The sequence below is a fragment of the Sparus aurata genome, chromosome 16 (genome assembly GCF_900880675.1).
Source record: "Sparus aurata chromosome 16, fSpaAur1.1, whole genome shotgun sequence".
NCBI lineage: Eukaryota > Metazoa > Chordata > Actinopteri > Spariformes > Sparidae > Sparus > Sparus aurata.
In genome coordinates, this window is record NC_044202.1 from 18,593,425 (window position 1) to 18,737,603 (window position 144,179).

General features: G+C 42.0%; 5 protein-coding genes across 5 annotated transcripts; 3 read left to right on the top strand and 2 right to left on the bottom strand.

Moving 5' to 3' along the window:
* Positions 1 to 5,701: 5,701 nt before the first annotated feature.
* On the bottom strand, positions 5,702 to 38,968 carry cnksr3 (cnksr family member 3). Its single transcript, XM_030391540.1, has 13 exons — positions 38,691 to 38,968; positions 22,797 to 22,960; positions 18,374 to 18,576; positions 16,675 to 16,762; positions 12,848 to 12,889; positions 11,797 to 11,916; positions 11,574 to 11,633; positions 10,819 to 10,887; positions 10,528 to 10,674; positions 8,983 to 9,107; positions 8,291 to 8,478; positions 8,088 to 8,174; positions 5,702 to 7,037 (listed from the first exon to the last, which is right to left on the bottom strand). Exons 1-13 carry the CDS (start codon positions 38,740 to 38,742, stop codon positions 6,748 to 6,750), a joined length of 1,635 nt encoding a protein of 544 aa, XP_030247400.1. The 5' UTR covers positions 38,743 to 38,968; the 3' UTR covers positions 5,702 to 6,747.
* Positions 38,969 to 41,178: 2,210 nt separating this feature from the next.
* qpct (glutaminyl-peptide cyclotransferase) lies at positions 41,179 to 49,070 on the bottom strand. The gene is made up of 7 exons (XM_030392328.1): positions 48,814 to 49,070; positions 46,346 to 46,492; positions 45,844 to 46,125; positions 44,366 to 44,533; positions 43,683 to 43,782; positions 42,461 to 42,577; positions 41,179 to 42,373 (listed from the first exon to the last, which is right to left on the bottom strand). Exons 1-7 carry the CDS (start codon positions 48,940 to 48,942, stop codon positions 42,192 to 42,194), a joined length of 1,125 nt encoding a protein of 374 aa, XP_030248188.1. The 5' UTR covers positions 48,943 to 49,070; the 3' UTR covers positions 41,179 to 42,191.
* A 434-nt stretch (positions 49,071 to 49,504) lies between these two features.
* On the top strand, positions 49,505 to 57,033 carry mocs3 (molybdenum cofactor synthesis 3). Its single transcript, XM_030443146.1, has 13 exons — positions 49,505 to 49,747; positions 50,992 to 51,124; positions 51,220 to 51,312; positions 52,087 to 52,207; positions 53,050 to 53,124; positions 53,314 to 53,431; positions 53,896 to 54,004; positions 54,107 to 54,169; positions 54,618 to 54,781; positions 54,930 to 54,977; positions 55,556 to 55,652; positions 55,772 to 55,879; positions 56,825 to 57,033. Exons 1-13 carry the CDS (start codon positions 49,655 to 49,657, stop codon positions 56,980 to 56,982), a joined length of 1,380 nt encoding a protein of 459 aa, XP_030299006.1. The 5' UTR covers positions 49,505 to 49,654; the 3' UTR covers positions 56,983 to 57,033.
* Positions 57,034 to 57,731: 698 nt separating this feature from the next.
* prkd3 (protein kinase D3) lies at positions 57,732 to 99,213 on the top strand. The gene is made up of 19 exons (XM_030392185.1): positions 57,732 to 58,089; positions 58,994 to 59,647; positions 78,481 to 78,619; positions 84,445 to 84,576; positions 85,960 to 86,117; positions 86,944 to 87,136; positions 87,215 to 87,292; positions 87,384 to 87,570; positions 88,714 to 88,837; positions 89,076 to 89,153; positions 92,099 to 92,375; positions 93,789 to 93,841; positions 94,197 to 94,269; positions 94,382 to 94,488; positions 94,594 to 94,755; positions 95,681 to 95,779; positions 95,862 to 96,129; positions 96,482 to 96,567; positions 97,335 to 99,213. The coding sequence occupies exons 2-19, from the start codon at positions 59,354 to 59,356 to the stop codon at positions 97,506 to 97,508; spliced, it is 2,682 nt and encodes an 893-aa protein (XP_030248045.1). The 5' UTR covers positions 57,732 to 58,089; positions 58,994 to 59,353; the 3' UTR covers positions 97,509 to 99,213.
* A 10,783-nt stretch (positions 99,214 to 109,996) lies between these two features.
* Positions 109,997 to 112,618, top strand: foxa2 (forkhead box A2). Its single transcript, XM_030443222.1, has 2 exons — positions 109,997 to 110,315; positions 110,971 to 112,618. Exons 1-2 carry the CDS (start codon positions 110,244 to 110,246, stop codon positions 112,141 to 112,143), a joined length of 1,245 nt encoding a protein of 414 aa, XP_030299082.1. The 5' UTR covers positions 109,997 to 110,243; the 3' UTR covers positions 112,144 to 112,618.
* The last annotated feature ends 31,561 nt before the right edge of the window (positions 112,619 to 144,179 follow it).

Sequence of the window (144,179 nt, forward strand, 5' to 3'; positions counted from 1 at the left end):
TGCGAGTGGTATGTGCCACTAAAGGATTGACACAACTCATGGTGCTGTGGTATGTGGCCTCTACGTGTGTGTGTGTGTGTGTGTGTGTGTGTGTGTGTGTGTGTGTGTGTGTGTGTGTGTGTGTGTGTGTGTGTGTGTGCTAAGACTGTGGTCATTTGCCATAGCCAATAGAGGCTGGATCAATTTCTACTTGTAGCACAATCAGTGAGGAAAAAAGGACAAAAACGATGCGTTCAAATACCCATACCACCTTATGATTTAGTATGCCAGAAAGAGATTGAATATGTCCCACTACATAGTACGCCAAATGCAGTATGCCAAAAACACGCCAAGGGATGTCCCTGCTGCATCTGCTCACATTTTGCTTTTCTGACCCACGATCGATGGCTCGTCACATTGACCGAGCCGCAGAGAGAGCGCGGGCAGTTTTCAGTTCACTGGCTGCGCTCCAAATTGCACACTTTTTCTTTTTGCTTCAAATTTCATGCTTCAGGTCTGTGACAGGTATATGACCGAGAGGATCAAAGTTCAAGGCGCAGTGCTATGACCAAATAGTATGTAGTGTGTGTACTACACGCAGCAGTACGTACTTGGCAAGGGCAGCTGTAGTACACACGAAAGGAAAAAAATAAAGTATGAGTCCTGCGGGGATGATGCATTATTGAAGGCCAAGTTGGCATCGCTCTCGTTCCCTCGACAGAAAGCCTATTGGATTTGTCAGTTTTGATGTTGTACTATTGCGGTAAAAAAAGCTCTGTGGCAAATACCAAGTTGATCTTTCTTGCACATTTTGACATGACATGTAACTTCAAAATTCACAGGTGGGGTTTTAAACAACTTGTTTGATGTGAAAACCTCTTAAGCCTGTGTTAGCCGCAGACAGACAGACCTTATTTCAGGCATCAAACTGAAAACCCCTTAAAAAAAAACCTCTGATGACTTTGAGACAAGGTAACTGGAAGTGATACAAATGCTAACTGAACACTGGGTTTTAGTACTCATTTCTCTAGCACTCTGACTTTTCATCTTGCGCCACCTTCGGTTTTCAAATTTTGGCATGCCTAGAGAAGTACAGAGGATCAAATACCCATTGAGCTATCTGGCTAAACAGCAACAGAATAATGGTGTGGATTCAGACTGGCCACAGTCAAAAACCCGTTCAGATGATCTACAAGTTGCAGTGTCGCATACTGGTCTGGTAGTTTGTGTTTGATAGAGCGGGCGAGGCAGAGTGTGTATGTTGTCTTATCTGCGTGCAAACTCTAATAGGCTTGTGATTGAGGCTTCCAGTTTCACCTCCTCCTGCCAACGCTGAGGCCAGTGGCTAACTCACTCACGTGCTGTGCTTACTGTACATACCTCATTCTTTCATTAGTGGGACTGATAGCGTTTTAGACAAGCTGACCCAACACAATATACTTACTGCTTGAGAGAAGGACCAGGACCGTATGTGTGGTTGATTATACCTGTAAGAGACAAAGAAAAGTCAATACTCGGCGCACACCCAGAAGCTTTATTTAACCATCATACTTTAGATCAGATCAAGTGTCACTTGAACATTTCCAACACATACTTATTGCTCCCCAGCTCCTTCGCAACCGCTCGTTATCTTTATCTGCGTTCTGATCCAGGTTACTTTGATATGGCCCGAGCACAACAGATCCCATGGAGACCGTTTAAGAGCTGGCATTTTAGTTAGGGTGCCGGCGGTTTCTGATAATACATTTGGCAACAGGCCACGGCAGAAAGGGCAGACAAGAGACTCCAAGTGGTCGATTTACCTCAGCCGCGGCCTCGCCCTACCATCTGAAAATTCATTTTCGTGTCTGGCGATTGCTGACACTTCAGTGCTCTCCTCCTCCTGTCATCCATACATTTTAACGCCTTTGTCTCCAGAGTAAATTACTAGTTGCTGATGCTTTTTTTTCTGTTGCAGGTGTTGCAACTTCAAATACTCCTGTAGACATGCTCGGCTCTCACGCCCACACACAGCGGCCCTCACTTTTTTTTTTTTGCAGATAACCGAATTGATGGTCACATTTTATGCTTTGTAATGAGGAAAAACTGGTTCGTTTTTACAGCTTTACATGCCAAAATTAATATGACACCCGATTACACCCGCTGCCAATCAAACCCTGTTGTGTGCATCTGTTTTGCATGTCCACAAGCCTCCACCAGCAGTGAGTCAACCGCTTATCTGCAAGATTTCCTATAGCATCGCTCTATAATATATATATATATATATATATATATATATATATATATATATATATATATATATATATATATATATATATATATATATATATATATATATATATATATATATATATATATATATATATATATATATATATATATATATATATATATATATATATTCTAAATGTGAGTAATGTGTTTTGATCGAGCATGCGACAAACCGGATGAGTTTCTCTCAAGCACTTAGAATAGAAATTGCCGGTGAGGGGGGTGGGTGTACTATGCAAGGCGTTTAGTCATCGATCACGGTGTTAATGTGGGGAGTCACACCTCCTCGGGCCCTTCATCCAAGACCGGAGAAAGCACAGGGGCCGCGGATGAAGCGACGGAGGAGCAGCAATCCTCCGATGTCGTCATGTTTTCGCAGTGGGATGGGGTTATTTATAGTCAGGAGCGTAGAAAAATCCGGATTTGTCATAATAGTGACATTTCTAAAGATGCTCCAGCATTTGAAGGTGTCTTGGGGGTGGATGGCAAAGGATGGACACGTTGGTGTGTGGGACACGTTGGAACATCTTGGATAGTCGAGGTCCTGAGAGATTTAATGTCTCTGAATACGCAGACATGAACTGTTTATACCCATTTATTAATAATAGGCTGCGAGTGAAAAGCTTTGTACAGCTCCGACAAAATAAATTGTCTGCAGAGGTTTGATAAGGCTGAGATTTCTTTATTTCAATGCTTCCGGGCCTCACGCATAACCAAAACAAAGCAATAACAAGACATTTTTAACACTTTTCTGCATATGTTTGAAGATATTTGCTCGAATTCAATGAGAGAAATTACAAAGGAAACATTGTTTCTTTTAATGGTCAGGCTGAAGCAGAGCAGTGATGTGTAGGAGGAAGCAGCTCTAACCATGTCATCACAGATCCTCAAAGCCCCACTGCAAATTGATTAAAGGGATGGTCCACCCCAAAATCAAAATTACATGCGTTTCCTCTTACACATAGTGCTGTTTATCAGTCTAGATTGTTTTGGTTTGAGTTGCAGAGTTTGAAGATATCAGCCATAGAGATGCTTTCCATTCTTCCACTGTTATGGAACTAGACGGCACTAGGACTAGTGCTCAAAGCACCAAAAATATATATATTTGAAAAATTCAGCACCAGTGTCATGACATCATGACCCAGTTTTCAAGATAATCAACAGACTTTGTTGTGAGCAGTTTCATGTAGGAACTTTTTTTTCCTACCAATTATTCCCGCCAGCCGTATCACCACGCAGAACACAGACCACGATGGCCGATATCACCAAAACTCGACAACTCAAACGAAAACAATCTAGATGGAAAATGTGCATATATATATATATAGTTTTGGGGTGAACTTTCTCTTTACTAGTTAATATACCGTCTTGAAGGTAACTCAGTGGTTTTAACCCTCAAGCCATCTGTTTGTTTGTCTGTCTTTCTTTCTCTCCATCTCTGTGCTCTCTATGAACCTCAGCCTGCTTGTCTATGGCAAGTTTTTTCTCTTAAAAAGCAGCCCACCCACTGACCCACTGTTGTATAAAGATTCCAGAGCCTGCTGACTGTCACTCCCTAGGAAAAAGTGGACCCACCCTGTTCTAATGTTTCTCATCTGACCTATAGACTATAGACTACACAACGCTCTGTGTGTGTGTGTGTGTGTGTGTGTGTGTGTGTGTGTGTGTGTGTGTGTGTGTGTGTGTGTGTGTGTGTGTGTGTGTGTGTGTGTGTGTGTGTGTAAGGGAAGAACTCACCGGTTGAGGAAGTCACTGCTAGAGTGCCAGTCGGGCCCCTGTGATACATAAAGATTCATGTGTTAACATTAGAGGTGGTGAAGCTGCGCCGGAAGCCTCAGTGACTCAATAACTGAGTCCCTGCCTTATTGTACATATACTAGTGAGCCAGAGTCAATTTTATTATTTGGTGGAGAGGTTTAATTTTCTAATTTTCTTTGCTTATTTATTTAGGGTATTTTATTATTTGTTTCACATTCCCACTCTGAATTTCTAAATAAGACGTCTTCAGGGTTAAAAGTTTATCGCTCTTTCAAAAAGGGTGTGCTGGCATCATGTTCTATTTTCGTTATCTCAGTGGTGAAATTGTCTTATTGTTGGTTATTGTCTTGCACAGTATGTCATTTTTTGCCACTAGGGGTCTCTCAATAAAAACAAAGCAAAAGACTTAAGTAGTGTGGAATCATGGGAGTTGTTGTCATTGTTAAACACCCAATATTGCAAATGAAAATCTGATGCGATTCAGACACAAATGTTAAATCTGTTAAAAGATTTTTCTGGATTTTGAACATCGTCAAATGTGGTTACTGTGACAGGCCTCCTGCTCATCTGTACTCATTTTAAGATTATTTGGGTGTTTTCGCCTATAGCCATTTTCCAACATGACTTTACAGTATGTGTAATACTGTACGTTAGCTATAAAAGTGCAGCATCTTCTCGAGCAGGCAACCAAATTATCAACAGATTTAGCCTTGAAATTCGATTACACGCCTTTTTTTTTTTTTGCCGATTCAATCTTCTCCAGAATATGAATAAAAGACATTGAGAATTAAACATTCATCACATTCATATGTCTCTATCTGTGTTTTGTGATCAGTTAACAAATAATTACTCCACATGCATGATCTACCAGTAATTCATTCCCATGTAACCATTTGTGATGTGCAGGCAGAACATGTTAGTGGTTAGCAAACTCAGCAGTGGGTTTAAGAGAGCGCAGGTGGCGTTTAGGTAGACCACAGGTTTTTAAGACAGTGCAAATTAGTGAGGACCACAAGCAACTCTAACTTGGCAAGCTTGGGCAGAGCAAAGTGCAGGGAAGGAGAGGCAGAGGAGAGATAAGGAAAAGGCCCATCACCATCAATAGATTCATGTGCAAAGAGAAACAGGCAAAGAGGAAAGAGATAAGAGTGGTGGGTCGTTCTTCAGTTCCCTGATGAGAGGCGCTGATCAGTCCCAGGCAGACGCTTCTTCAAATCAATGAAAATGGCAAAAAAAGCTGTCAGGCAAAGTAATCCTAACCTGGCTTTTAAATGTTTAAAAAGGCAACATATGTGCAGGAGTAAAGATCCCCTGATGGAAAACCTGCTTTGGCCATATGGTCCCCCAGCTGGAATTTAAAGTTCATCAAAGAGGGAAGCAGTTACATAAGCATCACCCATCTGAGACACGGAGAGAAGGTAACCTGACATTAGCTATCCTGTTTCACCGCATGCTTAAAAAACAGAGGCAGGGTTCACCTCAAAGGTCAAAGCAGGTTAGAGAGCCAGCAGGCTCGAGAGTGGAAGTTAATGACTTAAGCTGCGCTCCACCAACAGATTGTTGTGATAAATATGGCATATTTCAGTATGTAAACTGAACTAGAACAACAATGAAAACAAATCAGCCCACATGCTACAGTATAGTTTTATATCAAGCAGTAATTCCACACCCACAATAAAGACAATACAAAAGATCACTGACACGAACTGCAATTTTTAATAAAACGCTATTCAAAACTTACAAAAGGCAGATAAAGCAAAAACAGACACTTCTTCCCTGTAGTTTCTTAAATAATACTGTCATTCTGTCTCCTGTGATTTGTCATCTCTCCACAGCATGAGCTAATGGAAGGCCGTTTGACCTTTGTGTCCTAAAAGATTGGTTCAAAACACTAGCTTAGAAAGACCATTTATTACTGTCAACAAGCTGTACTTATAGGCTCTTTAGGTTGGTAATTGCAGAGTAAACTTAAACACAGGATATAAAAGTTTACTGAAGAGTGCATAGCTTTAAAACCAGCACAAATATTTGCCAGTAACAAGATATAAACATCCTTTTACCAACCGATGCAGCATTGTCAACTAAAGTGACTATAAAAATCTTTCTGAAGTATATGCATAGCTTTCAAGAGGCAACCTTTGGCAGAAGGTAATGTAACTAATCGATCACAAAAGTGTCATTTGAAAAGAAAAACATGGATACAAAAAGCACAGTCTCACTAACAAAAAATATGCTGTTTGTTTCACTTAGTAAGTTGTATTTTTATGACTAATCTTTGCGAATAAAATCAAAACAAGCAAATTAGCTGAAGTGATGTACGGCAAGTATTCTGAAGTATTAAATAATGGTACCAGAGAGCATTTCAACTGAAACATGATATAACTTAATAAGTATGTACAGAGGAGTCCATAAATGGCACACAAGGCCAAAGAGTCCTAAACCTGAACAAACCGTATCCTCTTGAGGCAGAGATGGGACTTCTAGTCAGAGACGAGGAGAGTTGTGGGCAGTGTTAGAGGGGTGATGATGTAATGTAGTAGTGAGTACTACAAAAGCAGGTTTGGTTGAGGAGTAGTAGTTGGTAGTAGTAGTAACACCAGGGAAGTATGGAGGTTGGGGGAGAGAGGAGTGTGAGAAAAAGCCCGCAGCTGCCAAAAAAACAGCTGGACGTTAAAAAATCAAAGGCACTGAGGAAGGACACAAGACAGGAACAGGAAGCCCCGGACAGGAAGCGCATCATCAGTGAGTCAATAGCTTAAGCCGCGTGATCCAACTGACCAGTAGTGAGCGTTCTGCCGTTGTGCGCTTGGAGGCGGGGGCTACTGGGGCCTTTCTCATGTCCTCCTGGTAGGGGATGGTGGCGCTGTTGTGGAGGTCTGAGTTGGAGTAGTAGCGGCTGCCCCTGATGTGGTCCACTCTGACGAGGTGGCGCTCCCCCGCAGGCCTGTAGGGTGGAGACACGGAGGGGACCTCCTCTGCGATGGTGGGGATCCTTTCATTGCTCAGGTATCTATACAGGAGGTCTTCACCTAAAGCACAGAGACAATGAGAATTTGATGAGAAGCTTATTAATACCAACAAAAGATGTTTCTATGAACATGGATATCATTAAAAAAAACATACATTTATTGATACCAGAACTTTTGAGACTTGTCCCATACGTCAAGTAAGAAATGAAGAAATAGCTTTCTCGATGAGAATATGATACCATTCATCTCTGTCTGTTCCAGGTGGAGTTGGAGCCAGCAGCCAGTAAGCTTAGCTTAACTTGGCATAAAGACTGGAAACAAGAGGAAACAGCGAGCCTGTCTCTGTCCACTGGTAACAAAATGCAGCTCCAAGTTTCTCCAAAGCTAACCAATTACTGAGTTCTATAAAGCGTACTAATTGTAACACTCACTACAGTAATTAAGACCTTATACCTTGCTAGACTTATCTCCACAAACCACAGTGTCAAACTCACAATTTGTGGTTTTCACAGGAGGTTGAGTGCAGGACTCTTTCTTGGCAGGGAGCAGTGACATCCTGGAGCTGCCCTGTCAACCTTCCTGTGCCTCATATAACCACTCAAAGCAATTTTTTATTCATTATTTTGTTGTATGATGCGAATTATATATCTCAATTTAAATGCTCATTTCAAATGAGAAGTAACATAAACGAATGAGCTTAAGAGGTGCTAATAGGTGGATATCGGTTTTGATGGATTCAGGATAGCTCTTTCAACTGTCTGCTAAGCTTATCTACCTGGCTGCAGGCTCCAGCTTCATATTAATTAAACAAGTTAAATAATGTATGCCATTTTGATTGAGGCACATTTTAAAACATGACCTTTCATCAGATCAATGGATGAATGGATGCAAATGTCAAGGGAAATTCCTAAAAAATAATCTTTCAAAGTTTTTGTAATTGGTTGCAAACGACAGTGGAGTGTGCTATGTTTATGTTTTCTAGCTTTGTTGCTCATGACCATGAGTATGTAAAAGTATCCTTGTACGACTCTGAAGATGTAATTTTTAGAGTGAGGTGTACGCAGGTAAGACAGGTGTTTCACAAGTTAGTGAAAACATGCTCATACACACCTTTCCTTCCCTGTGCCCATGGCTTAGCGTAGGGATCTACCAATCCAACACAGGTGTCCGCTGGCATTGAAAGGGGCCGGGGCTTCCCTGTAGACAAAAGCAAAATATTATTTAGCAAAACAAATTATTTCAAGACTCCCATTTTCAATCCATATATGTTAGTGGAAACTTTTATAAGACTCCCTGAATGACAAATTACTGACCACGCGAGGGCTTGTGCTCCCTCATCCTGGGCTGAATCACATTGGCCTCGATGGGACAGCCAACGCTTAATTTGTCATAATCTGCAATCGTGCAGCGTCTTCTGCTCTCCTGGTCCAGGTAGGAGTTTGGTGACTCAGAGCCCTTTGGTCTTTTAGTAATGCTGGAGAAGGTGTCTGCTCTTGACTCACTGTGTGGAGAAACAATGATCGATTACAACTTAAAATGCCACTTCACAATTTATAGTATACCACAATATGGGTTATTTGTAAGAAAAATGTAATTTTATTATAACTGCCGTGAAAAAAATCTGACAACACAACAAACTAAAATTCAGTCCAACATTTTTAACTGAACGTGACTACGCTCTGTCATCTCCTGGAGGTGGAGGATGAAACAGCTGTTGCGTAAGGACTATGGTGGGACTGGTAGGGGCAGAGTGGGCTGAAGACAAGCAGAACAGAATGTGCAGTAGGAGGCGTGGGTGGTCAAGCGGTCACGGGTGTGGAACACCATCATTATCCACCTGCCTCAAAGGCCTGGATAAGGAAATGTTGCATAGGTTGACACTCACTGCAGAGTGGCAGTTGGTCTTGCTTAAAGTGTTTTAGGATGTGTGTTTTATTCTCTAACTTTTAGAACTAAAAATCCTTTATAAATTACTGCGCTTGGCAGATGAAATGCAACAGCTCACCGTGGGGTGTATGGCATCGGTGGAGGCGGGGGGATATACAAGTCCAGGAGAGCCGGCTTCTCCTTTTTGGTTGATCCATTTGCTGAACCACAGGGGGACTGGGCTCTGATCAGGGAGGAATTGTTCTGAAAAATACAGCATCATTTAGTTTCAGACCAATTAAATAAAAAGAGAAAACTGAGTTTCTCTGTCATCCCAAATATGCCTCTTTTGTACTGTATGTATATAGGATATCAGTTTACCCTTGAAAACAAATGAAGTCATTGCTTGCCGTTTCTTCCAAATCCCAAATTAAGACCAAAAAAGACTTGCTGACAACAGGGAGGAGTTTACCACATGTGGTGAGACATGCAAGTGCTTCGCTGCATCTCCCTGAGTTTAAACCTTCTTGTTTTGAGGTATGGAAAAATTGCAATTGAACTCCAAAATAGCCAACTAGACATGTACTTAAAACTGTACTCATTTACCACAGTTATGTTTCCCAACACTCGTCAACACTGTGTCCTTGACTGAATGTACAACTCATACTTACCGCTGCTCTCATCAGACCTTAATGATATGTCTGATGATACAGTTGAAGTGGATGTGATGGATTAATGACAAACTTAACATCCGATTTGGGATCTCATGAATCATTCCCCCCCCATTTCCTCTTCCACATAGCTCCCATGTGTCCAAATTATACAGTATTACAAAGACAGTGTCAGTCAAACCTGGATCAGGGTGTTTGTTGTCTCTGTTTTGGCTTCTAGAGCCTTATTATCGCAGATAAACTGAGATGGCCAACTCTGATATGCCAGACTTCTTGTTAAAACAAGACGCCGTTGGACATGTTGACATGGGCCACCTTTGTGTTGAGAGGCTCTTTGTTGTTTTGAGTAACCCACTCTTATCTGATATCGTCTCGTCCTGTCTTCTCAGACTGTAAACCAGGCTACGCATGATAAGATAATGCCAGAGCTTTAAATTGGGTAGTCTCCGTTTACAAGAGGCTTATTGTCTCTGTTAAAGGGGACTCAGGTGCAGAGATGTGGTTAAGAGCTAAGTTAAGCCTAATGTGTTCACATGAGGGAGAACAAGAAATTAGATCACAGTCACATAACCTTGTTAGTTCAATATTTATCAGCTACCCCTGACCTTTCTTTGAACAATAGACGATTGGGGTGTTTTCTCTCTGTGAACCCGAATAACATGAATTATCCTAAGTGTCTTTGTCTTCTTTTTTTAATGGCAACATCTGGGCACTTTATTTTTTAATAAACCAGATACTCATCTAACCAGACTGCAACACTACAGGCTGGGAGCTTTGTCTCCTAGACTGAATGACATCATGAGACTTTGTTTGCTCCGACGCTGTGCTCTCAATGCTGTATTCAATTCAGCTGGCAGCATTTTCAGGGTGGCTCGGCGACACTTGTCTGAACTTGCCTCTTTGGAACCAACTCCCTAAAAAGCTGATAATTGGTTGACAGTGACTAGACGGCACAGGCTTTTGTTGATCTTCCATAATGAAAGGAGTAAGTGTGGGAGCTTGTGTGTGTGTACCTGTGGTACTGGGGGCTTCCAACGCATGTTCTTGAGCGGGGCGGGAGTGAAACCTGTGGTGCCTGTGGGCCTCTTCTTAAGGAGTAGAACAACACCTTTGGGGTCCTCCCTCAGTTTCATAACCAGGTTTTTCAGCTGCCAGCCAACCTGGTTGACAGGAAACACATATACTCCATTAATATTTATCGTGAGTACCAGATATGTGTATCAAGTATATGTTAACTTTATACTATGTACAGTCAATATATAGATATATGTGTAGGGATGAAAAAAACAACAACAGGTTCCTACCACTGTTTGCTGGTTAACCTGGATCACCTCATCACCAGCATGGATCTTCCTGGTCAGGTCTGCAGGTGACTAAAGAACAAACAAGTACAAAGTCAAAGCCTGATAAACCGCTTTCACCTGCTGCTGGCGCACACCTTCACAGCCTTATTGAAAACGAAGTGACTGGCAGTCTTGCATTTGAAATTCTCTGTTAAGTAAATATCAGAAGAACAAACAAGTATGAATCGTGAGAAAAAACAAACACTTGAATTGTTTTTCATGTCACACGGATGTCAAACGGGATTAACGAGTCATTATTGATGATGATTCAGGTCCTGATTCACAAATAAGCACCGGAGGCGTGAGGATCCGAGCGTGGCAGTGATGCTGGTGCATTAGTCACCAACTTGTTGTCTCAGTGTGGGGAAAAGGTAGGACTTGTTTTTGTGGAGGCTGTTTGTGATATTTACTGGTTTACTGGAGTGCAGAATCAAACAAACAAACAATTGCCTTTACGGATGAGCAGTTCTTGACTCCTTCAGATAAGTCAGTGTGCCCTCAGCAGAGGAGGAGGATGAAGAGGAGGATGAGAATGAGGTGTCTTTTCAATGGATATAATAAGCTTTTTGTTACGAGTGAGGCACAAAAATGTCTCGAAGACGATGTGATGGCCAACTCTTTCAATCTGAACTACAACCAGTCTCTCTCTCTTCATTTTAAATCAAGCGCTGAAAAGGGCTGAATGTATCATGTGGTCAGCATACTGACATACTTACATGCTCTGTGGTTCCTGTGATGACATGTAACCCATCATAGGTAGACTTGATGTACATCCCCTGCGGCAAAAAAACACCAAAACATTATTAATGGTTTCAGTCAAAATACAATACTCCCAGAGGGATGTGAGGGTCCCAATTTGACACACAGTGCATGCATTCCTGGCCTTCAAAGCCATAAGGAAGATGAAATAGAGGAAGACGATCTCCAAGCATTCCTTACCAGGCCCTCTCCTGGTTTGATATTGGTCAGCTGGACTTCTTCCAAGCAGGCCGACTGGCTCATCAGGGGGTCAGAGGTGGTTCTCACGGTCTGATCACAGATGTTGTTCAAAATCTTAGACTGCAGAGGAAAAGGCAAAATAACATACAGAAATTAATAAAGTGACAAGTAACACAAGAAACTTCTCAGTGTGATTTTGAGCAGTGCCTCTAATGATGTATTGAGAATTTAATTACCAGTGGAGATATTGTGTTTTACAGGTTGTAACGAGTCATGTTACGCAGCAACTTGTGACACAGAGATCGTAGCCCTAGTCAGCATTTACTCCCTGTGTACTTGCCTTTGTGTATGTTTAGGCTAGATCTGCTAAAAGGGAGCATTAGAGTGCTATTTACTGGACATACCAGTGCACACACAACACTGAGATTAGCGTTGTGTGCACCACCCCTACTTTCCGCTTTGTCCCTTTCTTGTTTTGGAACAAAAACTGCAATTTGTCTTCATTAGAGGGGTCGATCTCTGAAGCTTTATTTAAGCTTATGGAGAGAGATGACAAAGAAATGAGCGGGATAAAACAGAAAATGGTGTAAAATTAAATGTAGCACATCAAATAAAAAAATAAGCAGGGTGAGAAAAAGCTGGGAACAAAGATGAGAACAAAGACAAGAGGAGGGAAATGCAAAATAGTGTGAAACAAAGAAATGGACAAAGAGCTTTAACGTGAACTTCACTTGGGTTGTCTAAGAGAAAGACAGAATGCTAAGAGGAAGCCTAGTATTAGCCCAAGGGGTCTGGAGAGTGTCAGCAACAGGAAACACTGATTGATGGCCGGGGGCGTATTAGAGCCGCCTCCTCCGTTGGCAAGCCTATAGACCAGTCGGCTCCATTCAACCAGAAATCTGACCTTGCCCCTGAGAGCACGTCACACATTCTCTACGTAAAGTGAAATTCACCCAAATGATCAACCAGACCTTCTCCCCCTATATAAGAACCTTGGGTCTTATTTAGATTACATTACAGGAAACAAAGAAAGGAGATGCAGTAAACTTACAACTTCCAGGATCTTCTCCTCCATCTCGTAAACACTGCAGTCCTGTTAAACAGAAGACAGTGATGACAGATTAGACGGGTAAGCAAGTAAACAACAGGGAAGAGGCTATTCAATGGCTAGAGAGCAGAAAAAGTATAGGGATTTGGTGAATACGATATAATCAGCATTCCATATATAGAAATGAGAAAATGGAGAACAGCCACAAATAAACAGCTTTTAGATTCAAATTACCTCTCTGCCTAAATTCTCGGGAAGCTACAATTGCTGTGTGGTTTGGAAAACTACATTGGAACGTAAATACCATCCTAACAGTCATATAGAAACAATGTGAAGATAGGATGGTAGGGAATGATTGGGTAAAACATGCATTGATGTTCAGAAAGCACTCATCTAAATAGTACTTTGGTTTTCTGCGCACATTTGGATGCATCATTGCTTTCCACAGTCGAAAGTAGGTGGGTGGGCTGGTGGACACAGGGGATTCCAAACACAGAAGCTGTCATCTTGAGCATTTGGAGGCGAGAACCAACAATAAAATCTGCAAAGTCAGCTGAAAGACTGACCACGGTCCCCTCCAAGAGTCCCAACACAGCACTCATAGACTGCAGCTGGACACAACACAGCTGAGGCAACGGCCCCCCCTGACAACTGTGTTGTTGGTGGTGAAAGGGGCCTCTGGTTAGTGAGGGGGGTTCTTTCAGTGCATGTGCATGTGTGGTGGGAATGCCCCAAGGGAAGGCATCCATCAAAACACAGGTGAAATGCTTCTGTCAAAACTAGTCAGAACAGAAAATCTACTTCAACAGAGCCCTCACAAGCCACAAGCCTTTGTTAATGCAAAATAAAGGGGAAATTGGTGTTGTGGCCCTCACAGTATTAGTGACATGCATAGGCATGTGCCATGTACAAAGCTAGCTCTGTTGCTCTTTGTAAATCCATTGTGCAGACAGCGAATGGGGGGTCGAGCAAGTTTTTCCATATTTCCATAGCTTGCACATTCCTCTGGGCTAAAGGGGAGAGTTTGTTTTCAAATGCACTTGGCTTGTCATACTGTTGGTTTGTTTGCATTAACAAGACTTGTCTGGACCGTCTGTGTCTGTGAATGATGGCTTCACATCAAAACAGACGACATCCTGTGTTCCCTAAGTATTACTTTCAATGTACCTGACCCTAACCCTTGAAGGACTTGGTAAAGCCTTATATACATGTGACTTTGCCACATTCCCTTACTTGGAAGGGGGGGGGGGAGAGACAGGGACTGAAAAAACAGTAGAAACATTTAGAAGGGGAAAACGCTATCATAGTTTTTCATTTTATATACTGTGGTCCAAAAATGTTTCCATACAATGTATTTTCTGAAGTCTGCAAAGAACATATGGTGGTTTCAGAAGGAATTTGGCTACTCTCACATAAACATGTAGCTGCATATTTCTTTTAGAGACTGGCCAATGTTTGGATGACTACACTGGTGACTGTGCCAAGAGGGATGAGCTAAAAATACATATTTCGAAGTTTAGAGGTCATGAAACAAAACAGTATCATTATATGCCGCAGACATGGCTTGGCACATCTCCCAAGCTTTGACATTTATGGAACATTTTCCTTGTTTCATGGTCAAATCGTGAATAGCAGTTCGCAGATAATCCTTCTGAGATCTGTTCGTGATATCCAAATGAATCCCATATCTTTTGTCTAACTCATAGTCCCTTTAGTACACAGGAGCCAGATCATAACTAAGCACAGAGAGAGGCTGAGAGACAATTCCCCGTGTGTACTGATCCCTCACGTTATGGACCTGATCCCACAGCCGGTGTGGATCAGATGACTTTCTGTGTGCTGCTCTCTGGGCCTTTGATCCGCCACTGGAGCGGATATGCATGGTCGAGCAATGAAGTGGCCGAGGGTGCTGGCAATGTGCAGAAACCTGGAGTATAGCTCCCTTTACACTGGTGTGAATAAAGTCTGTGGACTACAAAACTTAAGACCTGGCCCTTTGACGTTGTGTTATTCATAACACATCTACTTGGCGTGGATATATTGGTTTTAAACTCAGTATTTGGCCTACATAATGGAATCTGTTTTTCTGTTAAAAACAGAAAGAAATACATTTTACATCTGATCCAACAATTCAGTGGGAAGCACAGATAAAAGACACAGGGGATGGATGAAAAGTGCAATCTTTTAAAGAGAATGACCTCCACATGTGATGGGTCACCCAAGATGGGTGATGCGTTCACAGTTTTATAGCCATGTCCCATTGTGTGTACACACACAGGCTTCATTCAGGCAGAACACATAAATTGTGTGATCTGAAAAGCTCTAATTCTTGGCTGAAGTTCATGAACAAGCTGGGCAAACCTCACACGGTCCTCCCCCATCATAAAACTAATCACTGTGGCAGTCTGTCTGTGCAGCCTATTTTATTAACCAGTGGCTCATACTCTGGCCTGCACAAAGCAAAGGGAGACTTATGGTCTGCAATTTGTGTGCAAGTTGAGACACTGTGTTTTCTGCAGTAATATATGTTGCCATGAGCCGATATTGAGGGCTTAACTGCATCCCTCCTCCAATCGCTGGGGGAAAGTCTTTGCAGTCTTACAAGGCTCTTTCAGCACCTATCAGGAGTTTATTCTACACCATAACCTCTCCACTCCATATGGCAGTGTGGGAAATGTATACCCCCACTTCTGCTGGATGACCATGACCGAGACATCCACAGTAAATCACCAGAGGTGCTGAAATCCCAGACTCTGGCAAGGAAATGGGCACTCTGGGAAAGGAATTTATTTTGATGCAATAACCCCTAAAAGTGACACCTGCAGTCTCGGCAGCCACTTTCAAGCGGCAGTGTAAAATGAGTTGCTTACAGGGCTTTTCTGTACACACAAGCTAATGGTTTTGGTACTGAAAGAAAAGGCAAATCACTGTGTACCTTTATTTTGATCAATTTATATATATATATATATATATATATATATATATATATATATATATATATATATATATATATATATATATATATATATATATATATATATATATATATATATATATATATATATATATATATATATATATATATATATATATATATATATATATAAATTGATCAAAATAAAGGTACACAGTGATTATATATATATAAAAATATATATTTTTATATATATATATATATATGTATATATATATATAAAAAAACCACTACTGCCTGTATGCAAGCGCCAGAAGGAAACCCAATTGTATCATGATGCAATGCTCGAGCAATTCTCTGCAGAAAGTTGTCAAATATTGAAGATGTATCCTGATGCTCTGTTTAAACCATCTATCTAACAGTTAGATGGACCGCCTCCTTATCCCTGGGTTAAACCTACACACAGGAAGCTCTTTCCGATGGCTTGGTCTCCCACTGCGAGCATCATGGAGAAGCAAAAACAGGAACCACATGGCTGAGAGAGAAGTGCAGCCTGGGGAATGTTGGCAGCCACCTTTTAAAGTGCGCCAGTGGAGTTTTATGAAACTGGAAACACAAAAGCGACGTTTACCATTAAAACGTCCCTGCACGAAGGAGGTCTCCTCATTAGCCAGCATGAGGAGGAAAAGATCCCAAGAAAAACATCGGTATTTGCAATAATGTGCTCAGACTGCTGGCTTCAGGCTTATGTCATGGCTGCCAGACCACATTTCCCATAACTCTCCTCTCCTACACTTTATCCTGCATGTCTGTGCCCTCTGGCTGGTATGTGCTCAGTGGAAAACACAGCTATTGTGTGTATGCGTTTCCCAGGGACTGGCTACACGTGTGTTGTTGAGCTAACTAGCGTGCAGACCTGTTGAACTGTGGTAGTGAGCTCCAGGCACAGCTGAATGATCTTGTTCTTGGTGGTTGTGAAGTCACTGATCCCTGTCAAAGGTGTCCTGTAAGCAGACAAAGAAGGAAAGGGAGAACATTAAGAACCAGCGATGGTCTGCAGAGCTGGGTTCAGATCTGGTTTATCCAATCAAACTCCATGACTGTATTATTTTAAGTTCAAAATATATGACAATAATATTTGATATTCAGCATCATGCACTAATAATGTTTAAAACAGAAACACCACTTTATTAGGCACACTTGTAAAATCTCATTTTTTTCCAATACAGCTCAGTTGCATTTAGACCTGCAACAATTGATTGATTAGTTGTCAACAATTACATTAATTAAGAAACTATTTTGATAAGCGATTTACCAGTTTAAGTAATAAAAAAAGACAAAAATCTCTGATTCCAGCTTTTTAAAAAGATGAATATTCTCTGATTTCTTTACTCATTTAGCTACCGCTACGGCTAACTGAGCTAACTAGTTAACTGTAGCTACAGTTAGTAGCGGTTACTCTGGTGATATGGTGTCACCACATTTTTGTTTGTGTATGAATTCAAGAAGAAACCAATTGTTACATATTGCCCTTTTAATATCTTTTGGTTGTGGAACAAATACCTTTGAGGACCTTACCCTGGGCCTTAATAACATTGACCAGACATTTTTCATTATTTTTCTGACATTTTTGGACCAGACAACTAATCAATTAATCAAGAAAGTAATCAGGTTCAGCTCTGGCTGCATTATACTGAAATTACAAAAATTAGGTAGGAAGAAAAATAGAAACACAATGAATATAATGCACTCCAGTAAACCAGATCTAACTGACTGCAGTAAAAGAAACAGATTAATTAAATCCTTGGAAAGTTTGCACAAAACCCAGCCATTATATACTTTATGAAGGATATGTGGCTGGATTGCATTGGACTGTATAGGCATATCTAATAAAGCATGTGGGAGCATATGTGATCTACTGATGTGAAGTCAGCTTTGACTTGTTAACGCTACTGTTTAATAGACTCAGTGACCCTTGCTCTGGTTACTGTGTTTGGGTGACCTGTCACAGACGGACTTTGTTGTAACTCAAGAATGTCACAACCAAACATATTCAAAATATGTGATTGTGGCTCATTAAATCAAATTATGCCTGAAGAAAAATCTTATTAAAGAAACTTTAAATTGATAGATAGTATTAACAAAACCACTTTGTCCAACAAAAATCTGAACTTAATGTGAACCTCACAGACGTAATTTAACATTTAGCACAGCACTTTTAAAAGCTGTTGGACTGCTCTCATCTCGACATCACAACTACCATTTATATCCTGACGTCACCTTACCAGCTTTAGCCAGACCTGCCACAAAAAGAGAAGCTTAATTTCAGCCTGCTAACACTTAATCCTGGCAACCTGCTTAATATGCTGTGCTTTTATGGTGTAATGCGTTTGGGAGCAGGAGCAGGTCATATTAATACAAATATCATTATACCCATTTATTCACAAGGTTGCGCTTTTAGAAAAAAAAAATCCTCCTTTTAAAGATACAGAGACCAACTAAAATCTAAAGCATCTATACATGTGCAGCTAGTTTGAGCAGTGTTTTATTGCAGCCCATCTGAAATCTGATTTAATTCAGAGCGCACAGGTAGGTGGTTATAAAATTGTTCTTGCCTGTCGAGCCAAGCCAGGAGGCTCTTTGCAGCACCAATCAGCTCCACCACAGAGGTGAGGAAGTCATTGGGTGGCTTGCGTGAGGTGCTGCCATCATACGCTGGGCTTTTCCTGCGGTCGGATGTTGCCATGTGCAGACTGTTGGTGGCAGCTCTCATCCTCACCACCAGATTCTTCAAGTTGTCCGTCTCTACCCCATAGTTCTGAAACAATAAATCAATGCAAAACTAGGTGAAATGATTGAGGTAGGAATTATATAGTCAATCAAACTTAAGATCAAAGCAAAAAAAAACTCCAACTCCTCCAGACCTGGGAGGTACTTTTCTCATTTTGTACAACAAGGGAGTCTTACTCCCAATAAAACATGTTGTTTCCCGTACAATGAGGGGCTGTAATCATTTCTTTGAAAGAAATAATTTATGTGCACTTGTCTGTGAGGACAGATCGGGCATGAAATATACCCTCCAGTCTTCAGGTTTGCTCCAAGACATGCAGGGGAGGGTGTGCACGTGCCATCACCTGATTCCTATCAAGTAGAGCAAAGTTTGCATTCTTGAGCCTGGGTTGTTTCCTGCTTTTGCATTCCTCGAATTTATAGGTTATTCACAAGCACAAAAGTGGCTGAGCTCTGTGCCTTCAAGGGTCATCAAGTACAGTACCATAGAATGGCTGTGGACTAAACTACTGCAGGGCACTCACTCACTTGCAGCAGCATGCACATTTGTTTCTTTAAGAGTAAAGCATTTATCTGACACTTAGCATGACAACATGTCAAATATTTCTAAAGAGCTTGCTTTTTGCCAATGTTTTGACTGAATTAATAGGTGTGGAATAATGTTTTGGTTAAAGGTAAGCAGAGGATGGGTAGCCCAGCTCCTTTTGAAAATACCAGTTTACATGGTGTTGCATCGCTGCCAGCAATGCTGCTGTAATGTGTGAGTGCCAGTAGCTAAATATGCTTTGCAAGGAGCAAAACGGCACGTGTTTGGAAAACAATGAAGGAGATCTGCAAGTGGTTAGTTTCTACTTTTATTCCACTGCCTCTCTCCAACATGAGGAAATCGTTCCACTTGTGTCAATACGGAATGATTCACTGGTATGATTGAGCTAGTCAAACAGTAGCTGAACATGGCTTTACTCATGGTACACTTGGCATGGTATGGCTTGTTGAAACATCATCAAAGATAAGTAAACATACTAAGGGAACATAAGGAATAAAGGAAAGAAAATATTTGATGTTTTGGTTTCTCATTCAGTCACTCACACAGTGAAAGTAGCACAAAGACAGTGGGAGCCTTTAACAGATCAAACGTCTCTCCTGGCTTTTTCATTAGCAGGCTAATCACACAGTCACAGCAGTTCTTACTGGCCCACAGATGTCCAGCAAACGTTTGTCCCACACTGCCAGCTGAGCTAAAAGCCAAGTCTGAGTGAAATCTGTGGTTCCAATCAAATACAATTTACATTTACATTATTTCAGTGTCTTTTTATAGACATTCAGTTAATCTAGAGTCAAGATGCTAGAAGCTTTTTGGTGTTGGCTCGAGTTGGGGCTCTTTGAAGTATATACTATACACTGGTATATGTGTCGTCGGGAGAAATGGAGAACGGCTATCACAACACAGCTCTTCCTGCCCTCACCACAGGCGTTACATGGATGTGACTTGACTTTAAAGAAAAGATACAAATGCCTGTAAGCTACAGAGAGTGTGTTGCTATGATGTGCAATCTAAGGTTAAGTGTAACATTATACCTTGGGACAGATTCAGCCCTAGGTGATGGTAAAATACATTTAAAGCAGCTCTGCAGCTCATGACGAGGCCAGATAATCTGTCATATACTGTATGTTCAATCACTGCTGGAGAGAGCTAATGTGTGTGTGAATATCATGCTGCGCTGGGAGGGTCACTAGGGTCTGAGAATAAATAAAGAAGCGTTGGGTTTCAACACTGACTCTGCAGAAGACATCATGGCTCAGTAGAATTAATTGAAATGTTCTTTCTTTGTCCCTAGACAGCAATTTGTTCTTGATAGCTTTTGGGTGGAAGAGAAGCACAAGTATGAATGTTTCCGAAAGGGCAGTGGGGGTTGTATGTTAGGCAATCATTCATTTGGATTCAGGTTTGAAACTGCCAACAGGACAGCTCTGGTCCCTGATATATTAAAAAGTACAATTATAAGGGCCACATTTGGAGTATGTGCCATAAAACTTTTGAAATTCAAGAGCAAAGCCAAAGAGCAAAGTGTCTCTGAGATGAATGAGACTGCTTCAACAGGAAGTGCCTGACCTAACAGTAAACAAAAAAAGAGAAAGTCGGAGGGGGGAGTGTGTGTGGATTTCGGGTACTGGTGGCCTGTGATCCTGTCGGTAGCAGTGACCTTGCCACAGTTAAAGCTAATTGAATCGGGGGCCTCACTTCCTCCCATGGGGCCACTGGAAGGCCAAGGTCTCATTCTTATTAAGGAAACCCCTATCGGACAAAAAACATTAAGCTGAACTGCTTCAGTCAGAGGTCAACGGTTGCTGAGAGTTCAGCATTCCTGGTCTTAATCGCCTTATTAAACCCTTACTAATTTAAATAAGAGTGTATATAACCACACACAGACATGGTATTTGAAACTACCCGTACATTTTGATAGGGGAATGAAGTTCATGTGCAAAGAAAAGGGTTCACTTAAAATAACGAAACCATGCTGAGGAAGCACTTTGGAAGCATAATTTATGATGCTGCTCGTGAGGAAAATGAGTTCAGATTCACTGCCTTGATGTCAGCATTCTAGGGGTGAACAAAAATCTGCGCCTGATTACTGTGATAGTTAAAGAAGTTATGGACCACATGATGTACCATATGGTTTATATAGTCTATGATGAGTAAATCTTTCAAAACAAAAAAGGTGTGGTAGGTGCCAAGTGCTTCCAGGTGTCCACTTTCAGATCATGCAATACCACCACCAACAAATGCCCTACTTTAGGCCACCTTTGTTGGTTTACACTGAACCAAACGATGGCTAAATAATGCTGTTTCAGTGTGTGATCGTTCCGCAAGCAAAATAATCTAGTGTGACATTATACATACATGTCAAGCAACCTTGCTAACAATGGTATAACACAGCAATAACAATCATTATCCCCGCTGTCATAGGCAACTGTCACTACCTCCTTTGCCAGCTCAGAGGCAGAAAAACAGGTGCCTTTGCACCTCATATACAGGATGGCAAGGCAGAATAAAGGTGCAACAAGGAGAGAAGATGAATCAATGTAGCTGGTGCACTTTCTGGTTTGACCTGGGTCATCAAAAGTTATTCCCAGCATAGGTGTAGACTGTATATCATACTAGCTCAGTGTGCTGAGGTGACAAATCACATCTTTTTGAGCCATAAAATCTGTTGATCCAAACCCATTCCAATTTCAGTTTTAAGATCAGCATGGTTACAAGATGCACACTCATGTAGGTGAGTGGAAATTGAACTTTTAAGTTTCTTCAGGGTAAAAATACCTTGCTCCAAACGACTGATGTACAGCATTTTAAGAGAGCATAAAGACAGAAATGCTGACACTAATCAAAATGCAGGGAGCCCAATCTGGGACTTTTATGGCACAGGAAGTGATAAAACTCCAAATCGATCCCATCTGCTGGAAAACCTGCTTCTCTTTCAGTTGGAGCATGGAAGCTTTTCATCGCTCTTTACGTGCTCAAGAGTTGAAGGCAAAGCTATATATGTTGGCAATTCTTCTGGGAGCTGTGATGATGGACAGAGGTGCAGCTGGTTTGCTCCCAGAGTGACTAATAAGAGCCAAACATGGGGATCTATAAGTTAGCAGGATGGCTCAGGTGAGTAGATGGCTGCAGCAAGTAAGAATAATCTGCCTAGGATCTCCGTTTATGAAAACAGAGACCAAAATAATATAGCTTGGGTTTTTATGTATTTTCTATATGAAGGAGACTGAGTGAAAAGAGATGTCATCTTATCTTTCAAACAGATAAAACTGTCATTCATTGCAACATGATTACCATAACTGCTTCTAATAAACTCACACAGCTTCAAACTACCAAATTGAGCTCCCTCCGACCTCATCTTTCATCTTCTCAGAGTGACACTGCTGTTCCCCAGTGTCCTCAGGCCGCTTCATGTGATGTGGTGCCTGCACACCCCGCTGAGCTGTGTGGGAAATGATGAGCCTTTCTGCTTCGCTGCTTCCTTTAGCTGCCCAACCATAAACTACAGGCTGAGTTTTTTGTGAATGCAGACCCTGAGAGCAAGGGACGAGGGGGGCAGTGACCAAAGGAGAGCCCATGGTTTGTTACAAATCCTTTCTGGAGATTCAGCCACATACCTTAAGTATGCTATTCTCATTGTGCTATGATATTCCTGATACAGTATTTGAATTAGCAACACACATTTGCAGCAGAGATCTACTGACCAGAGCGCAGAGTAGATCGACAGCCTCCAGCACTAGCTCCTGGTGTCCAATCCTGGCCACTCCGAGCTCCTCCAGGTCTTGATGTGTGATCTTCAATAACTGCTCCCCACTGATCTTTTCCCGCTCAAAGTTGCTCACATATTGCTGCAGGCTGTCATCTAAACCTGGAGATGAAAAAGGCAAATACAGAGACTCATTAGACAAACAGAGTATGGATCAGTCTGCTGCTGTTCAACTGTCATTTCCAAGAGCTGTTTGACCCCAGTATAAAAAATATATAGTGCCCACTTAAGCTTAACTACTGTACCTTATAGTGTGTGTGTGTGTGTGTGTGTGTGTGTGTGTGTGTGTGTGTGTGTCAGCACGCATTGCAGATAAGGAACAGGTGTGACAGCTATCTTTGCCATACAAACACACTATAAACAGTAACGGTTGAGACCTCTATAAGTCTGCTGAGCTAGTTAAACAATGGACTGCTATATGTGTGAGATCATAAGTGTGTGTGTGTGTGTGTGTGTGTGTGTGTGTGTGTGTGTGCGTTTTAATAAACGTGCCAGTGTCAGGGAAGACCAACAACAACTGAGATGGACCGTTGCTCAACCAACTGCTGTGGTTATTGAACACACAAGGGTGTGTTCACATGAATATACTGTGTACTGTAGTGGACTGACTGCAACAGGCTCTTCTCATGATGTAGTTGTATACAGTATGTCGGCATAAAAAAACTCAGTCATTCCCTCCCAATGCAGGCAATGTGTCCCCTCAGTGGATCTTCAAGTAGTGTTGAGACAACTTAGTGAAGAACAAGTCTTTGTGTATGTACGTGTCTAGTTGTGTGTCTAGAAGTAAACACCATCTTTCTCCCCATCAAAGAGCGCACAGAGAGGGGGCAGCTGCAGATACATGGCCCTGTGCCCTACTCTTCTGAAAGACCCGTCAGCTGAAAGACACACTCACATTGTACCACACACACACTTGCACACAAATAATATTCTTCAGCATGAGACAGGATTTGGCAGATACATTATCAGTTTGACATTCAAGTCACAAAAAGCGTTACTTTTCTTTAGGAACACGTAACTCAACAGAAGATAACTACTTCCATATCAAATGTAAGGCATGAAGTTATGGACCCAATGGGGGTGTGCTATGAACGCTGAGCCAATTTTGTGAATGGCACCTCATATCTTCATGCCTCTGCGACACTCAGTCTGCACATGTGTTGCAGAGAGTATGCATAGCCGTATGAAGTGTGTGTATTGTGGTGGTGAACGGCTGACCAAACAAGTTCACCATGCATCTGTCAGTATCTGTATACCGTCTCATGTTATACAAAACATCTTGTTATGTTACAAATTTTATTTTGCAGATCAAAACTTTTAATGCAATTAACTTAAAATTGGAATACCTAATGATAATAATACAGCACAAATAATAAATTAAATATTGAAAAATATTCTGTTTTTGATGTCCCAAACAAAAAAAGGAGAGAACCACAGTTGGTGGGTTGTTTTGGTAGACATCTTCAGGTGTGGTTTCATCCGACATGTTTGAACACCTACACAGTTCATAATTAAAATTAGCTACCTTTATGGGGGGTAAATACAAACTGTCCTCTTGTTGCTTATTTACTTATGAATATTTAATGTTATAGAAAATGTTTTAAGATTAGTTTCAGAGGCGAAGTTATCATGCAAGATTAGCGCAAAACACTTTCATGTATATGGATACAGCTACTTCAGAGTAATACATATTTCATCAGACTTTGAGGACTTTTCGGAAGGCTTTCACTTTGAGGCGGGAGTGGACATGCTATGTTCACAGACGTTTCTCAGCTAACCTGAAATGCTTCAGCTGTATTTGATAAAAGCTGGTGCTTGGGGATCAAACTGATATTGCAATGGATGAACAGACTAACAAAGCTAAAAAAAAAAAAGGGAACAGGAGTCAAGTTACTTGCTTCCTGATTCCTTGACATACTGGTTTTGCAGCCCTTTGAGGTACATTTATTATATAAATTGAAATCACAATCACACTATACGACAGTGCATGATGCATTGTGCAGCCCTTGGGCCCACACTACCTACAGAGGACTCCCTCCAATGCCATTAAAATTCCATTAAGGCATCAAAGTTCACTTATGAAAGCTTTTTCAATCCTCAAGTCATCTCCCCTGAATCAAAGGGAAATTCCATCATAACTTGTTAACCATTAGCCTTCACACAAGTCAAGTCCAGTTAGCTTCATTTGATTTTTCTCATTGCCTGGCATGCTAATTCCGCAGCAAGACTTCAGAGAATTTTAAGCTTAACCCCTGACTGGCCATCAGTCTGCGAGGGAATCCACTTCACATTGTAGAGACTTACAGGGACTGAGCATTGGCCTGAACCCACAACAGCACAAACACAAACACTGGGCCAGTCCCTTAATGCCATCAGATGAAAAGAAAGAGTTGGGTCTACAGGGGGTGAAGTTTCTCCTTCCTGCTGTGTTAAAAAGGCATTTCCTCTGGAATGGTGCCACCCTCCCCACCAACCAGAAGAAAGGGCACCAGGGAAACCTGGTTCAGCTTACAATTAGAGTTGCTGAGGCTTAAATAGTTTGTTGTTTTAGCCTGGTTGTTGTAAAACCACACAATATCATAGAGAAAGAGTAGATATAGGAAAGCGACCTTAAAAGACATACTTGGAGGAATGATTCTGCATCCACTAATTGATGAATGAAGAGCTTATCCTCTCCCCAAGTCTATTTTCACTTCCAGAGTGTTCTTCTCACCACATATCCGAATGCTCACTGACCATAAAAGTCAGACTTCAGATAGTTTAGAAATCCCAGGTCACACCAGGGTCCGAAACTGATCTGCATTAGCTTCGACTTCTAAGTGTTTTATGTGAGACTTACCATTTCACGGCCCAAGCGATTGCCATGCACTTTTACCTCTATTCTCAGAGAAAATGTATTACTCTCCCACAGAATGCAGGGGCCCATAAGAAAGCTACAACAGCAATCTCTCCCTCCGGACTCAACCATTGACACCTTTTGAATAAACAGGGGTGTCCTTACAGTGGGGCTTATAAAACATTTATTGGGCCTCGATCAATGGCTGCTGGGATGTATGAGACTATCAATTTTCATTAAAGCTAGAGTAACCAGTAAAGGCGATAGAGTGTCACGTTATTGTGAATTGAGGGAGGGGGGAGGCACAAGGGACAGCTGTGTGAATGCTTTTCAAAAGCCTGTGCAGGATGAAACGCTTTGGCGTTTTATGGCCTCTGTGAACCACTTGGCAAATGTCCTCAAACCAGAGCAAGTGGGTGTAGCTGTGTGGAAGAGGACCAGACACATAGCAGCCCCCAAAGTTCATTGTGATTATAAGTTTGAATGGATTCAAACTGGACTGAATATCAATCATCAAATCAAACTAATAATGCTACTCATGAAAGCCTTGTGAAAAATTGCAATAAAACACAATAAACCACAATAAACCATCTATCTCTATAGAGTTTATCTACAAATAAAGATGACACTAAACTGACAGTTTCTTGTACGTTATTTTTTTTTTTGGGGGGGGGGGGGGGGGGTTCACACAATTGCAAAAAGGACCAAATAAACAGCAAACTTGTTCTATTTAAATAGATAAAAATATGATAATCGATTAAGCTCACATGTCAAGCGAATGCCAACTTTTTATCTTATTCCAGTTAATGGGAATACACAAAAACAAGAGTCATTAAAACACTAACTTTCAATCTCACTAAATTAAAAAAACTGTATTAAAAATTGGCTGACAATGGCACTGTATCAGACAAACTGCTGCAATCTAAAGCAATTAATTTGGTTCTAGTACCAGTTTTCACACACAGAGAGACCTTCCCTGTATGAGGGAGAAGAAGGAATCTGAAGGAAATCTGTGACCAATAAACAAACACAGAATAGGAGGTAACTGGAAATGCCAGACTGTGTGTCACAGTATTGCACCTGCTGTTCACTGTGGGGTCCTTGAACCACCCACCATCTTCCACTGAGTAATCGCTGATGTGTAGAACAGGTTATCAACACAACAGTTTCAGTGTAGAGCTGCATATTTGTACAAACACACGCAGGCATATTTCTGGGCAGCTTGGAAAGCGAGAACCCAAGATATTCCAGTCTGGTTGCAACAAGTGGAACTGGACCCAGTTGGAAGCCTTGATGCTCTGCAGCCTACTTAAAGGCTGTGTACGCACACATTTTTGGCAATGTAAACAACAGAACCCTTCGGCTTGCAAATGGCAGGGCTATTCTTGTCATATTCTCAGCATTTCCCATCCGTTGAGAAGCACAAAAACAGCAGATTGTGTTTAATATGGCCAAGTACATTAGTAATTTGCTTTTTCAGGGTCAGTACCAGTAACTGATATTTGGAACAGATATTAATTTGCAGTAAAAATTAAAATCTAAGTGTCAAAATGAAGAATAACCAGTGATGGAAGTACTGTTCTTTTACTAGTGCATTTTTCACTACATTTTGGGGCACATACTACACTTTTCACTTTCACTACATTTAACTTTTCGCAGATTCAGATTATTAATAGAGTTTATCGACAATCAGACACAAAACACAAAGATTTGAGTGATTAAGAAAATGCTGAATATCAGATCTGATAGCAGGCAAGGCTGACAGTCGTTCAATATCTTGAACGTGATAGCTCAGGGCCCACTGCGTGTGTGTGTGTGTGGGGGGGGGACCAGGTCTATACATGACATGTCTTAAGAAAAAAAGCTGATCAGTTTTGATCAACAATGCTTTCAATGCAGCTCTTGGTCGCCAACTTTTCGTTCTCAGGGGTTTGATTACACCAGAAAAGAGCGAACGGTCTTTCACCTCCTACAGAAAGAACGAAACAAGCTCCCTCCTCCTCCACCTCCCCCATCTTTCAACCCCTCCCTGTGCTCCCAGTGGGAGCCCTAGCCACCATGTAACACACACATACAAACAGAGACACACACAAACATTCACAAAACACAAACCAATATCCCCACTGGGGTGGCCGGTGGGAATGCTACTGGGTGTAGAATAGCAAAGCCACTGTATCTCTGCTGTCTTTATTTATCAGCCCGGCCTCTGAACCTGCAGGGAATGGGCAGGAATTTGACTCATTGTTCTCCGCTGAGCAGCTCCATTGTGGGAATTCACAGCACTCGGGCACAATGGTCTCTGGCTGGACCAGGCCATGCTGTAATTAGAAAGAAAGAAAAAGCTCCTCTCGGCGACTGCTAAGCTATCCTAATGCATGACTTCACAGCAGCACAACAACAAAGCCTGTACACACACACTGGGCTGGCTCTTCCAATGGGAACTGGGGATAGGAGTTACACAATGGTGCTCTACATCTCCCCATTGAGCATGTTGTGTCCTCATCTGAGAACAGTAAAGAACGTTCAGCTTTCTAGGGGACTCTTCACTCCTGAAAAACTGATAGTAGGTCAAAGATCTGCCTTATTGTGCCATGTTCAAGATACTCACATGTGTTTCTTAGATATTCCTACAAGAAAGTGTACTGGATATAAGTTTGGATACTGAGAATCAATATCACATTAGGTGAGTCCTATGCACAGGCTACTTTGTCCCATAGACAGCATTTTCATGTTTTCAATCTCTCTTTGACAATCAAACTATGACCCTTTGCGACCCGTGTTTTAATCGTATCACTGCTTCCTCCAGCCAACAAAGAGTGTTTCACTTCATGTACCTTAATCTTAAACACAGACAACTACAAAATGGCAGTTACACGTCCCCAGTGGGCTTTCTAAGTGAGAAAAAGCAGCTGAGGCTGGTCAGTCCACAGGCAGACAAAAGCAGCTCTGTCTCTCACGGGGTGATGGACGATGACTGATGACAGAAGAGGGGGTTAAAGTTCACGGGGCTGTTGTGGTTGAAGCACATCAGCAACTACAAACGCCAGCCGCTGGGCTCAGTTAATCTACACCTCTAGCAGCACACAACCTCAGTCACATTGCTGGTACTTTGCAAGATTTCCGAGTTTGAGGTTCCATGGGGGGACGGTCCAGTCAGTACTGACTGGAGAGAGGTAAGAGGTGATGTCTGGCGGCGTTGCAGGTCAGAGCGCAATTGCCTGTGAGGGTTATTTTGGCTGTTGTATGACTTGATACATGATGGCTTCTGGTCACAAGTAGATCAGAGGATGGAGCAAGTGAAACACTACCAAAAGAGATGACGCAGACTGCTGCTCATTTGTAAGTGTCTTCGCAAGCCTGCAGCAACCAAAACAGGTGCTACTTAAGCTAAGGGTGTGGGGAAAAAAACTGAAAAACTGGTTGTCTGGGTCACTGAGTTTGCAGCTGATACATATTGTAGTTTTCTCTTGTTGGATGTACTTCACATTCACCTAACACCAAACATAGGCCAGTAATCTTTATTCAGAACTATTTTCTAGTTCAGTTAATCATGCAGTTATTTTGTTTCAGTAAGTTGCTCATATATCAGTGCCAAAAACAGAGACAACTTATATACAGATAGTGAGAAACCTGGTTAGCAAATTCTAAAATGATCAAAGCTGCTGACCTTTGTAAGAATGTTCACCTTCCTCTGGATTTCCATTTTTAGTTTGCACGCACTTTTTTTTCCACAGAGGACATTATAAATGGTCATAGCACTGAAAGTGCAGGTGTGATAAATACGATTCAAGCTTAAGTCCAATATATGGGGAAAATATGCTTATTTTTACCAGTCTTTGCACTGCATAAACGTCTCATTTAAATATGAGACAGAAGGTAATAAGCATATTTCCCAAAAATGTCAAACTATTCATTTAATAATGGCTCTGTTTTATTCAGGTGATTCATTATTCTAAATTAAGTCATGATTTGAGTAAGTACCATTCATAGATTAGTTAACAGCAGTAGTAGTGCATGTAATGTAGTTGTAACTCATGTACCTCATGTCAAAGACAGAGAGATTTTTGATTTATTCATGAGTACATCAGTAAGGTGACACTCAAGAACAGGTTTGTAAACAGCTTATCATTCCTGTGTCAGGAATAGTAAGAGTATGTACTATACCGGTGCCTGTGTGTTTGACAGGGACAGGAGCAGGGGTTGGAGCAAAAACCTCTCTGGCCAACATAAACAACCATCACTCTCCAGCCAGTCGGTCGCCCAGCCACGCTGCAGCTCGTTACCACTAGCATAAACACCCACTAAAGAAAGCAACAAAGACCTCAAAAATGTCTCAAAAGTCCCCCTCCTCCATCTCCTCTCAGCCCTGTTCCTGCTTCTCCACCCACCACAATCTTTCCTCTTTCCTGGCCCCTCCAATTGCCATATTGTTGTGGTTCTGTCTGTTGACAAGTATCCCAAGATAGTCACAAGTCTTTGTGTCTTGAAAGTTCAACAAACAATAGAGACTGTCACTTTTGGAATTCGGGAATGGTCTGATGTTTCCCAGTTTTAATAACAATAGGTGTTAGAAAGCAATAAAGAAAGCAATAAGGACACTGTCTCTGTGTGGCCCAAGAGACACTCCTGAAGATGGGATGTTGCATAACAGTCTGCACTATTTATGTGTCAACAGGACTTCTAAAGCATTCACTTTGCTACAACCTATACATCATTTCCCTGAGACCAAACTATAATTAAGGGACGCCATTCGTTGCGATGAGACACAGATGAAGGGAAAGAGGCAAAAAAGTAGGGAAACGAAAGGGAGAGAGAGAAGAAAGACAAGGAAAGACGAAAAAGAAAATTACAACTTTGAAGAAGTGACATCCTCTGTCAAATTTAACTCTGGGTTCAGAGTCATAGCCGCTGAGACATAAACAGGTCATAGAGAAAAACATGGGGAACCCTGTTTAGTGCTTTCATCCCATCACACGTATGGTGTATGATCAGGGTGGCCCTGCATACTGATTACAGAGCTATTTACCAGCACCATAATAGCTGCCTATGGAAACCACAATAAAGATGGACAAGGTTTGGGGGAGGAAACAAGCCACACTCATTTAGTTTGCCATGGGAAAAAGTGTGCTAGCACTCAGACACAGCATGCAAGTTTCTAGCAGGGCCAAACTTAACGATGCATCCATTGTGCTGTTATGTTGTATGACAATGCTTTTATGAAATGGAAAAATATGACAGACAGACACAAGCCTTTAATTAAACCAAAGATAGCATCAAATTGTCCCTCTGGCTCGTATGGTTGAGCGTAGTACTTGCTCCATACCCGATATGGAACCCCGTAAGCATCTTTGGATAAGAACCTGCTAATTGCCATGAATCTCTCAGTGGGTAGTTCCCCCCCTCAAATCTTGTTAAAAAGTCTGGCTGAAAAAGTAGAAAGAAAGATTCAGCTGCCGAGCCAAGCGGAGGATTTACTCAATCAAAACTGACAGCGGGTCCATCTTTGACCCTGTCGCAGTGGAGATCAGCCCCTCAGCCAGGCCTGTCCACACACAAGTCTGAGCTGGCTGCCGGCTCCCTACTCAGGGGAAATCCAGCAGGAGCACCTTGCTCTGACTTCTTATTGCTACCAGTGGTCACTCACTTCGTCCCAGTGGCTGCCAACTAAAGAGCTGGGGCATTGGCTTGAGCTGTAAATAACAGGGGGAAGTGGGAAGAGGTTGGGGGGAGCGGATAGAATAGGCTGAAGTGGAAAGGAGGAAGCAGAGGAGTGATTTACCGCTGGCTTGTGTCCAGGTCAGGGAGGGAGGACACAAGGGTCAAAAAGATTGAGAGCATCATTAGCCCATCTATCCTCTCTGTGGTGGGGCAAGAACAGCAAACATGCACACGCGCCTCACAAAAGGACACATACATTCCATTCAAATAACTTTCCATGAAAACTCTCTGTTACTCATCTGAGTAGTCATGAACAGTGAGGAGCAGATATAATGAACACTTGAATTATGCAATTCAAGACATTACTAGGCAGCCTACAGGCTGTAGGCAGCTGATCCCATGCTCCCTGCTACGAGTGGTGCAGCTGGGGGAGAATGAGTCATCTTCAATGAAAGGTATCGGTGAGCAACAGTGCGTCACCCACAGGCTAGGTAGGGGCACCTATGACGCAGCCATTCACATAACACATTCACACACTGCATGTTGCACTGTGGTTACTTTACTGACTATCTGACTTTGTTGTTTAAAGATGTGATCCTAGATTTTGATTTAATGCTCCAAACAATGACGGATCCTTTAGGAAAAAACGACAACAAGCGAATCTCTCTCACCATCTTAACACACTCGGCCCATTTCCAGGTGAGGTTGTTTGTACTCCGGCCGGCACCTGTTACGGGTCTACCCGACAGTCAGGACAGATTAAGAAAATGACAGTCTTGCTCCCATAAATGATGAATGTTCTGTTGACTTGAACAAACAGATGAATGGCAAGTGAGAGGCTTTCCCCAGATGTCTGCACCAGGAGACAAAAGGAAGGATCAACAGAATCTCCCATGATTGTTTGCTCAGGGGAGCCACCACTCCCTGTTTAACAAATTCAGAGCCGGCATTTTGCTCTAATAACCTTTGTACAGCCTAGTGAATGGAAATCAACCGAGTGACATTGTTGTTTGAAACTTTCTAATGCTTTGAGAAGTGATAAGTCATATTTAGATGAGATTCAGTTCAGTAGGTAGAGTGATTTCACAACTGATTCCAAAATTAAAAAAGCCTCTCAGGGTGGAGCTGTCACAGCTGACCTGTATTCTGATAAGTCATCTGCACATTTGCTTTGACTGTTGACAGAGAATAAGGAAATAAGCAACAAATTGGTGTTTTGGGAAGTCCCGAGGAAGATGGAAATTAAGTGAAAGAAATTACCCTGGAAAGGCACAATGGGATTTTCGGTGGTCTCCTGAGGTGACTTTCTAAAATAACCAAATGAAAACAGAAGCTTGGCACAGTTGTGTCTCCTTATCAGCTTTAAGGCCTTTCAAAAATAGAGTGCTAGAACTGCAAAGAAAGTACGGGTCTTTCCATTTAACCAAACAGATGTTTTTTAGCTTTCTGGTGAAAACAAACACTTTCATCCATTCATGGTTTATGGAGACATGCTGATAATGGACCTCAAGGCTCATCACTGCGCCGTCAATGCTTTGAAAAGACAGACTAACCCATTACAACTGACTTATCTATCAGCACCCTCTAATGTAACAAGTCAACACGAGAGCTGACAGATCAGAGACAAGTCACAGCAAGTGAAAACACAAACACAAAGCATTGAGAGCCGTCCTGCATGACTAATTCAATACCAAAACAATGCTATTATCCAAATGTTAACACGGCAGATTGCTAAATGAAAGTCAGTAAATTCACCTAAAGTTTTACTGCAAGATCCTTCTTTCCTATGTGGATGGGAATTTTGAAGTGTGTGAATAGCTAGACAGGAATTCAGTGAGTCTCTGTGCTCGAATGAATAAGAATATGGACTAGTCTGAACATGTTTTGAACACACTCTGTTCTGGCATCTGCCCAAGTGCCCTGCTAAACCCAAGAGTGGCTAACAGTTCATAAAACTACAGATCACTACATAATCATAATGACATTACACTCCATTACAGTGTAAGCCGGTGAGCTTTGTGTGCATTTGGTCAGCGACTACCCATCAAACTAGACTGAGTCCAGTATTTTTAAATCCGTTAAAAGCAACTGGTGGCTCCAAATGCAACATAGGGCATGTGTGACCTGTTTTGACTGCTCATTCACAGAGCTGCTGGTTTGGAAGGAAAATAGCAGCCGTTGAATGCATTCCTCTCATGTTCTGTGGTTATTTGAGCATAAATGCATTAGCAGTGCTTTGATAGCAATACCAACAGAGCCATTCACTTCCTTTATTCTTCTCTGTACGAGTGTGAATCAACACGCAAGCACAGATCTGGGTCAGGAGCAACTGAAGACTTAAATGAATTAAAAAAACTTACATTTACATGACAAATTACATGAGTGTTAGGGTGAGCCTTAAGGCACAATCATGGCATGAGATAAACCAGTGAGTGCGGGCAAGCGCAAGCACTTGAAATCCCTGCACGAGAGGTCGGTCAGTGTGTGACCCGTATTTGCACCCGCTGTGCCACTACAGGTTTGAACCTTTATTCCCATGGCTTAAGCATGGCACCTCACGGACCAATGCTCTTAGGGCAGAGCACGGCCAAATAGCTTGCAGGTCCTGCTAAGCTGAGATCATCTGGGAGATTTGCAATGCACATTTCAGATTTGAATGAAAAGCAAACTGATCTAACCCAGGCTGGCAGGCATACAAGGTGACACTTGGTCTCCTCTCCTGGCACTGGGAGGAGAACCGTTGGGTATACATGCAAATGAAAAATGATTCTGGTTTACTGATAAAAAAAATAATAATATCACCCCTATAAAGTGCCACACATATGATGGATCATTTCTGTGTACTGTCAAAACATAATATCAAAGATGAATACACTGTCTCAACAGTAAAGATCTTTGAATTGATAAATACACAGGCTTTTGTCCGTCTTTGTCTCCTCATCACTAGATAAGAACAGTAACATTAACTATTAATGATTTATCTAGAAGTCCCCATATGTTGGAACTCCTGAGGCTATGATGCTTGGACACCAGGCCGTGTGAGAAACAGGCCATGGAGGGGCCGACAGAAGCGAAACCACAGCAAACCCTTTCAGTCTCCTCTCCCTAGGGGGAATCCTCTTACAGCACTTCCCCTGAACTCTAAAGGCCATTTTCTATTGAAAGGTAACATGGTTATTATCTGCCCATCAGTGGAGCACAATAGATCATTTCTTGAAGCTGAATGGCTGGATGATTGGTAACTGATAAATGACAAAAAGAGGTTTTAACTTTAAGGGATGGCAAAGAATGAATGACGATGAAGACATTTCACTGCGTTACTTCTATGTGTACGTGAGGCCACGAGAAGGGAGACAGATTTCCGCTGTTCTTAAATCCTAGGTTTAGATTAATTTAACACCTGCTCTCCCTGATGCATACACACACAGCCTTCAGTGTAAGGGTTGCTAAAATGGATTAATGATGCCTGTGGAGGCTGTCCAAACATAGGTGCTAAAACAGAGGCAGTGGATGCCTTAATAAGGGTGAGGTGTCTGCACAACGTCTGTTCGCACTCCAGTTTAGGAAGTCTCTGTTTTAGCCAGATAAGGATCATAGGCCATCATTGCCCACACCTCACTATCATCTCTTAAGATAAGGCTGCTGAAGGTACCCATCAGTGGAGTCATTCAGTGTGTGCCGACTTGGACACAATGCTGTTATTTTTCCAAGCACACACTTGGTCAAAGACAAAAGCACATTCAGCACATGTCTGCCACCTCTCTGACAAGATAATTGCCTTCTTGGCACTTTGGTGCTACTTGAGAGGCAGGAGGCTGCCACACACACCCTTGCTACTACTCTTGTTTCCAACCACATGACTGCATGACCTGGGAAAGAGCACATGGCTGACCTCCATCTGACCATTCATATCAGACTTCTGCTTATGGGTAATGTTCACATACAAACACACAACCATCACTGATAAACTAATAGCAACAGGCCTTGTATAGATGTGTGCCAAACTAGATCAGCAGGAATCAAATCACGACTTCCTCCTTAAAATAAACCCATTGCTAAAATTCACATGGCTTATCCATTTCCAGATGCAGGGCTTTGAAATTTGATTAGCCAGTATTTAAGTATAGCAAATGCTGGGGGATATCCAGGGTGTTTGGATAAAAGCCACTCAGTCAGACAGAGTTGTGCAGGTTTGCATGTTTGGGATGCCTTGTTAAACTTGGCAGTCGCACTCCTGGTAACTACAAAGTGGACAAGTGGGGAGGGGGGGGGGGGGAAAGCATGTTTGGTAAATGAGAAACTATTCAGCTAAGTTGGAGCTAAACATTCCCTCAAAGGTGCCAGCTCTCCTCAACTGAGCCATTGCCCATGTGGGGACTATATTTGGAAAATGACTAGCAGCATATAACATACATATTTTGTATTTGTGAAGATGGGTTCTGAGTCACTGGATATACTTTTTTCAAATCTAACTATTTAATTTTGAAACTGTGACAAAAACAACTTTTAATTGAAATACAGATTTAAAATACATTGTTCTGTGACACCTACACTGTCATTAGTAAAGTGTGTTTTTCCCCCAGGGTAGGTAGTCCCACACATGACACATGTGATACCATTCACACGACACCACGCGTCCAGCTGGAAGATCAGAGCTCGAGTTGAATGAACTGTGCCTCAGGGCATCTCCTCCAGTCCCCAAACAAAAAACAACAGTGTTTAAATTGAAAGAAGCTACGCCCTTTCACTCGCAATAAACATCCACCAACCACCGCTTGATCTCCTTGAACAATGCGAGTGATTAACAACAGCCTCAATACACAAAAAAGGCCTTGTCCTACTGAGGAAAACAACTTCAGGGAAAAGCGAGAGAAGGTCTTCATACGTGCTTTCTGGGAGTTTAATTTTACTTCTGTCACAGATGCGCAACAACTCTTGAAACACGTATGTTTACCATTGCTGTGAAAAGGTCAACATGAGGCCATGACCCCGTCTTTGACATGGGATTTACTTCAGCTCGATGCTGCTTGTCTTTGGCACGAAAGGATTAAACAAGTCGTTCTTCAGTCAAGCAATATCAGTATTTACATGCTATGTTGTGGCTGTGTACTGTACAGCGGTCACCGAGGACAACACAAGGTCTTTCCTTTTCAGTGGAAACAGCTGGTGACTTCTGGCCCTCTCTTAGCCACATTCTTTGCTGCTCTTAGACGCTAGGATGTCAAACAAAATTCTGGCGCACAAGTTGCTACTTTAGCTACTCAAAGGTTTACCGTATAAAAGAAAAACAAAAAAATAATTCATCATGTTCGTTTTATGTAGAGTTAGCACTGGGCCGCATATCAATATTCCATCGTTATCGTTATATAATATGTACTTTCTATTTTGGAAAACCTTGTATTGTAATATGGCACAAGTGGTATCTTCTCTCGGTTTTTTAAGGTAGAATAACAGTAAAGTGATAATATCTAAGGTCTTACCACCCAGCCCTAGTTCAATTTGAAGATATGACGCAGCAGCTGGGAGCCAGACCAATCAGTGATCTGAGAAAAACGGTTTAAATTACAGCCAACAGTGGAGCTGTATTTTGAATTTTAGTTGTTAAGTGTGTTTGTTTTGTGGCTCTGACTGCTTAAGGGCATATCCAGTTTCTCCCAAAAGTAATTGTAGTCTACACCCACTGATGACGCCGCAAAGCAAAGCAAATGGCTATTTAGCCTCGCTAAACCACAACGAGGAAAGCTACATTTTGGGAATGACTGTAAAGCTGCGTCACTGGCTCTTGTTGAAACTTTGGTAAGACAACACTGCAGTCAACACCTTTGAATAAATGAAATAGTTTAGAAATAATGACTCAACACCAACCACTTGGTATAAAACGGTCAAATGCAGGTTGACGCTCATGTTAATGAATGGTTTGTATGTGAAATGGATGTTTGTACTATTCCCATGAATGGTCTGCTGTCATTTCAGTTCGCTCAATTCTGCCATGTTTGTAGGGCTCTGCAAATCCACTGGTTAAAACCTACAGAGACAATCGCTGAGTCAGATTTGCAGGAGACTGACAGCGATGGGGCCTGTGTAGACAACTAATCCTCCATCCATGCGTGCTGGGCTCTTTTCACTGGACACACTGAAACTAACCCCTCCACAATCCCCTTTAGCTCCCAACTATGGATGAGCACATGCTTCAATCAGCACTAACAGCACTACAACACTGTCATAGCTCCAATTAATGACAAAAGAGCTTGCCCTGTGATACTAATTTGGAAAAAAAAAAGGAAGTCACATATGATTTGTTTTGGGCAGCTTCCAAATATCCTCGAGCCGAACGGCCAAGTCCCACCGCTGTCTGTATAAGCAGCTCATTACTCTGTTTCCTGTTTAATATAAACACACTTCGCTGTTTTTATGTGTTTGGAAAGATGACCAATTCCATCCATAGTTCAAATACCATTTGCTGTCTCTCACCAGACATGCCTATGCTGTGAGTGAGTTCAAGGCGTACTGATGTCATTATTACCATAGCAGGCATGCCTCTCACTGCCTGAAACAGGTATGGGTTTTTTTTTTATGTCAGTTCCAAACGAAAAAGCACTAAAATAGAAGTCTGACAGCAAAATGATTGATGGGCTTCCACCAGAGTTGGCTTCCTCATAAGGAGCAAGTTTACCACACCAGGCAGTGCTTTCATAACTGAGGTCATGATTAAAATGAGTACTGGTAACAAATACTTAATTAAAAACCATAGTTACAATGAGTTCATATCATTCCTCACATGACAACAAAACTGCTTTTAAATTGGAGACCATGGGGCAAAATGTGCAAGAAAACTGAGTCTGTTGTCCGAGTTGATGATAAATTTGGGATTTCTGGCATAGAAACGTTTGAAACACTAGTGCATTTGGGATTGAATCCAACATTTCTTTAGGTTCTTGAATCAGCTAATGCTTATCACCCAGACAAGTAACACACACACACACACACACACACACACACACACACACAATAACAATAAAAAACATTGACAAAGACCAGCAATTGAGAAGCCGTATCACAGGACGGAGTATACAACTAGTTTTAAGTGAAATTGCTCAACTTGTCATCCGTAAGTGAGAGTAAAAGAAATGCAGTCCCATTGTTTGACGCGTCGGTGGAGGTATGTTGACACACAGGAGCAGTTTCTACGAAACCAGCTCGAGATGAATATCTGAGGAGCGACGCAGAGTTGAGACAGAAAAGCTTTCCGAAAAGCAGCAAAGTCTCCAAAGAGCTACTGTTTCTGTCAAACAAAACGTATGTTAGCGCTACACACGAAGAGCTCGGGACATAACTTACCTCTCATCCAGTCGACAACTTGCTTCGGCGTCCACTTTGTTATCGGCTCCATGGCTTCCTTGACACAAAACACCCGAGACGAAAATGTGCCTTAAAATTGGCACAATTGCAAATGGCAAAATTGTTCTACAAATTTAAATGACACAAAAAAAAAATCTGATACACTGTCACATTCTCGCAACAAGTCGGTGCTGTTCGTCTCTGTGTGTTCACCCGCTGGACGAATGTGTACACGCGGGACTGGAGGCTGGAATGAAATCCTCACCACCGCTCCTCACAGACCGGCCTGGGATCAGTGCTGCATTCAAGGGCTGCCGGGAAGACTGGGATAAATTGCCACTTCGAGGCAAAATAAAACCCCAGGAAACCTTAAGATGACTTTTTCCTCTTATAAAGATAAATAGAAATAATGTAACATATTATGTTCTTTCCATTTAATCTATATTTCTTAGTTAATCTAAAGAGTTACGTATTCACATTTTCACAGTAATGCATGCTCACTGTAACTAATTTATGTCGAGATGTATTTACCCCTTTTTTGATTGCCTTTGCAACACCAATTTTTTTTTAAATCTAATTTAATATTACTTCTTTAACATGCTTGAACACCATCGCACAACAGTTTGTCGTATCATTAACGATCTCGTGTGCCGGTGTTTCCCTCTTCGGTACATGGAGGAGTTAGGAGTTTACTCAGGGCGCGTGAATGCAACACATGATTTCACCGCCCTTACTTGAAACTGGAGGCGTGCACACATCAGACAGTGCTGCACAGTTGATGTGTTGTTGCTCCTACAAGAAAAAATATCATGCAAAAATATATTAAAGCTATTAGCTATAGCTTTAGCTGCATTATAAGCTACATTATAGATATATGCATTTCAGTGCTTAATTTTGTACTATGTTTTAAACACATTATTATTGGCCATATTCATAGGTCATAACACACTGGCAATGCCTTGACACGACATAAAGTCATTCGTGTTTTACTAGCTAAATTTGTACAATCATTTTTGCATTCACCAGCTTATAAAACCGTGTAAGAAAAACACTCGAGGCCGGAGTGCACTTAAGTTTCCACTAAACTGAATGTGACTCACTGCTGCCCTCTGTTGGTAACTTGCTTCCTTGCATGTAGTAGGAGGCTGCCCTGCTATCCACACAGACCTGCTCACAAAGAGTCGCATTGTAAAGAATCTAAGTAACTAATTTAGAAAACACCCCAACTTTAAGGTTAAGGTTTCGCTTTAAAGATGCAATATGTGAGATTTTTGGTTGAAAATGTTCAAAACTAAAATTATCAACAGGATGTGAAGGAACAGTTTGTGTGATGACGTCTATGTTTTATTAACAAAATATATATTTATATGATACATACATATTCATTACATATAAAGTTAATACATATGTATTTCATGTATCACTTTGAAGTGTTATAGCTACAGTATTTAATGGCTGTATGTATTTTCAAGTAATTTTAGTATTATGGATCCTGACAGGCTTATTGTTTTCTAACAATCTGAAACACACCTTGCATGGGAGAGTCCCTGCCTTTCCCATCACTGCATTACTGTACAGCTGAAAGCTGTTGTACACTCTGCACTGTAATCAGCCAGAGATTAGAGCTCGACTGTTATTAAAGCTGGGCACGCATCAGTTTGCTGTCAGGCAAAAAAATTACTGGAAGCCCCACTACAGTGCTGTACAACAATTTGTTCTCCTTCTCTTCTTTTTCCTTGTTCCAACATGCTTGTGTCCTCGTTGGTTGGACTGAAGCAAGACATATTTTGAATAAGAGACTTTTCTTTAGATTAAAGGTAATTAAAGACATTTTCTGTTGAACATCTCAGGAGAGTAATTTTGGTGATGACTGACAGGTAGAATGCCTGAGGAAAGCATTTATAGAAAACATGATCACCACAGCAAGAGACCAAAAAATAGGTGAAGAGCTACAGATCAGTTATGTCTTACTACTGCAGACATTTGGAGAAAGCATCAAAACACAGAGATTTCACAACTTTCTGGGAGGAACTATAGAGCACACTGCAGTCTCAGATAAGTAATGGCCGTTTGAGCACATTTAATCTCCCTCAAGACAAGATATACACTATGTTTGTGCACATTGTTGGCAGGCATCACAAATATATCTGACCGCAGTGAGAGCCACATTCAGTTCTCATGGGAGTGGGCTGTATTGAAAGGGATTTGGGTGGTGTGGAATCCAGGGATGGCCCTCCCCGATAGGATTAAGTGAATCATGGGATTGTTGTCGAGGTGAGGCAGAGGGATGGATGGGGGGCTTTGGTCCGCTGAGGAGAAGAAGGCCTAAAAGCTTTACGGCTGAGAGAGGGAGAAAGACCTGAGCAAAACACAAAAGACAAATTCTATTGGCTATTCTTGCTGTTTGAGGACCATTCATAAAGACCAAGCATCAGAGTAAAATCAACTTCTAAATCCACAACAAAACAAAAAACAAGACTCCGCTTGATCTCCTTCGTATTCTGAATCAACATTTATTTCGGTCTCAAAACAAAGGAAGTCCCGGTTCGGGCGCTGTATATTATTGTGGGATCTACATTTAAAAATGGGGCTAATAATGGCATATAAACAAAGACAGGCACATGAAACATCAGCACAGGAAGTTATCCACTTCACTATCTAAGATGACAGGATATGAAGGGCTTAAGATGTTGTTAAAATACAAATAAACCCACTTCCTGCCACTGACAGGTTTTCTCTATAAACAATGAACAGATTTACTGTGGGAGAGGAAATACCATGTACCCTGAAGCTGAAACACACAGCCTGACAACGTCTCATGTGTTTTGCTGCCATATATTGTGGCCATATTGAGTACATAACAGATCAGGGACTTTGGATGTCCCCAAACGAACTCATAATGAAATTATCAACAGCTTTGAAATGCATTTTAATTATCAATTTTTTTAACGTCTGCATTGCTCTCTTCCCCTCTCTTGGAAGCACCAGACCCTGGACATTAGCATTGACACTAAGATGCCTCCTCACAGCGTAAAGGAGGGGGTGGATATAAAGAGAGCAGTGTCGTAAAAAAAAAAAAAAAAAACACACAGGAGATCCTGTGTACCGATCTTGTTGCTAAGGGCTAGAAAGGAAGATGAAGCTTCGGAGTCTTGAAGTCATTTATGAACCCACTTGGCAAGAAAATACCTTTCACATATACATACATGAGCCAACGCATGTTATGACATAGCTCTTCAAATAAAAAAAAAAAAGTACATGTCCATGTAGTCAACATAAAGCATCTCTACACATCCTCTCTGTGTCTGCAGTTGGCACCCATCCGATGTGCAGGGTTGCGTCTCAACCTCACGTCTCGATTCTAAGGCCAAGGAATAGATAATGTTGGCGTTTAAACAGCATTGAAAATAATCTATTATCTCAGTCTTTAAAGGAACAGCCCATGGTCTTTACTTTACAGTGAAACATCAAAGAGTTGTCGAACGGTTGGCTGAGGTTTTTTTACGGGGCGTTCTGTTGGGTTGAAGCGACGGTTGGTCTGGCGTTGAGGTACTCCAGGACAAAAACCTGCAGGATCTTGTTGAGGTTCTGAATGGTGGAGCGATCCAGGTTCTGCTCGTTGTCGTCAAACGTGTGCCACACAGACGGGAAGGGCGACGGGATGAGGTGGACGACGCGCACACCTGACAAGAGAGGCACAGGAAGGTCATCACCCAACAGAGCTGCACGATATACTATAGAAATCACATTTGTGGTGTTTAGTGTGTCACCTCTGTTTAGGAATGGTAAGTGATCGTCTTGTATGTGGCCAACAGGTACATCGGGCCAGAAATATTCTACACTGGTGGGATGATTCACAAGCTGGTTCATGGAGTGTAAACGCTTTTCTGAGGAAATAAGAGGGAGAACATCATGGTATCAATAGTTTAAAAAATCAGCAATTCAAGGATGAGCTGATTTACTTCACTGAGGCTGTGGTTTGTTTTCTAGTTCTGGTTTGATCGCAAACAACCCTGTAAACCCCGTCCCCTTTATCGAACGAAGCTTCATCCACCTCAAAAAAGGAACAAAACAGAAATCTCTCATGATAAATAATCAAAACTAGTATGTTAAAATAGCACCCATCAAACACCCATCACACATAGAAAGAAGCCTGTTTAAGATAAGAGATCATCAGGGCCTTTAATGCTCTGTCAGCAATTACTAATGTACTGCACTAACGTACATTTTAAACAATTATAACAACATAAACAATTCCTCCACAGGCTTGTACAGGCAACGAAGAGAGACGAAGAAGGTTTCATTTTTCACGTCATGTTACAAGCAGCTCACATATGGACAAGAACAACAGCGATTAATTCATAATACAATTGCCTCAAATTCCTCTAAGTATATACAATTTAAGCAACTTTCTATGTCTACTCCAGTCCACTACAGAGGCAAATATTGTACTTTTAACTTTACTTCCATTGATTTAACTTGGACATTAGATCAAGTGAACAATATGATCTCCACAGACCCTCATATGTAGTTTAAGTTGCTGATCACAGGGATTTATTTAGGTTATCATCAAAAAACACTTCAGGAGCCCCTGAGGTCCTGGAAGACATATTTTCTTTTTTGTTATGTGGCACACATAATAATGTGTTTGTACAAATTATCATCTTTTGTGTAGACAGTTGATCTTTTGGGTCTTTGAACTTTGAACTTTTGAATTTTGAATTTTGTCAACTTTTGATACTTTCAGTGCGTTTTGATGCTTATCCTATTTACTTTTACCAAAGCACATCTTCGAATCTTCAATACTTTTATTTGTAACAGAGTATTTTTGCAACGTGTTATCGCTCCTTAGCTAAAATGTTCTGGGTACTTCTTCCATCACTGACTGATGACTTGTGATTAAAGTGACTCCGGTTGCTTGTGGCACACCTTCAACAAAGTAAACGGACCTACTTGGTGATTAAAGTTCGAACAAAACATCGGATTATTCACCAATGCTCTGCAGTCTGGAGAGCCAGTGCTTTGTGATGGGGAACTGGTTGCCGAAACGTGGACTTGGAGCCCCGATCAGGTCCAACAACACAAACAGATCCTGCAGGAGAAGGAGCAGAGAGAGGGAGAGCGACCATGAGGCACCATCCTAAAGATAAGTCATGAGAAGCCCACTCCCATAGTAATCGCGGTGAGGTGGTGCAACACACTGACATCAGTCTCTGCTATCTCTGCAAGGCGCACAAACCACCCTTTGTGTGTCTACAGGCCTGCACACACACTAGCTTCTTTAAGATATCGTCTGCTTTATCTCTGTCTGTCCCCGCAGGAATGTCAACATTTCTTGATAAACAGTTGGGCTATCTCTCCACAGCCCGATACAAAAACTTACACCAATTAATGTGACATGTTGTTATCATACACTGCATAATAAATTATGTTTGTTAACCTCCCAGATGATAAATTGTGTGGCACTGAAGCACAAATCTATGTAAGACGTACAGCCCCCTTGATGAGGTGCCTGTGAGGGCTGTGTGTGTTAGAGGAGATCAGGCTTAAGCAGATTGTCCTGAAACTGATGTGGGCTAACAAAGGGATGATCTTAAGTGTGATTAAGTGATTATGCTAATCTATGGTAGTTTGGGGCGGCGAAGGGTGAGTGGTAAAATGGATCTGTGACGTACAATGCCGTGGAGTTGGTTGGTGTCCGTGGCTCCGGCGGGGTGTGGGGTGGTCTCCATCTTCTGGGCCAGGTGGCGAGAGCCATACAGGGAGTCCGTGGGGGTCCACTGGAAAAGAGCCTCCTCTCCATCGAAGAAGAGCAACTGCAGGGTCAGGTCAGGGCTGGAAATCTACACAGGAGGTAAAAAGAAGTCAGTCCCATGCCACAAGAGTTTACATTCATAGAGTTCTGCTGCCCCCTAGTGGTTATGAGAGTATAGTAACACAGACACTGCATGAGGTTTTTTTTTTCTGTCTTTAATTTTGCAAAAAAAAAAAAAAAATCCTTCTGTAATAGTGAGTCATTTATCAGCTGTGATATTGATTATGCGTCTGCCTCCCCGGCAGTATTGGTATTCAAGTGTGATTCCTATTCCCACTGTGACCTTTTTTGACAGACAGCTGAGTAACACATCCCTTGGCCGATCCAGCCCTGTCACAGGCCCTGTCACCATACGCCCAGTAGACAGGGGTCTGACCTCAACTGTGAATCAGGGAAAGGGCTAAGAGCAAGCTATATGAATACTAAGTGTTTTTCCCTTACGAGACTCTTGTTTGTAGTGCAAGTAAATATTTTTGATGGCAAATTTGTGCTAATTCCCTATAAAAAGACACAATAATTATAGCTTTAAGAGTAGAAATATTTTTGGTGGGTGTCTAATTCAAACAATTTAGAGAATATCCTCAGGTCTTTGCCAACGAAGTTAAACATACATTTTACGTATACTGAGCAAAACCATAAACCTTCACCCGACTCACTCAATGAAAATGCTTTGTGTCTTTTCTTATTGTGAACAAATCCCATGTTTTCTGTGTAGCTTGAAGTCTGATTTGGAATATATGTCTGTGCCCTATTGCTCCAGTGTTGCTCATGACTGTTAACACATGATCTGTTAGGCCACGCTGGGTGACACGTTTTTTTCATCAACATCAATGTAGTTCACGTTACGGTCAACACAATTTGGGTGTGTATTAATTCGCGGGAGAAAATAGTCCTGGAAAATTCCAAAATAGCACTGTGCACTGTGGTTTGATAAATGGCAATGTCCAGCTATCATAAGAAATCAATTGTGCCAACTGGAGAAATAAAGATAATACCAACTGTATTATTTAAATTAAACTAATTTATCTTGCAGCCTGGGAAATAAAAAAAGTTGCTACCACCACTAAGGTCAGACTCACCCAATCCAAAACCTGATCCATGATATAGGGAAAATCTACAATGACGTTCACCCAGTTCCTGCAACCGGTGATGTTTGGACTTGTTTGACGTAGCTGTTGTAAGACTTGCCTGTGATTCATCATCACAACTCGTCATCGCTAGTCAGTCATAACCACAAAAGCTAATACACGCCTCAAAAAGTATAATTGAAAAGCCCACACAGACAGACAGATCCGTCATGCATTATGTAACTTGAAATCACATGCTACAGGTCACCACCTTCTGAGCTTTCAGTTCTTCGTCCAGGGCGCGTGCCAGCTCCAACATCATGGCACAGGGGACGGCCGAATCAGTGGCCCCTTGGAACTCCCTCCCGTGCCACTGCGGCGGGTAGTACTTGGAATCGTAGTGACAGGCCAGGACCAGGCGGCGCTTGGCTGCCGGGTTGAGGGTGGCAATTAAGTTAGTGAAGGACAGGGGCCCGTAGGGTGTTTGTGACACAAACTTATCCTCCGTCACTTCCCAGCCCGCTCCGAGGGAAGCGAAGGTTGTTTTGATATGCTATGAACACACACAGGTATAACTCGTTACTAATGAGCATTCAGCGAGAACACTAATTTGTGTTGATTCAGGTTCTCAGTTGACACTAATTTCTGTTTTCCTTGAGGTGAGAGCAACTAAATTTTGCAATTTTACAGTTCAATGTTTCAAGGTTGGTCACATACTTGCCTGTGAAAATGTTTCCGTATCTGAAATACAGATACACTGAGAATAAACTCACCTCCTGCACGGTCTGGCTGCCTGCAGAGCCCGGATACCTGGTTACCAGCAGCGGCCTCAAGTCCCTCAGCCACATCTGTCCCAGGTCAGTGTGAGACACGGCGGTGCGGACCTCGTCTTGTGACAGAGTGAGAGCTCGGTGATGGAGCTGAGCACAACCACGGGACAAAACAAACAAAGTGGATGAGAAGTAGAAATGGGGTCAATTGCAGTGTCGCAAACAGGGTATGGATCATGAAATATTATTAACCAGCGTTAGCTCCTATTTTCAGTCAGCGACAGTAATAACGGAAATGTTTCAACAACTCTTCCCGTCAGAGCAGTGGAAGTCTTCATTTGATGCATTTAAATTGAGCAACAAGATGATTGACAAATAGCGTACACAGCCAATGAGCTTAGTGTGTCACAACACTCACATGTTACTGGAAAACAGTCACTACATCTGCCAAGAGTGGAATCTTTTTTTTTTTTTTTTCTAGTTTAAAGGTGCACTACGTAGTTTGGTGTTTTTGTGTTTGTGGTGTCCTAGGGACTTAATTGTCCTCTGGGAAAAGCTTTTTTATTCAGTTATAGGACAATAGAATATTTCTGAGTTCGTATAATCACCTCATTAATATTGTAAATATAAAGATTCTGAGTTTGTATAATCACCTCATTGATATTGTAAATATAAAGATTCTGAGTTTGAATTTACTCTCTTTAACCACACAGTGTCCCTTTAAAGTTGCAGGGGAAGTCTGGAGATAAAAACATTAGACAGACATCACCTACATGTACATGAAAGCATGTAAATAAGCCAATTGTAAAAAACACCAATTTGATCTTGTGATAAAATTTGTATCAAGAACTGTGTATTAGATGAGCTGTGAAGCTCACTTGAACAGCTCCTCAGAGAGAGACATAAGGGCTACTCAGACAGTGTGAATAGACATTGATTGAATGGCTACAAATTCACACGAGGGCTACTTTAGAAAAGAACTGAACTGAAAAAAGAAGCAGAGAAGTGTCGAGTGTCTGTCAACATGCTGTTCTATTCTCTTGCTCTGGGAAATAGGCATGATTGGAGCAGATTAACCAGTTTGAGCAATCCAAGCAATGACAGTATGGATTTGGATTCAGGTTTCAAGCTGTAAGGGTCGAATGGATGCATGCTAAATTGCAGCCACGGGTTAAAAAAACATATTGATCCTCCAATCCCATGGCTCCTTTTTTCATTTGGTCTCAAAGTTCACCTGCGGAGAGCTGTGGTTGTCTTAGTAACAGACAGAACCCAGAGGACAGTCAAAGCTATTCAATAACGGGGCCTACTGGTAGTGCCTTAATTGTTGATGTGACAATTTTTTAAATTACCAATCATTGTGTTGTTTTTTTCTATGAGGGAATTCATGGATTTGTCAGAAAACAGTTTAAAGAAAACCCATACTATTTTACTATACTATATATACCTATTACATACACTCAAGGCCCAGGTTGACATCTTCAAATAGACGTTTAATTCACTGTGACATAAAGGGCTGGGGTTAGCAAATCGTTGCAATTTAGAAGCAGGAACCAGCACATGTTGATCGTTTTTGCTTGAAATCTAATTCAGCTCTTCTGACAGAATAATTGTTTATAGGAAATCATAGGAGACATTTGTTCTTCCTCCTAATTTGGTTTCACTTTACTGCCTCGGGAAACAGGAGAGGGCACATTCCTCTACTCTGGTCGTTACAATCGAAGCATAAACATGCTCTTACAAAAGCTGTTCACAGTATGACTTGGGCCAAAACTGTCTGAGTCAAACACAAGTCCTGTAATTACAGAACGGCACACAGTGCATACAGTATAATTATGTGGTCACACAGACTGACTGTGGTCCTCCAAAGAGCTGGGGCGCACTGCGCTCAGAGAGGGTTAAAAGGGGGTCCACTTAAGGTCTATAAATACCAAGACCTGCAATTGGAGGATCAACGACGATGACTGTGCTGCCATAGCAACTAGGCAAAGAGGAGAGGAGAAGAAGAGCATAAATGAGGAACATGAATGGCCAGGCATACCCAGGTGCATCTCAAGAGAATTACACAACAGTGCCGGGAAAGAGTGCAGAGTGCTGGGATATCATGAATGAATATATACATGTAGGTATATGCCAAAACTAAATTTGGGAGCTTTCCCTTTTCTCATATTGAATAGGTCAAGTGCAGGTTATCTCCATCTTAAACACAACATGAACAGAATTGAATGTAATCATTTTTCAAGCAATTTCAAATAGCCCATACATCCAAAGACAACGGTTCAAGATATTGGGTTCATATGTTTTAAAAGTATAGAAAAAAGTAAATGAGCCACTGAGAGTGAATTAATAATGGCACACATTCATTTAGCCATGTCAAAAGGAGGCTACAGGTTTCAGTTTTCTGAGTGTCTAAATAGAACATTATGACTGCCCGGCCACAAAATGTGAGCAGATACTCTGAATGTATGTACCTTTTCTTGTGTCCAGGGAATCCCGCCGGCGCAGTGGATGAGCGTCACCCAGACGGTCACAGTGTATAAACGCATTGTTGAGGGAAAGTGGCCGCGCTCGGCCATCGTTGTTGACGCTCCTTTCCACATTCCTGTCTCTCCTCTGTGAGAGCTTACAGATCATGTGAAAGGCAGGAGGGAGGAGGACCCGAGGCTCTCTAAACCACAGCGCGTCACTATACTGCTATGTGTGCTTGTGTCTATGTGTGTGTGTGTGTGTGTGAGAGAGAGAGAGAGCTTCAGGAACCACATGGTTGACTAAGACATTGTAATGAGCACACATCTCCCTTTGATAACTGCTAATTATCAACACCAGAACAACATATTTATGGCTATAGGCTAAACGACTTATAGTCTTAGTGGGCCCATTATGTCGGGAGCTTTATGTTTAATAATAATAATTTTAAAAAAAAGACAAAAAAACATATTTCTTGTGAGTACATACAGGCTCTGGGCTTTTATATAGAGGCTCATATTTTTTTTTATGAGTTTTTATGTGCTATTTGTTTGTCTTTGTTAAAGCTTAAACTACTGCCATTTTATCATAAATAAAAATACATCACATGAATATATATTTATCTCCTTATTTTATTTTTTTTATTATTATTTTTTGTGAGCGGAAGAGCCGCTCTTCGTACGTCCTACCACGTGGTGTCACCGTCACGTGGTCAACCCGGAAGTGCAGTATGTGTGCTACAAATCAAAACACGTTCCTGTCTAAAAAGTTACACTGTAGCTAACTCGTAAGTGTAGCGTCTTTTTTTTAAACAGCCGCGTGTGTTTTTCCTCTGTACGAGCAGCCATGGCCGAAGATGTGTGTTGCTTGAAGGCGCAGCTCAAAGAGAAAGAGGAAGAGATTGCTGCTCTGAAGAATAAACTGGCACAACTGGAAAAGGTACGACAGACTCAACTGAATGAATGAATGAATGAATGAATGGATGAATGGATGGATGAAGGGTGACATTAGCTGTGCACATTTGCACGTAGAAATGTGTTTTTATAACCTGTTCGCCACAATTTATATCCAGCAGTTTAGCATTCGTGGTGCAGCTAACTACTGTGTAACTAAAGCATATGGGTGCTTAGCTAACAAAAAAACAAGTCAGTGGCCCACTTACATGTGTTTTCACGAATAGAGAAATACAGTATTAGGTGGACAAAGTGTTTTAAAGGGTCCAAACTACATCTGAATGTTTCAGATGACATAGCGCACACTTGACTCATTATAGCTGAAATACGACTTAGAGGATAGGTTCAACCAAAAACGAAAATTCACTCATTATCTGATCAGTGTCATACTGATGGAGGGACGGGCAAAGTTTCATGTGTCCACAAAACATTGTTGGAGTGTCACGGCAAAACACAGTTGCAGTGTTACCCTAAACAACTTAAACAGATGGGGACTTATTTTAAAAATGTAAACAAAAACATCCAAAAGAAAACACACAATGCTTTATACAGCTCGCCCATGGAAATCCAGGCATCCAGAAGCCCCGAGATCAGAAATTGATTCGAAAAGATGTCATGTACAGCCTTATTAAAGTTGAAGACTGAAGTTGAAAACTTTAATAAGGGTATCAATAAACCTCAGCTGCTGAGCACAAAGTGTTAGTATGCACTGTGTGTGAAGTGGTCGCAGTAGCTCGACTGCTTGTCGAGGGTGTAATAATGTCTTTTCACATCAGTTTGGGATCTCAGGGCTTCTGGAGACTTGGATTATGCCTTGTGTGGAGCCATGTTATGCCTTTTCTCTGTAGTTTATTATTAAGTCCCCATCTAGTTCATTTGTTACGGAGAATGCTGTAACTCTTGTTTGGCTCAGAAGCTCCAGATATGTTTTGTCGACTACAAAACATAACCTGACTTTCCATTTTGCATGTGGGTGAGTTTATAATGACTGCATTTTCCTTTTTGGATGAACTTATCCTTTAATAAACTTGAATCCCTCACTACGGAGCTTTTCCCAAATAACTCCTCGTGTCAGACATATGGGCTGTAGTGTAAACATATGTATAGAGCAATATAAATGTAGCTCATTACTGTATATTATAGAAGCAGACTGTAGAGGGCTGTTACGCCACATGGCTCAAACTTGTTTCTCACATCTTGTCTATTAATTCCTCCCTGGCGTGATATCAGAGCCATACCTCTGAGCTGCAGCTGCATGACAAAGTGACACCTCTAACCCCCACGAAAGCCAAAGCAGCCCTCAGCAATGAGGACATCATGCGGTACAGCAGACAGCTCCTCCTGCCTGAGCTGGGTGTACAAGGTACGGATGGCTACAGAGAGTGTCATTCTGATGTACAGCACAGTCAGCATTATGTCAAGTGAGGCAACAACAGGGTGAATCTTGATTGTCCACAGGTCAGCTGAACTTATCCAAGACATCGGTGCTGATTGTGGGCTGTGGAGGACTGGGCTGCCCACTGGCACAGTATCTGGCAGCAGCAGGCATTGGTAGGTTATCTAAATGATTAATGATCAGTTTGACCTTTTGGCAACCACATTAAATCCTTGACCCTCCTGTCGTTATGCTTGAAATAACTGTTCCATATTGGTGTAATTGTTGAGCTGTCATCATTTTCCTTTAAGCATGGTCTAGCATTAGCAATCGAAGTGGCAAACTAAATGTAGATGTACCTGTGGGGAATAGGGTAGCAACCAAAATTACCTATTTACATTCCCAAAAGAAATTAATGACACTACTGTTTTTTTTTAGAGCTGTTTAATAGGTACACATGTGTACAGAGAGTTCTCTGATGATATTCAAAACTTTTATTTTAAGTTTTATTTTGTGTGTTCGTTTTTCAGTTGATGTCTAAATTATATTAGCTGTTACCTCCAGTGAATTTAACCAAGCTGGGGGGGGGGGGTTAACTGAGGAAAGGTGTGTAGGAAAGGGTTATAGAAGTTACCCTGTATTAGCCTACTGTCTGATGACACAACAGATAAACATTGGCCCCTGCTATCGGTAAATGCCATCTTGTTTGCCAGTGGGCTGGTAGCAGTCAACAAGGCTTTAAGTCAGCTGATACATTGGTGCATTCCTACAACTTTGAGAGAGGGCAACGAACAAGAATTATTGATTTAAAAAAAAGTGCAGTGGCCCTCTTTGTAAAATGCATTCCCGGTTTATAGAATTTAATGTTCAGGGTTATCCCTTCTTTATCAGGGATTGACATTTACTCTGAAGCATTTCTGGCTGACATGTTTTTCTCTCTGTCTCTGCAGGGCGCCTGGGTCTGCTGGACTATGACGAGGTGGAGCTCAGTAACCTGCACAGACAGGTACTTCATGGGGAGGAGAACCGGGGCCAAGCCAAGGCTCTGTCTGCTGCCACCGCAGTTAAAAGGTACTGAATGACAGTACACAGAGGTCCAAAGCACTTTAATATCAGTATCATCCAAAAGTACAAAAGAGCTTTTGAGAAATGTGCTCCTGCAGACAGACCAGAAACAGAGAAGTCAGTGTTTTGATGTTATTAGTAAGTGTTCTGTAACTGTGATAACTGGTGTATTTCTAAGTGTTTTGTGACCCTTGCTGTATAAATGCATGCTGGCGCTCTCCAGTCTCACCACAGTTTATATTTGGTTGTGTATTTCTCCCCAGTCTGCAAATATTGTGTAAACATGTTATTTTAGAGACAGCTGTTTTTGGTGCCTTTCTCCCAAACAGTGGGTCCACTGTGGTTACCCTACACATTGTAACGCAAATGACCACACGGGGGCGCCATTTCTACGACTAGCAAAGAACATGGAACGTGTTCTGACGCATGTATCGCACAGACGCTACCACCCTCTTACTTTCTATCGTAGTTGTTCATCATTGATAATGCTAAATAAATAATCTAAATACTACTTAGTGCATGGTGCAATTCAAGTATTGAGTAATAATGCATGTTTTTGATAAAATGTACTTGGGACAGTTGAAGCAGACGGTACAGTAAAGATCAGCAGGAAGAGAGAACAGTAGGGGCCGACATGTGACTCAGATCCCAAGTCAGATTTAAAACTCACATGCTATTCGCGGTTTGATCCAGCCTTAACCAAGCCACCAGTATGGCCCTGATAACTGTTTTAAGATGGTTGTTAGGAATACTATTCTGTTTTGTATTATAGCTGCTAGTCATGGAGGACCAAACCAGACTCCTTAGGGAGTTAATTGATATTTTTGTGTGTGACTTTATGTCTGCAGGTTGAACTCAACAGTTGAGTGTATTCCCTACCACCTGCAGCTCTCGCCAGAGAACGCCTTGCAACTCATTCAACAGTATCCTGCTGCAAATGTGTCCTCAACCTGCCGCTGGCTAAATCTTTGACATGAATCTATTTCCCAGCTGCCAGTTATCGTGTTGCTCTACGCTTTCCTGCTTATATATTGGGTTGGGAAATGTGTGAATGTGACTAGGCAGTGATATGAACTCTGTCTGTGATGACACCTTGACTTCGCTGACCTCATGTATGACATCGTGGCTGACTGTTCAGACAATGTCCCCACTCGCTATCTGGTGAATGATGCCTGTGTGCTGAGTGGCAAGCCTCTGGTGTCAGCGAGTGCTCTGAGAATGGAGGGGCAGGTAAGTTAGAAATCTTGCATCACTGTAGCAACATACCTCTAGCTCTTCTCGATTTGTAATGCTACTTCACCTGGCTCTGTGTCAGAGATGCACGGATCAACTTTTCACTACCAATCATTTCTGATATGCGATACCGATACAAGTTACTGTCTTGCTTTTCTGTGTTTGAAGACTAAAATGTCTCCAAGCTAAGGACATATCCTTTAGTTAGCCAACTTTACTAACATTCTAACTCAAATATAGGGGGCTATTGGATGTCTTTGTAGATCAGTTTAATTGTAAATTAATCAAAAAATTGCATTAATATATATCTGTAATTCTTAAAACACCATCCTACGGAATCAGGATATGTATGTGGACTGGTGACGCCTGCCTGATATCCAATGAGTGAATTAAATCACTATCTGTATCTATACTTATACTGGATTGGATCGATCCCAACTCCACCGTGTCTCTGTGTGTAGCTGACTGTATATAACTACCGTGGAGGCCCCTGCTACAGATGTCTGTACCCAGTGCCCCCACCCCAAGAGACCGTGACCAACTGCTCTGATGGAGGGGTGTTAGGAGTGGGTGAGTCTTGTCCCCTTATTTACCTGGAAACCATTAGCTTTGTGAAGAGAATAGTCAGCATAAAAGACAGTTGTCGGTAAAAATGTTTCACTTCTCTTTAAGTTCCAGGGATAATGGGCTGCTTCCAAGCTTTGGAAGTCCTCAAGATCGCCTCTGGACGAGGCTGTATCCTTTTCCCTCCCAAATTACGTACAGTGCCTTCTTTGGCCATTTTGTTGCTTTACATCAGGATGTTCCGCTGAGTCCGCTGGATGAATCGACACAGAACTGCTGATAGGGTTTTCATTGTAGCAAAGTTGGTAATAAAACCAAAACAGGCAGAAATGTTTTTCACTGTACTCTGCTGACTCCACATTAGCCATTTCCATGAGAGCTCTGCTGTGTTTACAGTGTTCCCATGTTAATATTGAGACACAGAGAAAAAAAACTTGTCCTATCCTGCCTTCTGACACGGCAACACCTGGCTTCTTTTACGTCAGCCAGTGTTGCACAGTTTTCCAATTTTGCAATGGTGTTCACACACAAATGGGAGAACATGACACCCAATTCTCTGATTCAAGCAATGTGGTGATGCTTTGCACAAAGTGGCCTTTTCCTTGACCAGGCGTGGAAGCTTCCTGCGGCCAGCAGCTGGTGATGTTTGATGCCCAAGACGCCAGATTCAGGTCCATCAAGTTGAGACCCAAGCAGGCCGGGTGTGCAGTGTGCGGAGAAAACCCCAGTGTAACCCAGCTGGCGGACTATGAGGCTTTCTGTGGGGCTGCTGCCACGGATAAGGTTGGTCACAAGAGGCACATTTTGACAGGAATTCTACTTCTTTAAGTGATAAGAAGTGTGTCTCGCATCGCTTTGCCATTCAACACAACACAGTTATTCTATAATCATAGGAGAAATCTCTCATTGCCTGATTTCCCCTGTGTTTCAGTGCCGCAAACTCAACCTCCTTTCCAGAGATCAGAGGATCACAGTACAGGTAGGGAACATGTACCACAGAGCAGTCTGCCATTGCGTGACTCCCTGTATTTAGCGCTGTTTATTGTATGATTACTCACAGTTTTCCCCGTTTTTTCATTTGCATTCATACACTGATTACATCTCAACGCCGACCCAGCCCCAAATGGGAAATGACTTAAAATTGTGCCTGCAGATTTTCTATGGGAAAGAATAATATGTTCTGTTTGGCACCGAGAGCAGTGGCAGTGGATTGTATCTGTTTATGTTTCTGCAGCATTGGCGCTTTCAAACCCGCTGAGTCATTAAGCGCAGAGATGGGGATCGCGATTGATTGGACTGTAAGCGGGATCGTGCTCAGGGCTCCAGTTACAAATGGCTGTATTTCCTGTGATTTAAGGAAAAATAGTTAAAATCTTCATTACTCCACAAAAACCAAATCCAAGCAACATTTTAACATTTGCGGTGTAATTTCGGTCTCCCTGTTTGACTGCTGATATACATTTTTGACTCTTTTCCCCCCCAAAAGATAAAGCCACACCTCTCTAATTGTAAAGTACTCAATATTTGCACATTAATGAGTGTTTTATGTAATTCCAGGATTATAAATCAATCATCGACAACGCAGAGCCCCATCTCTTGTTGGACGTGCGCCCTCTTGTGGAAGTGGATATATGCCGCTTACCTTTCTCTCTCAGTATCCTTTTGGAGATGGAGGCACATAATCAGTCTCACTTTGTCACAATTCTGAATTGTCTGTTCATGTTCATCCTGCCTCTCGCTTCCTGGTGATTATTCTCCTGATACTGTTGCCAGACATTCCCCTCTCAAGTTTAGAGGAGAGGAAGAGTGAACAGATCCAATTACTTCAGGAGAGGGTCAGCCAATTGAAACAGCAGATGGCAGGTGACTGCCGGCCTCCAGGTAACATGACAAAACACCATTTAGGGTCTGAACACGTTGGAAATGAACAGGCACGTAGAGCCACTCGTGCATATTCACAGTCCACTGTGTAGTCTCATACTGGCGGGCTGGACGCTTAGCTTGGACAGCTAGTAGCAGGTTGTAATGGGGTTGCTAGGTGAGCCTTTTTCCAAAACAAGTACGGTCAAACCTGAGCAGCTGGCCTGCTTTTGACAAATTAATATTCAAGATGTTATTTTGGTGATGTTGTGGATATGCACTGTGATGAGCTTTCTTTATCAATGAGCTAAATTTAGCCTTGTAGATTTTTGAGCGTCTTGGTTGTTTACTATGGAGTCTTTTTCCTGCATAGGCAATGATCGAAAACACCTTTTTTTTATTTGTGCGCAGATTTTTGTCCTTTACAGTGTTTGTCTTTGTTCTTTGATCATAGGAAGTAGTTAAGGTCGAGTATATTGAATATAATTAAAGGTGCAATGTAGTTAGTTTTAGTTAGGAAGAACATTTTAATGAGAAGAGACAAAATCTTCACTGATTTTCATATACTGAATAAACAAACCGTCCAGAGAGGACAGCACAGTTTCACATAATATTGTAAGTATTACCTTTCTGTGTTTGAATGTCTTTTACTAGACCAAATCAAATCACATATACAATCATACACACAGTACAACTTATTGTTACATTTTAGGTGCTTGGTTCCAGAATAAGTCTAACAAAGTGATGAATGAAATAAACATGAATCAGACAAATGGAATCGAGCAAACTGATCAAATGAATAAAATAAATATATTTAACATAAATAAAATATTTTCATTGTTAATCCTGCATTTCAAAGAAATGAACCAGTTAAACATTCTCGCTAGCAATGATTTTTTTAGGTCTTTAAGTTCCACCTGTGTTACCAAACTTACCTCTGTGTTTTCTCTCTGCTGCTTCCTCCAGTGTACGTGATCTGTAAGCTGGGTAATGACTCACAGAAGGCGGTGCAGGTGATGGAGAAGATGATTGGATCAGAAGTGGACAGCATCACACTGAAGGACATCTGTGGAGGTCTAATGGCCTGGGCAGGGAAAATAGACCCCACGTTTCCACAGTATTAATGCATTTTTAAAAATATGTTCCTGTTAATAAACTACATTCTGTTCGTCATCCTTGTTGTTGTTTTCTTTTTGTCTTGTTTGTTTCTGCATTGAACATCATGCTCTCAGGTAAATTGTCTTTAATGTCATCACTGGATTGCAAAATCTCACAAGTGGAACAATGGAACAGTTCCCAAAATGTGTTGTGTAACCTGCTGTGTATCTGTTCATAGAAAACACAAGCTGGCAGTTAGATAACACGTAAGCATCCTTGCAAAATCAAGTCCCTCTTCCTGTTTTTTAATACCAATCCTTAGAAGTCCAGTTAATAGAACCTTCCTCATATCTTAGAAATGAAAACGTGCCATGTCAGGGCCATTAAGCCGACACACAACTATATATATACCCTGTAAACCTCTGTTAAACTGTCAACACAGTAAAGACAAAAAAAGGCTGTGATGATTAATCTCTACTTCTACTTTCTTTTTTTATTCATCAAATCAAAGTGAAATGAATCCATCCCTAATTCTGATGGGGGCACATATGGACCCCTGCGCGGCTCCCTGTGGGCTCCCTGGACCCCACTTTTGGAAACTAGTGTGTTACAGAGCGATCCGGCTCGTGTTGAATAAAGTTTTTCCCTGGCACGACCAAGTTGAAATAACGGAAAAGAAGAGCACATGCGCACTGGCTCGAGCTCCGACGGAGGCGCCATTGCTTCACAGGCACTGTAGTTCAAGTTTTCCTCCTCGCGCATGGAAAGTCAGTTATGCGGAGGTAACAAAAAGACTCCAAGCCCCAGCGACGGTCGATGCTCTTTTTTTTTCTCCTCGTCTAGCGGGGGGAGTAGTCACAGCTGGAAGGATAATTAGATGCGCATGAATTTACAATCTGGAATAAAAAGATAAGAGAAAATAAATGGACGGCTCGGTCAGCCTCAGCGCGCCTGTGTGTAGAACTTGTGTCGGCGTTTGTCACATTTAGGCTGCGGCGCCGCGCTCCGCCGTGCGACTTGAGGAAAGCGCAGAGTTATAAAGTTCAGGCTCCGCTTCCCTCAGTTGATGGAGTCACAAAGTTTCTTCAGTCCACTCACAATGGAGAGAAAAGCGCCCTTCGCTGACTGTGAAGGTAAAGTATCATTTCGCAAACATTTCGGGCGACGTTTGTTTTTTGAACGGGCTTTGCGCTGAGAGCGTCGCCCTGCTGCAACAGAGTTCCCCGTGTGAATGTGTAAATTCAGCTCTTGTATAACTTGTTTTGCTGGCGTTCTCGACACGGGTTTGTGATCTGCCAGCGAGCCAATCGAAAGTGGGAGGGGTGCAGATGTTCAGAAGCGCTCGGTTCCAGATGTTTGTGGAGGTTCGATTTCTTGTAAACACACAAATGATACGCCGTATCGACTTTTACGTGCGATTTCGGCTAATGTTGCGCACCAGAAAAAAAAAAAAAGCAGGCCTTGTGAGGCAAGTTTGTGAAGTTTAGCAAAAGTCGAAAAAAAATAATAAAATAACGTCGATAGTAAAGTTAAGAGCAGAGGCATTATAGAGTGAAACTAATGGTATTGTACACACAAAATAATACGTTGTTGCTCCTTTCACGGGCCATTAACGAAAGGGCAGTACGAGCTAACTTTAAGCTAACCCTGGGAAGCTTGCAATCAAAACAATGCGAGGTAACATCAGCAGGTTCATGTATGAGATGGAAACGTTAGGTAAGTATTCTCAGGTTTTATTTCAAAATAATGATGATGGTGAGTGACTCTTTGGTATTCATGGGTGCCGCAGTCCATTAACTGAGAAGGCAGGTTGGTTTCTTTTAAATGAATTGAACTAAAAAAGTGTTCACAATGGGGAAGAAAAGTAGCTGTTTCCTTTCAGGCTTCTTCGCTCTACAGCACAGCAGAATGAGAGCCTCTGTTGTACTCACAAAGGTGAATACTTTTTCCATTATAAGAGAAATACTATGTGTGATTGTCTCTCTCTCTCTCTCTCTGTGTGTGTGTGTGTGTGTGTGTGTGTTTTTGCGGTGACAGGCTTCCTGTGGTCGGAGTGGATTACTGACCTCGGTAAGGAGAGCGAGCACCACTCCAGGATATGAAGTTTGCTGCAGTGATTTTACTGCAGAAGTCTGCGGATTGTTCAGAGACTTCTTCTGCATCACCTGCCCATCTAGCGAATGAGTTGTGTGAGCTCAGGTGGGCGGATTGGCTATTACCCTCTTAATTTATATATACAAAAAAACAAAAAACAAAAAGAACAATGTCACTTTGATAAAAACACACAGCGCTGACTCACCACGACCGATGAGGACCAAATATTCCCCCTACCCAGAGCCTGTCCTTCAGTAAAACCTCCACTCTTTAGCATTTCACGTTGCCATTGGAAGAAACCCAATGTCTGCCTCCTCTCCACCATCCTTACCTCGAGCCTTCCTCCACTCTCTCTATCCGCACCACCCGTCCTCGACGTCCACCCCGTCTCCATCGCCGAGCCCACCCGGACCGCTGTACACGCGGCTGTCCAACGGCAGCCACAGCGTCCCCAGCCCCACAAATTCCCGCGGCTCCTTCCATGGGGTGTCCTTCCTGCTGCAGATAGGACTGACCAGAGAGACGGTGAACCTGGAGGCCAGTGACCTGACGCTGTCCTCCGTGAAGGACCTGGTGTGCTCCATAGTGGACCAGAAGGTAGGGGCCTCATCTCATATGATTCACACTCAAATCATTTTTCTCCCGTGTCCACTGAAGTGAAAAGCTTTCCCCCATACACATGCAGTCGTATTACAGTTTGCTTGTTTTCAGGCTTCAGCAGTAATACCAAAGGCAGTAGAGAGCCACCATGAAGCGCCGACATGTGTTCTGCCATCTCCTACCATATTCATCTGTTTAGGTTTAGACATCTGGGCCTCGTGCCCCAAAATGACTCAAACACCGCAGAAGCATGCACACAACGGCGCTGGTGCCGCTTTAGTTACAGCACACAGTCTAGTACTGCCAGTTATTTACATTGTGGTGTACAGTAATAATGCTGAACTGGCGTGATGCAAGTAAAGCGAATACATGCTCACATACACACACATATGCAGAACTGCTCTGCGGTTTTTGCCTGGCCTGTGTGATGTTGGGCCCTCTTTGTTTTCCATGACATTTCCAACGTCTTGTTATGACACTGGAGTGTAGCCCCAGCATAAGAAGAGGCTGTAAGAATAAAAAGGCCGCATCATTCAACGTCATTTGCCATTTTCACTTTTGGTCATGTGAGATGATCCCAAGTGCAAATCATCGGCGCCAGCTTAAATTTGCCTGTTCTTGTTCCTTTTGTTGAAAATGGTCAGGCAACCCAAATCATGGTTTGTTTGTGTGTTTGTGAGGGCAACACACTTTAAATTTTGTTTCTAATTCGAAGCGGCTCCATATAATAATAAGCACTGTTAAACTACGACACCACAGATGTTCTGCAGTTTTTTTTTATGAAGTGGTTTCCTCTTCCAGCAAAATATGTTTATTGCACTACTACAGAAGATCGTTTATTTCACATAAACCGGAGCATTAAGCCAGCAGTGAATCCGTGCAGTATGAATTGAAAGTTGAGAACATCTATTCTTTTGCTAAATATGTAGTATTTGTAAACAAATGAAGGTTATCCAAAGCTTTATCTCAGTAATTGTATTTTTTGAGCCCATGGATGTGCACTTCATTGTTGTGTGGGATTAATGGTGAGGCAAAGCCCGTGTCAGAATAATGAAATGGCTCCCGTGTGCATTCACACGTTGCTGTTTTTTTTTTTGAAACCTCTTGCGTATAATGATGATTACTCCATTTCTGTCTGTAATTATCACTGATTGAATGAAACGAGGGTGATTAAACTTTCAGCACTTTCATCAGCCACCAGGATCTGAACAATCAGGTCAGTCGGAGCTACAGTACAGTGTGTTTGTGCAGGCTGTTAGAATGGAAATAAGTAAAAATGAATGAGGAACAAGCGAAAAAAAGTGGAAGACAGTGGTGGAGGATCTGTGTTGAGCCTGTGTCCTTTTGGTTTCATGTTGTCCAAGTTGACATTCCAGAGGAGCAGGGTAATGTTGTTGTTCTTTACGAGGTCTGCTGATTCTCACTAGCTAGTTATGAACAGTTCTGGTCTGTAGAGCAGAAAATCTCATCACTGCGCATATTTACATGGATCCTGTAACCTATTGGCATAGTTACTGGAATCTGACAAACAGGAAAAGGGTGCGAAATATGATGCTTCAGGACAATCCAGAACGAAAATCATTGCATTGCATTCGTATTAATAAATGATAACCTACCACATATTGCCGATGTGCAATTTTATCTCTTTGTATAATTTCATATCATATGATCTTCTTAAGATGCCATGAAACGTAATAAGATATGATGGAAAACTAATATATGACTAACAGTCATGGGAACTTGGGAAAAGCTGTCAATACAATAAATATCTGAACATGTTATACATCCTTTTTATCATAATGTACTGTACATCATCACCACAAAACATATCCAGCCCGTTCATCCACAGTTTAGAGCATTTATTTGATTAAACACTGCCAAACGCAGTGTACTGCCTCAACTATTTCATGAAATCCAGCCATATGGCTTTGATATCAATGGAAAATATGACTGTATGCCTTCTGCGCTCTCCAGTCCATCCCTGCCTCGCTTCTTGTTCTAAAATATGCATGACAATAGTGAGCCTTTTACTAAGTCCACTCGTCCCGGCCAACTTTTCCAGCTGACGATCTCTGACCCCAGCTCAGCCGTTGACAGACGTCCCGGGATGTCTCCCGTCAGCAGAACATCAGGTGTCTGTCAGCAGAGGTGAGACAGGAAAATAGCTTCAGACTTCATATGGTAATATCTGCAGAGAGATGGAGTCTGGATGGAAGTGTATTCCCCCCCTTAGTGCTGCCGTTTCCTCCGCTGAGAGCTGGCCTGCTTCACAGAGTGACTCACCGCTCAGCCATGCAACAAACAGGGATGCTTATCCCGACTTAAATCTGTCCATTCATTGTCAGGTTTTCTGCTGAGTCAGCTGTTGTGAACTTTCATAGCGGGATTTAGTTGTATGTAAACCATGATATTAATCATGTTGACATCATAGTATCCCTTCTTCCTGCTGATCATCTTGGTCCAGGTCACCGTGCCAGCGGGACAAGAACCCAAATGCAGTCTTCTCAGTAGTACGCTTCATGGCATCCCAGTGTGCTTTCGGGGAAGCTTGCAGACATAGTTCGTCCACCGTGCGTCTTTGCTCTCGGTTGTTGGTAATATGCAACCAAACTACATAAACAATTGATTGGAAAAGTAATGCTAGATTTAGACTCAATTCAAGGGTTAACAGGAATCCAGCTCTAGATACAGTGTAGGTTTGGTTTTATAGTGGAGCGTCAGATTTCATCCTATGATATCACCACCACGCTGCTACACACATGTATTTAATTAGCCTTTATTCACTTTAGTAACTGTTACACTCTTTGAGTCTGTGATACAGAGAAATGCTGGCCTATAGACATACTTTCCTCCTTGTAATTGCTGTGTTTACCTCCATTTATTCACATAAGGCCTGAAGTGTAACGACTTTGCTAGATGTGTGTTACTGAAAGGAGAATTTTATCAACTTCCTTATGTTACAAGTGGTCAATTAGGATCAATCACAGTTCTATTCGATCCCTCTGTTGATGATTTGTAGATAGATTTCTTTAGATCGTCAGTTGTGGTGCTACCTTGCATCCTACACATGTAGCAATTCCTTGACGCAAAAGTATAAACCTTTCTTAATACTCATAATTCTCATTGCTGACTAGAGCTGCAACAATTTGATCAAAGTCGATCGAAAGAAGATTTAGCACCAGTGATTTTGATAATCCATGAATCGTTTTCAGTCATTTTTCAAACAAAAATGTCAAACATTTCCTGTTCCCAGCATCTTAAATGTAATGATATGCTGCTTTTCTTTGTCATTTATGATATTTAATGAAGAGTATTTGGGTTTTGGGCAGTTGGTTGTATAAAAGAAGCATTTTATAGACCAGAATATTGATTATTTGACTGAGAAAGTAATCGGCTTATGAATCCTTAATGAAAATAGTCCTTTTGCAGACTGTTGTTTCAGCGAGTTTACAGAGAAACATTATTTAGGCTGCTTGTATCTGCTTCTCGTTCTCCGTGTTCTCAAAGCTTGTGACCATAGCTTAAGGATAAAAAGCTGTTTTTCTGGCGAAGTGAGGGCTTTACTTTGTTGCGCTTTTGCTTTTGTTAGTGCATGTTCCTTTTTCGGAGAATGTTCCTTGACTGGCTTGCTAAACTATAAGATGTGGGAGGTTTACTAGACATCAACATCATGACAAGCTAGCTCCATGTCCAATTTTCAATGAGCCTTTGCATTACATATGCCTGTTGCTGACAGAAGCCACTTTACAAATCATGGATATAAGCATGTGTGCAATTGCAGATGCATTCTGGACAGCTGTAAAACCACCAGATGTTTGCATGTGCTCTCGTTTATTGTACATACTGTGTCAAGGCTTCAAGGTTGACATTTCATATCTTTCCTGAACCCTTTAGTTTTGAATCAGTCTCATTGTTTGACAGGGAGCAGTGCAGTCTGTTATAATAGCTGTGTATTGTATAGATTTAGTACGGTCCGTTCCTCTTCCTGTTAAGGACTCAACCACATGACTTGGCCGGCATCCACAGTATAGATTTACTTTCTCTCTGCTCTCTGTGCTGATCTGAAGTTAGTTTTGATTGTAGTGGCTTGGACCACATTCACCAACTTTAGTGGTTAAGGTCAACCTGAGTCTGGGGCAACCTGATCTTGATAAGTTCAGCCTCAGTCTCTCAGAGAGCTGTTGTGGTTACTGCTCATGCAATCTGCTGAATACTTTAAAAATGACTGTTTTAGTGTCATAATTTGGCACAAGGGTATCAGCATTGAGCCAAGCTCCTTGAGGACTGTGAGAAAGGATGAAGGAAGCCAGCCAGTGGGTGGTGGAGACCCTCCCAGTCGGGTACCATCCAGCCCAGATCTAACTCATGACGGCCCCCAAGTGACAACATGCAACTCAAAGCCTTGTTTCACTGGTTTGGTCCTGACTTCTGTGTCTGGTTTTTGGGCTTGATGAATGGTGCGAGATAAACATCCATAGCTTCTACTTGTTGGGCTCTTCCTGTTTGGTGTCGCCTTAGTCCTCTCGTGCAGCCAGCAAGGGAGCAGTGGCGGGACAAAAGTTCACGACTCCCTGAGAATGACTCCCAGTTAGCCAGCTGGTCAGCCTGGACGGCCAGCCAGCTCCAGAGCATTCCTCTTCACCCAGGCATTTTTGGAGGATGATGTGATGTTGCCTGGGATGGGTGGGATTAGACTGCTCGGAAACTAAAATATTTGAATCTAAACACTTGCTTTGGTAGTGCTGAGCATCTGACACATTTTGAGGGATGCCGTGATGGCAATCGCACAAACAACACAGTTTAGTTTTCAGTCTTCACAGGACTGTATCTAATATCCTGCAAAGAAAAAATGTAATTTTCTGGTAAACGTTGGCAGCAAACATCTTTCTTATAAATGGGAGAATTTACAGTTCAGTTTGGCACCAGTTAAAAGTTCTTCTCGCTATCAAAGGGGATGACAGAGCTTAGCAGGAGGAAGGAAATTTGAAGTCCTTTTGGCATAGGTAATGGAAAAAAACGTTCAACCTTAGCAAATGTTATTTTTATGAATACTTTAATTTTAGCGCATGTCCTTAGGATGTTGCTGCATTTTCACTCCAGCTGGAAAATGCTGTGAAAGGCAGCTGCCTCAGCCACAGGTTTCCCTACTGGTTTTGTTAGCGCCGTAACTCCCAGTCTCTGGTTGAGGGCTGTACAGCTGCCTCTGTAATTAGTGAGACAAAGGCCTTTTTGAGTCAGAAACAGGCTACAACATACAGTAAAAGAGCAGAGTATTATAAAAAACAGAAAGGATTTGGATTGTTCTAAACCTTTTGAGTAATATCACTTGCATGATACAAGGCAAGGTCTTGGCAGAGCAAACAAGATCGGCTCAGCATTCTTTTTTCAAGATTAATTAGATTGAGAATTAGTAACAGTTGGGGCAGTTCCTTTGGTTAGCATCTGTAAGCTTACATGATGGTTTTTATATCAGGCTTTATTTGCTGTTTAGCAAAGGTTATTGTGTCTAAATGTGATCAAAAGTTTTAGCTTCTGAATATATAATCGATATATGTCTGTAAGATCTTTATGTGGTGTTAAGGTTAGCCATAAAGATCGACCCATTCAGGGAAAAAGTATCTATAGAAAGTAGCAAAAGGGGGAAAAAGCTATACAGGCTAGGAAATGAGAAGAGAAAATAGCAAGAAAGAAGCGTGCAGATGGAAAATGGTGAAACTGCAGTTCACAACGACCAAAACTAACTGAAACACACGGGAAATAAATCACCACCATCTCCCTCCTTCCCTCCCTCCCTCCCTTTGACTGTATAAGCCCACATCTGCATGTTCCTATGGAGCTGGCTGCCATATTTCACCCAAGAGGACGTCCCAACATTGAGGGCTTTATGTGCGATATACATGAGGCCAGACGTTTCCTGGAAAGCACATTCTGCTCTTTCGCAAGAAAAAACAGGTCACCCATGAGTCAAAACATTCACTGTTGGTATTGGTTCTGAATGTACACTGTTCAGGCTGTAGCCTTAATCCAACTCTGATGGTTTTCTGCATGTATTTGTAGGCATACTGATATATTCCAACGCCACAGAGCTGACTAAATCGATATAACGATTGGGATTGCTGAACTCAAAAGCACACTTGCACAAGGAATCTATCAATTATCCCAGTCTTGGAGTAATTTGTGGAAAAGGGAGAGAGAGAAGAAAAAGGGGAAAAAAAGACCTCTGAAGTTAAGTGAGCTAAGTAATTTCTACCATCTGCAGTGCACATTTCTGCCGCCTTGCTCCCCTCTAAATGTAAAGTGGCAAGGCAGAACACAGGGCCCAGCCACAAGACTCAGAGAATGACAGAGTGGTCCCTTACAGAGACATGGGGGCAGGGTGGGCTGGGACAGCCCTGTTGGCAGGCCTTGCGCTGGGCAGAGCAGGGGTTGTGGCCACTGCCGGAATCATCAATAGAAGATCCTGCCACCAAGTGCAGCTTTGCTTTGGATTTTCTGCACTGCAAGGTTGCCCAAATGCCCTTCACCATACTCGACTCTTGCCAGTGGCAGGAGATAATCTTGCATCACTCCAATCTCTGTTAATGCTGGCTCAATGGGCTTTGGATTGTTATTTTATTGAAGTGGTAGGTAGCCGTAATGATGAACCATTTAATATTCAGGAATCCTGGTGACTTTGTCCTTGTGAAGCCAGCCACGTGTTGTGATTTCGGAGCACTTCCTTAGAGAGACTCCAATAGTTTCCTTTCATAAATTTGTAACCATAGCATAACACTGTTGGCTGACAGATGATATCTCATTTCCCTTATTAATTTACTCATTAACGACTTAAGTTTCCCCTCTCCTTAAACTGAAGTTCCTACTTCACTGCACTCCATTGACAACCTCAGCATACTCAAAGTACTTCAACCATGACAAATGCTGAAGAGGTGGGGACCAGTGACATGTCCACTGCCCTTTTAAAGTCATTAACCCTTGATTTTGAGACCTGGTTAATCACTAATGTCACCCTTACGAACTGGAGAACTTCTCAACTCATATTGCTAGCATAAACAGATGTTCTGATCACGATCTTAGCAGATGTGTTAGCATGCCAAAAATGTTTCCAGTGTCCCGCAATGAGGACCACATGGTCTCTGTTGTAGCTACAGTCGTATCATCATGGCATTATTGATCCCTGCAGTAGGAGCAGGTTGCAGAATGTGTTAGTCTGTGTTGTTTTCTCAGCGCTGTTTGCCTTTCCTGTCTTTCAGTGTAGTGAGTGATCTGTCGAACTGATAGGAAGGTGGCAGGGGAAGTGCAATTACGTGTTGACTCAACGAGAATACAGCAAGAAACCTAATGTGCTAGGAAGGGAAAAAGGTCTTACGTTTTTTTAAAAGCGCCACAGGTCGAATGGAAGGAAAAAGTCTTTTGAACTGAATTCCACTCTTGTTTGATTGGTTTGTCTGAGCATTTTTAAACCCAGGGGAAACAGTCAGCCACTCAGCATGACTCCTCCTGTCACTGTGTCTCCTTCTCCAGTCGCTGTTGGGTTAGTTCCCCTCAGAGCCGCTCCCTGTTTCCATATTCTCTCTGCTCCCGCTCTCCAATCTGCTGTGGTCGGCAGAGCAGCACAGCCTGTTCAGTCTGTGTGCCTGCATTGAAATGGCTTTTCTCTACACTGCACTTGCCATTATTCTTGTCTGTATGTTTAAATGTTCTGAGAAATTGCCTTTTGGTGTGTCAGGTTTTGAAGAAGGTGACAGCCTAAGTGTTGGACTTTGGCTCAACTGAGTGTTTAGTTTAGTTTTGTTAAGTAGGTGCAATTGTAATTTGGTGAATCTGCTAATTCAACAAAAGGATGCCTGTAAGAGTAAGGCCCCATTATTAATCATAAAGAAAGAGAAAACCTCAAGCAGCCCAGGCTTGCCCACTTTCTGTAGCGCACTACCCACAGCAATTATTAATGTTTCTGTTGAGCAACAGCAGCATGTTCTTACATCCTGCTATTACTGCATACTTTCTGACCTCCTGCTTTACCAGAACAAGACAAAGTGCAGTCGCCATCAATCTCACGTAAAATTCCCCTCAGGTTCACCTGTTTATTTGCTCCGTGTGGAGGTGAATCTGGCGGCTGTCCCCTGGTATTCCAAGCCAGCGAGGGGAGATGGAGTGCATACTGCAGTATATCTCTGAGGCGGAGGTGCTGGCGGTGGATCGCTATGGGGCTATAACTCATCAGCAGTGTGCGGGGGCCTGGCCAAGCCTGTCTTAGATCACACTGCTCTCTTCCTGAGAGGCCTTAGATCCTGTGACTCAGCCTTCCTCTTCTCTGCTTGGCCCCTGACACTGTTAATGCATATAATACTCCACTCTACTGCACAAACAGATGCATGCAAGCAAAAACCAACACATGTGTAGGACGGTTTCCTTGAAGTGAGATGAGACACTTTCTGGCATGTATGTAAAAAGAATTGTGCTTTTAGGGCCAAAGCCAAGGCTCTCATCGTGGATACAGTGTCTAGTCACAAAAAAGTGACCTCATCACCATTATCTCCACTCAGCGCTTTTGCACTTCAGGCCAAATTGCCGCAGAGGAGTATTGTTTCTCTTGGTTCAAATAATCAAAAGCCTGGTGAAATAATTGTGGGATTTTCTTTGGAGAGCAGTTTTTGTAAAACTGGGAAGATATTTGGCTGTGAACCAGCAGCTGTTGTGGTCGATGTAAATTGGGTAAGCAGTATAGCTTTGTTAGAGTCTCCTGATGATTGAAAGAGGTCTAGGATGACAGGTGTAGAGCCGTCTGCTACGCTGTGGTCTGGACAAGGCCCCTCGACCTTTGCTCAGTGGTTAGACTTGTGATTCCACCTTGTCTGCACCAGAAATGAACACACACACACACGGTTACATAGACTGCAGTCACACACGCACATGCTTGCAGTGAGAAGGAAAAAGGAATTAATTGCATATGAACATTTGGCACCCTTTCAAACCTCTGGGCCTCTCATCTTACGAGTCAGCTCTGCCTCAGCCAGGCTGCAGTGTTCACACTTCTCTGAAACATGCAGGGGAAAAGACAGAAAGGGAGAAGTGAGTGTTCTAGGGCTCTCAGAAGTTGCTTTATCATGATGCTGCCTCAAAGCAGTGGCATTAAACAGGCAAAGTTACAGCTGAGTGGCGGTGAAGATTGTCAGCCTGCGTGGTGTGTGTTACACTTTGGATGGAGCATCGCTATGGTGTGATGCACTTTGAAATTGACTACAGCGCCAGATGTATTCCAAGTAAAGCTTTATTCCACGCTCTGCTGAAACTTTAAGCATTGAGAAGCATCAGATGTCACTCAGACTGGATCTGTTGTTTTGATGCACTCACTGCTGTGTTCCACGACGATATACCAGCCCTCACACAGTACAACCTATGAATGAACCATGAGCCTCATTCTGCCACATGGAAAGAAACAAGTTAGTCAGCCCCTAGATTGAGAAAGTCACAGCCTCTCTTGCCACACTCCCACCAAATGAGTTTCCTTTCCACTACTTGTGGCTGCTGCTTCAGTTGGTTACCCTCAGCGAAGTCTTCCTTCTGCAGCGGAAAAGAAGCTGACTTGACTCGAGGAGGAGCTCATGTGATGATTGTGTGTATGTTGTGTGGAGTAATGGGATGAGTTTGTGTGATCCTGCAAGTGTACAAAGATGCCTGCTTGAATATGAACCATATGAGGGGAGTACTTTGTCAGGCAGCTACACAGAGCCCCCACCCCCTTTTCTTTCTGCCCCCAGCTGTAGTGTGTTTTTCTTGGCCTGTGCCTGCAAACATAGGAGCAAATAGTTTTATGTAATGTACCACTGAAATGAAGCATGCATCTCTTGGCTTTTCTTTTCATGCACTGGCTGAAGAGCAGAAGGGAAGCTCCGTCACTGTTCTGCACTCATAATGGACTGTGGTCAGTAGATCTGCAGTATTTTATAATATAAAACAGCCCGCAAAATAAATAGTCTTGTTCAAAGAATAGAACAGAGTGGTTTGTTCAAGGCTGTCACCTTGCATCACAAAGCTCTCTGATATGAGGCGATTGTATAAGGTTTGCACCAGTTGCAGTTGAATGAAGCTGTCATTAAAATCTAGGTTAATATTTTAAATGCGTATATATTGGTTGGTAAGCAAAAAAAAGTTGAAGTACACAAATGGCAAAGGTTTAAGAGTTAATTTAGAAACAGTGTCTCTATTACAAAGGTTATTATATTATAAATTCTATATTATATGAGTATTTTTTTTAAAGCAAATAAAGACTCTGAGAACATCTCTTATGCAGGTGTTACGCCCCTTGAGGGGATAGCATGTTGTTTTGGTGAGTGTTAATTTTTAAACAGTGCAATGTTCCTTTTCCTGTTTCGTTTCCTTTTAGTTAACTGTTCATGAGAGCCCAACTGATACTGGATTTTTTTGGGCCAATGCTGATACAGACTTTAGGGTGTAAAAAATTCCAGTATATTGACAGATATTCTTACAAACAAAGCATATACTATATACGTCAACGCTTTTTTGCAATGATTCCTCAGATGTGGACATCAAACACTTTTCATCAAATGAATTATCTAATGGAGACAGGATATTATACACTTAACACTAAACTTTATTGTCCAAAATGACATCGGTACACTGAAACAGTGCACCAATGGGTCTTAGACGTCAATAATTACAAATAACTCCAAGCATTGCATTGCATTTTGCACTATGTTCTGTAAAAGTTTTTCATATCTGCACATATTGGACGTGTACGCCAATGCCATATATCTGTAATAGGCCAATATTGGATGATGTTAGAGGCCAACAAATATGTGTAACAGGCTGTACTGTGCATTGTACCGAGAGCCAAACTCCTAGCTCACAGCTTCTTTGTTGATTGTGACACCTTTATATTTAATTCTCTGTCAAGTTAGAGTTGCATTTACTAATTTGTAACAAAAGTCATTTGTGTTTTGACTTCTTGTATTACCTTCAATTGAGCATGTGGCGCTGGATGGTGATGTTGAAGAGGTTTTGGACCTGTAGCAGCAACGTTTTCCAGACTGAATATCTTCTGCATGAACTACTTCCTGGTTGTTCCTTGTGTATTTAAAAAGGTCCAGTTCAACTCACTCAAAGTGTTATTTGGTGAAAATAAAGCTTGGGCATTGTGTCCCTCAGCCACTGTTTCACTAATGTAAGCAGGTTATGCAGCAATGTGTTATGAAAGTTGTTCATCTGTGACGTTGTTGCTATAGTAGCACTTCAATACACCTTTCTGCTCACTGCTGATTCCAGTCAGCTCATTAAACTTGGAACATGTCTCTCCCTCAGAAAGAACAAGTAAAAATAATATTTTCTTAAAAAGATATTGGAGGGTATATTTTTGCTATGTAGCACGTTTGTTTATACTGAATTCATAACTCGAGTACAGTGAGGCAATCTGCACCATCCAAGTAAATTATTTAAAATATTGAAGCCAAATTATATGTAAACTGTTAATGGAAACTTTATTGGTCACTTAATGCTGACCGATACAGTGGAAAATGTGCTCCCAGCATGCCCTCTTTTGATGCCTCACTCCAAGTGACAAATAGATTGTTTCGATGCCCACTTCTCATAATTGTACAGTTCACTGAACATGTGTTTCTCACACCATGCTTTGTGGAAACCTTTTGCTTGGTATTGCATTAATAATGTGAAATGAAAACAAATACAATCCCACTGTTGACTTTAATAGATTAACACAGTTTTCCACTCCACATTTGTTGTGACTTGAACAAAGTAATTACGCAGTTTTCCCCCAAGGTTTCGAGTGAGCACATAATTGGATTTTCTAGTGCGTTCATTTAACAACTTATTGAAGTATATTTTCCTCTGTTGTGGGCATTAACATACACCTCAAAGTCAAACAACTCGTTCCCCATTGTTCTGACATTAAAAAACATTTTCCTATTCGTGAAAGCCTCAGTGTGGCTCAGTGGAACATATGGTTTCATGACTTACTGTGGAGCATGTCGATTCAGCGCATGTTGCCTATTAAATCTTCTCTACATCAAACCCATCAAGCTGTGCTCTGAGTTGTTTACCAAGTTTGAGTATATAAATGCCATTTAATCCAACGCTCTTTTTATTTTCTTCCTTTTTGAAGTTTTACAGGACTCTCCTCAAATACATAACATCAACAAATAGAATTCAACATCTTATCTCTTCTGTTGGAGGGTCTGTCTGTGTTCTGTAATGGGGCACTTGCAGGGTTATCAGTCAATGGACTTATTTATCTGGTGAGAAAAAGCACCTTGTATCACACTGATCTTGTGACAGTCTTTATCTTTCTACCTCAAGCTAAATGAACAACAGCCTGGATCCTCCTGACTCCGGTTAAATGTTTCACAAGATCCCAGCATTACCTTAATAAATGTAGGTTTTGTCCTCTGTAAGAATGTTAGATAATGATAACACCCCCTACTGTTATAATGCCATAGCTTATCAATAATGCAGCATAAAAACAATGAGCAACAGTCTTCAGCTGGGGGCTAAGTGCCTGCTCAAGGACACCTCAGAAGTTGTTGCACAGTGAGACACTTGCTTATTCACCTTCAACGTAGTTTCTTCGCTGGACTTTGGACTTGAATTTGCATCAAGACGAAAACAAATATCATGTTTTTCATTCACTCCAGCATTTTCAGATTTATTTCTCTAGGTGAACTGTCTGATTGAAATGCCAAAACAATAATAATATGCTAGAGATTTCTATTGAATAGTGGGTATAGAAGTGTTTTTTTTGGTTGGGAATCTCCCATAGTAAGATAACAAGGGTCTATAGAAAATGTAACTAGTGAAAGGTTAGTTGTCCTTTGCTGCTATTTGATTGGCTGTAAGTTTGGAAAACAGCATCCACAAAGAAAACTAAGTAGCAAATCAAGGAAGTAAATCTATTATGCCACATAATGACTTTATGTATTTGTGCGTCTTTGTAAACATATCTTTTTGCTTTAATTCTCTCAGGCCACCTTAATGTTTATGCAGTGGGTGTCTGGCAAATCACATGACAGTATGATGCTAGAGATCACATGATGATCATACAGAATCACAAAACTGGCATTTTCAATGCATCCACTTTGAAGCGTGATCATGAAAAGAGCCATTGTTGCTAATGCGAGTGGATGAAAGGGACAAAATGACTAGTCGATTACAAAAAAAAAGCAGCAAACAGTTTTGATAATCTATTAATCAAAAAAAAAAAAAAGAATCAGTATTTCCTAGTACCAATTTCTCAAATGTGAGAATTTGCTGCCTTTCCTCTTTTAATGTGACGATAAACTGAATTTCCTCAGATTATGGAGAGATGGTTAGACACGGTGAGCTATTTGGGGACATCATTTTAGCTATATGAAGCAGATAGCATTTTATTTTCTTACTTTTTATTTATCAAATAATTATAAGATTACTTGAAAAATATTTTACTGACAGTGCTGGAATGTACTGTAGCTAAGCTCATTAGTACTACACTTCATTTGCCTGGCAATTAGTCAGTAGTTACTTTTCATTGTGAAACTAAGGAATTTGGTAGTTCTTGATGGGTCTTAAGCTAAATAAAGTATTTTAAAACTCTTGGATTTGCTTGACATGCATCCTCACAAAGCTGAAGACAGGCTCTTTTCCACAGGTGCACTGTGTAGTTTTGTAGAGGAAACTGTCAGAAGAGGAAGATTTTTCATTCTTAAACAAACTTAATAACCAAACCGTCTTCCTTTAAATGACTTAATACAATGAATTAACAAAAAACGACCTTAAAGGTCATCACAGTTTCATACTTTTTTATTTTGATTATATTTGGTGAACTCAACACTTTTCTAGCATTAAACAGTGTTCTTGGGACCTTATTTTCCTCTGAGAAGAGGAATTATGGAAAAAAACGTAGTGTTTCTGAGTTTGTGTTTTTACCTCATTCCTATTGTAGACATTAAAGTTCTGAGTTTTAAAGATGCACTGACTACACCGTTCACCTTTAAATGTTGACTTTTAAGAGAAACGTGGTTCTCACAGGACAGTGGCACTAAAGCATAAGATCTTACAGAATATGATGCACCAAACGAAACAAACTACCCAACAGTATATAAAATAGTTCAAATGAGCTAAACTTTAAACAAATACAGCATTAACATGCAACATACACACAAATGCAACAGTTAATACAAATCACTGATAATAGTAAAACACTGACAGGGAACATTTTACTGCACAGTCAGTACTTTTACTTGTAATAGTTAAAGTTTATTCTGATGATACTGCTAAATAAGGTTTTGAATGCAGGACCTTTACTTTTAGTAGAGTATTTTCACAGTGCGGTACTCATACTCATACGACTTAAAAAACAAGTTCATGCAAAAATGAAAATTCACCTATTATTTACTCACCACCATGCCGATGGAAAGTGAGCTCATAGTCCACAAAGCATTTCTGGAGCTTGACAGCAAAATAGCATTGTCCCAAACAACTTAAGGAGAAGGAGACTTGTTTTAAAAATTTAGGGGGAAAAAACTAACAATGGCTCCATACAGATGGTCTGGCATAATCCAAGTCCCTGGAATCCCAGAGATCCCAAATTGATTTTAAAAGTCATTATTTACACCCTCAACATTCTGTCAAGCTAATACACCCACTTCAGACTTGATGCGCACTGTCTACAGTGAAGGGAGTAAATAACGTCTTTTCAAATAAGATCTTGTGGCTTCTGGAAACTTGGATTATGTCGGAAGGAAGGTATAGAGCTGTTTCATGCCTTTCTTTGTTTTCCTTTTTTTTTTTTTTTTTTTTTTTTTTTTACAATTTTAAGAGAAGCCCCCATCTACTTCAGTTGTTTAGGAGAAAGCTGTTCTTCTGTGAAGCTCCAGAACATAAAACTGTGTTTATGAATAGCATTGTTCACCTAGCTACACATGTATGTACAACCTTTAGCTCATGCAGATGGATCTGGAGCAGGACATTTTTCCTGTATCTGTCCTCCACATGTGTCTGGCCTGCTGCCAAACTAATAAAGGTGCAATGCAGCCTGAGGTCAAGCAGCATACTTTTCCTTACCGTAATCACATGGCCATTTGTCAGAGCCTGTGCACTCCTCAACACCGCTTCCTTTTAGCCACCCACCTCTGTCACACATCACACATACACCGAAACACCAACCTCATAATCGTGCGAACGCTATCCTATTTCAACCAAAAAACTCAACTGTCCTCTGAGTGCCTTCACACATCAGTTTTGTGTTATTTCACAGTGATGGCAGAGAAATTCAGCAGAGCCTTGATCATAAGCCACAGCTTTTTTTTCCTAGTTCAATGTCACATTCATCATTATCTGTCCGGGAATGAGTTATGATTTACTAGTCACTTCCCTAATTTATTATGTTTAGCTTTACGATACAAATAATAGCAAAAGCTATGCAAGACAGAGCATCAATATTACCCATTGTTTAATAGGCACACTTGGTTAATCAAACTAGATCGTTTTTCCACGGCTGTCTTGAGGTAATTTGTTTTTGACTGGCAATGATACAGGACCATATTTCAGATCTGTCCTGCTCCCTGGCCCTCTCCCACCATCATCTGCCCTCTCCCCTCTTCCCTCTTCTCTCTTGCATCTAACTCTCTTTCCTTATAACAGGATTTAGCATATCAATGCGGATTAGTTCGTTTAACAAAAGCTTACTACTGCAAAGCCCCTTTCCACTCGTCTTTCCAGTCTGACTTGTGGACCTCACACACAGCTCCTCTGCGCTGGGGTCTTTGGTGTGCGTGTGTGGTCGCGGCTGCTTGGCTGAATGGATTTGCGTTTGAAGATGACAAAAGACATGCTTAGTCACTATGGGCCTCGGAGATGTATGCAGTAGCATGTGTGGGTGATGGTGTGTGAGGGTGCACATGTGTACAGGAGCACGATGCAAGTTTATTTTCACGTGCATGTACTCTTGGAACCTAAAACGTGTGGATTGAGTGATCTCTGCCTTATGCTTGCATGCACCTACAGGTTAGCCATCCATTATCGCTTTATCTGTTTGATCTGAACAACACAACTGTTAAAATGTTAAAAATGTGTCCTAAACCTGCCAATCTATTGTTCTTGTACCTTTGGCTTCCTCTTGCTTTAATGAAGCACGGAAAAAAGTAGTGTCCTCTGCCCTCGCAGCCGTTGCGTGCCGGCCTGCAGATGCTCCTGCTCTGGAATGGGACCTGTTCTGTACAGTGGAAAGTGTTGCACAGGACGCCAGGAGGGGGGTGACTACTGCTGGCTGGATTTGGGCATTAACCACATTTTTTGTGTGCGTGTGTGCATGTGGGTTTGAGCGCAGGCGAGCTGAGGAAAACCCCACCGTGACACTGCAGCCGCCTCAGGAAGGATGCCCCCGCTGCCTTTGGTGGTGTTGGTATGAGCCGCACAGCATTAATCAACTGAGAGGGTGACAGGGTTTAGGATGTAAATGTCAAAAGGAGGGGTCGAGTTGGAAATGTTCCATTGTATGGGCACGTGCCCTGTGCTACACAGAAATTTCTCCTCACAAACAGTTTCTGTATCACTATTAGCCTCTCGTGTTTGTGCTAGCCATGGTGTCATTAAGGGTGTTGACCGTCTAGTTGTGACATCACAATCTGACGGCCTGTTTAAAGGCCCAGTTTCTGAATATGAGCTGCGTGCGTTCTTTGTGGATTGGGCATTATGATACTTTTATGAATGGTCTTGCATTTTTATAGCGTTTTTCCAGTCTACTGGCCGATTTACAATACATGCCACACTCACCCATTCACACACACATTCATACGCTGATGGCGATGCGTGACACACAAGAGGCTGCCAAGCAAAGTGCCAACTGCTCATCAGGAGCAAGGGGTTCAGTATCTTGTTCAAGGACACTTCGACATGCAGCTGGGGGGAGCCGGGATTCGAACCATCAACCTTGCGATTACTAGACGACCCGCTCTACCTCCTGAGCTACTTATAGTATTTACATAGCACTTAAACCTGCTTTATAATCAAACAAGGCGGGAAATCTCAGTTTCCAAAATATGGGACCTTTAAGATATCAGCCAATGAGTTATCAACCTCAAGGCCAATACATTGGAGGTGAATGAAATCCAGTCACATCTGGAACATTCAGCAAGAGTGTATCTTTCCAAAAACAATATCCTGGCTACACTTTATACCTGATCACTCAATTCAAACATGTACATACACGAGTAGAGTGTAGAGTACATACACTGCATACCATCTATATCGAGGAATAATGATGCTTCTATTGCATGTTGTTTCTTCTGACAGCAAAGCTATCGACAGTTTATTAATGCTATTCTAAGCAACCACTGCTTGACGGGTCTTTCATGGGAAAACCCATTGCTGTACATAAGGTAATGTGTTGTGTTATGATGCTTTACTTCGTTGATCCCTGGAGGGAAACTGTTCTACTGGGAGATCAGATTGTAGGTTAGGGGGCAGAAGCTCCAGGTCCTTTGTATGGGTTTCTCACAGTTGAACAACTCCAACCTCTCCTGAAACCTAGAGCGAGCATTGGTAGCCATCAGCGTCTGTTGCAAATTACATTTTTGTCTCCTGATGGACCATTCTTCTGGCTCTGTTTACACAAGTCATCTGATACACCCATGTTTTCCTGAGCACATCAATCTGTCTCACTGTCTCTCGATCTGTATTTTTTGGCAGTTGAAAGGCTCCAGGTGTCTTGTGCGGCTCATGCCTAGACGCTTTGCCAACCCCAGTGCTCCTGGGCCATAATGCCATTGTTCTATGTGGCCCATTGTGTGTGACCCTAGTTCAGGGGGAAACAGCTGGTGGATCCTCCAGTACCAGCCTACTTGGCATCAAGACTGGGCTCAAGCCTCGGTGTAAAAAGACTGTGCCTCAATTCCAACTTTGATACAAACCATGTGTGACAGCTCTGAACATCCATCTACTGTTGATCAGATTTTTCCGCACCGTCAGGTTTTCAAAGTGATGTTAATGCTGTGCGGAACATGAGAGCAAACCTCCCAATGGTACTCAAAACAGTATATGCTCTATACCTTTTGTGTATGTATAAATATTTATGTTTATGATATATAATGTAATTTGGTTGTAGCCCTTCCTTGTATCCATCACTCTCTAAGAGGCTTTGGACTGCCCTCAGAACAGGAAGTGACTCAGTATTGACTGGCGCTGCACTTCCTGTGAGCTGATTCTCCTCTACTCCTCTCAGGATGTTTACCTCCTCCTTCTCCCTCGTCTCCCTCTCCCACCCTCGTCTCCGCCCTCTTCCTTCACGTGTTCACGTGACTTTACGTCTGTGCGCTCAACTCCAGGTCAGACCTGGCTCTTCTAGGTTTAGTTTGGCCCAGACATCGTCTGTGATGGGGACTGACAAGTCTTTTTATGTTATCCAGCTAGGTTATTGTGATTGCTTTTTTGACGTAATTTTGAGGTAGTATATAATGATTATTTCATGTTTGCATGAAGGCATCGCTGTATTCATGGAAGCAATGTGGAAAAAAAAGACTCAGAGAGAGAACATGAGCTCTAAGACTTGAAATGTTTAATTTATGTCTAACTTAGATCGTGTTAGGTATACTGTAAATGGCCATCAATCTTCACTGAGGAGTTCTTTTAGTGGTATTCAGAGTAACAGGGTCCATCTGTATCTCTATCTCATTCTTTGTCTCTTTGTTGCTGTATGATATGTGGACCCACCACAGCGCACCATTAGTGTCCTGATCTTCTGCTTACATATTACCTCCATCACTATTTATCAAGCTTAGAACTTCACTAACAGCTTTATCTTCACTTGTATCTCCACCTCTCTCCAGTTCCCAGAGTGCGGCTTTTTTGGCATGTACGACAAGATCCTGCTGTTCCGCCACGACTTGAACGACGAGAACATCCTGCAGAGGCTGACCTCAGCAGAAGACATCCACGAAGGAGACCTCATTGAGGTGGTGCTCTCTGGTATGTAAGCTGCAGTGAAACTGATTCATTTTTGAATGGTGTCTTAAGTTGACAGTGTCAGAGATTTTGGCACACTGCTGTTCTCCATGTCAGATTAGTTAAAACATCAACAAAGTTGTATAAAAGCAGTGTTTTTCCTATTTTGACTTTGCTTTGTGTGGGTGGGCTACAGCTGTATTAGCCAGAGAGCTGCTATGGTTCTGGCCAGAACTAGCTTTCCTCCCATCAGCAGCAGAGCTTCTAGCATTCTTTCTAATGTCCCTAAATCCTTGTTGGGTACTTGTAAAATGCAGATATTTTGACCTGATGGGATGGAAGTGTATTGATCTTTGGTTTTAGACAGATTACATGCATAATTTACTCTTGTTTATGCATACAGCTTTCATTGCACATACAGTAATGTAATGAGATGTAATCGACTCAAGTAGCATTATATTCACGTCAACTGTCTCTCCTCTCCTACACCCACTCCGTGTATTTGCATAGTAACACAGGTCAAGCTCGCTAGTTAGCTTAACACTTTGGCAAGTCTAATTCCTAAACAATAACTCATACAAGTCTTTACCGACATAACAGCAGTGCAATAAATACATTTAATATCAATTAGACGCAAAACCCTGAAAAACATATGACTTCTGCACCAACAAAAACAAAATAGCAGCGAGAAGTCTCTGAAAAAGATGGAAGCAGGAAAACACCTGTGTCTTCAAAATAAACGTTCTCATTAAAGGTCTGCGAACATAGATGTCTCAGAGTGTGAAGAATTCACAGCATAACATCGGCCAAATAAACTATTTTGTTTCTTTCAAGGGAGGGGTGACAAGTCCTGTTGGAGAGGATTAGGGCCCCCACAAGGAAATGATAATATAATGATAATAAAAATTTATTTTGTCTAGGAAGTTTCTTGACAAAGTTGCAAAGTGCTTAACAGGAAATAAAGTCAGACAAGGCTGATAAAATAAGCTTGTACAAAGAGAAAGGTTTTAAGGAGAGATTTAAAAGAGGCTAAGGACTTGGTGTGTCTTAGTTTAGTAGGGAGAGAGTTCCATAGTTTGGGGGCTGTAATAACGAAAGCCTTATCCCCTTGGTCACTAGTTGTGCCCTTGGAGTAACCAGCAGCGCTCCATCTATAGATAACATTGGTATATAGAGGGTATATTCCAGGTCAGTGGGGGAAACACTTTAAAATGAGTTGCTGGTAAGCATTGTTGTGATATGTTGCTCTTGGCTATACAAAGGTACAGAAGAGCAAGATGTTTTAATCATTATACCTGTCAATGTGAGTAACTTTACATTCAAAAGACATATCCAAACAAACTTTTTGACCTTCATGATAGAGATAGTATAGAGGGAAAATTTCCTTGAAAGCAGCTGATAACACAAAAAATGCAAATTCTAAAGTATAAGACATGTGACCCATGTATTCAGGTCGTTGGTATGCAAAATGGGAAAAACAGAAATAGTTTTTATTTATCTTCTTATGCTCATGTCAGTTGAAATATCAGCAAAGATAAATATACACTGTTTCCAAAGAAACTGAAGAAAGGTCTTGCTTCTTTTGACTTCCAAAACAGGAGATTTCCACCAAGCAGTGTAAACCAAGTCTTTTAAAGTCCAAACAATGGTCTAGAACTAATAAACTGGAAGCTTCGTAGTTGACACCCCTTCCAGTAAACACAGCCTGTAGTGGCTTGTTGAAGGGCACTTCACTGGGTCAGATGCTTGCTGTAAGAGTCCTGCTCGCTAAAACTCAAAATAAAATAAAATATTATTATTGTGCAAACGAACTACAAGTGGATCACTCGACACCCCACTCGCCCACGCACCTGCTTTTTATTTTGTGATTATTTTTTTGCTTCTTCCTCATCAAAGTTTCCACTAGATTGTCCACCTCTCTAGCGGCCACACAGGTGTTTGGTGTTTCTTTGTCGCTTCCTGCAATGAATGAATCAGCTTCCTGTGCGGTGCTGAGACCAACGAATGGCTTAGAGTATCTGTTCTGCTCTAATCTGTTCTCTTGCTCCATCTGTCTCCACTGGGAAGCACCTGACACCACCTGTGCTGAATATCTCCCCCTCTCTCCTGGGTTGAGAGTATTGTTTGTGGGGATTTAGACAGGGGATGATTGTATAGGTTCAGGATCCGAGGATACGTCAGGCATCGGGGCTGAGGAATGTAGACTAAAGACTGGAGAACTTCCTTCTTTTTGTTTCAGACTGTCTGTGTTTGTCTTGCGCTCTCTTTTGTGTCAGTCTTTGTTGCTCTCTTTCCCTCCTCGCTTTCTCTTATTCTAATCCCTCCTACCTCAACAAATCCATCCGCAGGTGTAAGCTCCACCAGCGGAGCCTGACAGTTTATAGCCTGATATATGTATACCTGATGAAAACCATCATAGAAGAGTCAGATCTCCAGATTTGCTACACACGCAGCACACACTGTTGTTTTAATTTCATCCAACACTCAAGAAACTTGGCTCTCTTCATGAGAGGGGCTTTGCAAGTCAGACACTTGATCTTTGTTTGAGAACTGAGAAATCCACGTCCCCAAGCCTTTCATTTGCTTCAGAGAAAATATGAACCTTTTTTCCGCCCCACAATTTGTCTCCTGTCATCTTCCGTTCAGTTTTCGCCCTAACCAACCTGTTGTTGGATTCTGTGGCTGTGGGAGAGAGACCGTCTGAATCTGCCTTTCGCTGCGAGAGGGGGGCAGAAGTGGCTTTTTCTTGGCTGCCGGCTCAAAGAAGAAGGCTTGTTTTTCCTGCAGTAAGTGATTGTAGTAGACCCGTGGAGTGTAAACATGCTCTGATGTGCGGGGCGGCCCTCGACGCAGCGGACACTGCGCAGGCCATCTCAGCCCATGAGGTTTGACCGATTGTCCCTTTGTTCTGTTTTTCACCCCCTTGAGTTCACCTCAATTTCACAAGCTCCTTATTCAGCACTACTGCTGGGGTCAAATGGATATTCTCCAGTATCTTCTGTTTGCTGTAAATACGCCAAACTTGTTTTCGTCTGATGGAATCTTGCGACCTCCAAATAGGAACTCAAAGCAAACAGAAGATGCATTCATGAAAGCCTCTCCGCTTGTGAAAAGCGCTGCGAAAAACAACGCGCAGAGTTTATGTTTACTGTTGTTTGATGCTAATTAGCGGGAAGAACATTACAGAACACTGCGATTGCAAAGAAGCGGCCAGTTGTTTTGCAGACGTGTGTGAAAAAGCTAATGAAAGCCGCCTTTCATGTGCCTGTGCCAGGGAGCTATGTTCAACCCCACTACATGTGACATGCTGGACTTCTTTTTTTTTTTTCTTTCAAATCAAACCCAAACTGTGGAAATTTACCCAGCGGCCATCATTTTTCTCCGAAATAGAAACAAATGTGCCCTGAGTGTACAATCTGAAAAAAGGTTTGGACACTATGAAAACGCAAATAAAAGCAGAATGCAATGATTTGCAATGATATTTCATCTTATGACTGATAAACTTAATTGTTTTTTTTTGTAACTATACAGTCATTAGGAATTTGATACCTGCAACATGCAAAGTCATGATTTTTCCTGAACGTGAGAAATGCACAGGCACAGCACCCAAGCTGTTTGGGCATATTTGCACCTACGTCTTCCTCAAACCTAGGTAAAAACACTGAAGGCGAGAGCCACAGCGCCCCAATATTTCTGGAATCGGGGTTGTATTAAAGCTGCTGTTAGCGTTTTTCGCGTACTTTCTGTCCGTTTTCACAGTTAGCAATCCCCTCTCATGTCTTTGCATCTCCACACTTGCACGACTTCTTTCCTTTTTTTCGAGGCAGCTCTCCTTTCCTCTTTCTTCTCTTGAGGTGTTCTTCACTTGGCATGTTTGGTAGTGTAAGCCATCACCGGAATCGGTGGCTTACCCTGTCACCCCTGCAGGAGTATCCTGCTCCCTGCGTCTTCATGAGCAGACAGGGCTGCCTCTTTATGGAGTTCTCTGTCCTGAATGGATAAAGGGTGCAAGGATACCAGAAAATGTATTTTCTCTTTTACTGCATGAACTCAAGGAGGAGAGACATGACCAAACACTCAGTGATTACTGTTGGCATATAGAGCTATTTAACTCTTATTTCGATAAGAAAATAACACTAATGGCAGCGTTAATGGTGTGTGTAAATTAGGGGTAGATGTATTATTGCCCCTGGCTGATTACCAGGCTGATACTAAGCATTTTTCAGATTATCAATATCTGTGATTTTTCTGTGTGGCAATGTGGTATTTTGGCTCTGATGCAGCATCCTATCACACAATTACCCACCCACAACACTATATGATTGGGCACACATCGCAATTGAAAACACTGAATAATAAAAACACTGAATATTCAGAATCTGCAAAGTAACTATTAACTAAATGTATCAAAGACATGTAGTGGAGAGGAAGTATAAAGTAGAAGACAATTGCAGTACTCATGTAAAGTACATGAATTGTACTTGTTTGTGCATTCAGTCACTGTTCAAAATTTTAACACAAAGAGTTGAATTCTGCAAATAAATATCGACCCAAAATATCGGTTTTCAGTCTCCTCGATTTCTAATAATCTGTAGGTATCGGCCCTGAAAAAGCCATATCGTTGACCGCTTGTGTAAATATGAATATCTCAGAATTTCAATGCATTGTTCATACAAGTGACGTTAAAATGAAGACAAATAATTTTAAGTTTGCGTCTATATTTAGGTTGACCCTAAAATTAACCTTTGACCTGCCCTGCCTGTGAAAATGTTGGACTCTTTTTGTCAAATCAGTGGATGAGACTGAGTCAGTGTTCAAGTTTTCTACCTTTTCTCTTTTTTAAGCATGTCTTACTTCATGCTGTTCTCTTTTCTTTCATATGAAATGTGCAGGTTTTAAGCAAAGGAACTGTTTTCTTCGTGGTCTCACATCTTATTTGTTGCTCAGGCCTGCATCTCATCACACAACAGCTGAGAATGTTCTCAGTTGTTCGAAAGAGAAGAGATTGATTTGATTAAATCACCTCAAAGGAAATGAACTAACACACACACCATGACATCACACCGCACAGGTTTTGCTGCTTAACTGGAGTGTAAAGATTAACCAATCCCTCGTTGGTCACTGTGGCTTCAGACATAAATGATTTCACAGGAGAGAGAACACTTTGCGCTGGCTCTGAGAGCCGAGAAGCTCCAGTCACACACACAAAGGTTTGGCAGCAGTTACCTTTATGTCTTACTCATCTTCAAAATCTTTGATGATTCACAGCCATGATTAACCAACTCTTGCTTCCAACAATGAGCTCAGTGTGTCTGTGTGGTTCAAAGCAACAGATACCCGAAGGAGAAATAAGAGAGAGACAGGAAGAGAGTATCCAAAGCTCTGTTGGTTTTAATATTATGTACACAATAACAAAGATGGACTGATAGAACAGGATCATTCCGCATTTCTCTGGTGTCTTTTGGGTGTGACCTATCACTTTGATACAGTACATGGAATGTAGATGTTGCGCCCTCTACTGCAGCACTGTAGATAAGGCACCTGGATGAAGTCATACATGTATTCGTTTGTACCAGAGCATGTAGAGAGAGTCTCATTTCTTTTGGATGACTTTTTTCTACTTTAGGTACATACATAGGGTGAGACTATGTATTGTCTTTTGTATTGGTTTTATGTTGAAAAGCCATTTGAAATGGTTACCAACTATATGTGAATAATGTTGTGTCTCTCCTTGTCTTTTGTCCTCTTTTTTCATGGTTTCCTTTGATTTTTCAATTTCTTTAAAAAATACAACCTTTTCTTTTTGCTTTCGCGAAGTTTGAGTTATTCCGCCTGTGTATTGTTTCTAGCTCAAGCTACAGTTGAGGACTTCCAGATCCGACCCCATGCCCTTTATGTTCATTCCTACAAAGCTCCGACCTTCTGCGACTACTGTGGGGAGATGCTATGGGGTCTTGTCCGGCAGGGGCTCAAATGTGAAGGTTAGAAATACACGTGCAAACACTTGTTGAATGCTGCAGAACCCTGCTGTGTCATTACCAAGCCCTTGAGCTAACGTACTTTAAGTAGGACGTCTAATGTATTGCAGGGAGAAAAATCAAGAATGGCACAGACTAGCATTTGTAGATGCACAAACACACAAGATGTTCGACTTCAATTATATAACAGGGAGCTGTAACAGGAAAGACTTGGTCTGGGACTGAAATCAGTGAAATGCTTAACATTCAGATCCAAATGGAATCATGGCATGTTGGCTCGCCTTTCATTTTCTGGATCAGATTAGAGTAATATTTAATTTTCGCATCATTAGGCTGCATTCGAAGTCCTCTCTGACTCTGAATTACATTCAAGTAGTTGAATTATTGCAACACTTGTCATAAATTCTCTGATCTGTAGATCAGTGGGGCCATCATGTGGCAGATTTGTGAAATAAGAATATTTTTATCACAATATCGTGTTAAAAAACACAAGTGCAAGACAATACATATTCACTATGCAACAACAATAACAATAACACGATTTGGAAACATTAAAACACTACAACAGTAAAAACCGGAGTTCATTAACTTAAGTGTGTGTATGCGTGAATTGAGTACATGATTGGGTTGATTTTGACCATGATTTCATCTTAGATTTAAAATCGGAAAAACTTTCTTTTTAAAACTTGGTAGTCAGTTCCAAAAAATGTGTCGCTTAAATGGGTCTTAATTGCCAAACTAGAAGATCGGTGTTCGGTTAAACAATCAACTCTATTGGTCATCCTAGCTTTCTTCTCATTATCTGTGCGTTCATGTGGTGGTTGAATAATATGTAAAACTTTTCTCCCTCTGGGAAAATTAAAATGAATGACCCCTTAAGTTGGAAGATCATCTCAGAAAGTCAAAGAAAAGTATGGTACATAAGTTGCCGAGTTGATGCCTTATGAGGCTAAAACGTGGCGGGTGGAAGTTAACATTGGCTTGATGGTAAGAAGGTTTTATCAAAGTAGTTTACTGCATATCAAGTTTTGGCTCAATTGAATCGGTCATGTGGTATTTTAGGTTGTAATCATTAGCTGCTGACCACGAAGAGTGACCTGGATTAGTTGGAAATACTGTACATCGCCACATTGAGCAAAAGTTGGAAGAACAACTTCCAAACTTAGTGGGACCATCCGAGTAGCACCTGAATGCAGCATTTCTGAGCACACTTTTATGAGCTAGTTTCATGGTGATGTGCTTATGTAGAATATTGACTACTTTGTACACTGAACTAGCATCAGTAAGACACACAAAGTTTTCATGATGTTACAGTTAGGGTAAAAAGATGCCTTTTTATGTCTGATATATATATGTATATATAATTTGCATTTTTCTTATTTTAAGGATGTGGGCTAAACTACCACAAACGTTGCGCCTTTAAGATCCCGAATAACTGCACTGGTGTCAGGAAGAGGCGATTGTCCAATGTCTCGCTGCCTGGACCATCCCTTTCTGTCCCTCGACCAGCACCTGCCGAAAATGCCGTGGTCGTCCTGGATGAGGTGAGCTCTGAGTTGGAATGACAAGTCTGGTCTGATGTAGAGATTTTGTTTTTCACCCTCTCACTTTAAATGAGCTGGCCGGAGTTGAGACATTATCCTAAATCAGCATGGAAGTCAGGTGAATAGGCCAAGAATTTTAGGCAGGCAATCCGCATGCTGCTCACAAGCTTTGTCAACCGTTCATCGTGTCTAAACTTATCAAATTTGTCTGTATTCCATGGGTAAATCTCCTGGGCCCTGTTGTAGCATACCACTGATGCAGAAAATTGAGTTGAGCTGCACGTGTCTATCTCTCTGCGGAGAGATCCTCAGTGCGGTTCTATGAAACAGCTTTTGCATAAGCCCGCACTGGAATATTCCCCTCTTGTCTGCATCCTCTCGAAAGGTCATCAGGAAATGTAATTATGCCAATTACATTAAAAATCCACTGAAGTCCTAGTTTATGTATCTGCTCACTTGTTGGCAAAAAAGAAAACTTCCTTCCAATTTTTGTGAGCTGTTTCCAGACTGCTTCATGTATTCAGACGAAATTAAAACTAAATGCTCATATGTGGTGAAACATGACAAATCTAATCACCCAGTTTCCACCACTGGGATCATGTTAACTATGCAAAATAATGCTAAGTCAGTCTGACAGATTTCTTTTTCCCTTCTACCGCTTCTTTCTTTCTCTTCTTCTGCTGCCATGTCGTTATTCACTCTGTCTGTCCCCATCACTCAAACTCTCCCTTTGAGGCCATTCTCCCCTTATTCTTCCCCTCACTTCCTTCCTGCATATGGTATTTAATTCTTCTTAACATCCTTCAATCCTTCCGTCCTCCTGCAGCAGAGGGCCCATCAGGAGGCGGGGAAGCGGATCCTGTCTTGGAGCGGCAGGCCCATCTGGATGGAGAAGATGGTGCTGGGACGGGTTAAGGTGCCGCACACCTTCGCCATTCACACTTACACTCGTCCCACTATCTGCCAGTACTGCAAGCGTTTGCTCAAGGGTCTTTTTCGCCAGGGCATGCAGTGTAAAGGTAGGAAGGGTCTGTTTCAAAGATGTTGTGGTTCATTTTAAAACATTTTGGTGATTTTTTTCTTTTTTTTTCTTCCAGATTGCAAATTCAACTGCCATAAGCGATGTGCTTCAAAGGTACCTAGAGACTGTTTGGGGGAGGTGGACTTCAATGGAGGTAAGTTCTGCATCCAGTTTCGACGTGACAGTTGTGTATCTCTGATATTTGCAATTTTAAAAATATTTGCATGTGAAATGGACTTGTGTAGAGCCAGCCAGCCCTGGCCCAGACTCTGACACTACCATGGATACTATGGAGGTGGACAGTGGCGACTTGGATGGCAGCAGAGGACTGGATGACCCAGAAGAACCCTCCACACCAGATGAGAGGATGTTCGACATGGATTCTCCCCTCTTAGACAGAGAGAAGGATGAAGAGCCCATCAAGACTATCAGGTATGAAGATGTTGATTTAATTTGAGTGGGTGACACCATGCCATTGTAGAAATTCTATTGGTCAAGTGTAGGTGGCACTGTTAATTTCTCAGTTTCAGTCACTCATACCAGCTACCCAATTGAAGACAGTGAATTAAAGAGTGACAGGAAACAAGAGTGAGAAGGGGAAGACATGCAAGAAAGGTCACCAGCCTGATTCAAATCGGGGACTTTGCAGTTATGTTTTAAATCAGCAGGTCAAACTCACCAATTCCTATGTTTATTACGTACCAACATCATGAGTTTTATGTTTCCAGTGGTGCTTCTGCTGCAAACTTAAAAAGCATCACTTCCTGTGCAGCATTTGTATCAGGAAGGATCGACCAGACACTGGGTGGTTAGAAAGCAAATAAGAAAGGCTTCCTGAGCTGGCCACATGTTGATTTGTATTTATTTATTTTTTATTTAAGCTTTATTTAACCAGTAATGAGGTCTCATTGAGATTCAAATTCATACGTAAAACAATTTAAAACAAGAATAGCACTCAGTAGAGTGCATACCCCCCCCAAAATACTCTTTTACTTCAATCAAACGTACTTGGGTATCGAACTTGATAGCCCTAAATCACACCCAATTTTAAACCACCCTCAACTCCTATTGATACTATTTAATCAAGATCCATGCATTATTCCTTGAGAAATTATCGAAAATGTTTAGGAAAGTGAGAAAAAATTCCTTTATCTGGAAATATCCAGATACATTCCAAAAAGTTAATGGAGTCTCTTCTGGTCTTAGACCCATCCTCCATCCAAGTTTTGTAGAAATCCATTCAGTAGTTTTTGTGTAATCCTGCTGACCAATCAACCACCCAACAGACCAACCAAGAAACAGACACAGACCAATACATTACCACCTAGGAGGAGGTGATGAAATGAAAGAGCAAATGACAGATTCATTAAATCATCAACACATCTAGAGCCAGATTTACTTGTTTCCAAATCATATAGAATTCTTATAAATGTATCTAGTGAGACCAGCTCCTGAATATTTTCTATCTATATTTAGCTCTAAAACAATAAGTAATGTCATATTCATCAATTTAATCTTATTTTTTCTCTCTGTGTGTGTGTGTGTGTGTGTGTGTGTGTGTGTGTGTGTGTCTAGCCCTTCCACTAGCAGCAACATCCCTCTGATGCGGGTGGTCCAGTCCATTAAACACACCAAGAGGCGGAGCTCCACTGTGGTGAAGGAGGGCTGGATGGTTCATTATACGAGCAGGGACAACCTGGTAAGACTGATAACCCTCATAAGCCCAACAAAAGGAGCCCAGTCTGAAAACGGACTGTGCTTAGCCTGTATGCTGGGGAAAACTCCTTCTCCAAAGCTGTTCACATGTGTTGAATTCAGCACAGAAGGTATTTTCCTCATGAAACAAAATCATTCAAAGAACTGTGATATATGTAGGTCATACGTGTTTTCCCATTCGGGTTAACTCTTTGTTCGATTTCCCCATGTTTTTTTAACAGCGGAAGAGACATTATTGGAGGCTAGACAGCAAGAGCCTGAGTCTTTTCCAGAATGACACCGGGGCCAAGTTCTACAAAGTAAGCATAAAACTATCATGTGTGCCTTGTTCTTGGAAAATCATGTCTTGTCCTCCACATCGAACGCACAGTAGCACTTATTAAACTGTCCGAAAATGGAGCAAGTTGATTCAGTGTTGAATCCACGGTAAATTCCCCGTCCTAGCTCCTTAGTATTGAACTTTTACTCTCACAATGCCTTCTTATGATTCAAAAGTGCCGATGTTGAAGTCATTTTCATATCAGCGCTGTCTGTCACATTAGTGAGAGTTATGTAAATAAAATCTAACCAGCGGTAGCTGTGTGACTCAGCTTGAGGGCTGTCGTGTTGCAACTGTAAACTACACTGAGGTCAATTCAGTCCACCGAAATTTCCACTGTGGTTTTTCCCCCTGCAGCCGGGTCTCTTCCCTGTATGAAGTGAAAGGTGTTGCTAACAGTCACAGTCTCAAGACGCAGTATTGTGTGTCTGACCAAACTGGACATTTGAAGGGGTTTTTAAGAGAGAGACACAATCTAGCCTATAGGCATCCAAGAGGGATGGACAGTGAGATGTTAAATGCCGAGTTTTAAATTGAAGTTTTAATCTGTTGTTTTTTATCCAAATTCATTTCAAAGAGAGTGAAATGCTGCATTTTCAATAGTAGAGTCCATTGTGGAGAGTGTGTTACACTTCCCGCTCAGTGCCAGCACCATAGTCAGTCATTACACTGCCGCAGGGGCTTAATAGCACGGTAATTACACAGTGAGGACTGAGAGAGGCAACTACAGCCTGCAGGGTAAAGACTTCCACATGTGTGTTGGTGGTTGTGTGCGTGTGTGTGCAGGGATATAATCTTTTTATTGTTCATGTCGCTTTGTGTGTTTTGAGACTTTGACACCTCCTTCAGCTGTGGTCGGAGTTGGTGTGTAGGATGCAGCAGTTTCCAGTGTGAAAGCCAGCACGTTTGCTTTTTTGAGTGTGTGAATTTGAGTGTCGAACAGGTGGTTATGCACACAGCTGTATCCGTTATCCTGCTTTTTTTTCTTTCTTTCACTGTCTCCCTCTTACGCTGGTTGTGAAACAAGCCTGAAAAAGACTTAATTCCTTCACCCTTCTCACCCAATTACTCTGTCACACCCTGCATCCCCTGCCACTAAAGCACTTGAGAGGAAACCTCAGCAGGGACGAACTCCTCGGGGTGTGTTTACTGGCAGCTTTATGTGGTTCTTTATTATCAACTTGGCACTCCAAGCTACGTTTAAGACCTTCAGGAGGCTAATTGAAGGCTAGCTGTAAATGCCTTCTTTTCATGCGACAAAGTTTGGTCCTTGTGCCGTGTCTGCTGCTCCAAAGAAGCGGATTTTTATTCATGATAGATAACATGATATGATCTGCTTGCACACAACATAATAAAAGGTTCTTTCAGGGGTTTATTCTCCGGGGAACCACAGATCTGGTCGCACTGTATCCGGAAAGTCTTGGGCATTTTTCCTTTCGTTTCCCTGAAGTTTGCAGCCTGCTGCTCATCAGTGTGTGGCGACTGTCCTCCCCTCTCGTCTTTTCTTTATACCTCCAATCTGATTAGTGGTGGTCGCGCAGTGGCCCGCTTGCCAGGCATGGCAGCCATTTTCTCCATTTGGAAGCCATAACGGCTGCTCGTTTGAAGATGAGACCCCTGTACTTGTGGCTTTCTCTGAAGAACCTTTTATGGGGTGAGGGGGGCTTCTCTCTTTCTCTGCCAGATTGAGTCCTGTCACCCACCCACCCGTACACCACTACCCTGCAGAGGAACGGTAGTGGTAGTTGCCGTGTCTTTTCGTCTCAGCGGTCGGCGGTAGCGCCAGCGGCTCGTGCTCAGATGGGGCCTCTGGCTGGCCCTGCCTTTTAATCAGTGAAGCAGAGCACTTGTGGCGGCCACAGGGCCCCGCTCACGTGACTCAGCCCCGCTAACCACAAGCACTTCATCTGATACTCTGTGGTGAGCCACGCGGAGGGGACAGCGTGCGCTTCCGTGAGCCCCCATTGGCTGGAACTTCTCTGTTCTTTTTTTTTATTTCTGACCCTGCCTCCTCTCTTTGATTTGACAGTGAGTTCGAAGGGGAAGGGGTTTTAAAGTGCGCTCTTACTGTCCTCTGTGTACGTGCTTATAAGAGAGAGAAGTTTAAAAGAGAAAGTTAAAGCTGGAGCCATATAATCTACACTGTGATTACAGCCAACGAGTGTGGAGAGCTTTTGGAGTGTGTGAGTGTTACTACTTGTTTTTGTCATGTTATTGTTGAGGTGGCGCATTAGAGTAGAGTAGCATTAGTTTTTTTTATCTACCTTTGTCAGAACAAAAACATTTTCTTTAAATTTATTTCGTACATTCTAAATATGTGTTCATATACTTATCCAATGATGTATTTAGTTATCATCTTTTTTGCTGTCTAACATGTCGTCCTTTGTTTTTTGGTGCTAAATTGTTAACGCCTCAGGTGTATCGGCTGTATCGGCAGTCAATGGAAAATTGAAATATTGAGAAGAAACTAAAAGACTTTAGAAAAAGAAAAATTTATCAATTTTTATCAGAAGAGAAATATCTTCATACACTGATTTTTAAAAAATACTTTCACAAACTAAATAAACAAACTGTCTCCCATTTCATGTCTGGATAGACAGACTGACCTTAAAGAACAACACAATTTTTCACAGTTTTGCTTTGTTTATATTTGGCGGACCCTGCCACTTTTCTAGCTTCAAACAGTATTTTGGGGACCTGATTTACCAACGGCTTGTTTATTCAGTTATGGAAAAAATAAATATCTCTGACTTTGTATTATTACCTCCCTGATATTGTAAGTATTAACATTTTGAGTTTTAATTTCTTCTCAAAAACTACATAGTGTCTCTAAAAAAATGTCTATAGTGGAACAATGACAGAATGTTTTGCATTTTCTCTGTTTTTAGTATGAGTTCTAATCTCTGTCCCTCACCCTTCCCAAAGGAAATCCCTCTGTCCGAGATCCTCCAGGTGGAACAGTCCAGAGACTACAGTAATCTGGCCCAGGGCAGCAACCCACACTGCTTTGAGATCATCACAGCCACCATGGTATACTATGTAGGGGAGAACAACTGCAGTCACTACCACAGCCCTGCACTGGCTGCCTCAGGTGTCGGCATGGAGGTGGCTCAGGGCTGGGAGAAAGCCATCAGACAGGCTCTTATGCCAGTCACCCCTCAGCCCAGCGTGGCCAGTGCCGCTGGCCAGGGCAAAGATCACAGTAAGTAGAAGATTACGTCTCTCTTGTGCTAAAAAACATTGTTTATGTGGAAGAAATGGGGAAACATATGATACATTTTGGAATATGAATAACCAGTCATGTATTAAATTAGACACTGAATATCGTATGCATTCAATGTTATTAAATATTCTAAGCATTCAAGTGTAAAAAACAGTCTATGGATGTATGTTTTTTCTATGATGTTTCATTGAACATTTATTTACATTTATTTAGTTAATATTTTCGATTGCAAAAATAATCAAAATTTGGAAATTAAGACGGATTGTATAATTTCAAGATGTAATAATCATCCATGAGGAATGGCGTCAGTTTGTGACTTTCTGCGTTATGTCAGACAAGAGTTTGGGTTTTCCCTGTCAGTGATACTTGTTATAATACAGGGTTTTTCCTGAATCAACACAAGACTATGTTGTCAAGTAATATAGCCGCAACAAAGGAAAATTCTTGCGCTTATTGATTGTGTGTGTTGAAGAGTTTCAGGTCTGTCTAAATAGGAAGAGCCCACAGTGGTCTGTGAAAGTCTTTGAAAGCCAACCTTAACTTTCAATAGAGAGGGAAAACCCTGCATAAGAGTTTATAGGCCAAAGGAAGTGACATCAGTGACAAATGAACTGACAAGGTGTTTTTCATTCAGGTCAAAGCAGATTGGTCCTTAACAACAAAGACAGGAATTATTTCTGTGGGTTACTATTTGAGTTTCTATGGTTTGAATTGATTTTGTAGAACAGAGATCCACATGAGAGTCATACTCACTAGCAGCAAAGGACTTTAAGCAGACATGACCTTACAAAATGAGGCTGTCGACCTGAAACTGATACTTGTTTTATCTCATCGCTCATGAAGCTGTGTGGAACAATCCTCATCAATAGATTTTATTCATTAAGTATGGGGTAGATGAACTGCTAAATAATACTGATATTCATTCTGCAAGTAATGGTCTAATTTATGTGGTCATTTCAAAATAAGGGCTTGTTTACCAAGATTGAAATTAAATTTTGCGTGCAGCATCAGCTAAAAGATCACAACATTTTGTTTTCTACTTGCTTTTATCTCTGGCTTTTGTATTCATTGGCTAGAATGCAGAATTAGCCCCTGCGGCTGTCTAAATTCCCAGTTATGAAATGCATTGCATACTTGCACCATTCAGTCACACATAGCTTCCCGGATCAATTTTACAGCCAATTTATTGTGTAATAAAATGCTTCATTATGTGGGGCTGTGACTTATTGCATGCAGCTGCAATAAGCTTGAAGGCTGTGAAAAAAAAAAAATATATTTGAGCACTGTGCCTCTGACTACAATTACTTAATGATTCACTGGCTGTTTTATGCATCAGTGAAGTGGTGTTTTTCACTTATTGAATATGGAAACATGATGTGTTTCCCTCTCCAGAAGAGCTGTCCATCAGCATATCTGTGTCCAACTGCCAGATCCAGGAGAATGTGGTGAGTGGGGCGTCTTTCACCTCTGAGACCTGTTGCACAATTTCCCTGCATGCATGTATGTGCTATTAAAGCATCTGTTGTGGTAAAATCGAAGGGTTGTATTCTCCCATTTCTTTACCGAAAACCTCCGGTGGAAGCTTGCACAAATGAGGAAGCTGCTGACTCATTTTTTGGGTGAAGGGATATTTGTTTCAGTTCCACTTCTGTAGTGAGCGAAAGTTAAATATATATGAAATATTTGCCAATACCAGAAAACATTTTGGAAGAGCAATACTTTTTCTGGGCTTTTAATGATGTAATTTTGACCCATTGCCGGTGTAAGTGCAAGTAAACAGAGCAAACTATCTCTTTGCAGGATATTGCTTCAGTGTACCAAATATTCTCTGATGAGGTGCTGGGATCAGGCCAATTTGGCATTGTGTATGGAGGTGGGTTTCACTTTTGATATGGTACCAGTCACATTTTATATGATGTTGCTTTCCTTTATTTGCACGCTATTTAAACTTACCATCATTTTATCGATGTCCTGTGATATTTTAGGCAAACACAGAAAGAGCGGCAGAGATGTGGCCATCAAAGTCATTGACAAGATGAGATTTCCAACCAAGCAGGAGAGCCAGCTGAGGAATGAGGTGGCCATATTACAGGTAATGAGAGGACAAAATTAAAATCAAAACAGGTTTCTAAAGAAGGCGTGTACTGAAAGTATTAGAGGCCTTGGTAGACTCAATGTCTTATGTGCTTATCATCAGAATCTGCATCACCCCGGCATCGTCAACTTGGAGTGTATGTTCGAGACACCAGAGCGGGTGTTTGTCGTCATGGAGAAGCTGCATGGCGACATGCTGGAGATGATTCTGTCCAGTGAGAAGAGCAAACTGCCCGAACGAATCACCAAGTTCCTTGTCACACAGGTTTGTGTTGCACAAACAAGCTTCTCATCCCTTAAAATCCAGAGTTCAGTTCTCACATGATGATTTTGACTGGAGTTTTCCCACAGCCAAATATCAATATATTCTCAGTCGAATGAACTGATAATCAATTAGATTTCCTACTATGTGTCATTGCCCCTTCACACTTTACACTTTTAAATGGCATCTTACCCATTTCTTCCCATTTTTTCTTTTTTTTTTCTATCATAGCTTTCTTCCCCTCTTTCTCTCTGTTCCCCCTATCTGTTTGTGGGTTTGTGTGTGTGTGCATGAGCCTCTGCTCCAGCTTTAGGGCCTGTTTATTCTTGTGGTGAGTTGATTGGGGGGAATTGTTTACGGGAACGGTCTGCGTGGCATCACGGCCTCCTCCCTGGCCGTGGATTACAGCCTGCAGTGTACTAGTGGCTTTGTGGCCTGATTAGAAGAGCAGCAGGCCCCGGGCCTCTGTAGATCCCGGGTCCCAAACAGAAGCGGAGTCATTAACAACAGCGGCATTAGCTGCGGCAGGCCTGGCTCTGATGTGGCAGGGAGGATTTCTGTCAAAGTCAGGGTCAGGACAGGGGAGCCAGGCACACTGTGGGTTTTGGTACAAGGCCATGGGCAGACATGCGTGCAGCGCTGGCTTACGCCAGGCCTCGTGAATATAGATGGGATGATGAGATGAGATCATATGTCTTTATGCTAAGGTATTGGTCAGGATGAAAGTATTTAAGGATATTTTTGTGTTTATGCTGCTGTAATTTTTCCATATGGCAGCACCGTAGATTCTACTGCTTAGATTATGCTATCATTACCCTGTTTATACAATCAGTTATATACATTTAAACATTTAGATGCTTGAGTCTATGATGCCATCTGGAAATTTTGGAGCTAAGTCTGTGCTGTGATTTACTTCTGTTTCCAACAGATCCTGGTGGCCTTGAGACATCTGCACTTCAAAAATATTGTTCACTGTGACTTGAAGCCTGAGAATGTACTACTGGCCTCTGCAGAGCCCTTTCCTCAGGTAAAAGACATAAAGATGTTTATGTGTTGATACAGGTACATTTGTGTGGATGCACTGACCAATGTTTACTGTTTTCTTTCAGGTAAAACTGTGTGACTTTGGCTTTGCCCGAATCATTGGCGAGAAGTCTTTCCGGCGGTCTGTGGTGGGCACTCCGGCTTATCTGGCTCCAGAGGTGCTGCGCAGTAAAGGCTACAACCGCTCCTTAGACATGTGGTCAGTGGGAGTCATCGTGTACGTCAGCTTGAGCGGGACGTTCCCTTTCAATGAGGACGAGGACATTAATGACCAGATACAGAATGCTGCCTTCATGTATCCCCCTACACCCTGGAAGGACATCTCCGCTGAGGGTAAGGGGAACAATGTGTTTGTTTATGACCTTCCCTTTAAGTCAACATTTAAATATTTTATGTCCCTCAGTCCTGTTTGTGCCGCTTGCACCTGTAGTTTTCTGTCAAACTGATACTCAGACACGTAGCCTCAGAGCTATCGTCGCCACCTACACGTCTAGTTCGTCTGAACTTTGAGCTCTCTCTTTTTTGTCTGCGGTCGAAATGAATCACTTTCAAACCTCCCCAGTTGCCCAAGCTGCAGCTCCTCCCACACACAGTGTGAAATACATAACAAGGTGAAACAACTGATAAAGATGGTGATGCTAAGCTCAGTCTGATACAGTCCACATATTATTTCTTTCTTTCACAGCAACAGATCTGATCAACAATCTTCTCCAAGTCAAGATGAGGAAGAGGTACAGCGTGGACAAGTGTCTCAGCCATCCCTGGTTACAGGTGACATATTTGCTTGATTTTTTTGTCTCCTTAAACCACTTTAAATCTACAATCACACTTTTTCTTCTCTGAGACATGACTCAGTCAAATCCGAATACACACATGACACACAAACTGTTAAATTCAGCGTGACTAACACTTTCAGAGAACGTTGCCTCATAATCATCACGTTAGGAAGTTTACTTCAGCATCAGCATTAATCTGCTGATAGTTATCTGTACATCACATCGACTTTCACGATGCAAATTAGCCGAAATGTAAACAAATATAGCTAGTGGAAAAAGAAAGGAGAAATATTAAAATCCGGGGCTCCAGGTATAGTTTACCCAATGAAAAAAACCTGATCCCAGAAAAGTTGGGACTTTTTGATTGTAGTTATCAAATTCAGAAGGAGCATATGTTCGCTAAAATAAAAGAAGTTGGTCAGGTAAAATAATTAAATGTATTGTCTTTGCACTGTTTTCAATTGAGTATGTGTAATAAATGTTAGGCAAATTTTTATATTCCGTTTATCTTTTACACATTGTCACAACCTAAAGAATAAGGGTTTGACTTCCTGTGGGTCGGATTGTTTTTTTCATTACATTTCCGAGCAGTCAGACCTTTTAAAATAACAATATGTGGCATACCCGGGATGCTGCTTAAATCCTGTAAATACATGGAGTGAAAACTGAGCATAAAAATAACACTTTATGTCAGGATCCGCTCCTCACCAGTGAGGATTACATGCTGAATTAATTTAAACCCTCACATCTCTTCCCCCTCAGGACTATCAGACATGGCTGGACCTCAGGGAGTTTGAGACACGGCGAGGTGAGCGCTACATCACCCACGAGAGCGACGACGCTCGCTGGGAGGAGTACGCAGACGAGCACTGTCTCGTTTACCCCAAACACTTCATCATGGCTCCCAACTTAGATGACATGGAGGAGGACCCCTAGTGGCACAGGGGACTTACTACACCACATGTGTTATGGACAAAGATTGTCACTGGGACTTTTTTCATAAAGCTTTGGGAGCGGCAGATTTTCCCTCCAGAACTGTTTGTTGTGGAAACAGAGATAAGCTGAGCAGGTGGAGAGTTACTCTCCAGAGCTTTTTAAAGGCAGGAGAAACTCGACAGAATTCGTAGCATGATGTACTGCTACAAGCAGCATGCAGGTGGAGTTGCATGCCACAGAAATGCATTAAGCAACTGTCTGGAGAGAAGAGTGTTCATCCTCTTTTCCATGATATCAAAACATTCCAAGGATTTGCTTAAATGTGGTTCTTTTTTTTAAGAACAGTCACAATCCAAAACATGCAAGGTGAACTTGATAGTTAAGATGTTGGACACATAATTTTTGGATGACTCTGAGTAATAATATGACTGATCAGATGGAGAGAGAGAGTTTACCCCAGGAGTAAAGGGCACTTTCCACAAGGGATTTACAGTCTGAGAATAACAAACGCACGAGTTTTGTTCTCATTTCCGAACTGTTTGTGAGACTGTCCTTTGGCATGAAACTGGAACTATGACATTATATTTGTATGTTTTTATGTATTTCGTAAATTGTGGTAGATTTTTGCACTATACTATTTCCATTGAGCATAGCAATTGAATAGACAACACTATTCGCTGCTACAGAGAGCAAACAGTTTGTGAGTGTCCAGTCAAGACGGAGTTTTAAGTTTTAACCAGCATAAAGTTGAAGCGACTCAAACAGTATTGGACTTTGAATTAGGGTACTCATATTACCCATCAACTCGTTGCTTATTGGCATGCATTTTAGCAGCATTATTTGCTCTTGATGGTCGAATTACCAGTGAATTAGTTATGAGCACAACCTCACTTTAGAATGTGGATCAAATTTGGAGTTAAAGAGACTTCATTTCGATTTATTTTGACAATGTAAACACTTGGTGTTTTGGTACATAAGAACAGACCATGATTATGAAGTGTTATTAAGGGAGACTGGTTATTCTCAACAACTGCAACTAGTTAATGGTTAAAATGTTTTCTGTAATATAAAGTGCTTACTATGAATTTGATCAGCTTTCCCCTTGAGAATATGACCAAACACAATGACCAAATATGTAGACTGAAAGACTAAAAGTTTTTTTTTTTTCTTTTTTTTTTCTCCAAAATTAACTCTGTGAATTAGTTCAGTGCTAAAAACACCACAACCCTGAACCGTCAAAAATTGCAATAATGGAGCCATTTTTTTTCTCTGTTCAACGTGAGGCTAAAACAGCACAGACTCTACGTTTGAGAATCATGTTTCTGTGTATCTTTTCCTCTACTTTCGCAGTGTTCTTGAATGTGACTTTTTAAGCGATCAGATTCTGGAATATGTGTGTTTTGATGTGTGTTGCATCAACCTTGGTTTTACATAGAACAAAAATTTCAGTGTCAGATTCATTGTTTCATGAAGTTGTCTGGACCATTTCAAAAGCCATGTTGTGTCGACAGTGGACAGTCACATGGGAGTAAATAGCACTACAGTTTTGTAGTTTGCTCTGTTGGTGTGTTTTGGGAGTACCTTCCTGTTTCCCTTTTGTCCTCTTCCTGTCTTTGTTGCCGCTGGATTGGCAGGTGTCAGTGTTTTGTATATTTCAGTACATACCAATGGAATAAAAACCCAACGTCTTAAGTGAGAATGAAAAGTTGTCTTCGAGCTCCGTCTGTCTTTCTGTTCACACTCCCAACTTCAACAATAGACTTTGTGTTGCAGTGCCTCGGCATGCATAAGACGCCCTGTCTTATAGTGTGCGTTGCATCATGTGTGAGTGAGTGAGCGTGTGTGTGTGTGTGTGTGTGTACGGTGGTTTCACGTGTCAGATCCCATTCTCAGCAGCTGGATGTGATTGTTGCACCACACCGGGCAGCTTGCAGAGCCAGTCGCTCACCGCAGCATAGTAATGACATAGTTAAAGAGGGTGGTGGTGAGGGTGGGGGGCTTGTGGGAGACTTTGAAATCGCTCATGATAAATGCTATCGTGGAATCCCTTCAAGTATCAAACAAGGGCTCAGCTCTAGCCATAGGAATAAAATGTCTTATTCCTGGACTGTGCTTCAGAATAGGAGCATTGTTTGAAGGTACAGTCCACCATAAACCGCAGAGAACAGACAGCTGCCTTTAATTTATCCAAATCTTTGAAGTGAGCCGCACTCCCTGTAGATACTGGCTGACCACTGTTAGCAATCATGGCTACAAGCATTATTGCAATGCTATCATCTAATAGCCGCTGATGAGAGGCTGAAGATACTCCCCCTTCTGCGTTCCTGTATCTGTTAGTCTGAACGTTTCAAGATGTGGGTCCTCTCTGCAGGCCAAGATGACCCCATTAACCTCTGCGGACCAGACATTCAGTAGACTGAAGGAGCTCCAAAACAGCAGCACTTTTAGAGGTCACTGAGTTGGTCCTCACACATTCAGCAACAATAAAAAGAAAAAAACTACCCTCCATATACATATGATGTAGTTCAGTGTAGCGTGTGTCACCCAAATGTGAGGATTCTTTGTGGAGAGCCTTGTAGCCCCAGTCTTTTAGAGGAAAGGAGATTAGAGCAATGTCTCCCTCCTCTGGCTGGATGGTGGTGTTAAAGTTCCTTAACTTTAAAAGGCTCATGCTGTGTAGATTTTCACTCAGTGTCTTCCTGTCTAATATAATGCAACACAAATGTCCAGTCAGAACTTCTTCGCCTTGTTTTATTTTGTGCGTTGTAGTTGATTGGAGCCTACTCAGAGGTGTTTCTTATATTCTGCCCCTACCCTGTGTGTAAATGGAGAGTACAAAACATAAAAAAAAAATCCTCTGAATATTATCAAGACCAGTAGAACACTGCTTTTAGATTATTATAATGTTAGCTTTGTTAAGATAGGTGCAGTGATGGAAGTAGTGAGTAGTCAAGTAGCAATATCGCAGTGTAGAAAGTCAAAAATCAAGCATTTGAATTTGTGCTCAAGTAAAAGTACAAAAGTATTAGCATTAGAATACACCAAGAGTCCTAAATGTAAAGGTCCACGTTATGCAGAATGGCATGATTCATAATTGCTTACATTGTTTGATTGTAATTATTGATGCAAAAATGTGTTAATCGCTTTATTGTTGAAGCTGGTGAAGTGGTTTAAATCGTTATATTGTTGATCTGCTGGGTAGCTTCTGAATTTCCCCTTTGCAGTCAACAATCTTAATCTATTGTATGACGTCATAATCTAGTTTCGGTTCACACTTTGCAATTTTGTTTCTGCATTGTGGTGAAGTAGAAATATAAAGTAGCAGAAATTGGAAATACTCGAGTAAAGTACATTAAATTGTATTAAATGTACTTCATTACTTTTTACCACTGTAATAGGTGTTATGACAGGAATGTTCTATTGGACTGCATTACATTATACAGGTGAACCTAATAAAAGCACTGTGTAACAACACTGCATTTTAATGAGCAGACATCACTGCAGAACGATGTGTGCACAGACACCAGAAGGCTGTTTTCAGAATATATCTGCTGAAGGGGCACAGTTTCTCTGCGCACACCCTAAATCCCCGTTCAGTACGTGTTAGTGCGAGTGTGATTTTGTAACATCACCAGTCACGACAAGTGTGGAAGCGAGTCATGGTGTGATGTGGAAAGTTGAAGCCTCCATACCACAAAGTTTGGTTTCAATCCGCAAGTATTGCACCACTTACAAGACTTTCCTTGTGCTGTGATCTAACATGAAAGACATCTATTTTATTTTTGTTTTGATCCTACTGACACTAGGATTGATACCCAGAAAGGACTTCGTAATACCCAAACTCTGAGGACTCCTAATTTGAAGAAAGTTTAACCCCATAATTAAACAATCTTGTTGACTATTAGGCACAAATTCCCGTTCAAATGAGAGTATTTTTATGTATTAAAAGCTGGAGAGGACCTTTAAAATATTGTGCATGTAAGCATAAGGAAAACATTCCGGCCTTGCAATGCGAGAAATGTGTAGTTTATGACATTATCAGTCTCCTATATGGGAAAGGAAGCATTATAGTGACATCGTACACATAGTACACATTCATACATGATGTCAAATGGGGACAATACATGTACAGTATCACTATCCTCAGTGTGTTTACACTGAAAAATCAGTTCTCTTTGCCGCCAGAGGGTGTCACTCTCTGTAGGTTAATCCAGTGAAATTGTGATGAAATGGTCATAGTCATTGTGGGAAAATTATAAAACAGGTGAAGCATTTGGTAAGCATTAGAATATATATTAGAATATATATATATATATATATATAAGTACTGTTGTGTTTAACATTATCTGTGCAAACACCTTTAAACATAAATGTCTCATATAATACAGGCGACTCGAGCCAAAGAAACCTCTGTTCAACACATGTAAAAAGTCCTTCTAGAATTTACATGAATGAAGTCGTGGCTGTCAGACACGTGTCAGAAATAACATCTGTTGAAGGATCAGAGACAGCGATCCGTCTTTGTTGCCCTGATCCTGGGGTCTGTGTATATTTGTTGAGCAGCTTTGCCCGGTAGCTTCTCGGCAGGTCTCTCGTCACCTCAAGGGGAGGTCTGTGTGTCACACATCCTCGTCCCCCCCCCTCGTCCCCACCTCTCCTCTCTTTTCCTGTACGTCCTCCATTCCTCCGCTTCTCCTCTCTTACTCCATGCTGGGTATCCATGGGCTCCAGACCAAACAAGCAAACAAACAGAACAACAGAAAAACCCATCACCCAGACAAGGGTTGGTCTGGGCTTGAGGGATAGATGGGGAGAGATCTTGTTTGCTTTCTGGGCCAGTTCCATTTCACTATGATGGCAGAGAGGCCCTCCCAGGACACGGCGACCCACACTTCTATTTGACTTCCAGGGGGGATCGAGGTGGTCCTCTGCGCACTGACACATCATCTTCTGACCCAATACACAGCTGGCTGAAGCCACGGGCCTGTAGCCTTTACCTAAGCTGGCCCTGTACTCTTTAGCTGCGCTCTTTGCCTTTATCTGGTGTGGCATTCAGCTGGTGGCCTTTAATCCTCACAGTGCTGTCTTTCAGTCAGTAAATATAGTCATCCATTTGATGACTGTCATCCCATATAGGCAGCGTGCTATTACACTACATTGTCAGTAAATCGTGGCTGGAATGAATAAACTCATTGTATAATCATCTAACCTTTTCTCAGGATACAGACTGTTTTTACTTTTGCTTCCTCTGTCCTTGACGAAGGGCACAAGCCTCAAGAAACACTCCAATCTCTGGCACAATCTCACACAGCGTGGCACACAATGTGTTTTCCCTATCTGTTCTTTTCACATTGAGACCCGGGAGATAAATGAGTGCTACCGCAGAGGGCATTTATACCTCGAGCATGTGTATATTAGAGACATAGGTGTCCAAAACATGGCACATGGTCAACATGATCAGCTTTCAGTTCACCCTGCATGTTCACCTAGGGCCTAAATCATGTGATGTGTGTGTGTGTGTGTGTGTGTGTGTGTGTGTGTGTGTGTGTGTGTGTGTGTGTGTGCATTTAGAGGGACTTTCACTGGGACTTTTACGGTATCAGAGTTTTAGACTGTGTATTGCAGGGAAAATAAAGGTCAAAGCTGTGTGTGTGGTGGCTTCTGGGGACATCAACTCATTCTTTGTTGTAAAATCAGTGGAGGGAGGAAATGAAAGCTGGAAATGGTTTCCTTAGTCTGGGAAAATGCAGATGAGCCTTATAGGTATGTTTGATTTGCTGACCCCAGCTGTGCCGGGAGAATTCCCCTGACCCATCCTGTGGACCGGTTGCTGTGTGAGACCACATGTGCCCCTGTTGCAAAGCAGGCGGGCGCAATACGCAACCGCCCCCCCCCCAACCCACACCCCCTCCCACCTCTGAAAGGGCTGGCCATTGAACTCTCAGGCAAGTGGCAATATTTGCTCACCTGAAATACACACATCTTGCCAATTGGGGTCGGGGTGGGCTCGGGGACTCGGGAAGGACCCCTTGATGCAGCTGTGGCCCCCGGAGAAAGAGCAGACCGGGAAGTTTTGTGGCTGGAGGAGGGTGGGGGGGGGGGGGGGGGGGGGGGGGGCCTCTCCTGGCGGGGGGTTGTTTAGCGGTGGCGGTGCTATTGTGTCTTAAAGGAGGCAGGGGCCGTATTTGTTCGAAGCTGCAGGAGGCTGATGAGGTGCTAATCTGTTGAGTGGCTGTGTCATTGGGCCCCTGTTCCCAATAGCCTGTTAGCTGTCAGGGCCTGTAAAAAAAAAAAAGAGAGAGAGAAAAAAAAAAGCACAATTTACGGGCCCCAGGCCAGGACTCAGCCATCGGTGTCCACGGGTAAGCAAACACAGATTGGACACTTATGTTGTTTCTCTGGTGGGGCAGGCTTTACCACCAGACTCCTGGGGTGACACGTAGGCAGCCTCCTTTCAGCCCTCTTCATGAGTTGTCGGCCCCCTCTTTGCTCCTCTGTAAACACTACAAATTAGCCATCTGCATATGGATGGGCCCTCAGTCTATACAGGAAGGAGACTGGTAGAAGGGGAGAAGATATAGGTTCTCGCCCTAACCAGATATACATTCACCACTATCAGCTTTTAATTTTCCACCCTCATGCATACGAAGCAGGGATAGAACACTCAGGGCACAGGGATTTTTAGATATGCCAGAGACGTGTGCCTGCTCAAGAGAGTGTGAGATTTATATTTTATTTTTTTATTTTTGTGCGGTGCTTCGAAGCATGCGTAATATAATGGAAGCGAAAAAAGGGCCAGCCAGTTGTCTGAGATGGGTTCGGGTCAGCAGTCAGAGGTAATCCCAAACTTGAATTTCCCCATCAGCCTGGAATACAGATAAGACGGCAGCAGATATGAACCTCAGTTGCTGACTGACAGAGTGATGGGAAAAGGAAATGGAGCAAAAGCCTCTCTCAGATGTAGAGCTGAGATGTGTGTGTGTGTGTGTGTGCGTGTGCCAGTGTGTGCATGTTTTCTCAAGAGGTTCAGTCAGAGGTGGCCGCAGCCCGGCATTTTTTTCGGAAATTGAGGGTCGCGGTGCTCAAAAAAGACACTGACGAACCACCACAACATCCGCAATCTGTTAATTCAGAACTACATTGAAATAGTCGATCATTTAATTCAACTCTCGTGTACAGGACGTGACCAGGTTGCACCCATGTCCCCTCAGTCTGTTAGGATTAGATGGACCATCACTGATACGCAACTCTTTATTCATCAGGACCGGGGTTTGCCCTCTCGTCCAACCTGACGTGGATCTGACAGCACCACGACATGCCGAGTGTGAATGGCAATAGCTCATCGTGGATTACGGCGCGGGCTTGATTGTAGTGATATTTATACGCAGAGCTTCCCATGGGAGCCTGGCACTTTAATTAACATAGCACCACTGGCCCCCCTCCTGTTTTAATTGCCTCCAGTCTGTGATTAAATGTGTATTGACTCTGCAGTTGGTCCACTAATGAATAACAATGTGCTGATTTGGTGATATTAAATCTTTTGGCTCGAATACACATCCCGTCCACGTTGCTTCGAAAGTTCAAACCGTGGCATCTGAGCACATGTGTGTCAGACCGTAAAAGAATATATCACACAATCCACACGAAACCGGAGAGTTTACATTTGGCATCTCATTTTATTTTTCCTTTTGTCTGGTAGTTTTAAAAATACACCATTTCACCTTGAAATGTTTTAATAATTGGCCAACACTTTTCTAATAAGCTGAAGTAGCACCTAAATTATTAATTAATGATCAATAATTCATCTCAGATCACTCTAAGCCATTAAAAAGAGCACATTTTGGGTTGCCAGGGTTTGAAAAAAACAACAACATTTGGCTGCTTCGTGCAGTTATAAATGTCAGTTATTCATTGATAAGTGTTCAGAGGTTTCTCACTTTCATCAAGTTTGCACTAATAAATGTTGAAATTGAAAAAAATAAAGAGATTGTATTCTATTGAAGCCAATCCCAACAGTTTCTGCAACCTTGCAACCCGAAAGCTAGTCTTATAAATAGTCATAATGCATCTATATAGAATTAGAAAATGAATTATTAGTCACTGAAGGGGCACTGTGTAGTTTTGGAGAAGAAACTCTAACTGAGAATTTATTATTTTTACAATAACGAGGTAATAAAAACTCTGATTTTTAAATGTTGTCCAATAACTGAATAAACAACCAGTTCAGAAAGTTCCTGCCACCTTTCAGTTCAGCTAGAAAGGTGGCAGGGTCCGCCAAAAATTAACGCCAAGTGAAACAGTATTATGGTCTGTTGTCCTTTAAGGTCAGTTTCTGTATTCACTTCATTCAGTCATGACAATGAAGATAGTTTGTTCATTTAGTTTGGGTTTTTTTTTTGGCATAAAATAATCAGTCAATGAAGCTCTTTCTCTTCTGATTAAAATGGATTTAAATACTGAGGAACTACATAGTGCACCTTTACTAAAGTGATTTGTTTCAATATAAACTTTTGCAACAATCTAAGCCCCTAATTTGGTGCACATGCATTCTTTAGTGTCATCTCATGGGATCTGACCATCCCCATTCTGCTCCTGTGGTCCAATAGATAAACTGTCACCTTGTTTGATAAATGAAGGGCAGCGGTCAACATAGGATCCTTTAACATGACAAGAGACAAGTATTGAATCTGCAGTGCCCTGGATACAGTCAACATAAAAGCATATCGAATGGCATTCCTCGCCACATTCCTATCAATATCAAAAGGTGCGTATTTGAGGATATCCTTAGTGCGTTTACGCCTGTGTTTGCACCCTGACCCACTGGGGCCAGCGCAATAACTTTGGACCCCCTCCCACACTGCATCTCGTCGCAATGACCCACTCTCGGTTTTTATTTAGCCGGGTTTGTGTGTGCCTTCCCAGTCCAGCCGCTTTTCAGATTCATTTCCAGGTAAACACAGTGTGGCCAGCCACAAACCTGCAGCCAACAGGCGTTGTCACAGCTGTGGCAGATAATGGCAAGTCCAAACTCCAGCCCGGCTCTGGAATGTTTACTGTCACCACAGGAAAGTTGGCAGCAAAGAATTTTTTTTTCCAGCACTTTCTAAGAGGAAGACCCTCTCGTTATTAATTTTATTTTGATGAATTACATGCTTGACCCTTTTGCCCTGTGCCGTTTTGTGTGACTTTGTGCACTCAGAAGGATACAAAGGCACAAAAAAAGGGACTTTCTTAAGTGGATCTTTAAATTTCAGCTGTAGAAAAAAAAAAAAAAGCCTTACTTTGAAATCTAAAACTTAACACATTCCTGCCAACAGCTCCTGGTTGTTTGAAGCACCCTGTTCCATCCCCCTGCCCTGTAACCCCCCCCCCCCCCAAAAAAAGGACACCCAGCAGCATCTGTACCCGAAAACTAGGCCGTGTGGTGTGACCTTAGGGCCTTGCTCATGCAGGTGTTGTGCTTTCACTTCTTTAACTGACTCATTAAACTTTCATCATTTAAGTGTTTGCCCTTGTCATAACCAGTGAAGGAATGACACCTGAATGTGTGAAACGTGACACCGACCATCATGGAGGCTAATTGATCAACAAAGTGGCAAAACTAGCTTTGGAAGAGGGGAGACAGGAACACGGTGTGCCATTTCAGTTTTTCAGCTCATCCGAGTGTGAGAAAGCCTCATTTCCAGTGCAGGCACAGGGTTGTGACAGCATGAGCCGGAAACAGAGTGACTGCAGAAAAATTTGATCTTGCAAGACAAACTATGTCGCTTCAGTGATAACAAAAACATTCATTATTAGCATGCAATCCGAAATGAAGGAACATTTCAACACTGTCTGATACCAGTGTTATAGCTATACCTCCTGTTTGTCTGCACTTTTATTTTTTCAGCCTTTCGGAGCAACACAACTTGTCAATTTAACGATGGAACAACGTTTCCAGTGACTCTTTGCACTGAGCTCATAAGCTACTGCATGTCTCATGCTGTAGACACTGCCAAACGTTGCCTATCTTGCACCCCATTTGAAAAAGTAATCAGGACGGTTATTATCTCAGACTGAGTCCTTTTTGCACCTGTGATACAGGGACACTCGGTGTGTTAGCACACACATCACACCAGAGGATGAATAAGGAATGCAAAATGTAAAATAAGGTGACAGAGCAGCGGCCTGAGGCCCAGCTCAAGTTTTTGTTTTTGACCAAATCCAAAAAATGTGACCTTCACCCATGTGAGAGGACTGTGGCAGGTTGATGATTAACCACGGAATTAGCAACATGTCTCATTGAGGAACATAATGTCAGGCAGGTCAAGGACCGTTTTGGAATACTGAGGATTCCTGTCATTTTGGAATAAGTCCATGATACGTTTTCAAGCCACGCACGCCTCGATTTAAGCAGGCAAAACATGCACCAAGTGAATGTTGGTTGCTTTACGCGCTTGTGTGATAATAATAATCTTATTTTTGTAACATGGGGAAAGCGCATGTATGTTTTTGTAGGACACGAACCACAAACCAGTGTCTTTTTTTTGTGATAAATGCGCACGCGGGTGTACGTTTACGCATTTTGGTGACGTGTTAAACAGATTTGATTGAAAGGTTTTATATTTTGATAAGAACTTACGTGCAATCAGTGGTGTGTACTTAAAGATACCTACAAGCATAATACGGTTTCATCAAACAGAGCCCTGCAACAGGCTACACTCTGCCCATAAATTATTTTTTCATATGTGTATATTTTTAATTTTTTTATATCCAGAAATGTTAGATGGCTATTTATTATAACTATTGTATCATAATGAAAGTGTGGGCATTTCAAATGGTTAAAAGAATAATAATATCCCTGGCTGAGTCGAGCCGTGAAAGCGAACGTTTGACCATCTCCAGCTCTCTCCGGTGAAATCCCCAATCCTCAAACACACACACACAGCTTTTTTCTCATGATCTCATTTCCAAGTTAAGCAGACTCTGTTAGTCCCTCGTCAACACGACAGGTTTACTCGCCTTTACTAATGGCTCTCTATACTGATAGTTATGCTCTTGCGTAAATATGGAGTCAAATAGATGTACCACCACCGACACGTGGCTGGCACCGGACTGCAGCCTCACCTTGATGTTTGTGTCATACAAATACTGTACAGCCGGGCAGCAAGAGCGGAAGGGCCTCCGTGCGCAGTCCCGGGCCTCGTCCGCCTCACACTGTGGGTAAATAACTCCCACTAGAGAGTGTAAAACAGTAGGAACAACAACAAAATAATCAGTCCACTTTTATCATAACGCGCGCTCTGACGCGCTATCATTCATAATCATGTGCTGTGAATTAAATTCGGCGGAAAAAATGGAAATGAACACGTTTGTCGGGGTTTGGTTGCCATCGCCGCGCTCCTGTTTGTCGTGGCTTGGATTCTTTTTCACCTGTTTAGTGTCAAAATCGCAAATAAAAACAAAACACAACAGAACACAAATTCTATGTTTTGTGAAAACGCGTTCACAGTCGCTCGATTTTGAGAGAGAGTCGGGCTGCTTTGTGTGCCGCACACACACACACACACACACACACACACAGTAAAAGCCAGTTGGAGACGATGACCGAGAGAGGGCGCTCTGAAGCTGTGCGTGGCATATTCAACACTAATTAAAACATTTGGAAAACAATAATTCAGCCCTCCATACAAGTAAAGGATAAAATATTGCATTATTTGCAAATATTACTTAAATTATATAGGTGAGAAAATGTGCACACTATAATAGTGACAAAAGGATTTGTATTAAAGCAGAATTGTTTACAACAGCTGGGGCAGTGTGATGAATTGTGCTTATAGTTTCACTGACATCAGCCCGTTTTAATCAAAAGGAGCTTAAATCATTTAAATGCACCACAGTTTTATTTATGTGCACTGCTTACATGCGTGCGCAAAGGCCTGTACCAACCATAAGATCATTGTTCCCTGCAGGTTAAAACCAGCATTATGATCTTTTGCCGGATTTATACAGCAACACAACACTGACATCATACTGTAATACAGCTACTGATATAATGGTCGCATTTGCTTAAGCGCATTCCTGTAAGCGCATTTTTACGCACAGATCAACCTTTATACTTTCCCAAATGTCCATTAGTTGTTGCTGTACGACAATTAATATAAAGATATGGGTTGAGGTTGTCAATTCCTTGAACGCAACGCAATAAAAATGGATCATGACTTCAGCTCAGCTGGAGTGGAATAAGCACGTTGGAGGATGTGCGTAATCAAAAGCACACCAAGGAAGAGCGCCAAACATTCCTTTTATGGCTCCTCTTTTTTTTTTCTTTTTTTTTTCCCTTTTCTTCAGCCAAAATACAATAAGATTAGTTTATAATGAAGCTTTTCATCAGAAACTGTTCTTTTCAGTCGGCGCAGGTGTACAATTGGGCTGGTGGTGGGGGGGAGCTTGAGGAGTCTCACGCCTAGGTGCGAGGAGATTATTCAAATAGGGCCCAAGGCGTAGAAGTAGGGATTGGAGGCTTGCCTAGCGCACAGAGCTATATCACAGCGTTAACAGGCAGCACGGAGCGTCATTTGAACTCCAGTCACTGACAGACGCGTCTCACGGCTGGCTCCATAAGACACACATGCGCCAGTCCTTGACGAAGGGACACACCGACGACCCAGATACGCTTAGTGGTCCCCAGTCACCTGCTATTAGAGAGACTTTTGGCTTTTCCTCTGCTGGGAGACGCTTTGTAAAAAGTCCTCCATGATGCTCGGAGCAGTTAAAATGGAAGGACACGAACACACCGACTGGAGCACCTACTACGGAGAGCCCGAGGTGGGTACCTTAAATATATATTTTTTTTCCGTCTAAAGCCGATCCCATTTTATACAACTCAATATTAGCCCTGAGATAATATTAACTTTGTGATCAAATATTGACTTGAGGCGCCTCCAAATCCTCCCCCATCTCCACGCAGCGCACTATCCTAACAAAGTGGCTGACATGTAGGGGGGGGAAAACTTTTCACTCGGATTATAATTTCATAACTCTATACGTATCTTTACTAAATCAGATGATTTTTTTTTTTTGTCATGTCTCCGCTCGACAAACACCGGAGCTGTTTGATTTTGGGGAGATTGATTCAAATATTTGTGTTGCAGTTTGCTGTTTTGTGTGCGGGCACGGTCCGTGTTGGGTGTCGACACTGTACATTTTTAGCGGATAGTTTAACTTAATTTACTCGAAGTGCCGGTGGCATCACATGCGCTGTTGAAACTGTGATTTTAATTTTGAAACTATTTAACGGGGGAGGAAAAGCCTCCGCGTCTATTTGAACCTTTGCGAGCCAGTGCGCATTTAAAAATAACAGTTATTTTAATTGTATTTTAATGGCTGAATGCAATGATTCTGGTTTTATAACTGTGTTTGGTTATGACTTTATTGCCTGTGCCAGATGAGACTGACGATTGCCTCTTTCCCTCGCTCACAGTGTTACACCTCGGTTGGCAACATGAACACGGGCCTGGGAATGAACTCTATGAATACCTACATGAGCATGTCCGGCATGAACACCGGTGCCAACATGACGGCCAACTCCATGAACATGTCATACGTCAACACGGGCATGAGCCCCTCCATGACCGGCATGTCACCCGGCACCGGAGCCATGAACGGCATGGGCGCAGGCATGACGGCCATGAGCGCAGCCCTGAGCCCCAGTATGAGTCCCATGACCGCGCAGCCCGCATCCATGAACGCCCTGACATCTTACACCAACATGAACGCCATGAGCCCCATATACGGACAGTCGAACATCAACAGGTCCAGAGACCCTAAGACCTACCGCCGGAGCTACACGCACGCCAAACCCCCATATTCCTACATTTCCCTCATCACCATGGCCATCCAGCAGTCTCCCAGCAAGATGCTGACACTGGCCGAGATCTACCAGTGGATAATGGACCTCTTCCCTTTTTACCGACAGAACCAGCAGCGCTGGCAGAACTCCATTCGCCACTCTTTGTCGTTCAATGACTGTTTCCTCAAAGTGCCCAGGTCGCCGGATAAACCCGGGAAGGGCTCCTTTTGGACTCTCCACCCGGACTCCGGGAACATGTTCGAGAACGGCTGCTACCTGAGGAGGCAGAAGCGCTTCAAGTGCGACAAGAAAACCATGAAGGATCCCGGACGCAAAGGGGGAGACGGCGGCTCATCCAACAGCAGCTCAGAGAGCTGCAACGGCAACGAGTCGCCTCACTCCAACTCCTCCTCCAGCGACCACAAAAGGTCCCTGTCGGACATGAAGGCGAGCCAGGCCCTGAGCCCGGAGCACGCCGCCGCCTCCCCGGTGTCGCAGGGGCAGCACCTCATGTCTCAACATCACTCGGTGCTGGCGCACGAAGCGCACCTGAAGCCGGAGCACCACTACTCCTTCAACCACCCCTTCTCCATAAATAACCTCATGTCCTCGGAGCAGCAGCATCACAAAATGGACCTAAAGACTTACGAGCAGGTGATGCATTACTCCGGCTATGGCTCCCCCATGGCAGGGGCTCTTTCCATGGGCTCGATGGCGGGGAAACCCGGCCTGGATTCTTCATCCATACCTGACACAACTTATTACCAAGGCGTCTATTCCAGGCCGATCATGAACTCCTCATAAACTCTCTCTCCCCCCTACAGCCGATGCGGACTTTCTTCCCCTTCAATTTGTACATTTGTAAAAAAAAAAAAAAAAAAATATAGAGTTTGTGTACAATATGTATTTCAGATATTTTTGACGTTTCCCACCGTTTTAGTTGTCGAGTTTGTTAGTAGCCTAATTACTTTAAGAGAGGATGTTGATGATGTTGATGATGTTGATGATGATGATAATAATTAGAAAGTGATGATGATGATGATGATAATGTGACGAGATCTGTTCAGAAGTCGGCTTCAGGAATGGACCCCCAAAGACAAACTACAAGTTGCTGTAAAATAGCCTCCATCATGCATACCTGGATTCGTAAATGAATTTTAATGCCTTGCAGGATTTCTTCAATCATTTGTGTAATTCCTATTTATGGCTTGTATATGTGTATTCTTGTAGTGACAAGAACAGAATCTATATTAAAGTGTTATTGGTTTTGTTTTCTGAATATGATGGTGTTTGACCCTTATTGTTATTATTATTATGGTTATGATTATTATTATTATTATTATTGTATAACGGCTTCTGGCGGCAACAAGCGTCTCCTCTATTTGTTTAACAACAATTGTGTTCTTACAGAGGCTGGACTTTAATGAATTAATACAATTTAATTGAACCGAATGTAACAAAAACTGTAGGCACAAATATTTCACATGAAAGTCAAACATTATTTTTTCATAAATTAACTGAATAAATATAAAACGTTTCAACTAATAATTTGTGCAGAGCAAATAAATAAATAGATAAACAACATATTTTTAAATTGGATCCAATAATGGTTATGTACGATCTCCATATTTAACATGGACGTATTCCCTGTTTTTGCTTCAAATGAGTTTTCACAATACTTATTTATTTTTTCAGATTCAGAATTATTCTCATCCATGTGCTTTCACTATGAGGCACGAGTTTTCCGCAAAGGGATTAATAGCTTTGCTGGACAATATTGCGCACAATGCTCTCGATTTGTCAGTCAGAAAATAAGAAAAACAAACACCCGCTTATTAATCCCGAACACAAATTGGGATATTTGCGAGGTGAAAAGCGGATCCAACACATTCGGCACTTTTTTACAGAATTTGGGAGTGAAAAGAAAGGAAAAAAAGAAGAAGAGAATCCCCTACAAGCAGTAACATGATACAGCTTCCACTCCAAATGTGCCGCAAATGACAATGTGTGTTTTGCGCAGAAATGCCAGAATCACTAATAAAATACACATTGTGCAAACATTTTTTAAAAATATAAAAAAAATCCGGCTGCTGCAAGTTTTTGCGTAAAGGATGGAGAGTTTGGAATACGCGCGTATTAAATCATATTCATTTAAATTCCCACACATACAGTGAGTCACATTATGATTCAACCTTATCTAACACTGTCACTCACACACCGGGCCTGCCTGCCAGTCACCCAGGTTGATCACCACACACACGCACGCACGCACACACACACAGCGAAGTTTAGATCAGTGAACAAGATTAAGTGTCATTGTCACATAAAACAGCCTCCCGTGGCGCAGGAGAATGGTTGCTGGAAAAGAGGGCTGATTTGGGAACAGAGCCGCCTCAATGTGATGCTCTAACTTCTCTCCCCTCAATCTGGGGCCCCATTGTCCACTCCCTTATTTTAAAGTAGTTGGAACCTCCCCTCTTGTTAGATAAGATAGGCTAGTTGCCGTCCAAAAGAATCGGACCCCCCTCCTCCTCCTCCTCCTCCTCCTCCTCCATCTACTTCTTCTTCTTCTTCTTTTCTTTTTCTTGTTCCTCCTCCTCCTCCTTCTCCTCTCCTCTCCCCCGCTGAGCTCAAATCCAAGGCCAGGCACAGGGAGTTTGGGGACGTTTTTCTCTGCTCACCCTCACAACCAAATTGACACCCCTTCCGCCTTCTGAACACGTAGGGGCCTAAAGTGTGCGTTTATTCTCCAGACCCTCTTTACAGATCGCACTTTAAACAGCGTGATCTGCGAATAAACAAAGCCAGTAAACAATAGAGTGGAGGCTATGCCCACATATAGGGAAGAGTACACACGCAAAACCAAATTGCACAAGTGTAAACTTTGAATAGGACGCCGCCGCTCTGTAAATTTACACAGACATTAAATTTCGTTCTATTCATTTTAGACATATAATGCTAAGCTGGTTTTTTTTTTTTTTTTTATAGCGCACTGATCGATATCTCTGTAAAATAATCATTTTTTTTTAACTAGCGGGGCAGTGAAATCTTTGCTTTGTGCTAAAGTCAACAGTGACAGAGTTTGAGCTCAAATAAATGCCGTGATGTCTGGAGCCCTTTGCAGAAGGCAGAAGGCGAGCCTCTACAATGGGCTCCTGTGTGGCTTGCCAACAACAAGCACCGGCTATTTTGCACAGGTATGAAGCTTTTTATTTTTCTACAACCGTCTCTCTTTTTTTTTGGTCACGAATCTTTATGACTTATCGGGAGAGAGAGGTGGATGGATAGCAGTTCTCGGGCGTGCATGTGAGGGGTGTGTGCGGTGGTGGTGGCGACAGAGGCTGATGTCCTAAAATTCATGAGAAAAAAGGAGATGTATTGGATTTCAAGACAGGGTGGCGCACAGCTGAGGGGATCCTGCGATAGAGTTTGCTGCAAGTTTCTGTGTCTTTGACTCGCGTGATGGAGAGAGAGAGATCCCGCCGCACCGACAGCACACTTGCAAGGGGATTTAGTGTCAGTGGTGCGTTTAAAAAAAAAAAAAAAAGAATCTGCAGGAGGATGACATAGCGCCTGTTTTTTTTTGTTATTGATGGTGATTTATTCATTATTGCAAAATCATCCAAACGAGCAGGAGCGCTCATAGGAAAAAAAAAAAAAAATAGCTGAAGAAATTCAGCTGAGATTTTTACTCAGTGAGCAGGTGAAACCGGCAGAAATATAAGACTGAATGCGGAATTAATGACTTGCAGAGTTCGATATTTTTTGCAGTGTGCCGCTGATTGATATCATCGTCGCCGCGCTGGTGGTGGCACGAGAGCGAGTTAGTGCTGCACTGACACTGGTCCTGCTTTATATCATACCGGTGTACAAAATCGATGTGTTTTTTTCAAGGTATATTTTAATGAATAAATCTTTAAAATGATGAAATAACGACTGACTTTCAGTACATTAATGCAATATTTTTGTTCTTGCTCAGAATTCCAATCTTAATATAGCATATCTTATGAATTTAAAGCTCTAATAGCAACGCTCATTGATAATCCTTAATCATTAGGCATCATTGCTTAATGATTAATCATTGAATCATGTATTTAAAAAGCAAATTATTATTATTATTATTATTATTATTATTATTATTGTTATTATTATTATCATTATTATGAATAATAATAATAATAGTAATAATAGCAATAGTGATGGTGGCAATAATAATAATAATAATGATAATAATGATGATAATAATAATAATAATAATAATAATAATAATAATAATAATAATAATAATAATGTCCAAAAGGCCGAGCATTTGTTTAACTTATTTTTCTAAATCTTAAGGAAATGGAGAGCCCTTCAAAATGTCCATTATCCAGTATTAAACAGTTGTATCCGTGCGCGCCTCTCCGATCCTGTGAAGACGGGATAACCCCAGTCAAGCCCTCTCTCGCGCACACCGAGATGGGAATGGTCTTTCGGAGCTTTGCCGGTTCAAAGGTAACCAACCTCAATCTGTACCGGCGGACAAAAGTGCGCCGAGGCCACATCGCCGCACCTTCCCCATCTCCCCATCTCCATCTCCTTCCTTTCCTAACTTTGTGCACGCTTTCCCATCAGGGAGGATACCTCTGCAGCTCCTACGGCCAGGCCAGCACATCTGTTGTTATAGCAACTGAATAAAGGATTGGTCCAGGCAGCGGCAGCAGCAGCAGCCTGTTGATCCTTTTTCCTTTTCCTCCGCTAACCCTGATTTCTCTGCATTTTCTTGCGCTCGCATTTGCATATTTCGTGTTTTAAGGCCCGAAAATCAGACCTCGTTTCTCACAAAGACCGTGAAATAAGCCCTAAATAAAACAGAAATAAAATGGGGCGCGCGTCAAAGCAGGCAAAAAATTTCACAGTTTGTAATCTTTAAAAGAAAAAAAAAAAAAGTTGACCAACAATAGGAGACTTGGCCGACTCTCTGTCACGTCTCTAAATAGCATCTAATTGTGCCACACCGACAAAGTGAGACATTCCCTACAGCAACGCATTTTAATGCTTAGGCGAGTTTGGGCCTCTATTTTCACTGAATGACTCAATATCCTATAAGCCATAGGCGCATCCACCCATGGGCGTCAGCTAGGAGGACAGTAAAGGCGCTGCCATTCCTGACAGCGGTTTTACGCTGCAAACAGGGGAGACGATGTGAAAAAAATACAATAAAAAATATTATAATAAATATTATACACTTCATAATTGCAAGTTTCGTGCAGCTGGAGCAGTCGGATTTGCGGCTGCGCAGTAGAGTTTAGTAATCAATCCTCCAATCGGCCAAATTGTAAAATCTACGCTCGCCTCATCAGGCCACATGTGTGCGTGTTAATCGGCTGCGGAGTTATTTCTCGCGGGTCGGATGGAGTCTGCCGCACCTATAGGCTCTGCGCTGCAGCGCGACTGGAACACCCAAGTAGATCTGTCTCCATGGCGACGGCGGGACACCGGTCCAACAAGCTGTAATTCTGTCTCAGCCTTTTGCAGGGGAGGGACCGTCCACACTAGCCCGACTTAACTCCTCTTTCACCAGAAATACTCCTAATCCCATATCTTAGCAAGGCAAACTGCAGTCCCTCAGTATATTAAAGGGACCACAAAGTCAAAAACTCAAAGCCACCCATGGTTTCTCTGCGGGCGGCCCGGGCCGGTGTGACGCTCCGGTCCTGCCCCTGTCTGTCCCTCCGTCCGTCCGTCCATCTCCAAATACGTGTCTACAATTTGCTCTGCTGATGGATACATTTGCTCGTTATTAGGCGAACATATTTTTTTTTCATTTGTGTGGTGCGGTAAACGGTACGGCGCACAATTATATCACGAGACAAGGGAACAGCTTAGGCCTGAGAAGTGGATGGACATGTTTGAAAATGTCCTGTTGACCTGACTTTATAAACGACAAATTATTCAATCATGGTGTGCTGCTCTTGCCATCCTGCTGTCAGCTATTGCCAAGCTGTTATCAATTATAATATGGCTTATTAGGAAATTCAGAGTGAGCTCACAACCAAAGCTCGAAAATAAAGCAGAATTTGGGAAGCAGTTTACATTTTAAGCCCAAACGGAACCCACGGAATTTAAATTATGATTGAGCTGCATTAACAGAAAAATGCTTTCTTGGTGTTGTTATCAACGACACATTATCAAAAACATATTTGCTAATAAAAGAATATAAGATGAATAAATGTGCATAGTTATTTTGCAGTTATGTTAATGATATATTTAAGTATTTATAAAGAAAACATTGATTAAAAAACAGCATAAAGTAAACTAGCATAAGCTTGATGCATTGAACAAATATGTCAGTGTAGGCTTTAACAATTACATCTCTGTCCAGATAGTTTTATTGTATATTTGGGGCATCAAGCCGGCCTCTCACACACAGCCTGGGTTATTTAGCTTACACAGTAGTAGGAGAATTCTATTTCTAATATGGAAATAAAACAAACAAACAGCTGAAACACACCCCAATGACTGAAATAATTAAACTGAGCCACAGGCAGATTTTGAAGCTTGAAATGAACTGTTTGACTGTGACGGCCTTTACACCCAACTCTAAAAAATTAATCTAAATTGTCAGCCTTTGTTAATTATACATCTAAAAATGGTTGTTAAATATTCATCACGCAGTCAGGATATTTTACACGATCTTAAAGGAGCCTCAGAGGTGATTTTATGAAGTCTCCTTCTAAGCAGGGATTTACAAATGCATACAGAAGACATCCTCTTAATATGATTTCATTTTCTAACTCTGTGCTGTTCAAACGCCTACTCCTTTTTTCTTCCTCGGGGCCTTTAAAGGTTCAACCTTTGAAGGTTACTGTTCACTTCTCCTCCTCACTGAGGATGATGCTTAAATCTCAAAATACTGGAAGTTTCCCAGTCAGTGTTGTTGTTTGTTTTCTTTAGGTCTATCTGCGTGAGGGCCTGTCCTGGGTTCTGTTATGATGGAGAGAAGAGGTGTGTCTGTGACTGTGTTTAAGAGGGGGAAAAGGATGGACAGGGTGAGAATGCGGCCGCCGACTGTGATGTGTCCGCACTCTTCTGACACGAATATGTGACATTCCGCTGTGGGACTCCTTCATGTCCTGAGAGAGAGAGAGAGAGAGAGGGAGAGGGAGAGAGAGAAAGATAGAGAGAGAGAGAGGTCCACCAACAATGCCCATTGAGTACTGTGAGGCAGCAGCTGGTGGGACATGCAGTGACCTAAAGGCGAGCTATTCAGGCCAGGACGGGGTGCCTCTCGCTGCACTGCTTTTATACGCCTGGAAGTGGATGGATGGTCAGTGTTTAACTTTGTTAAGCAATGCAACACAGTGGAAGGAGAAGTCAGTCCCTCACCTTACCATCCAATCAAGGCTTCCAGAGAGTTGATGGAGATGATGTAAATGTCTGATAAAATGGAAATGGCAGCCAGAGGCCTTTGTTTTCCGCTGAAGTGAGGCTCAGCCGCACACTGGAGGAGGGGATTATCTTCTCAAGGAGAAACATAAAGAGAAAAAAAACTCTCTATGCAAGATAATAGATGTGTGATCAGCCAGGCAGAAAGATACTATATTGGATGGAGATTATAGATGCTCAAAATATGAAGTTAGGTGTTGCTCGACTGCTGGAAACATTTGCGGTATATGCACACAATTCTAGCTCCTCTTTGGTAATTCCACAGGCATTTCCCAGTGGGTCTCATGCCTGTCTTTGAGATCAAACCTTGTTGGCAAAGCGACCATAAAACGATATGTCAGTCAGCTGTGGTAAAAGGGATGCCTGCTCGCTCGGTTGTGATTGATCTGCCATGGTTTCTTTATTCCCCCGGAGACTGGATACCTCCAGGTTTTAGATTCAGCTGTTGCCAGTGCTGATGGATATCCGGAGCTAGTACCACATTACAGCCCCCGTTTCTGACCCATTTCCACCCTGAGTGTGGCACACTGAGCAGCACATGGCCATAACATGGAGGCCAACACGCTGCAATATCTCCTCACTTCCCCCTCAGCTCCAGTTCCAGGAAGTGCAGGCAGAGCGTTGCCAGCCAATCACGGCGAAGGACACCCAACTCATTAAAAGTTAATGAAACCTATAAACGTGGTGCGCCAGCGATTCATTTAAACCCCCAATCCAATCTCCTCTCCCAGCAAAGGCAAACAAGCCCGTGTGCCCCCAGCGCCGTCCTCGGAATAACAAACTACGGAATATTTTGTCCTGCATATGTTCTCCCATGCAGACATGTGCGCCGTGATGGGCTCTTACAATGGGACTTGTCCAATTTAGAGAATGCCAAGATGGTGTTCTGCAGGGGTGAATTCTGTAATCCTTATCTGAGTGAATTTAATGCCTTTACTTTACACCACACAGCTTGTCAGGGAAATGGCGGCGATAGATATGCCATTTCAACATTCATGAGAATCACTGACATTCAAATAATGTGCTCATTTTAATACGGTATGAGTGGGAGCCAAATCTGTGTGAAAACCCTGTATTTACTTCTTCACGGTCATGCAAGTGTCAAGATTCTCGATTCTTTTGCCCTTCAAATAAACTCTCTGCCACCAGCAACGCTCGGCCTGTTCTCAGAACACTCCGGTCTAATAGCATTGCTGCTCTAAATTTGATAACAACCCATCAACAGCAATAAAGGGGCCACCTTACAAGTGCGAGCAAATGTAAAGTGTGGAACAATATCTCCCCTTGTCTTTAAGACCTCCATTTCAACACAGCCCCGGTGCCTCTTAGTGCTTCCCTTGGGGGATTCAAATTAAATTCCCTCCATGTATAGCGCCACTGTCAGCCCGCTAATGAATTCCCATACCCTGACTTGAATCAAATTAATCCCCAATTTAATCCCATATAAATGGCTGTGTTATTTATAATGGGAAGGCGGATGCTCGGCTGAAGGATCGAGGAAAAGCTGGGAGGTGTCTACAGGGCTGTTGAGCAGATTATGGTGAAGGATGAGGCCTGTATGTTTTCCCCACTGCAGAGTAGTCCCCTGATACACACTATTTAACCCTCGCCTGCTTGACGCTGACAGAAACATCACAGCGTTTGTCACTTAATATCCTTTCAGATTAAGGAGTCAATTGGCAGATTTATTGGTCAGAGCTGGGATGCCCTTATCTTGAAGTGCCCCAGACCGAAAGATAATGTTGGGCACCATGATTCATGTGTGAGAGGGCTTTTGGTTACAGTTAAATTAGCCGTGGGTTCAGACTTGTCACAACCAAACCCTCTTTGAGGTCACAGTTGCGTTTATGTGTAAATGCAAATTTCTCCCCCTTTCATATGCAAACCCTTCACAAGAAATGTAGTTGCACATTTTTGGGAGCAACTCCTGATCATTATTTAGATTGGAGGGCCACCACCTTAACCTGTGGGTGAGTGACAGATAGTGTGTTAAAGGGCTTATTTTGTACAAACAGCACAGTACCTTTAATATGCGGTGTGGTGAAATATTGCTAATATTTTTTTTTTAGATGCAAATATGATGGTCAGATGCATTTGTGTGAAGAAAAGCAAAGTCCAGATGGCGGCTCCAGGTTCAGTTATTGATGTGAAAACTGGAGCGGTTGGACCGCCTCGCTCCTGTGTTGTTTTTGGACCGTTCGTGTAGGAGCCAGCAGAGAATGAAAACACAACATCCACACAGGCCAACAAAATGGCGTCGCGGCAAATTCTTTTTGCAAAAAAATAAATAAATAAAAAAGGAATATGTGGGATTGATACACAGGATAGGAAAGCCAAAAAGTTACTGTTATCAGTGGTGTGATTTTCACTAGTAACAAGACAGATATTAATGAATTCGCCTCGAGTAATTTGGTGCAAAGTTGTTTTGACTGTCGATGTTTAAGTTTGGTTGGTATGCGTGTATATATAGGAGTTCATGTGGATCCAAATGTTTGATATACAGTTATTAAGTAAGCAATAGCATGGGATGGATATGAGGATGACAGACGGTTCTGAAGTCACTTTGGCAGTTCAGAGGACAGTTTGAAGCCTTTAAAGCTCGGGCCACCAAATGTCTGAACAGCTATGGTTTATTGAGGCATCTGTAAGCTTACTCACTTTATTGCCAAGCTTGGCTCGTGCACCTACCGTCATGGGGAGAGAGAGAGAGAGAGGGAGAAAAACACACACACACACACACACACAAAAGTTTGCTGTTTGCCTTCATTCCACCAAATCCTTGACAGCCGTGCTATAGCCCATCACTATTCACACCATTGTGGTGTCACAACAACTAAACACATCATTTGTGTTGCAGAAACTCATCCTGTATGTATCAAATACCAAATGTTTGGCGACGGAGAGAGGCGACGGCGGGGTGGGGTTGGGGGGGGGGCTGCATAATTTGCTAGGAAACATTTTACCGAACATTTGGTGATAAAAACGCCGGCGTCAGCCCCGAGGCTTAAAGCAATTAATTCAGGATCCTGACATAAACTCTCCAATCCTTTGACAGCTTGGAGCTGAAATAAAAATGCTAGTTCTCCTGGGAACGGCAGGAGATAGCTGGCTCTTTTCTGGACTGTTTGCTCACTGGCCCTGAGAGCAATCTTCCCCAGTCAGAATGAAATGCAAGGACACAAACAATGTACCGGCGAGAGAATGGGAGATGGGGAATGAACAGTTTGGACTATTTGCTCAGCAGAAGGGCAGCCACAATGGCCGGCCCATGGCTTTCCCATGCATCAAGCCTCTTAGTCTTAGGCCTCCCTTTGTTGCCTGGTTTCTTCTTCCCCGGCCAGATAAGAGCCCAGCTGCCCTATACTTTTAATTCCCATTGTACGCCGTACTGTATGGTCATTTATCTGTGCACATTCTGCCTGACATGACGGTGTTGTCTAATTGAACGGGTTATCGTGCGTGTATCTCTGTTCACCTTAGCATGTGTACTCGTTTAGGGGTTGAATCGCTCGCACTTTGCTATAAAAGGCGAGCTGGCGGCTGGGTGAGGGGGGATAACAGCTGACCCCTCTTCTCTTCTTAGAGGAGGCAGCACAAGTCAAGCACAGAGTGCGATAACGATACCCAAGTGTTTTTTTTTTTTAAATAAGGCAGAATTTTCATTTTAGAGCAGTTTGAGTCATTTTATTAACAAATTAATGGTGCACTCTGTAGTCCTGGAAAATAAACTCCAACTCAGAAAGGTAACATTAAGATTATATTAAGGAAAAAATACAAACACAGAAATATGTTTATTAGAAGTATTAATTTGATGTATTTCCAAAACTAAACAAACAAACTGTCCTCAGTGTGTAACACGGTCCCAGAACGCTGCTTGAAGCTGGAGAGCTGGCAAATACAAACAAAGTAAATGAATGAAATTGCGTTGTCCATGAAGACAGTTTATTTATTCTTGATTTAAAGTCTGATCAAAAGTTCTTCCCCCCAAACTACATTGTGCACCTTTAATCAATGACGATAGGTATCTAAGCAAGGAGTCTCATTTTTCTAGAACCCAACAAGGAAGTACTTTTCCAGCCAAAGGCAGAAAGCCTCCAAGGGCCCTTGAGGGAGAAATGAGATGTGGTCATTATATGACCTAATGGCAACTCCAGCCAGAAGAGAGGGCAAACAGAGCAAGTGTAGTGGCTCTGGCTGAGAGAGGGATCCATATTGGGCTCTTTTGTTTTGGTTTGTTGGTTTGTGTTTGCATTTACATTGACCAGTTCTCTGCCGGCCGAATGTGTATTCACGCTCAATACATATGATGTTGTCTGTGTGGCAGGAAATGAAAGTGGCGTGCTTCCCTGCTGAAGTCTGCCGGGAATGAAATAACAATAGTAAATGCATACGAAACAAACAAACAAATAAACAAATAAATACAAAAAAAGACAGACATGGGATGTCAGGGGACGATCAATACACATAAGATAAAGGAGCATATTCATGCATGTAAGCAGACACTTGCCTAAACACAAACACACACACATGCACACTCTCTCTCTCTCTCTCACTCTCTCTCTCTCTCTCTCTCACACACACACACACACACACACACACACACACACACACACACACACCCATCCCCCTATGTAAAGGTTGTGGTGTCAGGGACCCCCTGGGTGGTCAGACTGAGGATGATTTCTACACAATATGATGTTGTGAAGGAAAACCTTTGAGAAAAGAGATTCTGTGGCTGTGTCTTTACACTCTAACACTCATATAACCAAAAAAAAAAGAAAAAGAAAAAAAAGATACACACACATTGTATTCAGTTTTTATGTAAGTAGTTATGTATTTGAAAAGAGTGACATCTCGGATTACAAGTGCTTTTTCAGACTTACACTGCAGCACAACTATTCTTCTGCCACCCGAGTGAAAACGCAACCCATGATGACTCCACAATGGTTTATTCTAATGGCTAAGCTCTTAATCTATCAGATCAGATTTCAAAGTGCTGCTAACTGTGCCAAGACAGGTCCCAGGAAGGAAAACCCTTTTGTTTGGGGCAGAATTTTTAAAATTTAAGACCAGACTTTATTCACAAGGTCCCTAATCACACACAAAAAAGGTATGACCTGTTACGGAAGCAATACCTCAAAGAGCAACGTCGTTAAGAAACAGTAAGTGCTTGTTTTCACATCCACCTTCGGTGCACCACCAGCGCTCTGCCAGCATGTCAGACCTCAGGTATGGCAAGATAAATAGCTGTCTTATATGTGCCTGTGAGAGCCAAGCTCCTTGTGGGGTGGTGCTCTGCAGCTTCACGCTCCACCAACACTGAAATAAAGCTCCGTTCGAGGCATTTCAACACTGCTTAAGGTTGTCCCTGGCCGTGTAATTTATGAGTTGAGAGGACTTCGTTTTTAAGTTCACTATGACCTACAATCTTCCTGCATTCATGGGTGGAGAAAAGAGCCGCGTGAGTCATAGGAAACTTACAACACCCCACCAATTACCTTAAACAATGGCGGTGTGAGTTATACCTGTGGCGTTCTGGTGTGTGGTTCAGTCAGTCGCTGAATGTGATGTGATGTGACCTAAAGAGATTGGCTGTGCAGGCACTTTAACAGGTTAGGTGTTTTGTCACCTGGAGGTCAGTATGAAGCTGACGGGAGGTGGTTGAAGCCGTTTACCTCAGGCCCCAGAGCTCTCAGTGGGTGGTCATATAGACAGACGAACAGACTGACAGACCTACAGATAGATAGACAGACAGACAGACAGACAGACAGACAGAATGACATGCTGACTTGTGCTTGCTGGCACTGATTGCCTCTTTGGCAACCCGTGGCAGAAGAAAAATAGACTGTGACTGTGATTAGGTTTGTGGCATTTGTATTTGAAATATAGACTAATGTACCATTTGGCATGTTTTAATATTTTTTCAATTTGAGATAAATTTACTGTGAGGTAAATATACAATTTAAATATATATATAAAAAATACTAATACATTTATTTTTATAGTGTGTTAAAAAAATGGTTTCCAACACATAATCTACAATAGCCTCCTTCTCCGTTTTGATGAAAACATTTACATCTTCATTTACATGTTAAAAAACAAACTAAATAAATTATGAGTTGGCTACTAATGATCACAAATCATATCTACTCAGCACATACATAAAAAGACAAACTGTGGTTTTAAGCAATACCATGAAAATATGATTTATAGTCACACAGTTTTAAACTGTTAAACAATTATATGTCCATATCTTGTGTTTGCCGTTTGTTACAACCACTGGATATACGACTGGATAATTGTGTTTTATTGCTAAGTCAGCACATGAAGGGAAATTAAAGCACACATTATCGGGTTAGTTTTATCAGTGGTTTCACCTGTTACTGCACCGTGAAATTTACAATCTAAGCACATAGACTTTGTTTATATTATAACTACAAAAACTACAAAAAAACTGACTGGCTTTCAAAGCTGGTCTGAAAAAAGGTAAGGTGTTAAGATTAAAAAAGAAAAGAAAATTAATTATTTGTATGGGGAAACAAATGTATATATGTGTTTTATTGTATGTTTAAACTAGCATTTAATTGTGTAATTAGGTAAAACAGAACATTTTTTGGAAAAAATATATTTTTGTTGGTGGATATCTTTGATCCAGTCAATCTTTAATTCTCATATAATGCTATCGATTTGAAGACAACACAATTTATTATCTTAGGCTGCTTTAAATTTTATGGGTGAAATATGCAAACAAACAAAACAAAACAAATAGTAAATTGTTATATAGAATACATTTTGAAAAACTAACTGTTTCTAAATTTGGGTATGGATAATTCTGTTATCATATTCATATATTTGAAAATGATTTTGTAATTAATAGACTAAATGTTAAACACAAAAACAACAAAAAAAAGAACAAATTACCAAATATCATCAAAAAACAAACATGAACAATACAATGTATATATATATATATATATATATATATATATATATATATATATATATATATATATATACACATTGTGGTTTTATAGTGGTTATTGTTTATTTTAAAATTTACAATTGAATACATTTTACTGACAATGTAATGAAGAGATATAATTTTTTATGGTTTTCAGCTGACCATATTCTTTTGTTGTTGTAATATATTAAATAAGAATGAATAACAGAAGTAAATAGCACAAGTTTTTTTGACTTCTTCATTTAAATGTCGCCGTTCATGCTGGAACATTTTTCACATCCACGTTTCATTTTAGTTTTCAGGGCCCAGCACAGCCAGACATGGCTTCACCGTTCACATTACCTTCTCTGCCAATGTGTGAATGTCAACACCCTGTAAACACCTTTGACACACATGCTTGAATGCGACGGGCGAGTTAACTAAACATTCCTGGGTGTTCCCCGTAAAGGTCTACCACTCATCCACCAGACTGCACTGACCCATCTCCCATGCTCCACGCTGCATTCATGAGGCATTCTGCATGCGTTTTTCCCCTTCTATTACATTTTTTAATTTGTCTTTTTACGATCACTTTATTTGTTAACATAGAAAACTAAACATTAAAGGAGAAATTGCAATAATTCAGCAGTCCCTCTCTGGCAGTTTTTCTTCCTGTGCATGTGTCTTAAAACGCTATGGAACAGCGCTCTATAAGGATTTGGGAATTTGGGAGTATAATTCCAGCCCCGTGCTTATCGCCACACCCAGACTATTTGAGTGTTTTGAGACGCGGGCTCCCTGAGGACGGATCGAAGGCTTCCTAGTAGAACTGCACATCAAATAAATAGGAGGATGGGATTTATATGGAGGCTGTGTCTCTGTCAAATAGGGCTCTGCTGACTGAAGTGATCCCCACGGCCTGAGTGGAAGAGAGGAGGGAGAGGAAGCCTCAGAGGGAAGCTGCCGAACACTCATGCACACACACACATGCACACACTCTCTCAAACACTCACACAATGTCCCTCTCAGTCCTGGGTTGTGACCGGCCCATGGCATTGGCCAGGTATGTCAACTATGTTTGCCGAGCCATCCATCACCCATGCACCTTCCCTCCTGAAACAGGAACTTTTGTTTGAAGCATACACTTGTTAAGCCCATCCTTTGACTCTGCTCGACCTAATTTATTTCCTTGTGGCTAAGACAGAGGATTTATTAGCACCTACGTTTTTGTTCTCTATATTCCTCTTATTGTGGGCTGCACAGTGCAAACGTGATGGTGGAAACATGGGCGTGTTGTCTGTAAGAGAGATTGCAAGCTACAGTTTGGGGACACCAATGGCCCTTATCATCGGTGACCAGGGTTAGCAAATAAACACAGTGCGGTGAAGGAAAGAAAAGATTTATGGTTGCATGATGCAAACACATGGTAAGGAGGATATGAAATGCTTTTCTTTTTTCTGGTTGAGGGAACGAGAAGAAAAAAAAAAAGTATTTCCACATATGATGCTTCAAATGAAAATGGCTCTGCTGATTTACTTTATTATCAAGTTCTTTTTTGTTGTGACCATTGTTTTATTTATCATTTGTATACAGGTTATTCATAAAGAATGAGGAAGTTGAAAACAAACACGAGAAACTTGTATATTTGATGTAAGAGTGAGTCATTTCTCTATTGTTGGTCTGCTTGAGAACAGATTGCCCGAGGGACACTCTGCCATGAGAACTGGCCACAAGCATCTCAAAAGAAATGTACGTGTAGGCTGGTATGTTTGCTAAAGCACCTACTCCATTCTCAGAGACGCAACCTTCATTTATCTTTTGACTTCTAACTCGGAGAGGGAGCAAGAGCAGATATCACTAAAAGTGCTGCGTTAATGATTGACTCTCGGCGCACCAAGCATCCTGCGTTAAATGGCCACTTTGCCTGCTCTTGTGCTGCATTTTCGGCTGTAAAAATGTTTGTGATCCCACCATCCTCTCCAAGTCCCATACAGTGCTATTAGCTCTGGGGGGGTTTGAGCGAGGGTGGGGTCGTGTCTAACTTTAAATAAAGAACCATTGGCATGCTGAGGTAAACGGGAGATAAGAGTTTGTCTCCGACCCTTTTATTCCTTTATAAGAATGAGGCTGTGTAAACTCTAATCTCCCCTCAAGATAAATTTGGCCCCGCTTTGTGAAGGCAAGTTCATGCATTACTTTTTTTTTTTTTTTTTCACATTCTAAAGCCCACTTTGACAAGCGTGAAATGAGCCCTGGACTTTTCATTGACAGTTCAAGATGGAGAGCAAACTGAGATTAGGGCATGTTAATTAATTGTGGGGTCGGTAAATTGGCCTCCCATCCCAGGAAAAGACTTGTTCCGTTTATTGCTGTCCTGCCAATCAGTGACAAGAGTGTAACCAGGGATTTGTTGTCAAACTTTTTTCTTGTTTATAGGAGTTCTCCGGTTATTAAGCACACTAATTGAGCGTTTTTGTACCAACTGCATGTATTGATGCTACCTAGCAACTTACTTCAAACACTATTATATTGTAAAATAACCCCCCAAATGCACGTAATGTTGAATAAGATTGACCCGTGTTCTCCCTTTCCTCCACAGATGCCTCTCAATTGAAGGACACTTTTCCGTCGTCACCCTGCATCCAGCGACCTGAAAGCGCTCCCCTGTCGATGTACTTGGCTATATCTGCGTCTGACCTGTCTGCCATATGTAATATCAAAGCCTCTGTCAGCGTGGAGCTGAATGGGAACAAAAGAGAGGCCTCCATTAATGATTAACTGTTCTAAAAGCCCCGGCTTTTGTATTCCCATGGTGCCCAGGCTATCTGGCCACCATGTGACATGCTCACAGCATTTTTCGAGCAGATTGGGGGAAAGCTAGTGAGCAAACACAGGTGCTTTGGAGCAGCGTTGCCGACGCTGTCAGGGACAACCACAAACAAGAGCAGCTATGCCTGGCTAAATGAATCCCCACCCCTCCCAACACCAGCCATCACCACCTCCACCCCCCCAACACTCTCCGTCGCTAGCTAACTTGTTTGCTAGCTCCCTATAGCTTTCTCCCCGCAAAGCCTTCCTTCTGGAGAGACCACACGTCAGCCCCCCCCAACACACACACACACACACACACACACACACACACACACCAACAAGTCCAATGTCCACCACAGCCGCCGCTCCACAACTTCTCACACCCTCCAAGGAAACAAATAAAAGTGAGTACGGCCGAGCACTTCTTTGAGGTGATGGCATTTGCTGTGGTCATGTCTAGTGGGAGAGCAAACAAATTAATGGTGTTCCAGTTTTCACTTTCCAAACCAAACTAAATGTCTTTTAGCTCAAGTGGGGCAATTCCACTGACCCTGGTGTCAAACGCTGTATAAGGGTTGCACACTCTTGCACTTCAAACGCTGAGAGGAGGCCGTAAGAAAATTAAACAGGGCTTGAGTATCGGCTTACATCACGAAATGACTCATGTGACAAATAAATCTTGTATAAATTGAGTGTGTAATAAACACTCATGGTTTATTCTTTTGCTATATGTGACCACAAACTTTACCAAGAGCTGTATGGAGCACTTAACCTTTTCATCCAGGCTGACTGATAATTCAGAGTGACTGTGGCTGCTGTGTAGCTTAACTTTGATAAGACAATCAGATGATAGGATGGTGTTATCTTAACACGGCTTTCCGGCTGGGGGACAAATGAACAGTGTGTGATAACAGGAACAAAAGCTCGGCTTTTATTCGCCAGCTGATCCAAGGAAAGGAAAAAATTATCAGTATGGAAAATTCACAATAGGCACAGTTTTTATTTTTCAATTTTCTACACAGCCCAGGTCACAGGAGCAGCGTTTTTCTAATCACTCAAATATTTATATTGTGCCTTGTTCGCGTTTCGGTTTCACTGTCAGCAATTACCTGCGCCTGTAAAGCAGCTATTATTACTGGAAAGATGATAAAAAATGTTTTAAAGCAAACATTTTAAATCAGACGGACAGGAAATGAAGCTGTAAAAGGGAGACAGACAGAAACAGAAGGAAGTTAGTGAAAACATATACTGTCGACATGTTTAGAGAGAAATTGAAAGATTGAAAAAGGTCAAAAGTTGTGTCTTTAGAGACCCGCTCCTGATCAGTAAAAACACCACTTCTGTCTGGGTTTTCTGACTTTTTGCAGCCCAATTCTCTGAGTCAGAGAGGGGTCTGTATACTCAGGGATTCACTCAAGGGTTTGTTTGCTCTATTGCCAAAAAATGATTGGAAAAAATATTGGCGCCCTGGTGGGAAAATGTTAGAACTTTCTTAAAACTAAAAGACCATTGCAACTGTGTGGAAATTGCATGAATAAAATATTTCTTTTATAAAGAAGGTGTCCTGTCTTATTTGAGTCCCAAAGAGAATTTGATTCTGACAGTCTTTTGAATGTACAGTCCTCAGTTTTGTTAAAAATGGGCATATTCTAAGTGCAATTTAACCCCCTAAAACCATTCTTTCAGGGACTATGAGACAGGGTTTAGATGTATTCGGAGAAGCTCATCTCATCCCCTGTACTGCTGCAGCTTCTCTGCAGGGATTTAGCCTCGGCTGGTCGTGAGCTGAGTCTGATCAGAGGAGTTACAAATCCTCACTTTTAGGGGTCTTACTGTAATTCACAGGCCTGTTGCCCGCAGTAAAGCGTGGGGGCCCAACATCTCTAGAGGGATTTGAGACAACATCTTTGTTGCCTCCTCATTGTGTTCCGGTGAAAGTCGTCCAGCCCCATTGTCTGACCAAACTCCGCTCAGACCTCGGCTCAATCAAAGAAAAGTTTTCCAGTAATGAGGTAAGACATGAAAGCTTATTGAACACAGCGACATGTTGAAAGGGCCCTTTTGATCTCGCCAGGCACAATGGTAAAATTTGAAAAGAGCAAAGTGTGCTCTGAGCAGCAATGCACTGCATTAACCTTGTCTTTTGACAGGCCCACACCTAGAAAGAAGTAATATTCTGCTGGATGGAAAACGTAGTTCATGAGTAATGGGAGGCGACCTTTGTGCTAATTCTACCTGCTTCCTTTAGAAATTTGCTGATTGAGTAACACATAGAGTCGGCTTGAATTCAAAGCTTTAGCCTCAGAAACCTTCTCTTGGTGTGTTCTTTCAAGTATTGTCTTACATTTTTGGCTCATTTCTCATATACCACAAGAAGTTTTTCACAGATTATGAAACAGTCTACTTAATACCGATGCGTCATCATGACCTACATCAAAAAGGATGTTAAATGTTTTTGTATCGTTATCCTTAATGCCTCTCATTTGCACCCTACAGTACAAAATATTAAAGGAGACCTACTATGCTTTTTTCCTCTTTCCCTCAGTGTATTTTATAGATTCTTGTGCATGTAAAAGGTCTCGCCTGAAATACCTTGTCATTAGTCCTGCCGCTCTCTGACATCACAATACGTCACCAGGTCGTACATTTGCATGATTTATGCCTATATTTACAGCAGAAGTGAAGTTGAAAAAACGACAGAAGAGACTGGAGACACAGTGTGAGGTGCAGCCTCAGGACAGCTGACCAATCAGAGGAGAATGGGAAAAATGATGTGTTTTTTTTAGAGCATTAAAGCATATAAGCCTATTCTAGTAGAAACACAAAATACAATTTTGAAACTGAAAACTAGCATACTGTGCCTCCCTCTCAGTATATTTGCCTGCAAGCATACGCTGATCAAGATCTTTATTCCAATGCAGTGGAAACAATACTGTTTCTGTCCACAGGGGCCGCCAAAATCAACGGAAAGTTACAAAAGGTAGCTGCTTTAACATATCAAGGTATTCTTACAAGGATATAAAACCCAGTTCCATGGCAATTCGTGAAATAGTCTCAAAATCTAATTTATCAGGTTTGTTTAATGAATTTTCAGATATTTCTGTGACACTTAAAGAAATGTACTGCAGGCCCAAACGATAGTAGTCTGAGTGTCATGGAAACTGAAAATCCCATGAAGTAAACTTGATGACAACATCAAATACTGCTGTGATACTGTATATTGATAACTTGTAGACCCTGTTAGTGGTGATTTTAACAGGCAATAGACAAGTTGTCTGCTTCGACGAATGGTTAAGAAGTAAATGTTGATGGCGCATGTAATAGGTTCCCAAAGAAACTCAGAACCCTATACAATTTTGTCTGTCAACTGGCATGCGGTCTTCAGGAGAACAGGAAGGTGATCAAATTCTTATAAAAGACTAGATGATTGAACAGAAATGATCCAGTTGTCCTTGCAACGGCAAAAATTTTACTGGGAAACCCGAGGGGGGAAAAGTAGTCTGTTGCCTATAATTCATTTCATGGTCTTAAAAGATCCATTGCAATGAGTCAGATCTTAAAAATGTAATCATTCAAGATTCCTGGATTCAAGAGAACGGTACTTTAAAGCTGTCCTTGTTGTTTCATGAAGAGTGATAAAAACTTAATGGCAGTTTGCTGGAGCTGATAGATTACCCAGCAGCCAGTTATGTCGGTCACGGGTCAGCGCAGGGACGACTCTGTCCCCAGACTCTGTTAACTAAGTGGGCCGGCACTATCTATACCTACCCATCATCCAGCTTGTGGTGATTTCAAGCTAAACGAAAGTCTGATACGATCATTTGAGAGAAGCCAAAGAGCAGGTGTTGCTCGCCCCCAACGAAAGATGTAAATACTCACAAACCTTCAACAACGTTCTCGACCTTCACCCCTTAAAACCACGTACACAAACACACACTCCCTGTAGCCTGGCCCTGCTATAGCGTGTATTCATTTTCCACATGGAGCAATAAGACAAAGGTGGTCCACTCAGGTAATGGAGCGGCTCGGAGCACAATCTGCTCAGCTGGAAGACCTCTGTGCTGCCATCTTCACGCCTGAACTGCAGTCAATGACAGACATACAGCCTGACGCCTCTCTCAAAGCACAAACCCATGTCGGCCAACCTGCCAGAAGCTTCTCGCTGCCGTTCTAATAACCCTCTATTCACTGAATTGTCTGCCTGCCTCTTTTATGAATACAGCCTGTGTCCCTCGTGTTCAATTACCTGAGTCAATATGGATGTATTGAACCCCAACATATGAGTCAAATCATAAAGTGTATATACAAGAGCAGGGATGTTATGGCCACCACGGAGGGGCAGTGAAAATTACACTGGTGATTTGCAGCCCAGGAAGTAAACAAAGTGGTAATATATGAGGGTAATAACACACAAATATGGCTCCGGTGCGGAGAGCATCTGGGCAGTGATTTAGCTGTTCACCAGTTTAACAAGAAGATACTTCAGATGAGAGCATCCTGTAAACAGACTCTTAAAATTATGCGATAAAATAAAAGTCCATATATGCCACAATAATGCCTGTGTGAATGGGTTCATATGAGACCATGTGTGCATTGCGTGTATGAGACAGCTGCTGCTTTTTGGCACACACGCACTGTCACACACGCGCACGCACTCACGCACACAGACACACACACACAAACACACACACATGCTGCAACACACACAGACGCACTCAGGTAGCAGCTGGGCAGGCTCACCTGTCATATTAATAAAACCAGACAATCCCTTCCATCAGCAGTAGCACAGCAGCAGCAGCAGCAGAGGCTGGAGCAGACAGAGCTGGAACAAAAGAGCGGAGAGGTGGAGGGACGTGGGAGAGAGAAGGAGCCAGGAGTTGGTAACACTTTCGATGAAGCCCATGTCCTCTTAAGGTTATAAATACTAGTTTTAGATGACCTGCTGCAAACCATCATAAAATGCACCTTCACATCTAAATATGACGTTGTCTTTCACTTTTTTTTTTATGGGCTCTGGTATCAGCATCACCACAGTTTGATAGTTATATCTTGTTTTGTCTAATCCCTGAAGGGTGTTTTCAGACATTAATAATCCCTTAATTTACAGACACTTACAACAATTGCAAAATGGCTCTGAGGAATGTTGTGATATTCATTTATCTATATTTATGAAGTAGGCTTTTTATGACTTAATGTATCATCGCTTAAGACTGGAGGGAAAATAAAAAATAACAATATTATATTTATGAATGATTAACCCACACTGAACATTACGTTTGCATATATTGTAATAAATTAGGTAGATTAATATAATCATCTTACTGCACAAATTGGCGTCACAGAAAGTGTTTGTTTTTCTTATTGAAATATAATAGAAATAATGAGGGTTCCAGGGGGTCCCTGGCAAAAATGGGAAAATGTATTTTAACTACAAGTCCATCCAAGCAACACAATGACATAATACACTGGTGGTGGGTTTCATACATTCTCTGTAAAAAAGCATCTAAAAGTAAAATTCTTATCAAATGTGGGATCCTAAGAAACATTTTTTTTTCAAATGGGGGTCTGTGGACTAATGTATGTCAGTTTAGGGGTCCATAAGACACAAGATGATTATTAAAGATAAAGGAAAAACTTTAATAAAGTTTCCCCAAATTCAAAAAGAGGACATTTCAGAATATCCACAGACCAAAAATGTCCTCATTAAAGTATTTTTGGAGAAGATATTAAACAAACTCAGACATAACTTAATGAACACGATGCTCTCAGAGGAAATTCAGTCAGTAAAAACAAAGAGAATTTGTTTATTTAATTTGCTTTGGCATAAAGATGTCAGGCTTAGTCATCTAACTTATTACCTTCAGACAGCAAAAACAAATCAGTATAGTTCAGGTCACATCCTCAGCTATATCAAGATCACAAACACCAGGTCTGCAATTACTCGTTCTCGGATCTGCCATCTCTGTAAATTACATTTTATACATGGTTGTGTGCAATAATCTTTAATTTGACTTATTCCAATTGTCCCCATAAGCATAAATTCTACCTTTTTTGGGAGTCACTGTGTAATCAGACAAGAGGCTTGGCTCTAGATGACAGAGCGATGACAATGCTGATAAGATAAGAAAGCCCTTTAGAGACTTCTGATTGTGTGTGTGTGTGTTCTGCCTCTCTTCTTGTGTCTTGGTCTGTTTCTGTGTCTGTCTTTATGAGCGTGTGTCGGTGTGAGGGCGCATGTTGCTGCTTGCTTGTGTGTGTGTTCTCTTGGCACCAGAAAAGACCTTGGACGGAGTGAAGAGAGGGCCCAGGGGAGAAGGAAAAGGAGAGAGAAAGAGGGTGGAACAATAAGGGGTGGTGGAAAATGACAAGCTTGGTTTAGAAGGGCTTCCTGAGAGCTCCACATCTATCAGAGGAGGCTGTGCCGTATGGACGAGACCTTCCTCCTCCTCTTCCATTAACCCCTGGAGTGCCTGGTTGCCCAGGTAGAGTTGACTCATTGTAGGCACTGACAGCTGCTCCATGGGTGGGATCCCGTGTGTTTACTTTTACCTGTAGACCGAGAGGACTCATCCTAAAGCCAATGAAAGCTCTAATGTGTCATAACTGACAGCAAAATGAAAACACTGTCACGGATCATCTGACAACCTGGTGAGATTGAGGTTGATTAATCTAAATCTGTTGCTGTCAGCGCAAATAAAAAATACAAAGATTGAATTTCATCCCCCTCATCAGTCCCATAAATTAAATTATAGGAGCATCCATGCCGAATTATGGCTGAGGTTTTGGTATCCTGGCAGCCTCGAAAAATCAGCCGAGTGCGATTAGGCTGATTACCTACATGGGTGAACTGACAAAACGTGTCCGAGGGAAGAAGTAGGAAATGCTCCATAAAGAATCTTTTGAGGCGGACTGACAGGGCCTGGTGAGTGATCACCGATTTATGGATGAAGGCACAAAAAAGAAAGTTCCCAGTGTTCATCGGAGGCCAGTGAATCCAAAATGAACTCTTTTTATGAGGCTGACTTTGCCTCCCTGATGGCGCTCGCACAAAGCAGACAACAAAGGGCGGCCGTAAAGGGGGAGTTGTGACAAGATAGCAGCACAAAGAGAGAATCAACTTGTACGTGGGTGAATGCAGACAGGAGCCCGGCCCAGCTGTTTTTAATGGCGATGCATTGACAGGAGGGCAGGCTATTTTTAATCGCGTGCACGTCTTTCAGGCGCACACACAAAACCCCCCCCCCCTTTCACCGAGCTTTGTCAGTAACCTGTGGTGACCTGCATTCAAGGCTGCGTCAGGGTCCCCTGCACAAAAGATGCTGGAGCAGAGGGGTACAGCGTTGTCTGCAGCTGGATGCCACAGACCTCCAGGATGAACCATATCTAGAAAAGAATAAAGCAAAGTCAAACAACTGGAATAATTGACATAAGAATGTGTGCAGAGACATCTAAAGCCAAACTAAGTTTGCTACACTTTAAACTAAATAAATGTCTATAATGTCTCTGCAAACACACACATACATGCCCGTACTAACACACAAAGAATGTACAAACAAGTCGGAAAACAAAGGACTCTTGTAACAGGGCTTGGGATCTTGATGAAAAATTCAAACAATATTAAATGGGGAGTGTCAACAGCAGACACACTTCTGCTGAGGGCCCTTCAAACAGACAGAGTAACTCGGTACACACATTACGCTGCCACAGTTCAACCCCTTAGCGTAATGATGATGGCGGCTTTAACTGGGGCACAGCTTTTAAAACCGCTCTCCTGCAAACACTCCCCTCCAATAGGAGGTAAAAAGCTAAAAAAAAAGAAAAGAGGAGGAGTCACCGTGTCCAGGCATGTCTTTTTTTCTCAAGGTTTACCTGAATGTTACTGATCACCTGGATTCCCTACAACTTCTTCCCTCCCTTCCTTGATTTTCCAGCGACCACTTCATCGGAGAGTCGCACTCCTGAAAGATGCAGTTTAAGATATCAGTGCTGAAGGATTCCAACTGCCCTCCATCTGCACAGCACAGAGCAGTAATGCGTCCTGACAGGCGAGCTTTAGAGCCAGGCCTCAGATTCTCACATCCGTCAGCGAGCCCTCGTCTCAAGGAGCCGGAAAGAGAAACAACTCACATAAATATGTGGAGCCCAATGCACACATGGGGAAGAAGTGCAACGGAAGGTCCAAGGGCCACTTTCCTGAAATGTGTCCGTGCATTTGTGATTTATTTTAAAAAACAGTAAAAGCAAGTGTGTGTAGCTGATGAGATATATTTCAGTGAACAATAAAATCAAATAAAAAAAGCCCTCTGGTTCTGCAATTTTGATTTTTGTAACAACGTAAGCATTTATTTTAATACTGCGATTTTCCATATTTTACCTAAAACAGCACTAATATTCATATTTTATTACGTTTTACAATGTAATTTGTTTTTGCTTTGTTTTTTAATACAACTTAAATGTTCTACATATTTGCATCTTGCAAAGCTCACATTCAGTTTTTTTGTGCAAAAAAAAAAGGAAAAAAAAAAGCCAAAGCACGTTTCTGGTATTAAATCCCTTGCAGGATTTTGAATGTAAACAAATTTAATGTCATCTGTGCCACTCATAATATGAAAGAAAAACAAACAAACAAAAAATAATAATTTACCTGTTTGGTTTTTGACGTACACCACCGGCTGTTGTGTAATGACATATTGCACAAGCATACATTGACAAACATGCATAGGCCTGTTTGGCATCCCACTGTTCATCTATGCCTCACAATCAAGACCCATGCATTAGGTCTAGGTCCTATAATTGATGAAAAACAAAAGAACTGAAAAAAGAAAGGCCCTGTCTCTTAATGTTAAATAAGTTTTAAAAAAAATCCTGGTTCCGTCCTGTTATCCAGATCTGTACCAGAAGTTAGTTGGGGTCTCTTCTGGACAGAGACCCATCCTCCAACCACGATCTGTTGAAATCTGTACAGTACTTTTTGTGCAATCCCACCTACAAACCAACCAATCAACCAACAAAGAAATAGAGGTGAGTGAAGACACAACCTACTTGTTCTTTAATTACCCAGGTAATTTCACCATATCCTGTTCAAACATGTATATTTCCTTTAAAATTTCAAGAATGGTCAAAATGAGAACAGGAGAGGTAGAGAGTTTTTGAGCACTGGATCCTACATTTCCCACAATGCAAATATTGGTTCTTTAATTTGATCAAGATATTTTTTTCTACACTTTGAAGAGACATTAGTAATAATCATCATGACAGTAAACTGAATTCAATGTGTACAATTATATGGAGTGGCCCTTTAAGGCTATAAACAGCTAATCCGAAATAAAACACATTAATCAGAAGAAATATCTGCATGTGAGCATTTGGCACTGCCGCAGGGTTGCTATCTCCACTAGCACCACCACCTGTAGGCAGACAACAGTGCTGACTGGGAGGAGCTCGCCTGGCTGTGGTCAGACACAGGAAGCGAAGACAGCAGGTGCACTGTTATCACCTCCATAGAAAGGTAATGAAGCCACATCACAATCAGCAGGAAATGAAGCGGCACAGCTGAGCCTGATAGCCTCCTCCACAACATCCAACAACATTTAAAACATCTGCATGCGAGTGTATCTGACTGGATCTAGCTTCTGACTCTTTGAAGCAATCACCGAGGACCTCAATGCTCTTGATAAGAGAAAACTTCCCAACCTCTATGCCTCGCAGTCGTATCCCTTTTGTTTATGAGCGCTCCAAGTAGACTCAAAGTGGTGTGACATTTACGGGCGCCTGCTTTGAAGAGCAGCCAACTGCTCTCCAAGCAGTAAAAGAGCCACCTGCCTCGCCTCACCTGCCCTTCTGTGAAGGCTTAGTGAATAAAAAAAAAACTCCCCCAAGTTCCAGTGTCAGCTCGACCCTGCCCAGTAGCTACAGTACAGTACAGCACACCTTCAAAATCCCCCCTCCAATTTTGGCTCTTGCAACAGACAGAAAGGAGGATATAAAGAAGGAGAGCTGTTTTCTTTTCAGTGTCTCCCCTCGGCTAAGTCTGGGGTAAGCCTGCTAATCCCGCTCGGTGTGATGACTCACAACGGGTGTGGCCAATGTGTTCCCAAAGATATCTTCTCCACAGTCTGAATATCAATAGGAATGTTTATGTCGGCTTTGTGAATCATGTTGTGTGGCATTTAATAGTTTCTTCTTCACATCGTGTTTACATTCTATATATTTTAACCGTAGAAAACAACCAAATCGGAGGAACCTGTAAGTCGTAACTCATATTCATGCCGTTTTTTAGATGTAGGTGGTGTTGTATGAGCGTGTGCGATTCCCGACATATGTGTGTGTTTGTGTGAGAGGGAGAGAATTGGGCCAGTGTCCCACCTAATTGTTATTGCGTCTGTGTTTGGCCTGGAGACAGTCGATAGGAATCAGCAGTGAGCCCGGCGGTGCTGCTAGGGGGGGTTATGGAGGGCTGTGTCTCCCACTTCCCAGTGTCTTAGTTGTAATGCATCCCTCCACTAACAGGGATCAAGGTATTAGGGATTCAGGTTATTTGTATTGATTTTATGTGCTGTCATGCCGGGCTAGAGGACGCCCTCATATTTGTGGAAATTGCAAATTCCACCTCGGAAATGTCACCAGCGTTTAATCTCTTCCTGAGTGGTCAATACGGGACCCTCGCTCCGGTCCGTCCACGTTTATTAAACAGAGACCAAGCGTTCCCTTGGTTGCCATGACGGCACGCAGAGCGGAGTGGGATTGGTCCAGTTTCGAGGTGGATGGTAACATGGGAGGGAGGAAGTCGAACTTCAACATTAATAACTTTTGATGAGATCTGTGTTCGATGGTTATGAGATTGAACACGGATAAGGAGAGTTGACTGTGGATTAGGTTCAGTCATAGTTTGGTTCACACTGAGAGTATAATCAGAGGTCATTTTGAAAGTCAGTGTGACTCACAATATTGTGCATTCAAAAGGTTTTTGCCGCCGGTAATATATATATTTAAACAAGCATTAATTTCCTGACCGACAGCAACACAACCGGAGCGTACAAACTAAGGTCAGTGTCATTATTTTACGAGGACTCTTCAAGGTCTGTAAAAGCAAACTGCCTTGGTGCATCTGCCAACATTTGCATGCTATTATCATCTTTGCTTTATCCGTGTCATAGCAAATGTTTCTCTTTCTCCAGTGTTTACAGGAATGACCAAGCCACCCCTCCTCTCTCCATTCAACACAATCAAATTTACTCTGGCTTGAGTACACGTTTAGTGGGGACCATTTGTTTGAGGCAAACACTTAGGGCCCTCATATGTCATTGACCAGTGTCCACAAATATAATCCTATCAAGTTCAATCTTAGGATGACCGACGCCTTTGTTTTCCTAATGCAATAAATGAAAATAATCGCATCTGTGTTGTTTTAATAGTGGGACGCTTTGTTTTTTTGGAGCGCATTATGAACCTTCCACCTATTATTTGTTCAAATGGACAAACTCGTTGATGATTCTGTGATGGCTTCCCTGAAATCCTATTGTTGACATCCGCCACGCATCAAGTATTTACAGTACAAGTAGAGGAACGCCACAGCTAACAAACATGAACCTGCCGGGGTGCACGCAGCATGCGTGAGCGCACCCTTTCTTGCTTGTTGATAAACCCCTGCTTCCTTCTAAAAGCCCTCAGTTGACATGTACCTACAGAGAAAGCCTTAACAAAACAAGCAGGACCCTTGTAAATATGCAGTGCCCAACAGTGGCACACGCACTGTTGGCTTACAAACTGCTAGTGGTGTTTTTCTTTTTACCCCTAAATTTGCTCGGAAAACTAATCATGGTCCGATAAAGCCCATGGTAAATATGGGAGAGATTGACACCCACATGTCAAAGTTTACATAGCCGGAGCAAGTGTACATATAGGGCAAGGGAACTGTGGGGCCGAGCAAGGCTGGTCTGGCCTGACCTCGGCGAGTCTGCGCGGCTGAAACAGACACTTTGAGAGAGAAGCCGCAGAGCAGGAAGAGAGAATGTTTGATGTATAAACATTCCATGGAATAACAAAAAAAATAAAAAATGGACAACATTATTACCGATGTCATTCATATATATATAAAAAAAATTAAAATGTGTGTTTTTAATATATTATTTAATGTGGTTAGAATGCTCTCTTTCCCTTTCACCTCTCCTTTGAAACACATTAAAATAAAGATTGTGGATAGCCTCCATCTTGCCGTCTTGTCGCTGTCAGCCTTCCAATTGCTTGATAATCCACAGCAAAGACAGTGCAGCTAACAGAAAAGGTTAACCCCTGACTGATGTGTCTGATGTTAATCTATAGATCAATTAGGGAGAGGCACACTGGGTCAAGCTACAGATATTGCGGCAGCTATTAGTTCCCCTATCTGCCATTATTACACAGTCACATGCTCAAACATTGTGCTGGGTTGGTATGCTCGGCACAGATGCCTAGGGTAAACAGACAGGCCTACAAGGCTTGCACAAAATATTGATCTGACAGCAGATGGGAACCTTGATATCAGCCATTCAGTTTTCAGTGTGTCTGTATATTCTTATGTGTGTGCATATGTTGGAACATTTGTGGCAAATGTGAAAATATTTAAAAGCACATTTTGCGCGTTTGTTTTGCCGTGACTGTAATCCACAATAGTTCACTTCTGATTTTAAGTTTCAGCACATGTCTGTTGTTGAGATGAATGCATGTGGGCTGACTGTTGACGTATTTCCTTCAGAATTTGTAATTTTACAAAGAAGTAACATTTTGGAGATTTCACGCTAAAGGTGCACCGTGTAGTTTTTTTAAATCAGAAGAGAAATATTTTCACTGACGGATTTTTTTTTTATTATGTCAGACAAACTAAATAAACAAACTTTCTTCATTTTCATGACTGAGTAAACTGAATAAAAAAACTGACCTTTGAGGACAAAACAATTCCTGTATATTTGGAGGACCATCACAACAAAATTAAACAGTGTTCTGTACGGAACAGCTTGTTTATTCAGTTATTGAAAAATAATTTCTGAATTTGTATCATCATCTTATTAATATTGTAAATATTCAGAGTTTGAATTCCCTCTCCAAAACTCCATCGTGCCCCCTTCTATGTGGGATGACATTTAGCTCATACTTTCACCTGTTTTGCTCATTACTACCAAATTACTAGCTGCAGCTCCACAGACTTCAGTGTTTTCCCAGCCCCAAACCTAAAATTAGTTCACAAAAGTTGCACAACCGATGTCGCAATGGGCCCCTTTGTGCGCTCTAATTTACAAGATAATAGATAAAAGCCAACACACATGAGCTGGATACGAGTCGGCAGCAGCGGCTCACACATCTAGTTTTGAGATTTACATTTTACACGACGTTCCTTTACTTTGATCGGAATTGAATTTTTTTTCGCTCTACCTCATACGCGGGAGGATTTTTTTTTCTCTCTCTCTCTCTCAAAAATACCAAACAAAGCATGAAACACTCACATCAGCTTCTTTTGTTGCATTAAGCTGCGTCTAAAAGAGGGAAGGGTTGTCAGTGAGAAAAGATGGATTGAAATTTTCCATTACTTCATTCAAAGCTTTTTCCCTTTCAGTTTCAGTGAATGAGCTCCACAGTGAAATAACTGAGGGGAGATGACATGATACCTCATCTAGCAGCGGAATGAAGGAATGGTGTTCCTAAATCCTCTTTTCTCGAAAGTCTGAACCGATAATTTGGGTGATCATGCTGGGAGAAATGTCAACAGGAATGACCCATTTATTGACGAGGGATGGTTCTTTCAATCCTAAAGCTGGCGATAACATTGGAGCAGCACATAATAATGAGGAAATGCAAGTGCTCTCATGGTTATGAATAGGCGATCTCTACATATGAAATTTGGATTTCTAGAGAGGGTTAGGCCGGGTCACATTTTTCCTTGGACTATCCGTCTGTCCAAATAGCGTTGATGGGTTCTCCAGCATTCCTCAATCCTAAAATCTTGGGATCATCACAGCAGGGGTATGGAGGCATATTCATGACTAATTATGTTTCTATATCTGCCTGCTCCGCCTTCCTGTGTTCACAGCTCCATGGTGTGTCCTGGCCCTGGGGATCAATCACTCTGAGCTGCCTGGCCAAACACCATTGACAGGGCGGAGGCATTGCAAAGCTTCTCCAGCGCCTTCATGGCATGCCACCATTCAATTAGTCTTGGTCAGCGGGAGGGATGATTATTCCAAAATTAGTGATTATTTCCCTGGGTAAACAGGCCAGATTGGGGTGTGTCATCCCTTGTGCGCCTTGCTGGTCACTGGGCCACCACAAAGGGAGGCTGGGGCCTGGGTACAGAAGACCGCTTCCCCTGAAAGAGCAGCCCGCTCCCCCCCTTCTAACTGTCGGACCCCGCGGCTCGACACAGCCCTCCCTGATAAAGTGGTATTTCCCGCATACAAAGGCGGCATCAGACTTAATCCTCAGCCAGCTCACACCCCCTTCTTTCTTCCCAGCGAGGGAGCACAATGAGCGTGGACCTTGTCTTAATCCAAAGGTGGGCTATCACAGTAATCTGATAATACACGCTGATCAAAGTCTATTCAATGCTAATCAGGACAACAGATCAGCATTATGATCTAATTAGGGACACCCTATGTGTCACTGGAGTGAAATGCCAGAGCACTGTAAACAGCGGAGGATGGCATTGAAACGCTGGGGAAGAACAAAAGGCTGAATGTAATGCTTTGGTATAATCCCAACTCAAAGCTGTACTGGCAGAGAGTTAACTGAGACAGAGCTGTATTGATTTCAGGATGAGGGGAAGATTTTACGGAATGTTCCTTTACACTGATGTCTCAAAAAAAAATGACCCGAGTTTGTGTTGGTTTTGTTTTGCTTCCTCTGCTCCATGGCAGCGAGAGGTCACTCCCGACATCGAAGGGGAAGGAAAGGTTGGAGGTCACCCATGGTAGCTCACCGTCTCACAACATGGCATGTGCTCCACCTCCAGCCGCCACAGCGAGAAAAAGAACAGTGCTTTCTTCATCAGTTAGCGAGGGGATATTCTTTGAGGCCTGTTGATAGTTTTGACATGCCCAGTCTGTACTTGTTGTTGATTTTGCCACTCACGGTATGCCCAATTAGCCACGAGCTATTAACAAAGCACCGAATCAATTACCCACTTGCCTTTCGGAAGTTGTTGTTCTCCTCTGGGAGGCGCATCAGTCACGCCCTGCCTGCACACTCATCCTCTGCAACTCCCCAGAATCTGGGTGGCCACGGCTCTTTCAAAACAGCGCAACACAGCTCCTACATTTGGATAAACTAAGTCTGCGGCTAATCCTATCAAAATGGACTCCTTTTTAGAAAAACAATAAAAGCCAGCGCACGCTAAAAGACAGCGATATGTTACGCATGGAATGCAGGGAAGGCAGAAATCAGCGTGCGATGAGAATTCCTCGTGCGGTGAGCGACATCCCTTCCACCTGGGCCTAAAACAACAAAGTCGTTTTTGGATTCAGCACTGTTTAGATACTCCTTAGCTACGAAAATAAAGGCCAGATGTGCAGGCATGAGTCTCATGTGGCTACATGCAGGCTACCTTGTGTGTGACGACGAAAAGGCAGCCCTGTCGACAGCCATTGCTTTGCAAACTGACTTTCCCTTTCAGACAGTGTACAAAGAAAGGTTT

Coding starts and splice junctions, on each gene's coding strand:
- cnksr3 (XM_030391540.1), bottom strand. CDS start 38,742: ATGGAGCCGATAACAAAGTGGACGCCGAAGCAAGTTGTCGACTGGATG. Junction 12,890..16,674: donor TCACTACCACAGTTCAACAG/GTCTGCACGCTA, acceptor TCTGTTTAACAG/GACTGCAGTGTTTACGAGAT. Junction 7,038..8,087: donor ATGGGCACAGGGAAGGAAAG/GTGTGTATGAGC, acceptor TCTGTGCTTTAG/GTGAAGACCTCCTGTATAGA.
- qpct (XM_030392328.1), bottom strand. CDS start 48,942: ATGTGGAAAGGAGCGTCAACAACGATGGCCGAGCGCGGCCACTTTCCC. Junction 46,493..48,813: donor TTCCCTGGACACAAGAAAAG/GTACATACATTC, acceptor GGTTGTGCTCAG/CTCCATCACCGAGCTCTCAC. Junction 42,578..43,682: donor CTCCAGACTGCAGAGCATTG/GTGAATAATCCG, acceptor TTATTTCCTCAG/AAAAGCGTTTACACTCCATG.
- mocs3 (XM_030443146.1), top strand. CDS start 49,655: ATGGCCGAAGATGTGTGTTGCTTGAAGGCGCAGCTCAAAGAGAAAGAG. Junction 53,125..53,313: donor GCCTTGCAACTCATTCAACA/GTATCCTGCTGC, acceptor CGCTGACCTCAT/GTATGACATCGTGGCTGACT. Junction 55,653..55,771: donor CCGCTTACCTTTCTCTCTCA/GTATCCTTTTGG, acceptor TACTGTTGCCAG/ACATTCCCCTCTCAAGTTTA.
- prkd3 (XM_030392185.1), top strand. CDS start 59,354: ATGTCTGCCTCCTCTCCACCATCCTTACCTCGAGCCTTCCTCCACTCT. Junction 86,118..86,943: donor CCGTGGTCGTCCTGGATGAG/GTGAGCTCTGAG, acceptor GTCCTCCTGCAG/CAGAGGGCCCATCAGGAGGC. Junction 87,571..88,713: donor GAGCCCATCAAGACTATCAG/GTATGAAGATGT, acceptor GTGTGTGTCTAG/CCCTTCCACTAGCAGCAACA.
- foxa2 (XM_030443222.1), top strand. CDS start 110,244: ATGATGCTCGGAGCAGTTAAAATGGAAGGACACGAACACACCGACTGG. Junction 110,316..110,970: donor CCTACTACGGAGAGCCCGAG/GTGGGTACCTTA, acceptor CCTCGCTCACAG/TGTTACACCTCGGTTGGCAA.